The sequence below is a fragment of the Emydura macquarii genome, unplaced genomic scaffold (assembly GCF_026122565.2).
Source record: "Emydura macquarii macquarii isolate MOO-44397 ecotype Brisbane River unplaced genomic scaffold, CSIRO-AGI_Emac_v2 contig_1027, whole genome shotgun sequence".
Taxonomy (NCBI): Eukaryota; Metazoa; Chordata; order Testudines; family Chelidae; genus Emydura; species Emydura macquarii.
The window spans coordinates 20,799,839-20,944,017 of NW_027131164.1; the positions used below are offsets into that span (position 1 = coordinate 20,799,839).

The following is a 144,179-nucleotide window of genomic DNA, read 5'->3' on the forward strand; positions in this document are numbered from 1 at the left end:
ACAGCATCAGATACTGAGTCATGAATGACTGCATAATGTTCAAACAATGTATGAGCATGAGGAATGTGTTTTGAACAGGAAATCATCTAGATACGGAAATATGATGTCTTGCTTGTGAAGGGATGCAGCTACCACAGAAAGGACCTTAGAGGATACCCTGGGTGCAGATGATAGACCAAATGGGAACACTTTGTACTGGAAATAATCTTGACCCAGAGTGAATCTTAGGAACCTCCTGTGGGATGGGTGGATTGTAAAATGAAAGTAAGCGTCTTGTAGCTCAAGGGCTGAGAACCAGTCCCTCTGGTTCAGAGATGGGATTATTGCTGCCAAGGTAACCATCTTGAATTGTTGTATTTTTACGAATCTGTTGAGTGCCTTTAGATCCATAATGGATCTTCAACAGCCGTTCTTCTTCTGTATCATGAAATATTTGGAATAGAAACACTTCCCTTTGTGTTGTGTGGGAACCAGTTCTATAGCACCTAGTTTAAGGAGATGGTTTGTTTTCTCACGTAAAAGGTGCTGGTGAAAAGATCCCTAAACAGTGATGGTGCGGATGTGTATGTGGAGAGGTGGGAGGCAGGTAAAGTGGATTGAATATCCCTTGGAAATGATCTTTAATAGCTATGGATGGTGCATGTATCCCTCATTTGGAGAGGCTAGCCTGTGGTCTCACCCCTTCCACCTGTTGCCCCACCTCTTCCATTCCCCTCCCTTGCCAGAGCTCCAAACCCCTTACCAATCTGGAGGAGCCTCGCCCCAGCCCCAGGTGGCCCCAGCCCCGGAGTGCCAGAGGACCTGAGCACTAGCCCCAGTCACCCCAAGCTCTGGACCTGCGGTTCTCAACCTTTTTTTCCCCGAGTACCACTCCGGTCAGGTACAGTCAGGTCAAGTACCGCTTCACCTGACTGTACCTGACCAGAGTACTACTCGGAAAATAAGCGCAGTAATCAATCGATACCCTCCGCAGAAACCCTGCAGCCATTTGCCCGTTTTCGGCGGCAGCAAGGGGGCATGATTCAGCGGGGGGAGGGAAGAACAGCGGCACCGGCTTTTCGCGGCATGCGGGGGAGCAACGGTGGCAGGTTTTCGCGGGGGGGGGGGGGGGAAGGCGGCGGGCGGGTTTGTCGGCCGTGGGGGGGGGGAGGGGGAATCAGCAGCAGCGTTTGTCGGCCGCGGCGGGCGGGAATCGGTGGCAGCGTTTGGCGGCAGCGGAGGGGGAATCGGCGGCGCGGTTTGCCTGGCGTACCACCGAGCCGGCTTCCGCGTACCACTAGTGGTACGCATACCACCGGTTGAGAACCCCTGCTCTGGACCATTGGCTGGCCTGTCCTAGCCCCAACACACTTCGGGGGAGAGGCTGAGAAAGGGCGGGAAGAATGAGCAGTGCCTGGGACCATGGGGGAAGAATGGGAGCAGGACACAGCAAGAATGGTGGGGCCTCAGGGCAGAGAGGTGGTGGGGCCATGCCTGCCTGTTTGGGGAGGCTTAGCCTCCCCTGGCCTACAATACCCACAGCCCAGACTAATACCCATTTGTCTGTGTTTATACACTGCCAGTTTTGATAAAAAGAAGTAAGGAGGCATCGAACAGATGGAGGTGTTCAGGTTGTTGTAGAAACTGAAATTGGGGGTGGTAATTGGGGCCTTGACCAACACATCAAAACTGTTGCTTGGATGTAGAAGGCTGTGATGTCGTTGGCTGTGGGGCAGGCAGTGTCCATTTCTGTATTCTCTACCTTCTCCTTTGGGGTTCATAATGCCTCTGGGGAGGAGGATAGTGAGCAGGCCAGGATCTCTGTGTCATCCGCTACTTTTAGCAAGGAAGCTCTCCTCATGACCACTGCTGTTGAGATGGAATGAAATGGGTGTAATGCTGTACTCGCAGGGAGCTGTCCTTCAGCAATAATCACCTGAAATTGCTCTCTTTGATCTGATGGGAGATGTTCAATAAAGGCATTTAACTTAGAGTAATTGGCATGGTTCTATTTTGCCATGAAGGCTTGGTAATTAGCGACCCTAAACTGTAGAGTCACTGATGAATATGATTTCCATCCAAATAAATGCAATAATTTCCAGTCCTTGTTGTATAGTGTCATTTTAGAATGCTGCTTACCTCTCCAGAGCTTCAATGTTCTGGAGGCTTGCAAAGAATTGACAATAGCACATGTATACATCACAGGCTGGAACTATCTGGCTCCAAAGACACTGGAACACCTGTCTCCTCCATATCTTAGGAGTTTCACAATGTCCCTCTCTTGCATACCATAGATGAAAGTCTCCATAGGAGCTGAACAGCTTTTAAAGTGCATGATTCCAAGGCTCTCTCCTATGCCGTTACCAATTTAGCAAGAAAATCCAATGAAAAATATACTGCACATGCACAGCATGAAACTTTGAAATGGTTATGACTCAATGAAATCAGAGCTAAACCCAATACAAGGCACTTCTGCTCAATGAGGGCTATTATTATTTCAATTTTCAGTTTTCGTAACTCAGCCATGTTGGTTATAGGGCTTTTCATTAAATGTTCCAGGATTTTTGATGTATTTAAAATAATGGGGAGAACACCCCCCCCCTCTACTCTCCTCAGAGTCCTAAACAGCTAAACTATTTTTGCTAAAACTTAAATACAAAAAGCACAACTAAAAACACAGGAATTGTCATTTGGGACCAGGCTCAAGATCCATTTAATCCAGTATTCTGTCTCTGACAGTGGTCAAATGCTTCAGAGGAAGATCTAAGAACCCTAATACAGGAAGATGTGGGGTAATCTGCCCTCTTATTCTGAAATATAATAGAGCATAAGGTTTAATATCTCATCCAAAAGTTTAATATCTAATATAAAATGATAACTTTGCATATTCTTGTTATCCATCTAAATGTCCAATTCCTTTTTGAATCATGTTATTTCTTGGCTTCAATGATTTCCTGTGACAGGGAGTTCCACAGTTTAATGTGTGAAAAAGTACTCCCTTTACTGGTTTTGAATTTTCCACTTTTTAATGTAATTAAATTGGGCAGTGACCAGAAGCCTGGAAAATTTCAGCCTGAAAGGTCAAGATTTTGGTTAATTCTGAGAACTAAAACCAGGATGTTAGAATGGAAACTGTGAAGAAAATTACACTTATATTAGTTACCCCAATGATATCATTAAACAAAAAGGGTTTGCTTTATTTATCCACATGGTCTGGCTGTGCACTTCCATTTATTACTCCTAAAGTCTCCTTTTGCATGGCTGCTCTTAAACCAGCTTTCTTCCATCTTATATTTTAGTATGGCATTACTGCATGCACTATCAGACAAACACACTCTTATAACCTAGCATTTATCCACAGAGAATTTTATCTGATTGAAACTGCCCAAATTTCATAACTCTCTCAGATCTCCTGCAGTTTTATTTTATTCTCAACCGTGTTTATAATCCCAGTTAATTGAAGAGTAGCAGGTTATATTAGTGTATGATTTACCTCATAATGCACATCATTTATAAAGATATCAAACAGTACTGACCCCAAATGTTTCTTAGGCTTGTTTTGTTTGCAGTACTTGACTTTTTTAGACAAAATGCATGGAATCTTACAATGGCTGCAGTGAAAACAAATTAGGAAACTAAAAACAACCTTCTCCCTACTTCTAATACATTGTTTTTTGGAGTGAGGAACTTCTTTTCATGGTTCTTGGGACTAGGTAGCTTACAATACTATATCTGTATACCACAATGTGTAATCCAGAAGATACATTTCAATTTTTTTAATAAATGGCTTTAAAATACTATTACAAATTGTATGTAAGAATAACAAACTATGGATAAGCAATGTCTTCAAGTGATACATCGCCTCTCAGCTGACACTACTTCCTTAACAATCTCATATACATTTGTGTTTGCCTTAAGACAGAAATTCTTCCCTACTATATGAAATTATTCATGACAAATGACAAAAAGTGAAGATGCTCAGATGAAGCAATTTCTGCCATGCCAATATAACAGTCTTTAAAAAGTGGGGCACAAGAGCTTTCCCACTTTCTAAATATCAGTCTCTTCAAGAAAAAGGCAGAAAGATTAGTGCTGTCAACTACCACCATCAATGCGTATGGTCAATTTGGAGCCCCCTGAAGAAGCAATCTGCAAACATTTGGGAACTTCTGAAGTGGTACAAGAGAGTTTTCAGCTTCCCTCTCCTGTGTAAAAAATTGGAGCACCAACGACAGCACCCTGTCACGCAGCTGAAGCAGAGAAAAAGATCATGATTTTAACATGTTCTAATTAGCATAATTAGAGTACTGGCAGTGAATCATAATGTTAAAGTGTACATAAAATACAATTAGTTATACTTTTAAGGGTTTTAAAAAAGTAATAAATAACAATAGTTTTAAGTGTTTACAGCTAGGAATCCAAAACGGTGGCCGCAGGTATTTTAATTGAGAAAATCAGAATGGTTGACCTTAGAATAATTAGACCAATAGTGAGCAGGTAGAGTGGGGTGATATAAAATTCACTCCAAAATCCTAAAGCAAGGGGTCAGTCAGGTAAAAGTGCAGGTTCTCAATCAGGTCCAACTTGATTGACAGGTGAGGGTAGCAGCTGTGATGGTTCATAAAATTAAGCAGAGAAGCTTAAAGGTGATTGGTAGACTGGGTATGCTAATGACTTGGACTGAAAGAGCAGCCAATCAGAAAAGGTCAAAATCTATATATAAGGCAGAGAACTGACAGGCTTTAGTCAGTGCGAGTAGAAGACATTGGTGTGTGTGGAGCGAGTGTAAGGAGTCAGAAGAGGATTAAGAAGTAGAGAGAAGTGACAATCAAGAGTGAGAAAGACCAAAACAGAGCTGAAATCACAAGAAGCCAACTTAAAAGCAGAGTTGAAATCACTCCCACTGCAGCCATTTTTAGACACAGCAGAAGGACCTGCAGAGGGAGAGAAGAATAGACTACATAGAAGTAAGCATGATGACTCCAATACACACACACAAACAGAACAAATGGATGTGTATGCCTGGTTAATAAAGCTGGATGTATGTATATGTATGTCATTTTGTGTATGGATTTTAAGGTTTAAGAACTTGTTTGTTGTCAGCATCCTACATGAGACTGATCACCTCATGTATATTGTAACCATTTAAAGCTGTTTTCCTATTGTATGATGTTGCAATATTGGTTATATTTGCACTAAGGAGATTTGTTATTGTGTTGGATTGTGTTTATGGTACTGCAATTTTGGGTATCTTAATGTGTAGATGTGCTACAAAAATTTATTTTATTTTTAGTTTATACTAGTAAAGGAGAATTTATGTTGCCTTTTAGATGTATTGTATTTAGATGTATTGTATTGTATTGTTAGTGTATTGTTATTAGATGTATTGTATTGTTACAAAGTTTTTGAAGAACTACTGCCTAAGTGTCAATCCTTTGAGTGTACTGTACTGTACTGTATCTGTGTCCTCCCAAGTATGAACAAGGTTGTCTGTTCTAGGGAGTTTCCTGAAGATGAGCGAGAAACCCCTGGGGTGGGCCACCTCCTGTTACCTACCAAAACTGGACAAATTGATAGGCCAGTTAAGGGCATAGGCAGGCCAATTGTGAGGGTGCCTTGGATCAGATTTTGGGATAGCAGAAGTGAGGAGCAGGAGTCGAATATAAGACATTTTACTACAAGTGATGATGATACAAGAAATTCTTAAGCTGTGCTAATTAATGCAAAAGACCAGCACCAACGACAGCATGTACCCATAGAGCTGAAAAGCAGGCAGGGAGAAAGGGGTAAATACGATGAAGATTTTATCTGCTTTAATCAGAAAAACAAAAAGGGTGACAGGATCATAATGATTAGCCATGAAGAGCAATATAGTTAGTTTTATGTTTAAAGCTTCTGACAAATAGTAATTGATAATAGTTTAGAGTAAGTTTTTGTTAGAAATCCAAAATGGTAGTCAATGAGGTCATTGGTCAGAAACAGAAAAAGAAACAAAATGGAGGTATTAAGAAACTGACCAACAGCAGAAAGATAGGATGGGGTGAGATAAAGGTCACCGCTAATACCTGAAGGGAGGAGTTAGTAGGTGAGTAGGAGGAGCAGGAGAAGGTCCAAGTTTGAAGTAAACAAGTGAAGCTAATTAGCATATCAGCTGATTGGGTAAGAATGATATGATTGTAGATGAAGAGCAGGAGCAGGTCTGAGTTTGAGGTAAAAAAAGGTAAAACTGATTAACATAATGGGCAGTTGATTGGTCCAAAATGATCTCCTCCTTGGGTGGGAAGAAGTTGACTGACGTTAGGAAAGCAACCAATCAGAAAGGATCTGTAAAGATCAGAAAAATCACATAGAAGGTAGAGAACTGACAGGCTTGGGTGTGGATGATCCTGATTGCTGGAGAAGCAGGAAGGCAGGCAGGCAGCAGGCAGGGTGACAGCAAAACTACCAACTTTGACAGAGTAGAAGGACTCCAAATGGTACAGAGGGATTATACCAAGTAGAAGTACATATGTTTTTTCCTTAATAGTAAGGAATATATGGGTATGACTGTAAAGAAAGCTGGATGCCTGCACTTGAATGATCTTTAACCCCACCCATTCTATGATTGCCTGGCATAGAATGTTAGTTAGTTTATAATAATACTAGTAGCATTGTTAGGTATATTATCGTAATGTTACTATATACATATGTGTATTGCTTGCTACATTGTAATAAGTTTGATATTACACTGTGTTAGGGATTTGTACATATGTATGCAGAATTTCTTTGTTATATGTTGTTACATTGTATGCTTGTGTAGCAATTAAGTATTCGTTGTAGCATGTGCTAAAGAAATACCATATTGTATTTTGTTGTGAATAATTATAATTTTATGTTATACGTAATGGTACCATATATAGTGTAAAGTGTTTTGTATTGTCTTAGACGACTTATTTCATATGTTTTATGGTATTGATTTTCAATTGAAAAAAACCATTGTATTAGAATTAGTAGTTAATACTAGTTACTGCCACTGAATTTCCTGGTAAGGATAGACTCAGATAGTAAATTCTTCAAGAACAAATGTCAATTTTTGTTCTTGAAGAATTTACTATCTGAGTCTATCCTTACCAGGAAATTCAGCGGCAGTAACTTACGTCGACTTCCTAAATCCTCTTCTGCGTGCCGTCTCCACTACGCTGCGCCAATGGGAAATGCGTACCCATCGATGCAGCACTACACTTTTTTTGGAGGTGGCTTTATTGAATCGACTTCCCGATTGATTGAGCGGGTCTTCACTTCTGGATAAATTGAAGACATACCCTCATTGTCAATCCTTTGAGCGGAGGGTTGTATCTGTGTCCTCTCAAGGGTAAAGTGAGGCAGGCAGGTCTAAGGAGTTTTTTATGATTTAAAATGAAAAATCCTGGTAAACCCTTGTAAATCCCCGAGGGTGGACCACTTCAATTACCTGCTTATAGAAGTAAGGTTGGGAAATGGCATTTGTTAGTATACCCAAGCCAGCACCGGGCATTGGGGATCCCACAGTTTTAGGGTAACAATGACCAGTTGATGACTCTAATGAATTAATTAATTAAATTTATGAGTATTTTAAAAAATAATCAGGGAGGGGAATGAAATATTTCCTATGTCCTAATTCTACCTTAACAAGTGGAGCTTGTTATGACTGAAAAATAGACACAATATCAAACAAACAACTGAATCAGTTAAAATGGATTAAGAGTTAGAATTCAAACTTTCAAAAAAAAGAAGAGACAAGATTGTTGAGGAAATATCTTGTATTAGTCCAATTTCTGTTGGTCCAATAAAAAAGAAAAACAAAGAAACCCAAAAGAGAAGACACTGATTATCCCCAGCAGCTGAATTACATAGATAGGGCCAAACGCTAGTTTCTACTCAGTGTGAATAAGGCTATTTACTGTGCTTGAGTCCCACTGAAGTCATTGAAATTACATATGGAGTAAGATGCTGAGTGAGGGTAGCAGAATCTGGCCCCTCTGAATGCAGCAATGTATAATTCAGATGCATTGTTTTAGAAGAATACTGCACATGATCAAATCCTTTGTATGGTAAAGGAAAAGACCAAGCATTAAAACAGAAATATAGAACAAGAGGTGGTTTAAAGTTTTCAGCTATAGAATTATATCATACTGAACGTGGACTTTCATACATGGCTCCTTTTCTTAGAGTCATACCTTATATGGACAGTACTTTTCCATTCCAATCCTGCCTAACCGCACAAAGGACAAAAATGTCTAATTCAGTGTTTCCCAACTGGTGTGCCATCAGGCCTGAGCAGATGTGCCACGGAATTTTTTGAAAAACTACTTGAAGAGGTCTGAACATTCATGTGTTCATTTGGAGACTACATGGTGGCGTGTTTCAAAATAATTAAAGGTATCAAGGTGTGCCACAGCAAAGAAAAGTTTGGGAACCACTGGTCTAATCCAACTAAAAGTTGATTAGTTAATAAAAAAGTGAACTAATATTACAGTACAGAAAAGATGTCTGTGGAATATCAAATACATTGACCAATGTTCTGCCACTATTAATACAATGTTCTTTCTCTGGAACAATATAATAAAATAGGTCCCTGTACCAGGAGGAATGCATACATTTCTATTATGCATCTCAGTTTCTTCACTCAGTGCTCTTCATCCCCTTACACTGCAAAGGACCCATCTTGCCAGCAACAGAATATTAGTAAATTGACTGGAATCTTGAGCCACGCCCCATCCAGTCCCAACATACCAAGGGACCAGTGTGTGCTGCCAGTAGCACTGAATAATTCTCTTTTCTTTGTGCTGTCAAAGTGCAAGCAGCCAAATTAAAGTTGCCTCCTATGTGTAAGCACTGAGAAAAGGGGCTTTCTGCACCCCACATCCAATGCATATGGTAGCAGCAGCTATTGTCTGGCCTACATAAGCGCTAAGAGCAGTAAAAATAATAATAAATAATCTCATAATAATTATACCACAATATGTTAAACAAACATTATTAAGTTGGAAAATCCAGCACAAAAGTTAGGAAATAACGAAATTGAAGGTTGCTCATGCTGTTACTAGAGAAATTCCCCAGCCTCCATTTTTGTCTGTCTGATCTCTATTCTGAACCAACAGGAGCTACTCTACTATAAGATGGGAGCTGCCAATCTTAAGCATGCTTAGTATTGAGATAGGGTGAAATTGGCAGAAAGCCCTGAATTTCTAAGATGGTGACTTGGCAAAAGACCAAGTGTGTGTGTAGGGGTCGGCAGTTAATAGCTATTGAGCATGTGCAGTATGGGGTGAGAGAGAGGTCAGTTAGTTAACTAGCTGGCTGGTCACAGCCTGCTCATACTGGTTACAACTTCTTCTAAAGGTCAAAACTGCAATCATAGCTCTGAGGTAATGGTTGATATTGAGCATGTGTGAATGAGGTTATTGCTTCTAAGACTAGAAAGGTGTATTAGAAGACAGCCAGAGAGAGCTCAAATCGGGACAGGACGGATGTAGGGGAACTGCTGCAGAGAGAAATAAAGAAGAAGACCGAAGCAGAGCAAAGCTCACTGGCCATAGCGAAGCTGACTGATCAGACCTAAAGAGCAGCAGCAGGCAGCAACTGTAATTTAAAGGGATACCAACGGATTTATAAAGTAAACCTGATATTTTTAATTACAGTATATTAAAAGTATAGTGTAAAATGGTGTATGGGATTAGCGCACATGTGCATGTGTTATTACAAGAATGCATACAATTCTGTTATTAATTGCAACTTACCTATGTAAACTTTAAAGCAAATTTAAGAACTGCTGTCGGTGATTTGTTGCAAACTGGCCATTTATAACAAAGTGCTTCACTTAGAATCATTTAAACTATATGCTATTGTAGTTTGAATGCTCTTTAAAATTGCAATAATAGGTTTGTGTGCTTTGTTTAGGATTTTTAGAATATACTGTATTAGGGATTACTAGCTACATTAATAAAAAGATACTCTGTTTTGGAAAAAAATATTGCACATGTGAATTACTTTATTGGAAGGTTATATCCATGTCCTTAAGTATTTTCCTTAGCAACCCCAGAAACTTACACCTCGGGAAGGACAGATTAATGGGAGTGATAGTCAGGTGTTTCTAGCAGCACCCAAAATCCATTTTTCAGGGTAACAGTGCAACTTTAATTTGGCCCCTTTGTGCATATTCTTCATTATATGGTCTTTAATTACATGAACACAAAGTATTTTGTACATGGGACACCTGCCTCATTCAGTGCATAGGATGGACAGTGCTCACATAATGATCTGCTAATCAATATTTTGTTTTCTCTTCGTTGTTCAATGTGTGGCCTCATGACTTATTTACTGCACTCTATTCCAGCTCCGCTCTGAAAAAATAATTAATTTCCTCATGGGCTTTTCTATGGTGCTCCTCACGAAAGCATCCAACTACATCACAAACATTAACGAAAGTTCACAATAGTTTTGTGATGTGAAGGTGTGGGGAACTGAGGCACAGAGAGATTAAGGTCAGAAGTGTCAACTGATTTTGTGTGCCCAATCTGAGATACCCAGTGTCTGACTTTGGAGGGTGCTTAGAATTTTATAGCACTTTATACATTCAAAACATAGCTCCCACTGATTTCAGTTATCATCACCATCATCATGTGTACTGTAGTAGCACCTAGGAGCATCAGTCATGGACCTGGACCCCACTGTACAAACACAGAAAAGAAAGTCCCTGCCCAAAAGAGCTTACAATCTAAGTATTCAAGAAGAGACAATCAGTTGAGCCGACGACCAGGGAGTACAAGGAAAGAATGAGATAATATTGGCCAGCATAATAATCTGTCACGTTTGTAGGCCTCTCAGGAAAGAGGAGTTTTATGGAGGGATTTGAAGGACGACAATGAAGTGGCTTTGCAGATGTTTGCAGCTGTGAGTACTCAACACTTCTGCAAATCAGAGCCCAGGATCTCAACTCAGTTAACCAGAAAATGAAGAACACAATTAGTGACCACCTGTGAAAAAAATTTGATTTATATGACTTGTCGAGCATAAGAACTCTGTGGCAGAGGCAGGAATAAAATCCAGTTCTTCAGGGCAGCATTCAGCAACCTTAACCAGGAGACCATCCTTTCTCTTCTAACAATCCCCTGCTTTCTTAACTGCACACCTTCCAACTGCTGCTACAAATGAAGAAGGTGTCCCATGGACAAAACAATCTCGATTGATCCCCAGAGTGGTCCATTCTGTGCACTGAGTGAGGTGCGATTCTGTGGAAAAAACAGAATGTGATCATGTAATTAAAGACTATTATAATGCCTATGCACAAAGGGGCTGAATTAAAGTTGCACAGTAAGTCCTAGTCTAACCTCTTCACATTCCCTATCCTGGGTCCCAGTCTGCTTCTTCACTCCCAGCCTCAGTCTCTTTGTTCAGGCAGTCCCAGTTCTCCTCCTGCACCAAGACTCCTTGTCAGATCTGTCTTCCCTGACCCCTAACTCCTTCTTTCCATTCCACTGATACCCAGTCTCAGGCTCTGCTCACCAGATCTGTTCCTCTTCCCTCCCCGCACTGGGTCCCTGTCTGCCCCCCATTTTCCTCCTCAGACGCTAGACCTAGCTTCCTTAAGCCAACCAGTTCCAGTCTCTGCCCACCAGGTTCCTTGCTTCAGTCTGTTCTCCCAGCCCCCTCCTGCAATGCCCTAGGTCTGTCTCTTCTCCCCTCTGCATTTGAATCAGACATCTTCCTCCTCCATGCTGCCTGGATGCCAATACAGGGGTTAAGGGCACACAAGAGACAGATTCCCTGCTCTCACTTCTGGTGCCCAGCTCCACCCTCACCCGCTGTAGTTATTACAGGGAAAGCTGTGTAGAGCTGGGCTGGAGGAAGCAATGTCATTTGCTCTGTGTGGATGGAGCATGCACAATCCAGTTACACACAGGAGCTGTGAGGAGATGGAATCTTCTGAGATTTTAGCTATTAAACTCTAGCAAATATCTACTGAGCATGTGCGAACTGCGATATTTCAAAGATTTATAACTTGGCCAAATCTGGACAGATTTTTTACAACAATCACAAGAGACAAATCCCTGACACAAAGACTGTCATCCCCACTCCCTGCACTCCTAACCAAATTTCAAGTCCCTGCTACAGGGCACAGAGGAACTAGAGATTTCTAAAGAAAAAGTTAACAGAATTTTTTAAAAATAAATGTATAAATATATATATGTAATTTAAAATTATTTACTTTTTCAATAAAACACCATGGCTGAAATGAGATGGTCTCAAAATTTTAAAAACAACTTTATTTTCTTTTTCAGAAGTAGCTGAACTGTTGTGTCTCAACTTTTCCAAAAAAGTACAGCCTGCGGCAGGCACCCAACATGGAAAATTTCAGACCAAATGATTCAAATTTGGCAAAATTAAAGGCAACTCAAAAAAAGGTCTTATATGGGAAGTGTTGGGCAACCTTACTAATAATAGGTGGTGCTACCGACTGTACCAAGAATACATTCTGACACTCTGTAAACAATAGAGGTTAAGAACCATACTTTCTAGAAATAAATTACCAATAGAAATTTAACTTTAATGTAATTCTTGAATCAAAAGGGTTTGAGCACCTACAAACCATACCATATGTCCCTAATCCCACTGCTGATTCAGGGCCTAAAACAGGGTTTATGTTAAATGATTTGGTTGATACATGTACCTATGTAGATTATTTCCAACCAACCAAATACAAAATCAAAGTACATTTACTGCTCATTATCTTTTGGAGGAAGTCAATGATATGAAAAATATTTCATTTACCTTGATGAATATACTGCATGTACACTGCTATTTCTGAACATTTGCTATTCATCTTAGTGTTTGTATATTAAATTTAAACTCCGCAAGATGGACACACACACATACACACGCATGCTTTATTTCCTGTTCTTCACAGGAAGGATATCTGTAATCCAGTAGTGAAACAGAGAAGAAATTATCTTGGCATGATCTGAAAAGAAAAAAACAAAATCTTTCTGAAATATTGTTATGGTATTTTTCAGCAAATATCTGAAGGTTAAAAAAAAAAAACCTTAAAAGCATCTGTTTCCATCTGACATTAGCATTTAAGAAAAACAAAATAATCTGTGAAGCTTGAGACACCAATATAAATTTGAAAAGGAGAGATCAAATTCATTCCTGGAATAAACAGGTGCAACTCCTCAAAGGAGGCTAGCTGCTTGTACCAGGGCTGATTCTGGCCTTATACTGTTTAGTGCAATCACTGAATTATTTCTTTATCATGAATCAATAACACTGAAAAATGGATTAAAATGACAACCACCAGTATAGAATTGATGCTGAAACAGCCTGTGTTCTGCATCATTTCCTTAGGTATTCTCTGATTGGAGGGTGATTTCACTTTTCATTTATTTATTATTATTTTTAGTACAACAGCATGCGGAGTCCCAACTGAGACTCAGTCCCCATTGTGCTAAGAAATGTGCAGACAGCTCTATTAAAGCACCGTCAGGCCAGAGTTTCAGCCTTAACACAGATTCCTGTCTATTTAACTCTATTTTAAACGAGAGATATATCTACAGTACTTATTCCTATGCTATCACATTTAAGACTGCTCTATAAAGTCATTTTAATGCAGCTTTTCTATTTTATTTACTTTGTATGAATAATCTGCAAAAATATTATTTTGAATAATTTGAAGGCATATGTGTACCTAGGTGCAGCGTAACTATTACCTTTCCTGGCCTGCAAAACACAAACAAAATATTTTTAGAGAACATCTCTTCAAGAAAGCCAGTAAAAAGTAGCTTTCAGTTCTTTAGTGAGTGATAATTTCCTAGGCAACAAGAGAGGAGTCTATTTTAGACCTGATAGACAACAGCAAAGAGAAAATGTTAACAGACAAGGGAGAGCGGGGCTAATGAATAGAAACTGAACGATGTCATACATCGGAGAATAATGACATTATTTTTCTATTGGATACGCTCTTAACACAATGTCAGATGAGGACTAAGTATCGCATCATTCATTCTAAAATTTGCAATTCCCAACCGGTATATAAAAGCTTTATCTTCTAATCATAGACCATTTTTTGCCCTATGCACAATAAGCACAATGGAGCAGTATAACCTTTCCTCCAAAGTAGACTCACAAGCAGCATTCTGTGTTTCCCACACTTTCAGGAAGAAATGAGTGAAGCTCCTACTATGAGAGACTCCTTTATATTTGACCTCTTTCCCTACTGTCTTTCAGGTCTATGGAAGACTTTGGGAGAAGAGGGCTAGAAAATGGTACATCTTTTTGATGAAAAATTTCAAAGATGAAAAATGTGAGGTTTTATTTTTAAACATTTTCACAATCTTTTTTTTAATTCTGAAGATGAACAAAGACATTTTTAGAAAATTGCCATTTTCATCTCTTTTTTTAAACGAAAATTTATGATCACCTCCAACTTTGGGGAGACTACTGAGGTGGAAACCATCCAACTCCATCAGTCTGCCCACCTAATCCCTTTTCTCTGGTTGTGGAGAGAGCTAGGGGGTTAGCTCTATATTGGTTAGAGTGCACCACATAATTATGGCCACCATGAATTTCCCCTTCTCTTTTCAGGTACATTTCCTCACTTGGTATGAAGACCTAAGGGCCAGAGAGAGAGAATGGCAGCTTGAAATGCGTATCTATTATTTCACTCTCCTGAGAAGTTTCTGCTGGGTTTCTCCCTGCAACACTGATCTGTTTCCTACCTCTCCCCTTTGCCAAAGAGTAGGAAACATGAAATAAAATGTAAATTTCCTTTTCCTTCTTCCTCCCTTCCATTCCTTCTGTCAGCTGAACAATACTTCCAAATCACAATAATGTGATGGGAGGTGTGAAGAGAATTCCAGATGATTGCTTTATTGAATTATCTTTTCTATAATGCGATAAAGCAATGATAAGATCATTATAAAGTTTATAGATAAGGAAGACACGAATTATTATGTATAAGAAGAGGGGCTGCATAAAGACTTTTATCCATTCTTTGTCACTACTCCCCACTGAAACATCCTTCAATAAAGAAAAAAATACACAGACAAATTATTAGCCATTGGCCCAGGTGTCTTATGTTAAATCATCACCACAGGGAAAAGGGCTTCTTTTGTCAACATATTGCTTCTTGAAGCGCGGGGGGGGGGGAGGGGGAACTGGTTTGTTTTGCAAAAATAAGGCTCCCTGCTAATATTAATAAACATTGTTTTATTTTCATCAAGTTAATGTAGAACGATCTTTTATTCTAGAGCATCATGACCCAGCAATAAAAACAAACCAAACAAAGCATAAACAAAGGCAAGAGAATCATATGAACAAGTCCTGATGGAATTTAGATATCATGTTTGGGAAAAATGGGAGTTACTAAGAAGTACTGTATGTTTTATCTTCATGAATAGCCCTGAATTGTGTTTCTGTAATGAGCAGCTGGAGTTTGCTGAGGCAGCAAGCTTCTGTTATAGCTACAAGGAAGGCTGTCTGCTTTTATCAGCAGTCTAATGTAGATTAGATCTGGAGTTTTTTGACCTGTGAAAGAAAAAGGTTATTCATTAAAAGGTATAGAAATAAATACACAATTAAAAGCCTAATGTTAGAAGTAATTTCTTACCATTACATTGTAGTTGTTGGAGATTTCAAAAAATAAAGCTGAAAAGTGATTACTTTTGCTCAGGTAAGATAGTATAAAGCAGGCCTTTAAATAATACTTAAAATGCAGAAGGCTGGATTCTTCTCTTACTTACGTTGGTGAACGTGAGGAATAGAAATTTGATTGAGCTGACCAGTGGAAAATAGGTGTGGAATGACAGTAGAAATGAGTTAGGAGTCACTAAAGGCATGAGGAGAAAATCAACTGGAAGAGTAAATAAGGCTGTACCAAGAGGGATGTTTTCAGTTTTCTAAAAAGGGGAAAAATACGTATTTCAAAGGGCACCTCTGTTGTGAATGCTTATTTTACATTTTTTTGAATGGATTTTCCAAATTAATTGGTTTTATTTTGCCTATTCTGTTCAACAATTCTGTTTTACAAAAAAAGAGAAAAAGGGAACAGCACATTTAGAGCTTGATCCAAAAGTCCACTGAAGCCGGTAGAAAGATTCCTATTACCTTCAATCGGCTTTGGGTCACAGTGACTATAATGACTTCGCCTATAACTCAACTCTCACTTCTCATTGACTTAATGGAAGTTGAATTAGGCCCTTTATTAAATGCCCAATTCTGTTACCCCTGTTAATGCTGAGTTGTATTTTGCTCTGTGAGTATTCACAGTGAAACAAGTGGGACAGCACAACATGCTTAAGTGTGGAAGAATCTGGCCCTAACATTCCAGCTGTAACTTTAGGCTGTTCACCTGCGATAACAGTGAAGGATGATTCCTCCCATTTACTGTACACATGCATTTTATTCCATATGCCGATGCACGGCCAAGCTACCAGGTTTTCAAGTATTGAAAAATTCCAAATATACTTTTTGAAAGAGTAGCTTTTGAAAGAATAGCTGAGTTCTGATTAATACCTCCAGACTGTAAACCCTTCAGGGCAGAGATTATTTTTCCTGGCTCAGCACAATGAAGCTCCAATCCTGACTTGGGCCTTATTGTGTTACCATAATATAAAATTACAGTAGATTCTAATACCCAATTAGCTATGAGAGTTACTGTCAGGTGTCCAATGACTACTATCTTTGCTTACTCTGTTACTGTACTATAGGACAAAATGCACCCCTGAATTCATACCCTACATTCTATTGTACTAATCTTTGTCAAAGTATGCCTTGTAAGGTTCCATCTGAAAACTCATAATTTGCTGGTTACTACTGTCCTGGTAAAATGTGTGTGGTAACATTGTATGTGCAGCTATAAGATACACCTGTATGATGTTATGAACACATGTTCCATATCCCATAGCCCTACCCAGGCAGACGTCATGTCTGTCCTAAACAAAGGAATGTATGCTTGCCTTATTTTGCATTTAAGCTGTGAACAAGTAATCAAACAGGGAGGGAAAACAAAGGAAATTCAAAGAGGAATAAAAAAAAATCCACCAGGGAATCTCTTTCTACATATACCCTTTGTCTCCTGCATCTCAGCTGGAAATGTTTTTCAAGAGGGGGACTGAAACTGTAAAAAGGAGGGACAAACACCACAAGGGACCTTTCTTTCTCTCCCTATCCATCGCATTCACTGCACCTGAAGAGACAAAGGAAGCAGCTCTTGGACTCTGGGGGAGGGGTCCTAACCTAAAGAGTTTGACCAGCAAGACTGCTGAAAGCATGTGGTGGAAAAACTTTGCTTTGAATCTAATATAGTTTGTTAAATTAGGCACAAGTAAGCTTTTTATCTCTATTTTTCTTGTAACCACTTCTGACTTTTATGCCTCATTACTTGTTCTAACTTAAAGTTATTTACTTACTCTCTCTCTCTTTGTAGTTAATAAACTTGTTTTATTGTTTTATGTAATCTAGTATGTTCAAGTTGAAGTGTCTGGATAACTTCATTTGGGGATAACAAGTTTTGTGCATATTATTCCCTTAAATGAATAACAGACAATATATTTGTACTGTCCAGTAGCACCTTGCAGCATTGGCAATTGTTGTGGTTTCATAGCAGTCATAACCCCTCCCAGTAAAAAAGGCAAATTAATGTCTTCTCTGTGAAGAACGATGCTTTCATAATCTTGTAATAATCTTATTTTCACCATTATATAGTTATTTAGTGACTGTTTTTTCCCCTGTATGAGAATCATGACAACTTTGAATATTTAATCCATGTTTAGAAGAACATCAGCAGTATGATGAATAAACTGTACATACCAGGAAGCATCATGGAATGTTCTTGGAATTGTTCCAAAGCACCCTGCAATCTCTCAATATCCTGCAAAAGTACAAGGGATTTCATCTGATGCAGAAGTGCCACATCTGAAGAAGCCATGCTGTGAGATTCAAGATGTTGTAAAATCTCTTGGATGGTTGCTGACTTCACAACTGAATCTGTGCATTTTGATTTATCTGAACAAAGAAAGTCAAATAAATTTAGGAACTGTTTATTGACAATTTGTTAATTACCCTTTTAAAATACATTTCCTTCCTTTTTATTTATACTTTCTTAAAACCAATATAATGCTGTACTGAGAGGCAGCCTATTTCTTCTTAGATATTAAAATAACATGATAGACAGGAAGATATTGGATAGGAAAAGTAAAAAAGAGGTCAATAGGACTAACAATGAATTAGGAGGAATCTAAACTCGCCACTTAGCTTTTCTAATAATTGTGATTTATGATAAAGTAGGAAAGACTAATGAAAAAACTATACTATAGCTAAAGCAATGTGTGAGTACAGTACATAACATATATATATATATATATATATATATTTATAAATATACATATATATAGAGAGAGTCTGCTGTAAAGCATTTTGAGAGACAACTGATTATCTTATTACTGCATATTTATATCTATGCTTCAAAAATATATATTATAGCATGCAATAAAACTGGAAAGGAAACTGATTTCTCATACGGAGTGTTGCTTCTCCTTACTTCTCCAATTCCAGTACCTTCAAATTATTTGTCCCCATCGCCCCCTATAGACAGGCTGCCTTTAAAGTTTCAATTGTTTTTATTAGAAAATCTAAGTGATGAGTTTAGATTCCTCCTAATTAATCTTTCTGACAGAAATACAAAGGTATAATGCAATGTAGTCATTGGTAAATGATGCTGAAAGCAGTGACTTCCAATTTTATCTAAAAAATGGGGAGGGTGCAGGGATGTTAAGGCACCAAACGAGAAAGCTTGTAATAAAGGCAAACAGCATAATTTCAGATCTATATATAAACCCTGGTTTGGCTAACAGGTAAGTTAGTCATACACTGATGTACAGATGTGACATCTAATCCATAAAATAGATTTGCTTTTGCCTGACAATTTCTCTTTTGTGAATAACCAGATACATGATGGGTTTACCGTCTGTTCTGCAGCTTTGGAGCTAGGGCCAATCTGTCAATCACTGATAGAATTTAGCTTTGCCTATTTTGGAAACTGACAGTCTGAATACCTTTTGTTAGAACTGTAGTCAGCACAGCTATGGGAAAGTGAATAGTATTCCATTCTGGCTCAACAGAATTGTTAACTAAGGGTCAAATTCTATTCTCAGGGTACATTTGAGCTGGGAGGTGAGTGTTACAGCTTGTGTAGATGTATCCACACTAGCTCAGCTTGAGCTTGCATGCTAAAAATAGCAGAGTAGCTGGGGTAGCATAGGCAGCAGCTTGGGCCAGCTGCCCAAATATCCGTGGGGTCTGGGTGGGTACATGGGTCTACGTGAGCTGGGAATCACATAACCCAGCTCAAATTTAGACATACGCCTAATTACAACAGTGTAAATCCAGAATAACTCCATTAAAACCAGTTGAATTACTCTGGATTTACATTGACGTAAACAAGAGCAGAATTTAGCCATAAATTCTAATTGCAAAATATTTATTACTGATGGCAATACATAAGCTTGAAAAAAATGTGTTTGGCTTTCATATCAGAGGCTTAATTTACAGACCTGAATTTGAGTTAACATCTTTTTACATGTAAACAGAGCAAATTTTATTTAAAAATCTGGCATGAATCCCCAGAATGCCATTTTTACAGTCATTTTAAAAGATATTCTATACCTTAAAGCTGAATTTTATGAGATTGGGGGCTGACAGCTTTGGCTTATGATGGACATCTTATATGTAGGCAAACTATTTAAAATTCTCTACATAGTTCCACCAGAACTGTCAGAGCTGTGAGTTGTGAAAAGGTGATATGTCCCAGATTTAAAAGTAAGTTCTGGGTTTCAACAATGTAAATAACAGTATTTTGCATTGATAAAGCTCATTCTATTCTTCATTATACTAAATTGCTTTAGAATATGCACAGGGAATCACTTCACCCATCACTAAAGCATAGTCACTTCTGAAGTGGATTCATTACAGAAACTCCTTAGAACAATACTTTAGAAGGACAAGGAAAGAATATTGTTTCTTTCCATAGGGATCTACCTGATCCCAGTCACCTGAATTAGAATGTAATGGGACATCAGATCTAACTCCTGGATAGTCTTTTGAGAAGTGCTATGGCATTTTTAATGGCCACAGGTTACTAAAACCTGAGCTACACATCTCATCCACAAGATCCTTAGGCCCTCCAGTAAAGTTCCTATTGTACTGTCCCATTTCCTCTGGGTGACAGGTGAGTTGGAAAGTCACTGTAGCTCTCCCAGTACATCACAAGTGAATCAGACACTGGAGAAGGGTGAGGCTTGCAGAAAAGTAGTTTGCAAGATAAAGAGGAAAAAACTTAGTTTAGAACAGCAGTTACTTATCTAATTTGAATGTTTCTGACATCAGGCAATTCATCTGGATGTTCATTCACAGAAGAAAAAAACAGTTTGGATGATTTAGCATTTTTTATCTAAGGTTGACAAAGTGTGTTATAAAAGTGATAAAGCAATATTATACACATTTTAAAGATGGGGAAACAGAGCCTCATCTTTTACACCTGGGCACCTACTTGCATACTTAGAGTCCTAAAAAGGGAACTGAGTTTTAGAAATGCTAAGGACTTACAGCCGTTATTGTCCTCAATGGAGTTATACCAGCAATGGATATAGCCTATTTTGTATAGAATATGCATATTTTTTCCTTAATTTCAAGCTGTTAATGTTACTGAAAAAAAAAAGATTGGTACATACTGTCAGCAAAATAGATTTCTTGCGTTGCCTGCAAGAAGTCCAGAATGCCATCTGCTTTTTCATATATGTCTTCAAAGTCTGCTCCTTCTTCACTGCCTTTCTCAGGCTGATATGTAAAATCCACAACAGTGGTTTTTGTTAGCAAGCCAGCTGCTCTCATCTTTTCTTTTTGTCTTTTCTTTTTCATTTTCCTCTTTTTGTTTTTATTTATCTTTGTGATGTCTGTCTGCTGCAGCTGCAAATTATTTTGAAACAGAAACTCATGCTTCCCAGATGCTGTTTGTTCTCCATGTAAATTATCAGGATTTTCAATAGTGTTCTTTCGTTTCTTCCTTCGAACGTGCTTTTTCTTTGGTTGTCTTTGAGAATCCTCCTCTATAGGTTTAAAAGAGGCATGTTAACCACTTTTTCCCAATTCTGGCATGTCTAGATGCCTCTAATCTTACTCTTTTTCATCAGTGTGGCTTTCAGTATTACTTATCAATAACTCTTGTTGAGTCCATTTTGGTTCAGAAAAAGATATTACCTCAACCACCTTGTTTTTCTAATATCCTGGGACTAGCACAGCTACAACAACATTGCAAACTCTTCTTGAATGTGTCCAACAGGAAGGCTAGTGTCTTTCCCTTTCCATTGCTGATGGAGACTTTACTTCTCCTCATCCCATTGGTATGGAAGACGTCAAGACTCAGAGCCATATTATGTATGGGGAAGAGGACAAAAAAGTGTCCTTCCCTCACCATGCAGAGGGACACAACACAATGAGAGTGGAGCTTCTGCTAGGCTACCATTGGTGGTTGATAGAGCCAAGACCCCACTCCTCTTAACACCAGCTAGTGGAGCTGACCAAGCACAGAAAAGGACTGCATGCAACATCCTACAAACGACTGATGGATCTCTTGCATGCCTCCACCTTAAAGGCACAATTTAGCTCTCAGTCTTTGGTTCTTTCCTTTCCTCTTCTTCATTTACGTTTTAGGACAACTCACTGATAGCTCTGGCTTTGGATACCACCTTTACGGAAAGACATCTAAGGTAACAATGTTCTTGCATCACAATCAGTGATCTCTCTATCTGCCTGTCTTGACTGTCATTCCTTGGCTATACTATAACTTCCCTACTGCTTCATTTTTTAAAAGGCTGAAACGCTAAGGGGATGAAGTCCTTCTTTCTGCTTTGATGCTCCTTTATTCAGATCCTATCTTTGCATCCAAAGCCAGAACTCGAATGCTGAACTTACCTCCTCTCCCACACATTACCTCAGAATGCAAGTCTTGCTTGTCACTTCCCACAGAAGATTGCCAAAATCCATCTTAACTTTGACTGTGCTGCTGCTGAAATCCTTATTTATGCCTAAAATAATTTCCTGTCTAATTAGTTGCAATTCTCTTTTATGATCTAATGACATCCTTACTTTGAAACTTCAGGGGGCCCTGAACACTGCTGCCATTCTATTGTCTAGCTTCAGAAAACAATACCATTTAACCCTTGTTATCCTTTACCTTCACATTCTGAAGTTAACTGAAAACACGGGGCCTGATTCTCTGTAAGCTAGTTTTATACCAGTGTTACTATGATGAAGTCAAAGGTAATGTGTAATGGAGTAGAGAATCAGGTCCATACTCTTGGCTGATCTGCAGACTCTCTCGGCTTGTCTCTGACATCCACAGCTTGTCTAGCCCTCCAATCTTTGCCTCTATTTTCTCAGTAGTTGGGGACTTCTTTCATTTGTGCTTCCTCTTTCTGTTTTGACCTCTTAGCTCTAAGCCACTTCCTCTCTTTTAATATCACTACAAGACCCTCAGTTCCTCTTTTAGCTGATGGATGACTCACTGCAAAGCAATTTTAGATACCTTCTATGAAGGAGGCTGTATAAAAATAAATTTTCTGTATTGTAATTGTTAAGACACACCAAAAGCTAAGCTGCACTTTGTACCCGCTCTCTGGAGCATTTCACATGAATGACATTCGAGCTAAACATCTTTATGGAGGATTTGGACATATGGGATGTAGGAAAAATACCGTCTGTGTAACCCTGGAGAAGTAAAATATGAGAGCTAAAGGCAGGCATGAATGGGGGAAGAAAATGTAAACAAAGCACCAATGTTGCATTTTAAGATCTACTTTGGGCTTGACTGGATTAACTTTGTCATAATAGGTAAATCCTATGGTAAAATTTGATAACTTCTCTGAAATTACTTAACATTCTGTTTACATAAGCACATCAATTTCCGATCATGAAAACAGCTGTAACCTGTTTCAGCTGCCAAATGCTTTAAGATACTTTTAAGGCAGCTGGAGACCAGTAAGGCTCAGGGCAGCAATTGCATACTGTTTAGCCAGGCACCCCCAAAAGGCTTGAAATTGCCAAGAAAAACATCTCAAAAGGGAGGAAAGGGCTTAAGATAACAGAAATTTGGAGTCAAGTTCAAAGGTTTTACTATCCTTTGTAGCTCAGGACAGCAGAAGGTCTGGAGACAGCAGGGTGAGAAGGCAGAATTAGCTGATTCTTCTCTCACATATACTGGCTTCCCAATGGTGTATTTCCATTGATTTACATCAGTGTAAATTAGAGCAGAATCAGACCCAGCATTTTTATAAGATTTACTCAGTTCTCTTGATCTTTCCTAAAGTTGAACTTCCTGTCCTCTAGTCATTTCTTGTTCTTTTCTGAACATCTTCCAGTGTTTCTACATTCTTCTGGTATTATAGTCCAAAAAAAGAGTGACCTTGCCACTTTGCTTGTCGGCACCATGGCACTCCCTGCTGGCCAATCAGCAAGCTCAACATGTACCACCAATGTGATGCTCAATAGAAATAATTCAGTGTTGCTAAATGCAAAGTAACGCAAACAGGAGGAGGGAATAATTTGAACAACTGAATACTAGGTTCCTAATGAAGTGTATCAGCTCAGGAAAAAGACTTGGTCATCAATGTGGACAGCTCAATGAAGAACTTCATTTCATTGCATCCCAATGATCAAAAAGTTAAACAAAATGTTAGGATAGATAACAAATGGGATAGAGAATAATAGAAAAAATATTTAAAGCCACTGTGTAAATCAATAGCATTCTTTTATATGCAATACTGTGTTCAGTTCTGGTCACTCCATCTCCATAAGAGTATAGCAGAACAGAGGAGAGTTTGGAAAGGGCAACGAGAATGATTAGGAGAATGGAAAAACTATCATAAAAAGAGAGACTGAAAAGAGTGGGACTATTTACATTAGAGCAGAGATGAATAAGAGAGGCTATGATAAAAATATATAAAATAAATGAATGGTAGAAAGAAGGTAGAGCATGTTTCATAAAATAAGAACAAGGCAACATTCAATGAACTCGAAAGATGGCAAATTCAAAACTGAGAAAAGTAAATACTTTTTTTCATAAAGTGCACAGTTGGCCTGTGAACTCACTGACACAAGATAACATTGAGGCTATGATCTTGGAAGGATTTAAAAAACATTAGATATTTATATGGACAGCGAGAATAACAGAAATAAATAATTATATTATATAATAGCTATACAGACATATTAAAAAATAAATAAGAGTTTTGGTAGGGATATCAGCCCTCAGGTTAAGGGTATAAGCCAATCTCTAACTATTGGGGGTTAGGAAGAAACTTTGACTGGGGGAAAGGCTAGCCCACAACTTCCACCACAAGTTTTCTTTCACCTTCACTGAAGCATCTGGTACTGGGCACTGTTACTGTGCATAGAGTATTGGTCTGTTCCAGTATAGGAATGCCTATGTCTTTATGCTCCTTGCTTGCCCATCAGGATATGCCATATCACATGCATTGATCCCATACTTGACACGTTTAGAGTAAAATTTTGTCACTTTTACTAACTGACTGATTTCAAAGGGGCTCTCTGAGAAGTAAGGTACTACTTAAGGTAAGTCCAAGATATTAGAATCTTACCTCGCCTAATTAGCAAAAAACTCATCATTGCAATACTTATTCAAATTTGTGAGGTTCTACTATAAATTAATTTTGATTGATCCATTGCACCATATGTCAGTATAGAGGGCTTCTCAGATTCTTGGAAAAATTCAAGCAACATAAATTTTGCTCTAGTAATAATTTCTTGCTACTGATTCAGTAGGTCTGTTATTTCTGAGATATTAGTATGTTCTGAGAATTTATACTGTATAATCCAATTCTACGAAGAACATATTAGATATGTAGTTAAATAGAATACAACCATATAGACATCATAAACACTGCTTCTGACTGAAATAAAGAGTTCATATAATTAATATTCATTAGGATGAGTGGATTTGTTCACACAATAATCATATATTTGCAAGCCCTGTTTAGGCCTTCAAGGAAAACTACAAATGATGATAATAATAGTAATGCTTTGCTCTTACATACTGACTTTATTTATTAATTAATATTCTTGTGCATCCATCACCATGGCTATCTAGTCACATGACATAATTAAATATAAACTGAACATAATAGGCCTGACAAATACTCCCCATTTATGTGTCTTCACCCTGGTCCAACCATAGGGAGAAATTCAGGACTAGGAACTGAAAAGAGGAGTCTTGTTCTGCCGCCTTAATGTCAGCAAACTTGCCCTAATGGATCAACACATCAGAGTAACTTCCACTGAAACACCTAACCTTCACTCCCATACAGAAACTGTGAGTAAATGCGCAGTAGCTGGCTTCAGTCACTAAGACAGAGGTGGTGCCTAAGGTGGATGGGTCCCTTACCGTTTAGGTCCAGATTTTTAGGGCATTGAGCAACTCCAGTTCCTACTAACTTTGATTCAAGTTGTGAGTGCTCAGCACTTCCGAAAATCAGACCCAAAGACCTTTACGGATTAGAATCAACAGTACCCCAAACTGATGGAAAGAGAGTGCAGTTCACACAGTACAGATTTAGGAGGAGATTTTCAAAAGCACAAAGAGTAGGTGCATGCCCACTTCCCACTGGAAATCATAGAATCATAGAATATTAGAGTTGGAAGGAACCTCAGGAGGACATCTAATCCAACCGTCTTGCTCAAAGCAGGACTAACCACAGCTAAATAATCCCAGCCAGGGCTTTGTGAAGCCGCATCTTAAAAACCTCTAAAGATGGATATTCTACCACCTCCCTAGGTAATCCATTCCTGTGCTTCATCACCCTCCTAGTGAAAAGCTTTTTCCTAATATCCAACATAGACCTCCCCCACTGCAACTTGAGAACATTGCTCCTTGTTCTGTCAACTACTACCATTGAGAACAGCCTAGCTCCATCCTCCCTGGAACCCCCTTTCAGGTAGTTAAAGGCTGCTATCAAATTCCCCCTCATTCTTCTCTTTTGCAGACTAAACAAACCTAGTTCCCTCAGACTCTCCTCATAAGTCTTGTGCTCCAGCCCCCTAATCATTTTTGTTGCCCTCTGCTGGACTCTCTCCAACTTGTTCACATCCTTTTTGTAATGGGGGGGCCCAAAAATGGACACAATACTCCAAATGCGGCCTCACCAATGCTGAATAGAGGGGAATAATCACTTCTCTCGATCTGCTGGCAATGCTCTTACTAATGCAGCCCAATATGCTATTAGCCTTCTTGGCAACCAGGGCACACTGCTGACTCATATCCAGCTTCTTATCCACTGTTACCCCCAGGTCCTTTTCTGCAGAACTGCTGCCTTGCTTGTCGATCCCTAGTCTGTAGCTGTGTATGGGATTCTTCCGTCCTAAGTGGGGGACTCTGCACTTGTCTTTGTTGAACCTCATCAGATTTCTTTTGGCCCAATTCTCCAATTTGTCTAGGTCACTCTGTATCCTATCCCTACCTTCCATGGTATCTACCATTCCCCCCAGCTTAGTGTCATCCGCAAACATGCTAAGGCTGCAATCTACCCCATCCTCCAGATCATTAATGAAGATGTTGAACAAAATTGGCCCGAAGACCGACCCCTAGGGCACTTCACTTGTGACCGGCTGCCAGCTAGACATGGAGCCATTGATCACTACCCATTGAGCCCGATGATATAGCCAGCTCTCTAACCATTTTATAGTCCATTCATCCAACCTATACTTCTTTAACTTGCTGATAAGAATATTGTGGGAGACTGTATCAAAAGCTTTGCTAAAGTTAAGGTATATCACATCCACCGCTTTCCTCACATCCACAGAGCCAGTCACCTCTTTGTAGAAGGCAATCAGGTTGGTCAGGCATGACTTTCCCTTGGTGAATCCATGTTGACTGTTCCTGATCTCCTTCCTCTCTTCCAAGTGCCTTAAAACAGATTCCTTGAGGACTTGCTCCATTATTTTTCCAGGGATTGAGGTGAGGCTGAGCTGTCTGTAGTTCCCTGGATCCTCTTTCCTCCCTTTCTTGAAGATGGGCACTATATTTGCCTTTTTCCAATCATCAGGGACCTCCCCCAATTACCACGAGCTTTCAAAGACAATAGCCAATGGCTCTGAAATCACATCAGTCAACTCCCTGAGAACCCTCGGATGCATTGCATCTGGCCCCATAGACTTGTGTATGTCCAATCTTTCTAAATAGTCCTGAACCTGTTCCTTCAGCACTGAAGGATGTTCACCTCCTTCCCATTCTGTGCCGCCTAATGCAGTAGTCTAGAAGCTGACCTAGTCTGTGAAGACACAGGCAAAAAAGGCATTGAGTACCTCCGCTTTCTCCACATCCTCTGTCACTAGGTTGCCTCCCCCATTCTGTAAGGGGCCCACACTCTTCCTAATCTTCCTCTTGTCGGTAACATACCTGTAGAAATCCTACGTGCCTTTGAATATCTCACCTACAGTGTGCTAATGTTGACATTCTAGAAAGCAGGAAGGCTACTGTGTTCTGCATTAGCTGAAGCTTCCGAGTGATTTTCAAAGGGACAACTAAGTAGTGTGCATTACAATACTACAACATGGTGGTAACAAGAGCATAGAAAATTATGCCAAGGAAGACTCAGCTAGACATGGCTCAGCACAGATTCAAGAGGGCAGTGTGATGTTTCTTACTACTTATCCCCAAAAGACAGATATGTCCAAAAAAGGTAGAGAGTCAAGTGTAATGTTTGAAGAAATATAGTTCTTGTATATAAGAGGTTTATGAAAAGAGTCTTTTAAAAGAAGAAGTTACTCACCTTATACAATAACGATAGTTCTTTGATACGTGTCCCCCCAGGAATGCTCCACTGTAGATGTGTCTGCGTCCCTGCATTGCTGATCAGAGAACTTCGGAAGCAGTGTCCATTGGGCCCACACACGTGGTCTCTCCTTGTGCTTCGCCACGAGGCTAGTCAGCGTGCATGGGCTAACCCTCCTCAATTCCTTCTCTACCACAGAGTCATAAGCGGGAATTCTGATGTAGAGGGGAGAAGGGTGGGCAGTGGAGCTCCCATAGAGACACACATCTCAAAGAACAATTATTACTGCACAAGGTGAGTAACTTCTTCTTCTTCTTCAAGTAGTGGGTGCTCCTCTACCCATATTCACTATGTAGGTGAATCCTGAGAAGTACCCCCCTTGGAGGGATGGGACTTCGGAGTTGGGCTAGTTACAGACAACAGTACTATGGAGTCAAAGATGGCATAAGAGGCAGAGTCCCTGGTGATCGCATAATGTTCTCTGAAGGTGTAGACTGACGCCCACATCGCCGCTTTGCAGATCTCTGAGATGGGAACATTCTTAAAGAAGCCAACAGATGAGGAGATTGATTTTGTGGAATATGTACCGATCAAATTTGGAGGGATCATGTTACAAATTTGGTAGCACTGTCTGATGCAATTTGAGACCTACTTGGAGAGTCTTTGGGCTGATGTCGCTGAGCCCTTAGACCTTTCTGCCATAAAGAGGAATAGTTAAGGGGACTTCCAAAAGGCCTTTGTCCTAATGAGAGAGAATACAAGGACTCTCCTAATGTCTAGGGTATGCAGGATAGCCTCCCTATTGTCTCAGCGAGGTTTGGGGTAGAAGGCAGGAAAGTGAATAGACTGATTTATGTGAAATGAGGGGATCACTTTAGGGATGAACCTTGGATGCTCAGTGCCCTTGAGACGAGCTGTCAGTGTGCCACCTAGGGGTCTCAGTATGGCCACTGTGGTGGCATAGGGCCTAGTGGAGATGCCCATGAGTAGCCATATCAAGATGGTGGCTGTGCTATCTGGTGGTACATTCCCAGACCCTGTTGATATTGGGTCCCATAGGGAACTTGGGAAGAATATTGAGAAACTCCTTCTGGCTTGCTATCCAATCCATCACTTGAAATCGGAGAGGCATGGCATGATTGTGGGGAAATACCCCTTGGTTGGGCATAGCTTGGAGCTGTGATCTCAGTACCAGTGGATGGAGAGTCAGGTGTTTCCAACATAGTCAGGTCACCGGCCTGATGGAATTCTGCTGGTACCAAGCGTCCTGGCATTGGTGGCAGTGCTGGGGGAGATGGGGCCTTTGCCCATACTGATCTCTCCTGTGTCAGATGGGCCAATGTCGCTGGCAGTACCAACGTGTACCAGAAATGTCTTAGGGCATTTGCCCTTTTCTCTCTGCACCAACCCACTATCCTTCAAACTCAAAAGTTGAGGGGAAGATTCACACCTGCTGGAGGTCAGAGAGCTGCCTCCATAAACATGGTTTTCTGGCAGAGCTCTATGTTCTTGCAGGATATCGGTCGGAGCTGTTGGCAGAGGGAGCACTTTTGTTGGATGTGGTCCTCACTGAGGCAGTAAACTGAGTGCTTGTCCACGATCGGGATCGGGTCACTGCAAGTGTCACATTTCTTGAAGCCCAGAGAGCTGGGCATACCCTTATCCAGGGAGATCTCCCCTCCCCATGGTCAACACAAGAACAAAGTCTTGTCTTGTCTTTCTTTTTTTCTTTCTTTCTCTTTTTTTTAAGGCACAGCAAAATAAAGAGTCAGAAGAAAGCTTAAAAGTTTCTAAAAGCTAAAGATTAACAAATGAAAAGGAGAGATAACTATCCACTAATGGACAGCTAAAGGTTATGTCTGTAGCCAGCAGCAATTGAGACAGAACTGAGGACGGTTAGCCTGTGCATGCTGGTTAGCCTCGTGGTGCAGCACAAGGAGAGGCAGCGCGTATGCAGACCCAACAGACACTGCTACCAATGTTCTCTGATCAGCAGTGCAGGGACACAGGCAAACCTATAGTGGAGCACCCATGGGGACATTACTTGAAGAATGCATTGTTAGTGACCAGTATCTGAACTATAGCAGCCAACTTTACCATACTTGCTCAGGTACTTTCTAATTCACACAATGGGCTTTTTGGGAAATGGCTGTGGTATTTATATTCAAAGGACAGCATTCATCTTCTTTTACTCAAATGAAACCAACTTATTTTCCATCTATTTTAAGCTCTTTTTTCCTTCCCTGTCATTACATATTTTTCCATGATGTACCAAGCAGTCACTGTAGATGAATTTCATTTTGGTTTAGGTGGCTTGAGAGAGAAAAAATATGCTATTTTTGGTGCAACTTAAGTGATATCAGCAAGCCATAACCTTTTCAGAGGAGAAAAACAGTAGCTAGCATGCACTAAGACTTAATGGTGCATGGGAAATAATGATTCTGAAAAGATCTTAAGAGCATATCACTAGAAATTGTATTTTCAGTTTCTCAATTTTTGGAAACATAGAAAATGTAGTTTTAATGGTTTTACTCATATGTAATTCCTTTGGTGCTGAAGAAGACAACAAAAGTTGTAAGGACTGTTATATATTTGTACGGAGCCCACCACTGTGGAACCCTGGCACCTAAGCACTCCTGTAAAAAAATAATGAACAATAATAAATACGATAAAAATCTCTGCTCTCTATAGCTAACTGACTTTTCCATCCTAAATGGTTGAGCAGGCCTGCACCAGACACATTCTCCACAGTTTTATGAAGCTGAAGGCCAAAAGGGACCAGCAGATCACCAGTTTCAACTCTTGTATATCACAGGTCACTAAATTTCATCCAGTTACCCCTATATTGAGCCCAATAAGAAGTTATCCTGTGCAGTAATGATGTTTCTTCAAGATGTGTCCCTTTATGGATGCTCCACTGTAGATGTGCCTGCATCCCTGCATTGCTGATTGGAGACCTTCAGTAGTAGTGTCTGTTGTGCCTGCACATGTGCCATCTCCCCTCGTACTGTACCAAGATGCTAGCTGCGTCCTCAGTTCCTTTTCTACAGCAGAGTCAACCATTAGAACTCTGAAGTAGAGGGGAGGAGGATAGGTAATAGAGCACCCAGAAGGATACACATATTGAAAAAACATCATTACTGCACAGGGTAAGTAACTTCTTCTTCTTCTTCAAGTAAAGTCCCTATGGGTGCTCCATTGTAGCTGACTACAGTACCAAGCAGTATACCTTTAGGAAGGCTGGGGCTTCAAAGTTGGGTTAGTCACCATTGAAAATACCCATGGAGCTGAAGATGGCATCAGAGGCTGTCTCCAGGAACCAGGTAGTGTTTCGCGAAGGTGTGGACTGATGCCCATATCACCACTTTACAGATTTCTGAGACAGGAACGTTTTTAAGAATGGTGACAGATGATGAGATTGAGCTTCTGGAATGTGTATAAATCTAGTCTGGAGGGGTCAAGTTAGGAAATTTGGTAGAACTGTTTAATGGAGTTCAAGGTCAAATTGAAAAGTCTTTGGTCTGATATAGTTGTGCCTTTGGATCTTTCTGCAATGGACAGAAATAGTTTTGGGGACTTTCTGAAAGGTTTTCTCTTATCCAGGCAGAATGCCAGGGTTCTCCTGACATCTAACATATTGAGGATAGCCTGCATGTTGTCTTTGTGAGGCTTAAAGTAGAAGGTTGGATGATGAATGGACTGATTCATGTGGAATGAGGAAGCAACCTTAGACTTTATCTGAGGTTCATTCCCAAGTGTGACCTTATCTGGGAAGAATGTCACGTATAGGGTATGTGCCATTTTGGCTTCTATTTCCCAGATTCTCCTCACCAAAATGATTGAGATTAAGAAGGCTGTTTTCATCAATACATGTAACAGTGAGCAAGTGGCCATAGGTTCGAAAGGGGATCTTGTCAGTCCTTTCAGCACCAAATTTAGGTCCCACAAGGGAGTGAGGAGGTGAGGTTGTGGGAAGAGGTATGTTATTCCCTTCAGGAACCTTTTAGTGGCAGGGTGCGAGAGGATTGAGCATCCTCTTACAGGTTGGTGAAACGCTATAATAGCCGCTAGGTGGACTTTTAGGGAGCTCAGAGACAACCCTTTTTTTTTTTTTTAAAGAGTCAGGGCGTAGTCTAAATTATGAGGAAGAGATGTCAAGACTGGAGAGATTTGCCTGAATGTGCACCAAGCCTGACATCTAAACCATTTTTGCAGGTAAGTGAGATGTGTGGAAGGCTTTCTACTGTGGAGTGGGACTTCCTTTATCTCTTCTAAGCATGCTGATTCTAAATATTGGAACCATGTAGGAGTCAAACCTTGAGGCACAGGATCCCCAATTTGGGATGCCTGGTGTGTCCCTTGTTCTGAGAGAGGAGATGCAGCATGGCCGGAAGGGAGATCGGTGGGCACATCGTGAGGTGCATGAGGGTCGACATGGAACAAAGTCTTTTCTTTTGATTTTTTTGTTGTTTTTGATTTAGACAGGGCCAAATAAAAAGAGCAAACTGGGAGGTATGCAAAATAAAGATTAACACTTGAAAGGGAAGTTAACAATCCACTAATGGACTGCTAAATGCTCTGTCTCTAGCCAGGGGTGGCTGTGAAGGAACTGAGGAAGGTTATCTCACGTGCACTGCTAGCTTTGTGGTGCAGCACAAGGGGAGACAGCTCATATGCAGGCACAATGGACACTGCTACCAAAAATCTCAGATCATCAGCACAGGGACACAGACACACTTCAAATATAGCATCCAAAGGAACACTACTCGAAGAAGAATTTGTATATTTGCAGTGGCGGATTTAGAGTTAGTGGGGCCCTGTGCCCAGCTTCATTTTCGGGCCCTACCCCCCCGGGGACCTAGCCAAGAAAAAACATTCTCTCTTATTCCCCCCCCCCCCCCCCCCCCGCTTGTCATTCTTTTTTTCTTCATTCTCCTCCTATATTATAAGTAATAGGAAGTAAATGAAAATAAAGTGAGGTACCTTGATTGTTTCTGTAGTCTAACTTTTTTTTCCACAGACCACTAGAAAATTGCTGAGAGTCTTGGCAGACCACTTAATGATCTTTCCAAATGTTGCTTGTACCTTTAGCTAAGTATTCTAAAGTGCTTTGGATAAGAGCGCTTTATAAAAAAACAACAATTTAATAACCTTTCCTCGGTCCACCTGAATAGAGTTCTCAGACCACAGTTTGAGAACTTCTGGTTTAGATGAAAGCTTATATTTGCATTACACTAACGTGAAAAATGTGTGAAAATAAAAAGTATAGATGACGGAAAAATGGAAAAATAAAAGTTAACTTCCTCTGAAGAAACTTATTTGATTGGAATTTTTTTTATTCAGATAGCTTTTTTTCCTACACTTTTTCTTTAAAAAATCATCAATTAAGTCATTGTAAGTAATATTTTGTAAAGAGGCATTTTTAACTGTCAATATCGCTGAACTTGTCAAATGTTCCTGACTCATCGTTTCTCGGAAATAAGTTTTAACTTGTTTCAATACAGAAAACGAACATTCACCAGAAACATTTGTGACGGTATTGTTAAAAATATTTTCAGAATGGTTTCTACATTTGGAAAGGTTGCCTGCAAACTGTCACGTACAAATCCATACAAATCAACTGGTGATCTCTTAGCACAGACCTCATCATTTTCGATAAAATGAATGAAATGTTTCACTTCATCTTAAAAAGATTTGTGTCTATGTCCTCTTGGTAGAATTCACTTAATTTCTTACTGTAGTGGCTTTTAGCATTTTCGTCCATACTTCTGTCAAAAAACACGCAAAATAAATCAAAAGTTTTCTTTAGAGATTCACCTCTACTCTGCAAGTGCACTATTATTGTATCACAAATAACACTGATGGTTTCAACAATGATCTTCTCTTTCCCTTTTAAATTGATTTCATTGTCTCTAGTTTCATCAAAAAATAACTTCCTGCTTTTTTTACGCTTCTCATCAGATATATCAGAGGAACCATTTTTTACTGTTACTGTTAGTGCCTCTGCTTCCACCAACGTATAGTCATTTCGAACTTCCATAACCAAACTTTTAACTGGGGCTAACAACTGTAGCAGCATTCAATAAATTTATATCAATCTTTTATATCAATCAAGCGATTTGCTGATGGCATTAATTCTTTGAAGTAAACGGTTCCACAAAAGAGTAAACACAGCAATATCATATTTCTCAAACTTTTCTGCTAAAGATTTTGCTTCAGTTTTCACATGCAGTTTTTCAGAATTTGATGTGGCTATGTCTAATAAGGTTTTCTTTATATCATCATAGCTCATTTTTAAATCCAAAACAGCATCTGCACGAGCAGACCACGTGGTGTCAGAAATTCTTTTGACTGTCAAATATTTTTCATTGCCTGCTCCAAGAGTGATTGTAGCATACTCCATCGATATGTGGAAACCGAAAAAAAGGTATACACGTTTTGAACTATGTCAAAAAAATGTGTAGCTCCTTCACAAGATTTGGCTGCAGCGTTGCAGATTAAATTTAAGGAATGGCTGTATGATGGTATGAATAAAGCAGAGGGGCTTGCAGAGTTCAGTCTTGCCTGTAGATCTGAATATTTTCCTGCCATATTTGCGGCATTATCAAAGCTTTGTCCACAACAACTTTTGACATCCAAATCTAAATTTGCAATGATTTCCAAAACAGTTGTCTCTAGACATTCAGAAGTGTGGGATTTTAGCGGGACAAAACAAAGAAATCACTCTACAACTTCACCGATCACATATCTTAAAATTAATGTTAATTGCTACATGACTCGCATCTGGTGTTCAATCGACTATTATGGAATAGTACTTGGCATCCTTTGCTTCATCAGTGAATTGGTTTTTGAGCCGCTCTGCCACTATAGTGATCGTAGGAGGTTTGGCGCATTAAAAGTTGATCTTTCCTGAGCCACAAAACTGATAATTTTTCAAATATTCTTTGAGAAAATCATCAAATTCACTAAGATATTCAAGGCAGGTTAAAAAATTACCTTTGTGATTTGACAATGATGACTCATCATGTCCTCTTACAGGTAGCCCCAGAGAAGACAGAAGTTTGACCATGGCAACAACACATCTCAGCACTTTCCTCCAAAAAGAACACTTACTTTCAAACTGAGCCGATAACACAGAATCAATTCTTCCAGATAATTTACACCTTTGAACGAACTTACACATAGCATTAATATGAGCTTTGGAAGTTTCATGATCTCTTGCAACGTTTCTCCAGCTAAAGTGTCCATTGACAAATGTTTGTTTTCCTTTACTACAGTCAGGGAAAATTTTGCAAACATAACTGTAGACTGCCTTAGAGGTTTCCAAAAAAATCAACTGAATTCCCATTTCTGTCATCCTATTTTGATTCCTCCTCAGAAAATGGGACTCATGAAGACTCTAAATTGCTTTCATCCTCCAATCTCATACTCTTCTCTCAAATTTTCCACATTACCTAAGTTTTTTGGTTTATTTACTAAGAAATATTCTGCCATCTCCAATGAAACAGATTTTGGCCATAATGCAATGTCGTCAGGGTAGGTTTCTTCCCTCACTTCAACAAAATTACCAATATTTTTTAGTTCCATTGTCACTTCAGAATCCACCTGTTCAACTTTTGCAGTTGTTGGGGTATCCTCACAATTTGGCAAGTGATCAGATAATTCAGATGTTTCCTCGCCCATACTTTTTGATGAATGTCCCCTATTCAATATTTCAAGCTTTTTAAAATAAGATGACAAACTTTCTTTTTGCTTAGCTTAGTCTTCTTGCCTTGCCTTGATTTTTTTGTGTTTTTGATTGCCAGACTCATAGTGTCTCTTCATTATTGCTAAAAAACTGACCTTGACTTTAGGCAGATTAAAAATGTCTGAAAGAGCAGGGGCGTAGCCACGGGTGGGCCTGGGTGGGCCGTGGACCACCCATTTAGGCTTAATGCAGTTAATCCCGTGTTTTTAATCAGGTTTTGTAAAAATAGGATTTTGAACCATTACATACGAATGAGAAACCATGGGCATTGTTGCGAAGTGCGGGGGAGGGTGCTTTTGTTCAACTGGATAATTGGTCAAGCAGAAAGACTTTGATTGGCAAATGACGATTTCCCTTATGTAAGAGGATGACTATTAGCTCCTTATTGGAATTTAGTGGGTCTTTTTGGTTGGCCATCTCTTGAGGAAGCAAGACCCTGAAATGGACAGCCAGCAAGGCCAGTGGGAAAAGGCCAATGCACCAGGTCAGCCTGATTGACAGGGCAGACAGGCCATTGAGGAATCTAGGAGGGCGGGGCCTCCCCTGTGAGCTGGAGCTGCCTGCCTGCAAAGAGCTGGGCTGACCTAAGGACAAAGCACCAGGGGCTGGGAGGCCAGAGAAGCAGGCCAGGGAGATCAGCTGAGCAGACCCACAGCAACAGAACCAGAGAAGACAGCCCAAGGAGCCGAGCTGAGCACAGTGGGGCTGGGGATGGAGCTGTCTGAGAGCTGGGTGCAGAAGGCCAGAGAAGAAGCCTAGGGAGCTGAGCTGACACACAGCAGCAGAACCAGAGGGACTCGAGGAGTGTCCCAGAGAGCCAAGCTGAGTAGATCTGAGCCACACTAAAGCAGGGTAGGGCTGTGGATGGAGCTGTCTGGAGCTGAGTGCGGTGAGCAACTGGTGAGAAAGGGGGACCGTGGGCAGGACCAAGTGCAGGGGGACATCACCAGCCTAGAGGCCTCGCAGGTCAGACTGGGAGGGGGATCATGACCCCGATAGGGGGCTGATGCTGGAAAGAAGGGCTCTGTCCCTTAGAGGTTGGGGCCACTAACAGAGCAAGTGTCTGACCTTCTGCATCTCTGCTGCGCAGCCAGGGCTTGGGCAAGAAGCCTGTGACATGTGAGAAACAGACTATGAACATCCCCTGCACTGCAGAGACAGTTTGTGTAGTTCCCCTGTGCCAGGGGGCAGCGTGACGTGTTTTCCTTTAACCTTTCTCCGCTTTTCTTTTTTGATTTTTGATTGCTGTTTGTTTAATAAATTGTATCTGCTTTGAACTGTATGCATTGATCAGTGGGTCTGGGAAGCATCCAGTGCAGAGTTAGTACCCCAGAGTGGGGACACCCTAGCCCCTGCCCTAGGCAACAGCAAGATTGGGAGTTGAGACCCCAGGAATCCTGTGCCCAGCCTTGTCAGGGTTATGGGGACTCCGTCACACAGAAGAGGGGGAGGGGAGCCCTCAAGGTCAGGCAGGCCCCTGGGTAAAGAGAGTGGGAGCAAGGACTCAGATCCCTTTGCTAACCAATTCCACCATGGTAATATATGAGCCAGGATAATTCCCCACAATAGTGGGTCCATTCCCCCGCTTACACTTAGTTGGTGTTATGCTATTGCCAAGACAGCAAAAAAATGGTGATGCAAATTCTTTGCTAGACTACTTCAAAAAACCATGTTTAGGGCACAGTTTGCAGAATACGTTAGCAGAATGCAGAAGCCTGGACTGCTTCACAATGCTTATTAATTTCAGTCATTTGTCATATTTGTCCTGAATTTTAGGGGCCCTGTCATTGGGGAGGTCCCGTGCCACTGCACTATTTGTTTATGCTAAATCTGCCACTGTATAGTTGACTAAAGCATTTCTTCAGAACAGCATCCCGTCTTCATCTGAAGTCATCAAGAGATGGCGAGTCCCCATTTCCCTTGCTAGTTTCTTCCAATGGATAATCACCCTCACTGCTAAAAATGTGTCCTATTTCTAATATGAATTTGTCTAATTTCAGCTGCCAGCCATAGGTCATGTTATATGTTTTTTATGCAAACGTGGGCTGCAGCAATCCATAGATTGCAGAGAGCTCCTGCTAATGAATTTGTTTTCCCTAATGATTTCTATGCCCAATATCCAGAGCATAGTGAAGTCACTTAAAAGAATTTCACTGACATCAACAGATTTGGGATTAGGACCTGTGGCTACAGAAAGCTTCTTTACTAAATCATTGTGGACAACACCGCCATCCTGCTGGTCAGTCAGACCTATAATCTAGGTGCCATCTTCAACTCAGATCTCTCAAGGTCAGGGGTTCTCACAACACATTTTTTGGTAGCCTCAGAGTGCGGTAACCAACCTTTACTGGTGGCTGCTCTGACAAACCTGTCTCTCTGTCCCTGCCTCCCGCAGCCCTTCAGGGAGAGCCCACTCTGGGGAAGGTGGGTTAGGAACTTACCAGATGCCTGCAGAGTTCTAGGTTCTCTATGTCCCTGGGTGGGCAGGAGCAGGGAAGCTACCCAGGGAAGTGCCCCACTGACCAAACGTCGCAGCCACCTCCACTGACAAGAGCAGCCTCCGGCGCCACACACATAGGCCCCATGTCTCCAGAGGCATATCCCAGAACCCCCGAGGAAGCTGCGCAGTGCAGGGCACTGATCCCTGCTGTCAGCACCAGTGCAAACACTGAGACAGCTCATCGTGGTGCTCTTGGTAACAGTTATTCAGGAGCCAGCTTTCTGTGACAATCATTATCTATTTTTAGGGTTACTGAATCAGAAATGCTATAAAGGTACCAAGCTGTGGATGCCCACAGAACTTTTACAATTTAGCAGCTGCAGAACCTAATTGCTGCTAAACACAGAGTGTCTTTTCTTAATAAGATTGTGTGTTTGTATTTGAACTGGAAGTATCATCAAGTTTGGGTAGTTTCTGGGGTTTTTTTGTTTTTTTTGTTTTGTTTTTTGGCAATAATTTATATTAAAAAAACTGAAGATATTTTAAACATTTAAAACCACTGTGACAGGGTTAGACCTGATGGCTACAGGAGGGTAGTAGAGGGGGTCTATATTAGCCCCAGAATGAGCAAATCCCTATTCCCTGGGTGATCCAGCTGGGGCTACTCTGGGGCAATTAGGCCAATTAAGCCAGCTGAGGCCAATCAAGGAGCTTGCCCCCAGTAGTTAAAAGCCTCCCTGTCAGGCAGACAGGGGCAGCTGGAAGGGAGTTAAGAGAGGGAGCAGAGCGGTGCGGCTACAGGACTTAGAGCAACCACTGCCACATTGTATGGCCCCAAAAGTACCAGAGATGATCGGGGGGGGTACCTGTCTGGCTGTGGCCGGGGACCCAAGACACAGCCCTGAGGGAGAACCCCTCCCCACCCAGTTCCAGGAAGCAGATGGCGAGCAGTGGGGCCAAGGAGAGGCGACCCAGGGAAGGAGTAAGTCACGGACGTTTGAAGACTACTCCACACAGGGTCCCTGGGTCGGGGCCTGGGGCAGAGGGCGGGACCGGGCCCCCCCCCCACTCCCCTACTCCCCCGGTGCGCCGTGGTCGTGGCCGAAGAGGGCACCGTACCCACGAGAGGGCTAAACTAGCTGCCCGCGCCACACCACATATACATGTTTAAAAAAATCAACTCTGATTTTTCTTCTAATTTTGTAGGCCAGAGACTAACATTTCAAAGAGTCTTCTTTACAATAATTTTATCAGAACTGGTCTTCAATGAATGCTAAATTTAAAGAACCCAAAGGATTCCCCTTTCTTCAGAATAAGAAGAAAACAGATATGATGAGCAAAGCGAGAATCTTAAAACACTTGAGCAGCATTTAAAATTTGCATTTTCACTTTGTCAGGATAAATTGATGTAGAATATAAGGTCTAATTTGGACTAGTTGACTACACACTATTAAATGACAATGGGGAAAAAATATGGTATTTATTTTAATCCCTAGTAATAAATAGTATAAAGTACAGAAATTTAGTTGATTTGAAAATGACTTCTGAAAAAACAAAACGATATACCTGAACACTGAAAGTCTGCCCTAATTTATTAAATTTAGTTAAATGCTTATCAGATATTTAAATAATTGAAAATCTTCTTTAATTTATTGCTTTGTTCTAAAGTGTATACTGATTTTGTACTCTCTGAGAGCATCCCTGATTGTTAGTCATGCTGCAACCTTGTTTATAGTGTAGCTGCTAAGGCTATAATTAGTAACTTTTTGCTGCCAGTATAGCCATTTGCAAAAGAGTGGAGAATGAAGTCTAATAAAGTATTCTAAGGAATGCAAAGCTTTTAAGATACTGCAAAATAAAAATACTTCTCTATAGGCGTTGTCTTGTGATATTAATTCAGATCTGGATTAAAATTTGTAAAGATATAAAAACAGGCATGTTTCAAGGTGCAGGGCCAGCTGTTTCTCAACACTGGATATTCAAAGTTAATTTAATTTATTAAATGGCTTAAAATGTACAGTTAAGCTAGAATCTTCTTAATGTAAGCAATAATACATGGATGAGGAGGCACAATGCCATATTATTAACACCTTAGGGGTATTCTGAGAAATAGAATGAAGAATATCATGGACCAGATTCTCCAGTGGCGTAAACTGGAATAGCACCATTTCATGTCAACAGACCTATATTGATTTACAAGCAACTAAGGACCTGGCTCCAGTGTCTTCTCCATGGATTTAAATTTGTTGTGCAATGTACACATTTATAATTTTTTAAACAATTAAAGTTATTTTAACAAATGTGGATTCTAGTCAGGGATGTATTCTAAATATCCTGTGTATACAGGACTTGATTCTACACTGCCTTGCACTCTGTGCGCTCATATCAATTACACTTATAAAAAGCAAGTGTAAAACGCTACCGTGATGATCTGGAATTGGGAACGCTCAGTACCTTTAAAAAATCAGTCCCGAGGTGTCTCATGCTGGGCATCCAAATACAGAGGCACCTAAAGTTAGCAGATTCTTGGGATGGTTGACCTGTGGGTATGATTCTGGTGCTGTGTTCCCTCAGCTGCCACTTACTTCAGTGGGAGTTGGGGTTGCTCAGCACCTCAGGCTGAGGACCTTTGCCGAGGAGATGGACTTTATTAGTTCTGTTCAGTGATAATTCAACATCAGCAAAATACGATCTCTGCTGAGATAAGGGAAAATACACAAAGATCTCTGCAGTTGACATTATACTTCATATAAGTCTAAAACTCTGGCATCTGCATCCAAAATAGAGCTTTTCACATTACATATTTAAGACCATAAACCAAGATTACTGGTGATGCTATTGCTTTTATTATTTACTGGAGCATTGCCCAGCATCTTTATGGATTGAAAATGTCTCATCTATCTTTTTTCATTTCATACAATTTCAACTATAAATTGCCATATTTTATGTAACAATTTTTACAAACATGCACAGTAGTTCTTTTCACTTTTCTGACATTCCGTCTCCATAGGTACTTATATGGTGCCAATTACTGAAATACCTGAATACTTCACAAGCTTCAATTAATTAATTTATTCATTCTCCTAGCTGGCTCATGAGTTAGGGAAATAATTATCCCCATTAGGAGGGGATCAGACTCAGCAGACAAGATGGACAGGTGAAATGACTAATCCTACTTCAGGGTCACCAGGGCTTGCTTTGTACTAGAGATCTGAACTGCTTGTTGGCTGTGGGGCAGCAACAGGACTTAGGTAGCTTTGTGTAAGTATCTTTGTGAATCTGGCCCTTGATCCTTCCCCAGTGAAGTCAATGGCAGGTTTGCCATTAACATCAATGGGCATGTGATCAGGTCCTGATTGACTTGCTTAAGATCAGAGGAAGTCTGGGGTAGAACTGGGAATTGAACCCAGCTCTCCCACATCCCAATCCAGCTTCTTAAAGACAAGACCATCCTTCCTCTCCATGTTCGCAGAAACAGAACTAGAGATTTGGGATAACAGACACTGATATGTGAGATTTGGTACCAAAGAAACAAGGATCTAATTTTCTTAACTTTATTTGTGTGTGTGTGTGTGTGTGGCTTTGGAAACATGCATTTTGTAAGAGACACTTTGAGTTGGATCTGATTGTGTGTACCATTCCCTATTCAGTTAGTAGTAAAGACTTCTTTAGTGACGAGGAAGGACACCAGCTTCAGAGGAAATCACAATTCCTCTGGTTTAATTTTAGTCAGATTTCTTCCAATCTGAAAATGGGAAATGGAAAATGGTCAAAGACAGCCTAAAATTGAAGGATAATTTGATCTTGATGCACCATGACAGCAGGCCAGAGTGTTTCTTCTAGCACTTACCCCACCAGTCCTTTTGGATTATGGTGTATTACAGAATCTGATTGGCCTCTGTTACAACTGCCAAAGCCCATTACTTAGAAGAAATAAAGCTTTTATCTTGCATCGTTTATTGTACAATGTCAACATATAAGGACAAGAATGGGGAACAAGGCAGAGTCTTCATGTGTATTATGCATTTACTCATCCTAAATGACAAACTGAGAAACGGATGAAGGGTTCTTTATCTATATTGGTGAATCATTAATAAGCAGCCTGTTACCTACATCAGATACAAAAATGCAGAATAGGTGGCTAGAGATCTGCACCCAGTGTCAAGATTGCCTTATGGCAACTTACAAGTGTGTTACTGAACATAATGAGAAGGGATCACTCTCTTTCATCCTTCCTGACCTTTCAGCAACAATTAATACTATTTACAACAACACACTTATGTAGTGATTGTGACAGCAAGTAAATTTGACTGGCACTGTCCTGATCGCCTTCTCGCGGTATCTGCTTATAGATTTGTTAGTTTCTATGGGTAGCTTCTCATCTGGGCTCTGTTACTCATTTTGGAGTTGCCCTTTGCTGTACAAGCTTGTTGGCATTTATACACTGCCTCAATCATTCATTAATCACCATTAAAATAAGAATGGTCATTTTGCCAATGACACCCAGCTACATCTAGCATCTATCACTCTGTCACTGTTCCAGTGGCTAGTGGAAATATGTGAGGTTAGAAACAATCTGATGATCAATACTGTTAAAACATGCAAAAAAACCCCCAGAGAGACTGTCAGCTGTTCTGTCATCACCCCAATTTAACACATTTTCAGAGGTAACTGGTCTGCTATCCTTGCCCAAAACACCTTCTTGTTTATCCTTTGATATTCTTTCAACACTAGAGTGAAACGTGTAATGTTTCCCCATTTCCAGAAAATATGAAGACTTTCAGAATTGATCCATTAACATGATATTCAAAACTGTCAGGACCTCATTACAACTTAAGTAAGGCATCTCTAACTTGATTTTCAATGAAGCTACACGTGTTCAGAGTTGTGCTGGGGTTACAAATCACATTACTGATGTACTGTGGTATCTACATTGGCTTTCTGCCACACATTTTAATCTGAAAATTTCCAGGCCTTGGAATCTTCTTAGAGAACAAAGCTTTTTACCCCTTGAGACTCCGATTGCACCCGTCTCCTCTCTCTGATTTGACTGACATCTGTTATTGAGAGAGCATTTATTTATAATGTGCTTATGCTGCACCACTCAAATTCTGACAATTTATGGTAGCCAGGTCCTAAGAGATTTTTAAGAAGCAATTTCTGCAGCCATGTGCTAGTGAAACTTCCATACAGAAGGCTTTACACACAAGACAGGATGTGTAGCACCTTACCCTACTATTTACATGGAAAGGGAGCCTTGCATAGGTGGGATTCTTCAGAGACTAATTCTCTTCCCCTGTAATACAGAGACAGATGACACAACCTGAGGCTCTTAGTTTAGTTGTGAGGAGCTGGAGATATACCAGCTGAAGATCTGTCCCCATAAGTGGTCATAACTCAATTGAAGTCAAGGAAACTATGACCATTTACACCAGATGAAGATCTGCCCCATGGTGTTATCACTGAAGTGGTCTTTCACTAGAATTCACTTCTGTTGTTGATTTATTGTAGACATTTTTAAACTTTAGAAACATAAGAACTGTTATAGCAGATCAGACCAGTGGTCTATCTAGCTCAGTATCCTGGCTCTGACAGAAGCCAGCCCAAGATGCTTCTGTAATAAAGTTTTATATACCTTATACATTTTATTCATATCTTGCAATTGTGGATGTTCCCATTTTACACATCTAATAATGTTTTTAATTCTGCTGAACTCTTGCCTCAAAAACAGCTGTAGTAGTGAATTTTACAGGTAAATTATGTAGGTGGTAAACAATGGTTTCTTTTTTTCAGTTTTAAATTTTTGTGGAGACGTGAGTTTGAAAGGATTCAGTTTCTTGGACACTGGCCGTGTGTGTGTGTGTGTGTGTGTGTGTGTGTGTGTGTGTGTGTGTGTGTGTGTGTGTGTGTGTGTGTGTGTGTGTGTGTGTGTGTGTGTGTGTGTGTGTGTGTGTGTGTGTGTGTGTGTGTGTGTGTGTGTGTGTGTGTGTGTGTGTGAGAGACATCCCTGGAGGGATATATTTTTTATAAATAAAAGGAGTTGTTTTTTAAACAAATATACAATATTCAATAAAGGATCCGCAGGTGTAGGGTTTAATGACTGTCCAACATATCCTCTAATCATAAGGGATGACTAAGAGGTGCTGTGTTACACATCTCAGTTTTTAATGGTCATCTGACTCACCGCATGCTGATGACTCACAAAGAGAGAGTAGATATGTATAGGTCCAACAATCCTAAAGAAAATTTACTTTAACTTTTTTCTTAGATATCTGAAGTGCAAGTTGTTTGTGTTACACAGCAACTGCTTCTTGCATATTGTATGATTTGGTTAGAAAGCTAGAATGATAAGAACCATCACAAATAACCACTGGTAGGCTTCTCTTCCTACTAGTCAGCAAGGCTCCGAATCCACTAATCTGAGGCAACACAGCAAAGGGTGATGGTGGAGGGAGATGTGAGTTTGCCGGACCCTGTGCCTATGGGTCTATTTTGCATGCTGGAATATATGTACATCCTGAAAAATCCTGCAAGCACATGAACTGAGTGACTCACTGCAGCACGTAGGGGTGAGCTCCCTAGGGACAGCAGCAATATATCTGCAGCAATATATCTGCCCTTAAGCACGAATCTGAATAAAGGCCACCTGGTGGAGAACTTCCCCCTAGGTTGGCTATGCAGCTTGGACTAGACAAAATTAAAGGGGATTGTAAATTATAGCATTCAACTTCTTTCAGTCACTGCATGCTATTCATGACATCAGGCAAGCTACTATCCCTTCTCCATCATCTTGTGCACTAGCTGCTAAAAGAGGGCTCCCATTCTATTAGCAAGCTATATCACAGCACAAAATCAAAACAATTAAAGGTTCAGCTGCAATGGCATTACACATGGCAGAACTGCACTTTCACTAAAAGTAGATTTTTGGCTCTGCTAAAAATGACAAGACGGCCTATGATGCTGTCTGAAATATGAGTGATTATTTATAAAATTAATATCACTATTACAAAATTGTAATGACTATTACAACATATGCCATGTATCATTGGAAAAGTTATAATTTTGTGAAGTATGATAATTTTATATGTATGTATTATCTTTGTGCTGTGAGTTATGAATGTGTGCAATATTCTATATCTAAAACTTGTGCTGTGCTACTGGGTGACAGCCCCAGGCAGATTAGCTGAAGCAATGTCCTGCTTGCTTGATGGCCCAGGGACAGAAGCCAGGGGCTACACTTATAGTCAGCAAGACATATAGAGACTTAAAGAACTTTTCATTGCCCATGTGCTGTGAACCTGTGTTTGAAACACAGGATGTACAAGCCACATGGCAGAGAATATAAAAGGCAGCTGCAACAACTCAATTTCATCTTCATTCCTGCTTCTTACATCTGAATCAACTTTTCCACATCTGAAGCTTTGAAACAAAGGACTGACAGACCATCCAGGTACTAGATGTGCACCAGAGGAACTTTACAAGCCAGCAAACCCCACCAATATTACTAGGACTTGATATATGGACTTTAAAGTCATATGTATGTATCTGATTGCTTTGACCATTTAACATCTCTTCATTTCTTCTCTTTTCTAATAAACTTTTAGATACTAAAGGATTGGCTGGCAGCATGGTATTTGGGTAAGATCCAAACTAATATTGATCTGGTACTGTGGCTGACCCTCTGGGGATCAGGAGAACATTATATGCAGTGAGCAGAGTTTTAACTAACTTCTCACTTTACGGGACCTAGTTGCTGATTGGGAGCCAGAGATTGAAAGGCAATAAAGAGAGCTGTATCACTTCTTGTTTTAACTTCTTTATAATCAATGTGGGGAATCAGGAACACAGTTTATGACCGGTCGGGGAATCTAACTTCACTGTTAGTCAACAGTTTTGGGAGAATCTATTCTCCTTCTTGCAACCTGCCATGACTGTGGCATTTTCAAGTGGGCTATCCTAGGCATGTGGGTCACACAGCCAACAACACAGACACTGCACTGCCCTAACCTTACTGACACAATCCATGCGCCTCTTGTGGAGGAGGAGTTATTAGGTTGGTGTAGTAGGGCACTTACGTTGGCAGGAGCCAGGTTGTAGTGTGTACACTTACATAGTTATGCAACATAAGATGCCTTAAGCTGTGTTGTGCAGACCAGGGCATAGAAATCCAGTTGAAAGGCATTCTAGAGCTGACCATGAATAATTATTTCACATGGCATCTTCTACAAATATATCTTAGAACACTAACTCTAATGATTCTGTAATTGCATTAATTTAAAAGGCAGCAAAGAGAGAAGTAAACAGACATGAGTAAGGAAGCAAAAAAAGTTTCAAAATGGGCTTGAAAAAGCATGGTAAGCCAATAAAGCAAAGAAATATGGGGAGATTTACCACCTGAAACAGAGCTGCAAAGGAGAAGTTTCTTTCATCAACTCTGTAGAAACTGTATGGATGTTGTGGACAGAAAAGGGGGTAGGCATTAGAGCCTTGATTCTTCAAAGCAATAAAGCATTTGCTTAATTGCTTGGCTGGATCAGGACCTATGGAAGCATAAGGAACAGAAAAGAGTAAGGAAAAAACCAATTATTATGATATGCTAGAGTAATGTCATTGAGGGTTTTAATAACCAAGGAGCCAGATTACTTCTCACCCCACGCCCTCCATAGATCCATATATGAAAGAGTCCCTCTGCATGCAGGTCACTGTCATTTTGTATGGAAGGAAGTCAGGAGGACTGCTTTACAATACTGTTTTACTTTCCTCAACCCTCTCCACTTTATCTCATGGAAATCAGCATGAGGAGCAGAGATGAGGTTGGTCTTCACCCCCTGCAAAATCAGTCAAATTTCATGGGGAAATCCAGATGGAAGTAAATTTGGGTTACATTATATCCTCTGATCCCATCTATATCTCCAAATGAGCAGATGCAGGAGGCCAGCTAGCCAGGAGAAAATCCCATTATGAGCATGCTTTCAGAGGGAAGGTAGAGGCCCATGCAATAGCTACAACCATCAATGCAGAATAATTCCAGCTCATCACCACACTGCAGGGGAAGATAGAGAACTACAAGAAGAGAAGCAATGCATCTTCCAAAAATATTATGGAAGCTTAGAGGAATATATCCCATGAAATTACTTCATCACCCAGACTTCCCCTCACACTGGAGTTTTCTGCAGGAGGAAAAGATCTGGCTAAAGGGGGGCAGTTTCAAACTGGATGCTGATATGAATGTATCATATTTGTGTTTTTGCTAGCAATTTTGAGTGTTATATGTCATAATAGAGCTACCCTTGTTTTCTAAGAAGCTGTATCAACAAGTACAAGTCCAAATTTGTCCATTATATAGTGTCCTGATTCCCAAGGAATCAAAAGTAGAATTTGGTAGTTAATGAAGTGGTGGTTGATGCATCTTTGGGAGAGAACTTGGTGAGGCACAGACATAGGACATTTTTCCTAGTAAATTTAATTCACAATATCTCCATTAGTTCCTCTGTACTTTGTACATAAGTAAAAGCAAAGCTTCACTACGACAAGTCCACCTTCAAGGCACCAGCTTCAGTCCCAATTCAGATACAAAGGAAGACAAAGAGCTAGAGATGAAGGATGGTTCAGTGGTTAGGGGACTGGCCAGTTTGTAGGAGACCTTGTTTGAATTCCCTGCTCTACTGCAGACTTCCTGTGCAACGTTAGGTAAGTCACATAGCTTCTTTTAGCCTTAGTTCCCTATCTGTAAAATGGGGATAACAACACTTCCCTACTTCATAGGGGTGCTATGAGGCTTAATATATTAAAAGAGATTTATTCATGAAAAGTGCTAAATAAGAAATAGGCTTTATTTATTAATAATGTAGGCAGCAACAGCTGCTGTCTGCCTCTCTGTACTGCTTTATTATCATACTATTCTAATTTCTGTATCTCAATTCCCTCCCCAAACACTAACAGATACTATAGGGCTCTTTAGTCTAGTGAAGAAAGTATAACAAGATTCAGTGGCTGAAAGCTGAAATAGCCAAATTCAAATTAGAAATAAGGCTCAAATTTTTAACACTGAGGGTAACTGATCATTAGAACACATTACCAAGAGAAGTGGTGGATTCTCAATCACATGTAGTCTTCAAAACAAGATAGATGCCCTTCTAGAAGACGTGCTTTAACTACACTAGAGCTGGTTGGGAATTTCCTGACAAAAAATTTTTGTCTGAAAATACAAAGAACCAAACTTTTCCTGGAAATGCATCAGTTTATACATTTTTTGTCAGGAAACTGTCTCAGGTCCTGGATGGAATTTCTGGTCAAAAAACAGAGAAAGAGACATGCTCCCCATAATAACCAAGAGGTCAGGGCACTCATCTTGGAGATAAAGGTTCAAGTCCTTGTTCCAAAACAGGCAAAAAAAATGACCTGAACCTGAGTCTCGCACATCTCTGGTTCCTATATAACCAATGGACTATTGAGGGGAATGGATAAAAAGAGTGTCTCTCTTCTCATACAGACACAGAGATGTTGACATCACAAATATTTGTGTAGGATAGGAAAAGGTATTCCCATCCATCTCTAAGCTGAATACAAGTTATGCTTGTCAGACAAGTTACTGGACTCAGCAGAAGGGTAATGAGATGAAAATTTAATGGCCTATAATATACAAAAGATCAGATTAGAAGAGTTAATGGTGCCTTCTGGCCTTAAACTCTAAGAATACATACAGATTATCCATAAAATTTTGCAAGCCTAGGTCACATAGATTTGAAGCTGCCTCAGTTGTTTGAGACAATGACATGAAATGCATTTGGCTGAATGCCCTAACTCATAATATGTTTGGGATGGATAGAAACACACTATGAAGTGCTTATTTATAAAGAGTGACACTGACTGACCAGGTCATGCTAGAGTGTATTTAGGTCAATTCACTTGTGTATTAGATCAAAGCAATTGTAAATGCATACGTGTTATAGGTGTTTAAACGTCATAAAACTAATGGGATGTTACATGCATAGTTTTCACTTATCTGTTTCTGTCATCATAGAATAGCAAACATTTACATGGTAAATACTGTACCCCTGTAACTAAATTATTCATCAAAGATATCTTGTGAAATGCTGAAGAAGGATTTAAGGACTTGAACAGAAAATGTTAACTTCACAGCAAGTGGCCATTATGTATATGGTCGGATGTCAAAAGTCTAAGTGCCTATCTCACTTGCTGTCATCAAAGAAAAAGCCCGTGTGGGTAGAAAGACCGTCCGCTTGTCTTCTGTGAGAAGATATAAATGTGGATTCAAAGGAAGATCTGTATCGCTGGACTGTTTGGAGGCTAATTAGGCAGAATAACTGAATGCAAAGACGGAGATGGCCAGAATTATTCTGAGTAGCCCAGAAAGACTTTTGGGAAACTGGCAGTTTATTACATCACTGCCACCATTTGGAGTTCTAAACTGTGACTCATGTCCTAATACATTTTCCCTGCTTTAACCTCTCAATAACTCATTTCCTTTTTCTTAGCTAATAAACCTATAATTAGTTTACTATAGAACTGACTGCAAGTATTGTCTTTGGTGTAGGATACAGACTACCAATTGATCTAGGGTAAGTGACTGGTCTCTTGGGACTCGGAGAAACCTGGTGTGGTGTGATTTTTTACTTTAATAACCTTTTATCAAAGTCCAGCTTGACTGGGTGGTAAGAAACTGGAGAGTCTAAGGGTGACTCCATGGTAAGACTGATATAGTGATCCAGGAGTTCACATTTGTTACTGGTTTGGTGAGATCTAATTCTCAGTTTGGAGTGTCTGCCTTGTTTTCTGACAGTCTGCCCTAACATAGACACTCACAGTTGTGAGCAACTCCAGACAGCATGACAGAAGGTACAAATCATTAGAAGTTTATGGAATCCATGTGTGCCTTTATATATCATCGTTCTATTCCTCAAGCTCTTAATTTTATATCTGGCATGGTGACAGTGTAATTGTTATCTGTCAGAAATACAACAGAACAACAGTACACAGTAATTTCTGTGTATTGGGAATTAGACACGCTGTATAAGAACTGATAACTGATCCAGTGTTCCACATGAATTTTCTCAAACCTCTGCCACCTCCTCTCTCCCTCCTTATTAAAAGTGTCACACACGCCGCTTTTCAGTAAATACCCACTAATGAAACATTCCTGGGAAACTTCAATTCCCTAGTACTATTTTGGTGTAGGTCTCGCATCTCTGGCCTAAGGGAGCAACTAATTCCATGAAGCAGGTTCATAACACCTGGAAAAGCAACATATTTCACTTCCATGCCCTCAGCAAAATCATGCAGAGACATTTTTCAGGTGAAGTTGCAAGGAAGATCTTCCTAACAACCAAACTGGAAAGTAAGGAGTTATTCAGGAAGGTAACTTGATTCTTATTTATAAGGTACATGAGCAAAGCCGGTTAGAATTAATGCAAAGCTTAACTAGGTCATTAGTTCAATTGGACTAAGACTGAGACTCAGGACTGAACTTCCTAGCACTACTCAAAATCTAAGCTAAATTGAAACCTATTAAGCAAATAGGTTAGAATGCCAAGTGAAGCATTATAATAATTGATCCAAGAGGACACCCCAAAGGCATGGATGATAGACTCTGCATCAACAAAGAAAGGGAATGGTTGGATATTGGCAATGATTCACAGGTGGGAAAAGGCTGATTTCACCACTGCAAACACATACAGCTAGATTCCCAGCTCGTGGACACTGGTGTTGCATCATTCATTTAAATGGAGCTATGCTGATAACACTAGCTGAGTATATGGCCCCTAGACAGCAACATGCCTAAACCAATCAGAACTTCCAGATTTCACGCAGAGGAGTTTTTGAGATATAGCATCACCACACTGGGTCCAAGCAACTAAGTATTGTGCTGCAGCTTGTGAACCATAAGTCCAGCCACTGAAGTTATTTGCTCTCTTTATCAAGAGATAAATTGTGATTTTGCCATAAGGCCTGTGTATGTGGCTGCATATTGTCAAAGCAGCCTAGAAGCAGATTGATGTTCAGTCACAATCTGCCTCCTGTTTCCCCACTGAACCCAGAAAATGGGTGATATGTATGGCACTCAGTCTATAGTTGTGCAAGGTCTTGCAGGCAGTTGTTAAAACTTGGTACAGTGGCCAAAGGGAAAGCCAATGAAGAAATTTGAAGAAGGACATGATGTGATTTGATCCATGGGAAAGAAAGAAGTTCAACAGATGCATTTTGGATAGTACCATATTGGACCTGGAGAACAGGATAGGATGGCATTACAACAGTAAGACGAGAGATAATCAGGGCATAAGTAAGTGTTATTTATTTACAGAACAAGTATAATACAGGCAGAAACTAGGTATAATGTTTTGACACACAGCACCCCACTCAAATATAACTTCAACCCTGCTCCAGAGAGAATGTTAAAAAATAAGTTTTTATGTACATCTAACCTTTGTGTTTTCTACTGCATCTGAGTATCTCAAAAACAAAATAACCAGGGCGGATTAATATCTTTTGTTGGCCTGCGTAGCTCGAAAGCTTTTTTTTTTCACCAACAGAAGCAGATCCAATAAGATATCACTTCACCTACCTTGTCTCTCTAAAATCCAGGGACTAACAGAGCACCAAAACACCACAAATTGTTGATTAAGTCAACTCTAAAAGGTGAATTTTGTACCGAGTATGACTGTCCACTAGCAACTGTACTTCATTTCACACAGATCACCCAACAGCAGTTACATGGCAATGACTTTCAGTCACTACTAACCTGTGCTGATTGAACTGATTGTGCTGTCAGTGACCTAGACATGAAAAGCACCATCAAATTTCCTAACCTGAGACAAAATGGAACCGGTATCCTAAAAACTGTAACAACCTGTGGCCATGACCCTACAAATTGCCATTACAGTTACATCAGTAAGTAGAATGAGACAACTGTAAAAAGGAAACGGCTAGATCAGCATGATTCTATCTTCTAGCAGAGATCAGTGAGTATTCCTATAGAGAGTGTATCAGCATTGTTTTCTCTAACTTATGCTTAAGGATATGATTTAGTCACAGAGGTCAGGGTAATCATGGATTCCGTGAGTTTACCCTGTGACTTGGGTTTCAGCTGTCCGCGGTGGGGGCAGAGCCAGGGATGTGCACCCCCCTCGCAGCTGTGGCATGAACTGGGACTGTCCACCTGCCCCTTGCAGCTTCGACTATGGCTGGAACGGCTGCTGTGTACCTCCATCCCACAGCTTTGGCAGGGGCTGGAACTGTGCCCCTCCCCATCCCCGGTGCAGAGAGGCTGCCATTCCCCCCAATAGGGAACCAGGTGTCATTCCTCCCCCACTGCCCAGCTCTCTCTCCACCGGTTATTTTTAGTAAAAGTCAGGGACAGGTCAGGGCTCCCATGAATTTTTGTTTATTGCCCACAACCTGTCCCTGACCTTTACTAAAAACAACCGTGACAAAATCTTAACCTTACTTACGCTGTAACATGTACACTGTTATAAATAAAATGCACATTATATATTAATTATATTAAAGCCATGAATGCAGCTGGTTTATGTAAAGGTCTGTTCTTTTTCCTGTTGCCCTCATCTTCCTTCCCCATTTATTCAAACTGATTGTTACATGGACTTGTTGAATCATGCCTTAAACTGACTAAGATCTTCAGGGCAGGGACAGTCTCTTCCTCTGTCTAGCACAAGAAGCCACTGATTTTGACTGGAGCCTTTAGGCAGTAATAGTAGAAGTTTCACTCATACTGCTCCCCCCTTCCTTTTTTCTTAAATGATGAGAGAGAACTGAAATAAGTCCATTTGAATAAGTTAGGTTAGACAGTAAGAGCCACTGTTTCAAGTAGATATGCATTTAAGTGATTGCACCTGTCACAAGTGTACAAACTCCCCAATGTATGTGTACACCTACATGGGCCTTCACAACCTCATCCTGCACATGTACATTTCTGTGGTAGCAGTGGGTCAGGGTCACATGCTTGAGCCCAGCGTGTGCAAAAGAGCATAATTACGTGCGCAACAATGGACATTTGGACATAGATGAGTAAGAAACAATACACCATTCAATGGTGATATTAGTAGTTTGTAGGTAATAGAGGGGGAGCTACTGGGAAGGGGTTACAGTTTTACATGCTGTGAGCCACATAACTGAAGCCAAACCCAGAATACCATGTATGAATAATAATCCATAAAGCTCCTTGAGATCCCTAAAAGGCAAGTTAACATTATTATCCCCATTTTACAGGCAGAGAAACTGAGGCATAGAAAGATGAAGTGAATTATTCAAAGTCAGTCACACTGAGTCAGGACCACAAACAGAACTAAGGTTTTCTGATTCCCAATCCAGGGTTCTAGTCACTGTATCACGCTGCTGCAAGCCAATTTAAACACAAGTATAATTTCAGAAGGAAACCGTGCAATGATGAGGAAACAGTTAATTGGTTTAGGTCTAGCAGCTTTAGGATTCCTAGTAGCATTAGGGGGTTTGAATGAGGTGGACCTTGAGACAGGTGTGCCTATCCTTGTTGCAAGGATCTAAAGAGAAGCTGCTCGTGTTAGCTGCAAAGTCTCTTCCTTTTCCCTTCCTGCAAGTTGCCTGCTATCACTATGACAACAAGAAGCCTGCAGCACAGCTCCAGGGAATAAAGAGAAAACATATAGCAGCAGCCTAGAGGGAGAAAGAGATTGGGTGGGCGGGGGGCAGGAAAGAAAAGTATAAGATAGAAGAAAGAATGAGAAAACAACCAGCAAAGCAATGGGAGAAAAAAAATTGGTTAGACGCTGCCATCATGCCATGGCATGGTGTGACGGCACAAAGGGGCTGATAGACATTTTCCCCTTTATGATGTATTGTGCCTAACAAACAAACTGGGAACCACTGAAATATATGATTTAAAACAACTAACAATGCACCAAAGGCCCCAATTCTCTTCCCACTTACCTCAGTCTGACACCCATGTAGATCCACTGACTTTATGCTCCTCCTGATTTACAGGAGTGTAGGTGAATGGCCAGTCAGGTCCTTTGAGAAACTGAATATTTAATTCAGGATGGCAAAAATATATTATACATAAGGCCCTACTTGAACTGCAGGATGATTATCAAATAATTGCAGCTGAGTTGCAGACAAAACATGGAAAATCATGGAAAAGTAATAATTGACCTTTACTAATTGTGGTAATTTGGAAAAACCAGAGAAGACCTATTTGTTTACAAAAAATTACTGGAACAATATACACAATGAAGTATTATATTATGCTTGCTATTTTATTATTTTTTTGTTTGATAACCAGACATTTTGCTGCAATCATATTATAGTCATTAATGCATGGGCCTGACAGCCTGAGCCACATCCTGTATCAGCTTGGATAAATGGGATTCTACTATATAGGGGAAAAAGTGGGTGTCACAAACCTCAAAATATATGCAAAATTGTGGACTCTGCAAAGTAAGCTAATTAAATCAAAACTGCGGTGGGAGCCTAATATTGCGGGATCCACAATTTCCACAGCATCATAAATTAGGTAGGGCTTTAATTATACAGAGCTAAATAGAACAATTTAAATGCCATAAACAGCATTTAAATGTCTCCTCACTACATGTATGGGATGGTGATGGCAGTGTTTCTCCCCATCCCTTGATATTCCCTAAGCACAAAGTTCCTTCTCAGTTCTAGTCTGTTATTTTGTGTGTGTGTTATGGTAGCCCTACAAGGCACAAGTCAGAATCAGTATCCCATTGTGTTCAATGCTGTACAAACAAGTAGGAATTCATAGTTTCTGGTTCCAAAAAGTTATAATATGCCCTTGTGTCATTCAACTCTTTTTAAAACTCACTCATTCTTCTCCAATGCATACACAAAGTGAGCCAATAGTTACAAGTGTGTAACAAAAGGGTTACTTACTGGTGCAGTAACTGAGGTTCTTCAAGCTGTGTCCCCCTGTGGATGCTTCACTTTAGGTGTTGTCTTGTCCTGTGCCCTCGCATGGAGATTTTTGCAGCAGTACTCATCCAGGTTGCATGTGAGCGGTTATTGTCTTGCAGCGCTGTTGGCGCCTCTTCTGGTGCACACGCAACCCAATCCCCTCAGTTCCTTCTCTACCATAGAGTCCTGTACAAGAACGCCAAAATATAGTAGAGGAGGGTGGGTAGTGGAGCACTCACAGGGACGCACATCTTGAAGAACCTCAGTTACTGCACCAGGTGAGTAACCCATTCTTCTTCTTTGAGTGATGTTCCTGTGGGTGCTCCAGACTATAGAGCAGTGACTAGAGGTAACTATAGAGCAGTGCCCCTCATTTGGTGGAGGGACTTCAGGATCACTGGTTTGTACAGATGACAGAACAGTTAGTCCTAGTATGGCATCCCTAAAGCATGATCTATTGTATAGTGTCTTGTGAAAGTGTGTGCAGAGGCCCATATAGCTGTCTTGCATATGTCTGTTATGGGAATGTTGTTAAGGAATACTACAAAAGTGGATATTGCCCTGGTTGAGTGTGTTCTGGTTCCTATAGGGGCTTGTAAATTCTTTTGTTTATAGCATAGCTGGATGCATTCTTTTAGCCATTTGGATAGTCTGACTAGATATAGCCTGTCCTTTTGTGCGTTCCGTGATTGATACAAAGAGCTTATCTGACTTTCAAAATGTTTTTATTCTCTATAGGTAAAAGGCTAGCGCTCATTGATGTCTAATGTGTGGAGCGCTTCTTGCACAGTATTATGTGATTTTGGATAAAAGGTAGGTAACTGTATAGGTTGGGTAATGTGGAAATCTGATACTATTTTTGGTAAAAATTTTGGGTGCGGTCTAAGAGTGATTTTATCTTTGTGAAAAATCGTGTGGGGGGGGGTGGGCCATAAGCACGTTGATTTCTCCTACATGTCAGGCCAATGTGATAGCTACTAAAAACAACATTTTCATTGACACGGGGAGAAGTGAACATGTTGCTATGGGTTTGAATGGTGGCCTGGTAAACTTTAATACTAAGTTTAGGTTCCATGGTGTGGTGGGGTTACGTACATTTGGAAATACTCTTTGTAACCTATCAAGGAAATATTTTATCATTGGGCGAGTAAATACAGTTGAGTGATTAATCTTGTCATGGAAAACAGAAATTGCTGCTAGATGTACCTTCATGGCGTTACTTGATAAGGCCTGATCTTTTTAGTTCTAGGATATATTCTAAGACGGATAGAATAGATGAAGATGCAGTGAGGATTTGTCGGTGAGGAGTCAAATCGTCTCCATTTCTGCTGGTAAGTTCTTCTTGTTGATGGTTTTCTACTATTTATTAATATATGTTTAACCTCTCCAGAGCATTCTAACTCCCCAGTTAAGAACCATGGCATCAGATAAAGTTTCTGTATCTCTGGGTGACAAATCTGACCATTGTCCTCATAAAGGAGATTGCCTCTACTATGCGATGTGATTGGTTTGTATATTGACATGTGCAGCAAGTCTGAGTACCATTTCAGTCTGAGCCAACCAGGTGAGATCATTATCACTGTCGCTTTGTCTACCCTGATTTTGTGAATGATTTTCATCATTGGGATGAGCAGGAATGCGTACAGGAGCTGTTTGCTCCAGTCGAGTAGGAATTCTATTGAGGTTGGCCCCACTCCTGCCCTTGAGCAAAAGTGATGGCATTTATGGTTTTGCTTTGTGACAAAAAGGTCGACAGCTGGATAACTCCACTGCCGAAAAATGCTGTTCAGGACCTTGTTCAGTTCCCACTCATGGTTGTGGCCAAAGTGCTTGCTGAGGCTGTCTGTGGTGATGTTCTGGTTTCCAGGTAGGTATGCGGCTGCTATGTTGTTGTGTTGTATGCACAAGTTCCAGAGCTTTTTGCTTCACTGCATAGGGAGTGGGATCTTGCTCCTCCCTGACAGAGGATATAAAACATGCATGAGATGTTGTCTGTCATTATCTTTATTGACCAGTTTCTTATGAGTGGTAGAAAGTGATAGCATGCATTGCGAACTGCTTGGAGCTCTAGGATATTTGTGTAGTTTGGTCTCGGTCTTTGACCATCATCCCTGTATCGTATAGTCATGGAGGTGTGCTACCCACCCCAATAATGACGCATCTATGGTGATCATAACTGATGGAGGACATTGTGAGAATTGGACTCCTGACATGTTTTCTCTGGTCCACCAGAGTAGGGAATCTTTGACTTTGTCCGATATCATTAATATTAATTAAATATTATCATTAATATTCTGTATTCATGTCTCTATGCCAAGGCAAGACATCCCTGAAGGCACTGCATATTTACTCAGGAATATTGAATCACGAATGTCGTCGCCGCCATGTGTCCCTGGAGTTGCATGACAATACCTGCTGTTACTGTTGGATTCTCTTACTAGTCCTATTAGATCTGTTGTGGCCTTGAATCTGGGTTGTGGTAATGATGCCTTGGCTATTATTGAGTCCAGTTGTGCTCCTATGAATTATAACCACTGTGCTGGGTTGAAAGTGGACTTTTCTTTGTTTAAGTGGAGTCCTAGTTTTTGAAACAACTATATGGTTTGGCAAGTAGCTTGTGTGTCCAGTATTTGGCTGGGTGCTTTTATGAGACAGTCGTCCAGGTATGAGAAAATTGTGATTCGCTGTCTCCTCAGATGAGCCACAACTACTGCCAGCACCTTGGAAAAGACCCTCGGCGCTGTAGAGAAGCCAAATGGCAATACCTTGTATTGGTAATGATTGCCAGCCACTGTAAATCTTAGAAAGCATTTGCGTGTGGGGTAGATCATAATATGGAAATAAGTGTCCTGAAGGTTGAGGGCTGAGAACTAGTACCCTCTCTGGAGTGCTGGTATTATGATTGACAATGTGATCATTTTGAATTTTTGTTTTCTCACAAGCTTGCTTAGTGTCCTCAGATCTAGTACAGGTCTCCATCCTCCCGTCTTTTTCTGAATCACAAAATAGTGGTAATAGAACCCTTTCCTTCTGCATTGCAACAGTAAATACTCTATTGCTCCTAGTTGTAGGAGATGTTCTACTTCTTGATGAAGTATTTGCACATGAGATGGGTCCCTGAAGAGGGATGGGGAAGGGTTGTGAGTAGGGGGAAATGGATGTGAATGGCATAGCATATCCCGATTCGATGATTTCTAAACATACATCTGTCTGCTGTGATTGATGAGCAGTTGTGGTGGAATTTTTGGAGGCAGAATTCAAAATGTATTTTGCACTGTTTCATGACCAAATTCAACCAAATTCTCAAAATTGCTGTTTGGACAATGCTGTTTGAGAAGTCAACAGTGTTTGCTATGACTGTCTATATCTCAGTGTTCTTTGCTTCTACCTTTGTGTTTTGCATTGTCTATACTGGGAATGAAAAGGATATTTGCGGGAATATGGTTGAAATCTATGTTGTTTCCTCTTTGTTCCAGGTGTGTAGATGCCTAGGGTTCGAAGTGCTGCTCGTGACTCCTTTATGGAATGAAGGACTTCATCTATCTTTTCTGCGAAAAGCTGGACATTGTCAAATGGGAGGTCTTCTATTTTCGTTTGTAGTTCCCTGGGAAGGCCTGCTGAGTGGAGCCACAAGGCCCTGCGCATAACAATGGCAGTGGCTGTTGTTCTGGCCACAGTATCAGCTACACCTAACGAAGCCTGTAGCGATGTTCTAGCTACAAGTTGTCATTCGTTAATGAGTGACCTGAACGGGTCTCTTTTGTTCTCCGGTATGTTGTTGGTAAACTCCGATAGCTTCTTGTAGATGTTATGATTGAAATTGGAGAGTAGAGCTGCATAATTAGATACTCTCATTAATCAAGTGGATGAGGAATAAACTTTTCTGCCTAGCAAATCTAGTCTCTTCCAATCTTTATCCTGTTGACTTGTAATTTGTCTGCTTGTCTCTGGTTTGCAGCATCAAAAACAAGGGAATTTGGAGGTGGATGGGTAAATAGGAATTCTATCCCCTTGGCAGGGATATAGCACTTCCTATCATTTCTTTTATTAGTAGGTGGGATAGTTGCTGGTGTCTGCTATCTGATATTAGCTGGCTCCCTCAGTGCTTCATCCATCGGAAGCACAATTTTTTATGATGTTGCTATATAAAGAATCTTCAGCAACTTATGATGTGATTCCATAACCTCTTTAAGGGAAATTTCTAGATTTTTTACAACTCTCTTGAACAGGTCATGGAATTGTTTGGAGTCATCTATTGGCATAGGTGTGGGAGGGATTATGGCATTGTCTGGTGAGGATGAGGAGTTGTGTGAGAGGAGAGATTTCTTGCTCCATGCTCATATCCCCTACCTGTCTGTCTTCTGCTGCTGTTGTTGATGCAGCTGGGGTTGAATATCTTGAGGATCTCACCCTGCTTGTAAGGGAACCGGGTGGTCTGCTGTATGCCTTAGAGTACGCTGACCAGGCATTTCAACTGTGCCATTGCATGTGATATGGCATAAGAGGCCTGAGCCAGCGCAGACCGTACCAGGGATATGCCCTGGTTCCCCTGCGAGACACATATTCAGCTGCCTCTAATGATGGTCTGGTGAGGGAGGATTGCTCCAACGAACACTCAGCTTCTTCTACCTCACATCTTCTCCACTGAGAGAGCACACTGGGGAGAATGCATCATCTTGCATGAAATGCAACGATGATTCCACCATCCCTACTGTGGGTGACAGCAGAGACATCACTATAGTTTCCGTTTGCTTGCAGTGGTGGTGTTTTTCCTTTTTCTTTAAGGATGTTGCCACTGTCGGTGCCGTGTTTCTCATCGGCTCTGTATTGGTGGTCAGTGCCGTCACTGGTACCTTGGCAATTGTCAGTGTTGTCATTAATTATTGTCATGTTGCTGACATGGGTGCTGTGGCCTCTCCCAGTACCATGCTTTTTTTCAGTGCCACATTTGGTGCCGTGGCCTCTGACAGTGCTGTAGTCGGTGCCGTTGACTGTTGGTCCAACGGCTTCTGGACTGTATCCTTCTTCGGTGCCATGCTGGAGGAGGACCGTCTCTCGACTCCATAGCCAGATGTTTCGAGTCCCTAGGTGCCATGGACCGTGTCGTACCCGAGGAACGTGTTGCCTCTTTGGTACTGGGTGAAGGGGATGTTGAAAGCCTTTTGGGTGAACGTCTTTTCTTTGGTGTAGCAATAACTGGAGGTGTTAAGGCTCACTTTCTTGGAGTGCATTCAGTTTTTTCTGAGGATGGCTTGTCCGGTCCCAGGTCAGAGGAGGATCTGAGGAACTTCTCCATAAGTATTAGCTTCAACCTCAGGTCCCTATTTCTCCTAGCCCTGGCCTTAAGGTTCTTACAATGAGTTGTACTTCTGCGGCACATGTTTCACTCAGGCAGCGTACACATTGTGAATGGCCATCCGATGCTGGCATGGCATCTCTATATGAGGTGCACCTTTAAAATCCTGGGGAACCTGGCATGTCTTATGCTTTTAACCTATTTTATTAGGAGAAAAAATTAACAGGTTTGTTTTTTTGTAAGGCAGAAAGGTAGGTAGGGTAAATTACTAACTAGTTTAGTCATAATTTTATTAGTTTAAACTACTCTCAAATACTATTTTAGGTAAGATGAGTGAAAAACAAAGCTGCTTTTCTTGCTCCGTCCAATCAAGGGCATGGGATGCGACGAGACCTGAAGTGGAGCACCCACAGGGACATCCCCTGAAGAAGAAATATAATTTAAAAATCTTCACTGAACCATAAATACATGCCCAGGCCTCAGCTAGATTCACTGTATGATCACATTGCTGTAATCTTTGCCTTTCCTTACCACATTCCCACCCTATGTTTATTGCCTTTAACTGACATCACAGCTACTCTCTAGGTTAGAAATCTTGCCTTTTTAACTTCCTGAAAAGGCCTAGCGTATTTATAGGTACTATAAGCACGTCTACCACTACTTGGAATAACATCTTAAAAAGTCAATAGTATTTAGTACCATTACCATGATACAAAGGTTGTGCTAAAACTCCATGTGGTTGTGGAGATGCTGGCATTTAGGAGACAGACACACAGTTACAGATAGTGAGTGCTATGAAAGAAACAGCACCTCTGTTACACACAAACCTATGCTTTGAGAGGGGAAATAATTTTATTAAATTGTATTTATATTCAAACTCTGTTTAACAAATTTAAACACTTCCTCAGTGGATGGCACAATTCCTCAGTGAGTTTCATACTTATCTACATGAGATTTAGTCTTGTTTTCATTTTCATTTCATTTCATTTCCTAGTGGACAGCTATATGCATCACCAAAAATCGCCATTATACTGGCATATGAAAGTTATGGCAAATTGGTTGGATGGTGTTGCAAAGTTTTGCAATGATGCCCAGGTGATATTAGGTTCAGTAGATAGAGGTCAGTATGGAAACTTTCATAAGCTCTGTCAGACAGAGCATAACCTTTTCTGGATAGAGTAGCCCACGAGTACTACTCTCCAAAGCTCTGCTTCAGCAAGGTACATAAGCATGTATCTAAATACAAGCATTGATTAATCCCCTTGAAATGAACATGCTTAAAGTTGCTACATTGGAGCGTTAATAAAAGGTGGTAGCGTCATGCCTCATATTAGTCAATTTTAAAAACTGAACAATCACTGTACCCCTTTACCTTTTCCAAGTTAACAGAATTTGTCAAGACAAATTTTCCACCATCCAGGTAACTTTAAATCAAACAAAGTAGTTGATTATGATCCCACTCACAGCACCCTGAAACTAGAGTAATTCCAGTGACTTAGTCATGCTGCTCCTGATTTACAATTGTAAGTGGAATCACCATCAGATCTCAAATTTCTCATGAACTCAAGACAAATTTTCAACATGTAATAAGAAAGACTAATCAAACACTGGGTATTTATTGGAACTCTTTGAATAAAGGTGCCTGATTAACATTTAATCTAAAAATGATAGTGATTACATACATTAGTAAAATATATGTGGGGAAAGGTTTTGCAAAAGGAAGAAGCTTGAGCAATTTCAGAAAGAAGCTAAGTAACAAGGATCTTCAGGAGACATTTTGAAAGACCAAATTTTCTCAGATAATTCTTCCAAGGTACCTAACATTTCTAACAGTTAGTGATGCTCTTTATTTACAATAACATTTGTAATGCTCTAATTAAAAAATGTCAAGTACACTTAAGTAAAAGAAGAAACTGGCTTTTGAAAAGGAGAAAGTTGCTAAGCACAGACACCTAACCTTCTGTAGCTATTGATTAATCTAAAAACAACAGCCTCCAGGGGAAGCTTGCATTAAGGGCCTTGATGTAAGTGTCACTGTTGCCATACTTTGCATTCCAAGGATGGTAAACACAAGAGGTCTTGACAGTTGAGAAGCAACTGCTAATTAGAAAATCTTGGCCATATATTCATTTCTACAAGAAAGAGCCCCATTGTAAGCAGGTCCAGTCACCTAGAGTTTTACAGTAAGCAAAAATTATTGACTCCTTGATTAAAAGATGATAGAGATATTTTTAATTACTTGAATATGGTGAGGCTTGCAGGCTGAATGTCCAAAAATAACCAGGGAACTGGAACATCAAGCATATTATTCAAACACAAAATTTACCATTATCTCCCCATACCTCTTAAGGCCCCAGGAAAGCCACATCCAACATTTATCACTGTTTCTTGCTTGTTGACCTATAAAACATGTGGGGTAAGTCAAATTCCAGTTTTGTTTTAAAAAACAGTATTATTTTTTTAAAATAAAGGTCCCCATCCTGTAAATCCATAACAACCTCATGAAAAGAAACAACTTTTGTAACTAGGCACTTGTTGTTTTGTTTTGTAACTAGGCACTAGGGCTGACAGAATATAAAAAGGTTTGTATAAAAAACAAAAAAAAACAAATAAAAGTTTAAAAAAAGAAGGCTAAAGGGTGTGAGGAGAAAATCCCTGTCCCTTATAAACCATTGCAATCTCAAAGAACTCTATGTTAAACTGGGTATCATCTGCCTACTTACTGCCATTCCATGAAGCAAAAATTAGTGAGTCTGGACACATCATGGGCTTCAAAAAACAGACTACAATACTACGTTAAATTTAAGTCAAATAGAATTCTGAATGACCCTTTTACTTTTACTACTAAGGACATTCTCAATACAATCCTAAATTAAATGTGACTTTGTTTGTAGGTTCCCTTTAAAAGCATATACTCTTTCTTTTTTTCTTTCTCAGGACAAAAAAAAAAATCTGGATTCTGTGGTGAGGAAGGGAGGTTATATTAAATTCCCTTTGATAGGGAATACTGGTCCCTCCATCTCCAATTTCTTCATAGCCTGGTCTAATATGGAGGTTTTTTGTGAACCTGAACATTTAAAGGGAAAAAAGAGGCAAGTCTCAAAAAGACAAACATTCAATCTCTGAAAAGTTGGTAGAACTCTGTGCCAGCAAACTTCACTTACATTTCTCATCCGTAGCCATAAATAACCAAATCCTCTTCTCTCAGATATAATCTTTTAATACATCTTTCTAGAGATCCTTACACAGCTACTTCTGCTAAGAGATTCTTTTTCATATATCACCATGGAGTGAGAATAAGGATAACACCAAAAAAAAGTGCAATGGCCTTTAATTTTTTTTTTTTAAATCTATATGGAGTATAGATAAAATACTAATCTCAAAATCTAATCAGTCCAAGGACAAAAATGTTGACAAGGAGACAGTATCCAAGAGTGGAAATATTATAATGATCTCTATGATTTACTGAATAATATATTATACTAATGGCATTGTCACCACCAAGTTATATACTGTGATCCTAATGTGATTAATAAAAATTACTCAAAGCTCTTGTTAATGATGGATAAGCAAAGAGCTGTTCAGACATTTTTTAAGTTATTTTAAATTAATTGACAGCAAAAGTAACTATGGATGAGTCAAGATTCCAAGAAGGTCTCAAATTATACTTTTAAAAACAAACTATAATTCTGACTTTTGACTAATCTGTTCTTCCACAAGGTCATCTCAGATTACTGTAGTAAATAATAATCTCACACTTTGAGAGTGTTTTTCATCCATAGATCTCAAAAGTGGCACGTATTCTGATACTCATTTTACACATGGGAATCTGAGACACAGAGGCCCCAGTTTAACAAAACACTTAACTTTCAGCACATGCATAAATTCCACTGACTTCAATATGATTTAAGCATATGCTTATGAGTTTTACTGAAACAGGGCGAGAAAAATTAAGCAGCTTGTTCACAATCACAAAGTAGACAACAGCTGCTAGTTTATCTACCTTGCACAGTCTAGCTTACCTTATACAGCAGGTAAGGACATAAAATACAAATATGGGACAAAGAGTTGAGGTGGGAGTAGTAAGAGTCCAACTTAATGTACCTTCATGAATATTTCTTTCCATCCCCTTAGTTCTTTTCCTTCAGGTTTCTGAATAAATTCCATATTGTTGCAATATTTATTTGTACTCAAATGCTACTACTGATCAGTCAAATCGGCTTGTTGTTGAGTGGCAAAGCTAAACCTCTCCCTCTCTACAGGTGTGGAGTGCACTGGGTCTGTACACTCACTCCAAGTTCCTATCATCCTAGTGAGCGAGTGGCCAAGCACATGATTCAAAGATGAATCTCCTCAACAAACTGTATAGTTCTAAGCCTTCTTTGTATGCCTGCACCAGATCTTCTTGAATAAATCAACCTTAATAGATGCACACAAAGAAGAAGCTTCCCGAATAAACCACGGGCAGTAAAATCCCATTTAAGTGAGGGATGAATGTTTTACAAACAGAGCTGACTTTAATATTTTTGAGGAGACCTGTTAAACAGTCACTATCCCCTCAAATGTAACGATTCTTGTCTAATAGGATCAAACTCCTGCCATAAGATTCTTTGGGATAAACCCCTACGCTTAACTGACTTTTTACATAAGAATGATGAGGGAGATCTTTATGTTCCCCCTCTACCTCAGCCTCCTGCTGCAGAAGTAACTGGGTTTTTTTTCATCTCCAGCGTCACTTTCATTTATATTTTCAAAACATTTTGCAACCATTCAGGTCTAGAACTGTACTTTCAAAAAACAAAAACAAAAAACCCACAGGGTGAGATTCACCTTCATGAAGCTCAATGCCCAGCTCTATTAACTAGTGGCTTGTGCATAGTTTCTCCAGTTTATCAGGAAGGAGATGTGGAACATGTAGGGCTACCCTGTGCTTTTGCAACATGCCCTTTGTAAGAGGCAGTGTGTAGTTTATGAATTTTGAGCTAGATTATGGACCAGCCTATGCATCTGCATAAGAGCAGGAAATAAGGCACACTCCCATGCTCTGCACAGCTTTCTCAAACCTTGGTGCAGCACTTCACACCTGTTCCTCCTCCTCTCCTCCACCCCCAAACCCTAAAATGGGAAGGAAGTGGGCAGAGAAGGGTGGTGAGTGTGATGAGCCTTGACTTTCCACTGCAGATGTCCCAGCCAGCAAAGCTAACCTGTCATTTGCCTGGATATCAGTAAAAGATCATCATCTCCATTATAATTCAGATTTGCTGGCCAGCACATGGGGAGGGTGAAGCCATGGCTCTTTGTCCATCTACTTACAATGGAGGAAATACAGAACTTGCTATCTCCAATGTACCCAGACTCAGTTTGGAGAAACCATGCAGGGGTGGGATGATTTCCCCTTACATCCCTGCATGAGTGGATAGGACAGCCACAATATGGCATTTACTCCTGTACACTGAAAGAGGGGAATACAGTCTTGTCTCACTGAGATTATGTAGCTCATCATCACGTTGGCACTAATAGCAGATTATTACATTCACAACACTACAGTTTAAAAAATAGGAAATACATAACTGAGATTGGGGCACAAATAAAACAGGGGTTGCCAAGTAAGAAAAACACCTGCTGCTTTCTTTTTCATCTGCTGATCTAGGTTCCCCTATTCTTTTGGTTGCATACTGTCTTTTTAGACTAGAAGGGCTGTGACACAGGGACCTGTTCCACCCTGCATCCAGGAAACACCTGGCACACTTTGTGGCACTACATTAAAAACAAACATAATATGAACGCACTTCACAGAGATCCTTGTGCTTCACATCAGGCATGATAGAGTTACTTTATATATTATATACTGTCATTGCTTATGACAGACAGGATCTCAAGGACAGCATAACGGAGCAACTGCTCCTTTTAAGCGTTTATCTTTTAGAGGGCACAGGGTTAAATTTAACAAAAACAGTTAACTTTTTATTGCATGGTATATAGTATTACTGTATTTCACTGGTCTTGAAATAGGAAATAAAAGGTTTGCAGTTCAACTCCAGCTCTTTAGCTTAAAAAAAATTTCACCTAATGCTGTGTACTAAATCTGAGTAAATGAATACATGATTGATTAATACAACTTTTCATTGCTCTGCTTTCATTCAGAATGCTCTTACAAACAAGATGGTGCATCTCTAGGGGCTTATCCCAGAGAAGTATATTTAAGTAAATAGAGAATATGGGAAAAATTGGCATAGTCAGAGATCAAAATTAAAGAGTTTGAAGCTATGAAGATATTGACTTAGCTACCAGAATCTGATGGATGATAGCCTACCTACAGCTTCAACAGCGAAGATTGTGTTAATACCCTTGTCAAAAAAGCATCAAGTCTACTGCTAAAAAAAGTTAGCTACATAAATATGCAATATCAAAATGAATCCAGAGAAATATTTGAAGAGAAAGGATTTATCTGCATTTTCCCCCTACCTCTCTTCTATTCAGAGCTCTATGGTGCATCAAATAAGATTGATCAGGCTACAGAATCACTACAGCCTGATTTCTACAAATACATCAACACATGCACAAAGTAAAGCACCTGTTTTAGGTGCCTAACTCCCAGTTTCTATACCACTATGATACACAAAATTTCAGCCAAACCAGGTGTTTCAACTCAGTCAGTACCAAAAAATTTTGTAGTAAAAGTTTCTTGGAACCAATGTTTCTGTCTCTGAGCTGCCTCTCTCTAGGCATCCATATGTCTATCTCCCACTGAAGCCCTTGAAAAATGTATGCATCAAGGTAGACAGGTACCTGGGATGTGGAATACCTCTGGATTCAAATCCCTTCTCCCCCTCAAGTGGAGGGGGGACTTGAATCAGCGGTCTTCCACATCCCAGTGAGTACTCTGCCAGGCTACAACTGATGAAGGAAGTCAACTTTCTTCCCCCAGCTTTTTGCAAAAATGGCATAGGTGCCTAACTCCAAAGAGAGGTTCCCATCTATGAATTGCTAGCAAAGAGAATTACCTCTGTCCATGACAGTGTGGGGCTTAGCACACATCCATCTCATTGGCATCTCCCACGGGCTAGCTTAGACAGCTTCCTATCTACCATATTGGTTTTTGTGAATCGCAGTGTAAGCTCCCTATCCATCTCCTTTCATTGTATAGCAGCCTACGCACTTAAATCAGGCTTTATGAACTACAGTTATTTTCTAGGACCCTAGAATTTAGGTGCTGTGACAGTGTCAAAACGCCTAACTTATTTTGTGCATGCAGCCCTCAGATCCTAATCCAAAGAGTATTTAGTGAGTTTATGTTGCAGATTTCTCTTGAAAGTCAATACAGCTTTTGAAGAGCACCAGTATAGAAAAACAAAAACAATCCTCCCTCCGCCCCCTCCAAGATCTTTTATAGAAGGGACCCAACAGCAGAGCCCAGTTATCTTCAGACAATAACCCTGTAATATGTATTGGAACTGTACAGAACAAGTATCAAGCCTCAGAGATTAAGCATTAGGTGCAACCCAAGGCTTTTTTTTTTTTTAACCTCAAAATACCTTAAAATAACTTATGCAGTCACAATGATGTATACGTAAGTAAACTAAGGATAAATACAGTAGCGATGTATATTATTAATCCTTCATGATATGGAAAAGAGCTTGAAGCACTTCGAATATTGTGCAAACAGACTGAATGAATATTCACCTAGATATACTTTGTTCTTTTTCTTCTTCAGACTCAAGCCTGGACAAGACTGTCATAAATCAAAATTCTGATCTTCTAGCTAGATCAACCACAAGGCAACTGCCACAAAAAAGAGGAAGAGGAATAATGGATATAGATATGGGCAGCATCTTAGAGCAGGCCCTGCCACATTCCAAAGCTGACAAGTACTTTGTCAATTTTAACATATAACTATTTCAATTTAAAAAACAAAAGCAGGTTATGTTTAAGTTCTCAATTTAGAGACTGGATATTCCATTTTACCATGACTGAGTTTTACATAATATAATATCCTTTCCAGGACTATCTGCTCCTATTTTTTTAGGCCTTATGAGGCTGTATTTTCCCTCTTAAAGTCAATGGCATGCCACTGACTTCAATGGACACTGGATCAGGCCATAAAAGACTATTCAGGAAAATAAATACAGATGAATGAAAGGAGGATTAGGAGCAGAATTCATCAATTCAGGAGGCAATATCTCAGAAAGCAAATTGACCTGCAGGAATACATTAGCTAGTTCCTGTCTGACCTTGCAGTGTAATAAACCTAGAAAAGTCTACAATCCAATTACCATTGATATTGTTCATCTCTTGTAATTATACTATTGTTGCACTTCTAAAGGAAATAAATTAGATTTCTTGCATAAACTGATGGCAGCACTCCACAGACTAGGAACACAGTAAAAAGATATGAATGAGAGCATCTTACAGATATTATTCAAAGAAGAGTTGCTATAATTACTTTGACCAACATGCCCATAGCACCCTATTTGTATTTCACTTAACATGATCACATTTTATGATTCTAGGAGCTATAAAGCAAGCATTAAAATACACATTTTCAAAGACTCTTGCATGCATACAGACAGCTCTGTGAGGCACATATTATTCTGTGCACATGGGATCGTGTCTATTTTCAGACACTCCTAGGCACACCTGAACAGGCTAAGAATTCAAACAGAACTTTGTATAGTCAATGTCTGGGCATGCTCTGAGATTTTGGCTCCATACACATTCTGGGATTTTGACAAAAGCTTCTATGGCTTTCCAGCCCATCTTTTCCTCCCTGGGTAACTGCAGCTCACAGTAACACCTCATCACTTTTTGCAGTTCCTGCAAGGAATACTGACAGAGGGACTTGGGCACAATGGAAGTAACCAAAGAGGGGATTAGTGGTATGAAGCCTCTGTGACAGATATGGCAATTTCTTGCTATATCCGGGAAAACCTGATTGAATTAATTCAATAAAGTTTAACTTTATTGAATTATGTTAAAGTATTTTAGGAGTTCATTGTATTAAAAATTAAAATATTTATGTATTATTGAGGGATTTTATGTAACATATCTAGGGAGGAGACCTGACTAACATAAACCAAGGGAAGTGTTATGAACTTCAAAAGGACAAGTTGAAACAATGTGAACTTTTAAAGTTAAGTGGGTATCTCAGGAAATTTCCAGGGCGAGTATTCAAGTGCAAACCCTCTGATTATGCAAGAACTCAGCCTTTTGAAGCTTCCGCCTGAAGACCCTCCTAGAGCTGTGAACTTTTTTTGTCCGCCAATCACCTGTTACAGCAGGGCAGATCAAAGACCCAAAATGTTTAAAGAAGTGACTCTCAGATTCATGTTCTGAGCCAAGGTGGTTATGAACTTGAAACCACAGAAAAAAGCCCCCTGGGGTATGGGGAGAGGGGAAAGGAAGGTTGAAGAGCTGTTCACCTGGCAGAGACGTTGCTGGAGTTGGGGTGATTTCTGGTAAGCTTATTAGGATGTGTGTAAAAGTTCTTTTACTATTCTTAATACAACTTCTCCATAATGCTTTCATATAGGAAAGGATGTGCTTGCTTAGAATGAGCTGTGGGGTAACTTAATTCTGGGCAATTAAACTGTATATTGCCTCTGAGGAACGAAAGCAAAGCAGGTCTGCTGAGGCAGGCTGTCTTGCTGAGAAATTCACAGTGTAGGCAGGGAACTGTGCAGCCTGGAAATACCCTGGTCAAGAGGGAGAGAGAGATGTGTCTTTGCCCAAGAGAGATGACAGCTGGGGAGCCGGGAGCATAAAGTGGATGCACTTGCTAGACCACAGAGGGGGAATACAGTTGCAGTTGCTCAGAACTGTGACATCCTCTAAGAAGTCTTATTTGCTAATAGCCTAAATTAAAAATAAAACAATCAGCACAACAGAACATCACAAAGATAGTAGCTGGGGGAAATAAAATGGGAATTAAGCCAAAAGGGGATTCTTTCCTCCATTTGAAATGGTTTGATCTGGATGGTGGCTATAGACAGATGGTGGCTATAGACAGAGTCTGGTCTGAGTAAATTATTCTTAATGGTTTGCTGCAGTAGGGCTACATATGCAGAAAAGATTGTCCTCTTAATTGCAAAAGTTTTGTTATGGTGCAATCAGTAGCGGCACTGTCAGTATATTATAACAAAGGAATTGTTTAGCTATAACACGAACAGATATGTTTACAAAGGAACATTATAGCCATTGATATGAAAAAATCAGCCAACCATTAATAGAGGTGTGTAAACACCCAATAATGAATCTTCAGCTGAGGCCTACTTCTGATTACGGTCATGCTAATTTTACACTTCAAGACTTCACTACTGCAACATAACTGAGATCAGAATCAGGCCCTAGATGTTTATTTATCTGGGCAAAGCCTTTAGCTGGCTGTGTGTCTGATTAAACAAAGTCCACATTAGGCCTAATTAAAAATATTTTCAGAGGGATCCTTTGAAAAAGTTACTTTCCCGAACCAGGAAATTAGAAATGGATAACTATTAGCAGCAGTAAAATGTCACTAAGGGTACGTCTACACTACCAGGGCTGAACCCGGGCTGCACAGATCGATGTAGCAGGATCGATTGAGAGGGCAGTAGAGACCCACTCATTTGATCCCGGAAGTGTTCTCCGGTCAACACAATAAATCCACCCATGTTTTTATAGCCTGTAACTACACCTAGTCTAGCTAGGTAAAGCCCAGGGAAAAATCCCCACAGTGCAACTATTTAAACTGTCCCTGCTGTATTGTCTGAGCCTTTTTTGAGATTATGGCCTCAATCCTGTCAAGATTTATGAATGGGCTTCATTTTACTGGTGAAGTTTATATGCTTTCATTTCAAATGGAAAAAAACTCATGTGCATAAAGTTAGGCATATGGGTAAATCTTTGCAGGATTAGCATTAATCCATTAAAAATAAATACAACTGCATTTATCAACTATTGTACAAGTGATTAGAAGGAAGCATCAGCTGAATCAGACATTGCTTTCCAGTGGTCAGAAAAGTCAGTGAGTGATTCTGTGCAAACACTGTTTGCCAAAAGAGGATGAGAAATTATGTTTTGCAATCAAAAATGTGGAGTGCTAGAGAAAGTAAGTTTAAACCACAAAAGTGAGCCCCGAACTGGCGGAGTAAAAGAGATCATAAATATGCATTAGATACACACATTTCTTCATTTAAAATAAAAAGAATGAAAGGAGGTTTAAGAGGAGCGATGCATGTTTTATTTTCATAAGTACATTGACTACATCCATGAGTTGTACAGCCATAAATCAATAAAGCAGCCATTGCAAAAGTTGGAATGCAATGTTTATACCAACTTTAAAGGAATAGCTGTAAATGCCATTTTAAGTTTTATACTTCATTATAAAATATAGTAAAATCCAATATGCACAAATATTGCTTCAGTCACACTTTTAAATATTTAAATAGCAGTTGAGAAACCTAACCACAATAGTCCAGAACTGGTATCATAATGAGGATGGTCTGATGGTTAAAGCATAGGGCAGTGATAGTCAATAGGTAGCCTGTGGGACAATGTGGCCTGCCAAGGCTTCCTATGTGGCCTGCCAACTCACCTTAAAAAAATGTTTATAATTAAATTCACAGACAGTGATGCACTGCCTATCATTTGCCTAGAACTTCCTTAGTAAGTAACTTACTGGCAGTGCTTAATTTGCAATGAAAGAGGTGCCGGGGCTCAGCCCTGGCAAAAATTAAGTACTGGCTGGGTACCCAGAGAGAGGCAGATGCTGGCTGGACGCCCAGCTCTGAAGGCAGAGTCACCACCAGCAGCAGGGCAGAAGAAACGGTGCAGCCTTTAGAGCTGGACGGCCAGTAGGGTAACCAGATAGCAAGTGTGAAATATCGGGACAGGGTTGAGGAGTAATAGGTGCCTATATAAGAAAAAGCCCCAAATATTGGGACTGTCCCTATAAAATCAGGACATCTGGTCACCCTAGCGACCAGAAAGCGGTGGCAACTGCCTGACAGATGAGTATCTTCATCAGTGCATGCACCTTGCCCTGACCTCCTACAAACCACTCTTCACAAAGCTTGCCAGAGAGCACTGATGTAATCTCTCACATTAGAGATTACCACAAATGCAGGTAAAAATGTTGATCTATAAACTTTGTTAAAAGATAGAAACTAATACTTATGCCGCAATTAAGGTCTTTATTGACAGCTGAAGGTTTTTTGGGGTTATTTTTTTTGTCAGCCTTCTGCACAAATGGCCCATCTTTCGTCATAAAATTGGCCCATGGATAGATCTAATTGATTATCACTGGCATAGAGCATTGAGATGACTCTCAGGCCTGTGCTTTAACCAATAGGCCATCTTTATCATCCTATTTTTTACTCACTAGTCATCTCAGTGACCCATTTTCCCAATTTGTAAAATAATACCACATGAGAATGGGGATTCCCAATTCACTCATGTCTGTGAAATGTAAAAGGGGCATGGGTGTACACGAGTCTGTATAAGGGATGTGAAAAGAGAAGAAGTCAGAGGGGTCAGCAGAGATTGTCCATCAAGGCCTTGAAACTTAGGACAATAAGTTTCAACTATATGCATTGCAAAGTAGAAACCCAGTAACCTGTCCTATGATAATTGGGTTATTAAAATAAACCTTAAAAATAAATTCAGAATATTGCTAATTATTCAGAATAAGAGTCTGATTTAACACTTTCTACAAGGGAAGATCAACCACCTTAAAAAGCAATTAGAAGAGAATTGGTGTAGCAAAATAGGATTTTACTTTTAAGCCCCAATAGAATTTTAATTAAATATATTAGTAAGGTTTTCGGTTTTACTTTGTGTTTTTCTTTTTTAAATAAAAAAAGACTTTTGTACTGTGTACAGTCTTTATATGGAGAAAGATCACCACAGACTTTCTTTTGTGATGTCACGGTTCCAGGGTAACCTATGTCCCTCACTCAGTCTCTGTGGGCACCTCTCTCAAGTGACAAGCTCATGCTTGCCCTTCTGTATCAGAGTGAATCATGGGATTCCCCTACAACTTTGAGCCTGGGTCTCCAGACTACAGCACCCCTGTTTACCACCCATATTATCTCAGCAGGTCCAACCGTGTTTTGGCCCTGCTACAGACGTCACTCCTGGAGCTGTGAACAACATCAAAATGTAGTGACAGAAAAGCTTGTTCAACACAAATTATTATGTACTTATCCATAGGGACACACCAATCAGAGAAAAAAGGTTAAAAACAACAAACACTTAAGATAAGCATTTCCCTCAAGATTTAGGTAGGCCTGACTTACTCTTGGCACCCTCCCCCACTTGGGACCAACGCTGTGTCTGCACTACAGAGACTATACTAGCATAGCTATGTTGGCCTAGCTATGACAGTATAATGTCTTAGGATGTAAATGCAGCCTATACAAGCAGAACTTTTTCTGAACTTCTCTCCACAGCCTATACCTCCTTGAACAAAGTTAGCTAGTTGATGGAAGCATTCTTCTGTGGACTTAACTATATCTACACTAGGGGCTAGGCTGGCATAATGATGTCAGATAGGGCTGTGTTTTTTTCACATCTGACCAATGTAGTTATGTCGACCTGACTTTTAAATGTACATTAAGTCAAAGATACAGCCTGCTTCTGTCTCCAGTGTCTCCCTCTCCTTCCCACCCCCCATTTCCCCAGGCTGCTCTTTTTAACAGCTTTCAAGTTGTTTCCCGTTTCCTACTTGAAGGTCCCCTGAGGTTAGAAGGTGGGACCTTCACCCTCATCCCTCCAAGGATCAGCTGGACTCCTGATTCTACACTGGTGGAGGTAAACTTCAAAGGAATTAATATCTCCTTTATCTGTTTGAGTATCAGCAATTGGCTGAGGTACGTTGTTGTTAACCCTTTGAGTATGTCTTCACTGCTCTGCTAACCCAGGCTCTGTTCTTCATATGTGGCACCTGTGCTACAAAAGGAGGAGCTAGTCAAATTCAACCCTTAGTTACACCTATGGGATTGCAAAGATGTCATCAAGTGCTGAATTTGGCACTTTAATTCTAAAATAGAAAGTCAGCCCACGTGGACATATATCTTAAGAACATCTATTTCCTTTTGTTGCAAAACAGTGACACCCACTGGCAACAACAGTTAAATAGCTGGTTGCTCCAGTTAGGTTCTACTTCATAATCATGTTAACATATTTTTCTTAAAAGAAAATGTGTTATAGAAACTTATTTAGAGCACTCCTTACCTGTTGCATCATCACTACTCTCCGAGTTTTCAGCATTTGTGGCACTGTTAGTTCTTGGATTACTTGGGACGTAGCCATCAGGAGGGAGACTTACTGTGTATAACCTTCTCGGAAGCAGGATCTCATTTTCTCCATCTGCAAGACAGAAACAAAGTGTCTGTCTATTGATTTTGGTATAGATTTGCTCATACAAGTTTCTCCCCATTGCATAGATACAATGGCAATAGGACACCTAGGAAAACCTTAGATCAAAAAAAGATAGCGAGCACCTCAAACCTCAAACTATTTTGTAAACAACTGTGATAAACTCTGAAGATTGAATTCTGTGGCTGCTACAGAACAAGCAGGGAGCACCCTGAAGTTATTCTGAAATGTGCTGTCTCTATTTTCAGAGCTTTCTTCCTTCCAAGATTGGAAGAAGTGTCCCCCACAATGAATCCTTTAAGTTATATTTTAAAAAACTGCCTTACTTCCTCCCCCTCTGAATGAAATCAACACTTTTTCTATTAAGTGTTTCTAAAAGGTCAGCAGAGAAAATAATGAAGCAATAGGAAGTGGGGTTGTACTGCCCCCATCTGGAGACACTTCTCAGATGTGGCTTAGGTAGCAGCTCTGAAAGGTTCAGAGAATCCGAAAACCACCACTTGGCCAGGTCTGAGCAGTGCCTTTCACAGTGGCACTCTGGGTGTGACGCAGCTCTGTGCAGAGTTGTCTGGGTGGAAAGTGCCCAGCGTTAGTCGCCAGTCACCCTTTACATATCTTTTACATACAGATTCTTTGTGGTGTTGGCAGCACCCTTTTAAAATAGCCTCTTTAGAAGGCTTTAGAATGGGAAGGCTAGCTTTGTTCAGCAACTCAGAAGAGCAGAGGATGAAGGGACTGAGAAGTGGGTGAGAGTGAGAAGCTGGGGCACGTTTGCTGTGGCATAAGAAGATGAGGTCCAAGCAAGTATAAAATCAAGAGATATAACTACTTTATAGCTACAGAAAAATACCCACACAGGTGTGGGTGAGTAACCATACAGCATTCCTGTGCTTCAGTTGGAGGAAACCATTTCATTTCCATACACTCAGAGCTAGACTGTTGCATTTGTCCAAAGCCCAAGTCTCAAGTGACTACAGGAGGGATTGTGCCTGGGGGAGACAATCCTTCCACAAGATCCAGGAGACTTGGGGAGGCTGCACATGTTCTGGAAAATGTATTCTTCTCTACAGCCAGCTAGCTCTGCAAACTGTGAGGGGCAGACCCACGGCTCTACTTCTTTCCTCTCCTTCTGGGGTGATTTCTGTCCTTGGAGGTAAGAGAGGGATCAGTCCGTATGATTCTGAAATGTAGACATTGTCACTGTGATTGTCAGGTGCAGGGGATTTTGGTAGGAGGTACCTTCTCTCCCTGATCCCAGTACTAAACTGCAGCAGTCAATTATTATGCAATGATGTTATTTTAACTATTTGGATACCTAATAAAAGAAAACATTGCTGGGGATGCACGTTTCCAAAAATCAAATAGCTTTGATTAGGATATCAAGCAGGTCAGTTGCTGGTTAGCATTCCAGGCAAGTACACAGATCTTTGAACCGCACAGTTGGATGTGTCTTATATAAAACACTTTAAAAATAAAGGAACTTCAACATGATTTGTGGTACTATGTTTCAGCAATAAGGACATTTCAGAGAGTTCAGGGTGCCTTAGAAAAGCAGTATCACAGTTCCATGCATCATCAGGATTCACCCATTTATTTCTGACACTGCGTTCGAAAATAATTTGCTTTTTTGAGGAAGTCAGAAAATTTGACAGATGCGGATTAAAATCTTTTCATTTTAAAAGGCTAACAAAGGAAAACAAAGAAATAATGGTACAAGATATAGACTAATTAATTATATACTCAGGAAAAAAAACACCATCAAAATTAATTTAAAACTATTCTTCAATGAATTCATTTCATTAAGCTGATGCCAAAACCTTGAACTGCCGGTGCTTGGGGCTGATTTTTTTCCACCAGTGTTGATTAATGATAAAGTGTTAATCAGTGCTAGAATTAAATGACAAGAACGTGTGATTTTCTTAAGTGTGTTATACGCTATCGAACAATATCAACATTTGCTAATTTCTCAGTGTAATATTCTTGGATACTTTGGATTTGAGTCATACAAAAAAGTCTTACTCAAACATTAAAAACATAATTTTGCAAGGTCATTTTCAATCCTTTGACTCCAGAGCGCCACTATATAGTGATAAGATTTTGGCACTTATAGTTGCTGATAGATAAGAAAGACTAACATGTCTAATTGTTGAAGAAATTCCAATCAGTTAATTGTGATGATACTTACTACCTCATTGATTTAAACTGAACGGCAGCAGCAACACTGCAGGAATCTCATACCTTTCTAGGAAAAGGCGTTTAAGCAAAATATGCTTTTCTGTGGATTTGTGTCACCAAATTCTCTGCAGGACAGCAATGTTCTGTGATGAGGTAGACATGTGATTAACTCAAAGGGTAACTTCAAATACTTTGAAAAAAGTCTACCGTATGCTTACCTGAATTGTGTTTAAATTTGTACTCCTCAATCAAAAGTCTAGGGAATAGGTGTCCAGATCTTTAACATGCACAGAATTTTAGGTCTGGACTACACTAAAAGTTAGGTCCACCCAGCTGTCACTTGGGGTGTGAAAAATCCACACCCGAGTGATGTACTTAAGTCAACCTAACCCCTGGTGCAGACAGAGCTAGGCTGATGAAAGAATTCTTCCATCAACCTAGCTACTGCCTCTCGAAGATGTCAATTACCTACGTGAAAAACCTCCTGTTTGAGTAGGCCGCGTCTACACTGAAGTGCTACAGCTTTGTAGCTGCAGTTGTAGCGTTTCAAGTGTAGACAAGCCCTCGGTCTTTGCTAACGTTGTACAAGTACTTCATCTTTGCCCTTCTTATAGTCCCTTGAATCATTACACTCCTAACTTCCGTAACAACTGAGGCAGAGGTCCTATGGACATTAACCTTATTCAGTGAGCAACCCTCATTTGTTTACTGTACATCATTCCTCCTGTTCACAGAGCAAAGCAAGGAACCCCTGGAAAAATATAGGATTTATTTACATGACCACAGACTGTTTCATAATGCACATGCACAAGAGTGCAGAATTTAAGATTGCATAGTTCATTTATATAAGACAATGAGATAAAAACAAATTATCTATTACATGCCAAAAAAATACATTGAAATATTAAGGTTGCAAAGTCAAGAACTCATAGGTAGGAAGTGCCAGAATTAAAGGCTGCACCAGCAGAATTAATGTTGCAATGATAGAGTCTTTAATCACATACTATTTTTTCCATAAGACCACTATTTCCTTCAATGCACCGGACCTGCTCTCAGGGTCAATCAGGGTTGTGTGGTAAAAAAGGCTGTTCTCTGTAGGACTCTGCCTCATTTGTTGCAGAAGTTGGAAGGTATGCAGTGAATGAAGCAGAAGACTGAAGATAAAGAATGGAGGTTAAGGCAGTTAAAGTCCAATTCTCCAGGATAGCATTCATCTCTGTCTCTGTCAAAGAGCTCATATGTGATGCTAGTCAAGTCCTGTGAACCAAACTTTTCACAGATGCTCACTAACTGTGTATACTTAATGTTACGCTTATCCAACATGATATCCTGGGATCTGATCTGCAAAAATGCTGAGAACTCACAACTGCATCTGACGTCAACAGGCACTGTGCTCTGAACACAGGAAGTGCTATATGATGCTAAGTACTCTGAAAAGTCAGATTGGTCCTACGCAGCTCATCTCAAGGTACTCAGAATTAATGAATAATTTTAGCTTTAATCTCTCTATGCCTCAGTTCTCCACCTGTAAAATGGAGATAATTTATCTTCACCACACCCCTGTGAGATTAAGTAATATTTGAGAGACAGTAAGATGCCATATTGATGAGTGCCACAGAACAGCCCTGAGAAAATTACTAATTCTGACTTCATAGCAAGATTTGAATAGTGTACAGTAAATAAAACATGGGGCCACACACTGAACAATGGTCAAAATACTTTAATAGGTGCTCATTAAGTGAACAGTGTCCATTCTGCACACTGAATGAAGCAGAGGTCCTGTGGGAAAAAGATAGTATGTGGACATGGAATAAAAGACTATCATAACGCACATGCACAAGAGAGGGTCAAATTCAGGTTGCACAGACAACCTTAATTCTAGCTCGAGTGCTTGATTTTCAAACCTTATTGTTCTTTTAACATAGTTTTTGGTTTGGGATGTGTTTTTGGGAGGTGTATGTATAATTTCCTAGGTTTTTATAAAAACAAACTGTAAAAAACAAATTCCATCATATGGCATCATACTGACACCCACATGGTTCACCAGCATATTTCAATTCTGTTAAGGGACAGCATCCAATTCCTTTCCCATTTAAGTTAATGGAGACACTCCCATCTCCTTTAATGAAAGCAAAAATCAGGTTTAATTAGATCTGAAACCGAGAGGGTCTTTAAAATATGTCATGGTCGCTTTCCTAAATATCTTCTTAAATGTTTTTTCCTTATGCTAACCAGTGGTCACCTAAATTACTTTTAATATGTTACCTCTTATTTCCAATCAATTTTTATAAAAAGTGAAATAGTGCTCCTAAATGGACTATTCTTCTGTTAAACTGAAGTACTTAACACAAAGCTGGGCATATGTCCCTTATACACAACTGAGTTTAGAGCAAAAACATATTGTAAACACATCTATATGACCCCTTCAGTTTATTATAGCTAAACAACAACAATAAATTAGTGCGACCTTTTCCTCTTAACGAATCAAAGGTTTAAGGACAAGAAGCAAATTCTACTCCTCCCAATTTCCCTCACATAATTATTTTTACATTTTCAGGCAGGGTTATAAGTAGTTGGAGGAATGCCTCCCTGTCATCTTATGGAGGAAAAAAACCCCAACAAAACAACAGAGCACTGTCATTCATCTCTCTTTTCCTCCATTCCATGCATTTGCCTGCAGTAAGTTTGACCATGACCATTCAGACAAGAAAGTCACCACTTAGAAGATTAGCTTAAAGACGTACTTCAAGGCTATTCTGTTTCAGGCTTCCTATAGATTAATCCAAAATGTAAGCTTGAGCAAAAATATTAATTTGGAACAGTTAACTTTTGACTCTATTAACCTAGGAAGGTTTACCCAAAGAAAAAATTAAATTTTCAGACTTAAAAAAAATATTTGGTGTGTTAATGTAAGTACAGAGTACTTGTTTATTTGAAAAAGACGATACCTGGAAAAGATGCAACAACCTATAAATTTACCTTAGTTCACTCCTTTAACATCTTAATATGTAGTCTACCACTGAAGACTGTTAGGAAGAGGAAGAAAAAATCCACTTTGGATCTTCGGAGGACCAGAAATCAATTTAAAAGAGAAAGCAAGACAGTAATGATATGCCTGCTTTTAGCAGGACTGAATTCGGCTACAAGGGATCCACAGAAAACATAGAAGAAAATGTGACTCAATGCAGAATTCTTATTCTGAAGTATGAAGATTTTTTTTTTTAACAATATATTGGAATTTCTACACCCCTTTAAAATAGAAATAAGCCAGGATGATAGTACATTTTATTGAGCATCAATCTTATTCATCTAAATTAGTCTCAATTTAAAACTACATTAAAAATGGTAGATATTTGTTACAGGATAAAGTGGCTTTTGAGAAGAATCAATCCCTTTTTTTTTTAAACTTAATCTCACTAAATTTTAGATTAGGCCCCAGCTACATTAAAGACCAAATTTTAATCCATGAACTGCCAAAAACAATCATCCTTCTATGGGAAAATGACTATGACAAAGCTCAGAACGAAATGTATGAGAGCTGAAGACAAATCATGATTGAAGTGATCCAGCTACAGATCTTTGGCAAATCCAAAGTCTAACCACCTACAATGACAGGCAACAGTATAAAACTATAAACTGAAATTATAAACTATTTTATAAATACAGTAGTTTACAGTCTCTTCATCAGCTGTTTTTGTAAAATGATCAAAATCAATTATAGGTTAAGTATGAAGCTATTTATCATGTACTTTATTGTGTATAATAGGCTGTGATATGTAGGTCAATTTCCTGAAATACCTTTGGAAGATCTTATTGAATTAAGTTTAAATAGCTGTGGAGCCCATTGTATAATAAGTACAAAGTTTATGTATTATTGTGGAATTGTACGCAACTATTCTATGGGGGAAATGTGGCCAGTGTCTACCCAGGGAAGTGTTCTGAGCTTCAAATGAGTATTTTAAACAATGTGCCGGACAAGAAGGAACGTGCAAGATAGACAAAGTAAAGTGGGTTTCCTATGAAATATCAAGGGGGGAGTGGAATGCAAATTCCCATCACCAGACCCAACCTTTAGAAGCTATGCTCTGAGGAGAGAATCATTGTCTGGTTGATTACCTACTCAGTGTCTCCGAAGAGCAAAGATCCAGACCGGATAAAAGAAAGGCTAACCTAGGCATAGTGGTGCTTGTTATGAGGTAACAACTGGTATGAACTTGTAACCACAGAAAAAACTCTTTGTGGGGTTAGAAGGACTGACTCTTACCAGAGCCCTTGTTGGAGTGAGGGGGTGATCTCTGGTAAGTTTATTAGCATGCATGTAGGTTCTTTTATTTTTTTTTCTAATATGCTTTCTCTAATGCTTTCACCTTAAAAATAAATATGCTTGCTTATAAAGAGCCGTGTGGTAACTTAACTGTGGGCAATTATGTTGCTTTTAGCTGCTGAGAGAAAACAAAGCAGGCCTGCTTAGGCACTTTGCCTTGCTGGGGGAACTCTCAGTGTACGCAGGGTACTGTGCAGCCTGGAAAAACCCTGGTCAGAAGGGAGAGAGAGGTGGGTCTCTGTCCAAGAGGTGAATACAGGTGCAGTTACCCTGAACTCTGACAGACAATTATATTTTATGTTCAGCATTGTTTTTTCTGTCAGATGTCTAGAGATTTCATACATATTGGGAGAGCACACAGTGATATTTCCAATATGGCTTTATAATTAAATTAGCACTTTGCCAATTATTTCAGCCAGAGCTGTAGATCTCATTGGTTAAATGTTCCTTCCAAAAGTCTAATAATAGAACCCTCTGTCAATCAATGTAATTTTTTATAGAATGCAGCAGCTTCAAATCCAAAAGGCCATGTCTCTGCTGCAATTTGTAAATGACTTTCAGTGATTAACTGATTATATCATTACTGGGATTTTTTCCTGGATCAGTCACAAGGAAAAAAAATGATCCATAACCGTACTCAAAGTACAAGTTTGCTCAAAGATTTAATTTTTAAATGGAGTTTTCTTCTAATAGCCTTCCTTACTTTGGAGAATTGAAAAAAAATCAACATAGCAATTAGTTCCTGTTAAGTGCAGTAGTGATAATAAGAAACATATTTGGGGAAAACCAATTTATAGTAGGCAAAATTCAACACAGATTTACATTTTAAGCAATCCCATTGACTTCAACTAATGATTTTGTATTGGGGGAGGGTAGAGGAGGCAGGCACTTGTAAATGTAGGAGTATACCCTGTCAAATTTGGCCAAAAATAACCACGGTTTTGCCTCTGAAGAGCAGCCACCACTGGAAGGAGACCTAACTGGACATTTATGATAAGTGACTGGTTTTAAGAAATGGAAATAAAAAGATGGTAACATAGAAGGCTCCTGAGGATTCCAGGTACTCAGATATTCCAAGACACCAAATGAAAACAAAGATGGCTAGAGGCTAGGCTTCTATCAACTCATCTCCCCAATCTCTTGCAAAAGTTTCAGGTATAAGGTCCAGAGGGTCTTGAACCTGTATCTGTGGAGCTATTAGATGGCAAACACCTCCATACCACCACCCCATGGCAGCTGGAACCATCTCATGCTCCACTACCCATGAACAGCTGCAGACACAGATTGTGGGAAGTCCCGCAGTATCCTCAGGGAGTCCAACAGGTAGTAGCCTCAAGGATCCTGACTGCCTCCTGACCTTATATGAACACAAGGGGTGTTTCACGAAATGTCCAGGTGACAGTACAGATCTCTTGTAGCTGCCACGACCATTCCTGCTTTCCGCTCCTGAAATCCTGGCTTTGACCTCAGCTTGATTTGTATGTTGCCTCTTGAACGAGACCCTGTAACCTGACTCAAACTCTGATCCTTAGTAGTGACCCCAGCCTGGAACTTGATTACAAATGCCCCTGCAACTCTGAGCCTCAGATTTGACCCTGCTTCAACTCTTGCTCCTAACCACCTTTGCCAGGATCCTGACAGTTTTCCTGGACCACTCTAGTCCGCAGGGAAGGCCTACCCTGGGGGAGCATAGAGGCAGTGGTCCACTCCCTATCAAGCATGCCCCAATACTGGAGATGCCTGAATGGGTTGATTGCTTCCAGGAGGAGCTCCCCATGCTGCTAGCTCAATCATCACAGCTTGCAACAGAGAAACAAGTTCTGTGCAGGCAATCTACCCAGCACCACGATGAAAACATAGTACTGCAGGCTTAGCTGGCACAGAATGCTGCAGATGGTACGAGTGCAGGCAGCTTGGCTGAGGGCGAGAATGCTGCATTTAGACACATATTGTGGCCCATACCCACGCCTAAGAACCCCAATCCTCCTCCCAGAACATTTTAATGGGGACTGCAAAAATTCAGGGGGTTTATTAACCAATGCCAACTGCTATGTCTGCTCCACCCCCAGTCCTATCACACCAATCGAGCAAAAGGAGGACTCATTTTTAGCCTCCTAACTGGAAATGCATTGGACGAGACCTCGCTCCTGCTTGAACGAGTGAACCTCATGCTATCTGAATGAGATACTTTCCTTCAGGCATTTTCCACCATTTTTCATGATCACTACCATGCCTGCTCAGCGGAGACCGCCCTATGCAGGGGCAGGGACTGGCCTCCTCCTATGGCGGCCCACTTTTGGTGATTAGCCTCTAACACCAAGTGGAACAAAGCAGCTCAGCTCTACCAGTTCCGGTGGGGACTATGCAAGGAGATTAAGGATGAGCTACCCTGTGTGGAGGTGCCTACCAACCTAGATGCCTTCATCGACCTCATCATGTGTACTGACAAAAGGCTCTGTGAGTGACACAAGAAAAGGAAGGGGTCCGGGCCTCCACACCACCAGCCTGTCTTCAACCTGGACCTCAAACCCATGCAGCTGGATACTGCCTGCTGCCATGTGACCCCCCTAAGAAAAAAAAGTGCCATCGCTGGGCTGTGTTTCTACTGTGAAGGATCTGGCCACACTTCCAACAATTGCCCACCATATTCTCTACCATGACCCAGTCTGGGAAACAACCAGGCCCAGTAGACAGGGTTGGCCTAGGTGAGCCCCAAAATAATGCCCCCCTACACCTCACCGAGGCACCCCCCAGGCATAGTCAGTGCTCCCTGCACTCAAAGTCCAGGTCTGCCTCTGTATTCCAGGAGAGTCCTACTGAATTGCTCCACAGTGGGCACTTGTGGATTCCAGGACAGCCAACAACTTCAGTGAAGCCAATACAGCCCAAGCCTCGTGTATCCTGGTACAACCAAAGACAGCCCCTGACCTAGTGGAAACTTCATGAATGAGGTCTTCCATGACATCTTAGACCAGTACATTGTAGCCAATCTAAATGATATCATCATCTTTTCCGAGGATCCTGAGCAACACATCATCGAGCATGTCTGGTGGGTTCTGGAATGACTCCTCCAACATGGCTTGTATAAGAAGCTGCAAAAGTGCAGATTTGACCAGTGCTCCATTAGCTCCTTGTCTACATCTTGTTCCCTGAAGATCTCCAAATAGTCTCCAAGAAGTGCAGGTGGTATGGAACTGGGTGCCCTGATACATTAAGGAGGTACAGGACTTCCTGGGGTTTGATAACTTTTATAGTTGCTTCATCTCTGGGTTTTCAGACCAAACCACCCCACTGACTGTTTCCACACAAAAACCCACCACCTTCACCTGGTCTCTGGATGCCTAACAGAGCATTTGACCTCCTCAAGATGACCTTTACCAGCGCCCCAATCCTGGCCCATCCTGACCTTGCATGACCCTTTGTGTTCAGGCAGATGCCCCCATTGTGACAATTGGGGCCATAGTCTCCCAAAGACTTGGTCTCCAAAAGCACTTCGTCCCTTGTGCCTACTACATGGAAGCTCGCACCAGTGGAACAGAATTACGAAATTCTAGATAAGGAACTTCTAGCTTTCAAATAATGATGCCACTATCTGGAGGGAGCTTGGTACCAAATACAGGTTTACAAGGGATCATAAAAAATTAAGAGTACCTTCACTAAGCCGAGATGCTGAACCAGAGGCAGCTTTGCTGGGCCCTGTTCTTCACATGCTTCTGTTTCACCATCACGTACCACCCAGGGACCCAGAAAAAGACTGCCAATGTCTTGTCCTGAAAAGAGGACTACCTCGCCAGTAAAGAGCCCCCTCATCCTGAGTCCACAGGTATTTTTAAGCCCCCGAACTTCCTGGACACCATCAACTGCAAGGAAAAAGCCCTCTCCCAAGTAACCTGAGGCAGTCAGCCAGGGGCAACACCAGGGCCAAGATGGCTTGCTCTATGATAAGGCTAACTTGTATGTTCTTCTGGGACCCACTCAGTTAGAGATACTGTGGTTCGGTCAGAACTTCCATTGGCAGTCTCTGTGGGTCACCTCAAAACCCTCTGTTTGGCCACCAACTCTTTCTGGTGGTCCCAAACATTCAAGACAATCTACTCATATGTTGATTCCTGTGACATGTGTGCCCACACCAAGATGCCTCACTTGTAACTCCTTGGCATCTTAATGCCTTCTGAAACTCTATCCAGACTGTAGCCTATAGAACTAGCCTGCTTGCTTGCATTATTATTAGAGATATTTTTCATATATATATTTGATATGATTGTGGGATGAAATTAGATTTTATTCAGCTGTAATGCAAGGTACCTTCCAGGCCACATCCTGGATGACAGCTACTGTTCATATATATATATATATATTCGACCTTTGGCTTAGATAAATGTAGAATAGAATAAGATATATATGGTCATAACCTTTACCCTAGACAGGTCACGTCAACCTTTGGTTTAGATAAGTATCAATATAGAACAGGATAGGACATATATGGTTATAACCTTTACCCTAGACAAGTCAGGAGATATTAAAAAGGGGAAGGGGCTGTCCCAGTTACGCCCAAGAAACTTTACAAGAACACCACAAAACCCACAAATAAGCTAGAAATAACAAAGGTGAGATGAAAGACCACCTAAAAGAAGGAAGTGGATACGTCAATAATACGTACGAATCTAGTAGCCAATAGACAACATGTACCCCAAAAGTTTGAAGGTGGAAAGGCCAAGTATGGGCCCGGATGAAAAACCCATATTCTTGAGGGTATAAGTAAGATCAAATGCAGCTCATCGGGGCAGTCGACTGTCAGCTATCCCTGCTTGAAGTTTTATTTAGTGTTAAGATTCATTCTTTATTTTATATTCTTAAAGTTGTAATGTTAGTCTTAGCTTATAGCTCTTAGCTTTTAAGCAGCTCTTATTCTACTCAACTCCAACTTGAGAAATTAGACATCTCTTTCAACCAAGTCCAGGAAGGGTGTGAGTATACTAGTTTAAAGCATATCATAACTATATCTATCAAATAAGTCTTTACCTTTAAGATTGTATTAATCCATTATCAATTTAATTATTCATTTTATTTTCTCTATAGTAATCATTTGTTTATTATTTTGTGTTGTTTTAATAAATTTATAAAATTATACAAATCCTGGTTATCCCTGAAATTCTTCCTGTGTTGTACCCGGTGTCCTTATAAAACTTACCTGAAGCCTGATTTAGGACACGAACCTCATGATCCTTTAATTAGAGCAACTGGCAAACCTATTACCCTATGCAATAAATTAATAACTATAAAATCAGGCTACAAGACCCTGGGCAGCCATTATCCTGGACTTTATAATCAAGTTCTCAGTGTGTAATAGGCATACTGTAATCGTCATGGTTGACCAATTGACAAAAATGGCCCACTTCATCCCCATTGTGTACCTGTCCTCCTTCGAAGTAATGGCCCAGCTCCTTGTGACCCACGTCATCAGTCTCCATTGACTCCTGGAATGAGTCACAACTGATCGAGGTCTGCATTACATTCGATGGTTTTGGGGTGAATCCCTGATTGCTCAGGCTCCGCACTTACACATACACCGTATCACCCACATGTTGACCATCAGTACAAGTTAGTGAATCAAGTGTTACAATAATACTTGTGCTGCTTCACGAATTTCCACCAGGACAACTCGTCGAGCCTCCTACCCTAAGCAGGATTTATTTACAACAACTGATCACATCTCCCGTTGGCAGAGTCCATTCCATGCAAACTGTGGCTTCTGTCTCCACCTAGCTGTACCAGTCACCTTCACCAATCCCTCAACTGCCGACTGGGTATGCCACCTCCACAAGATCCAAGAAGAACTCAAGGTGCATCAAGACAAGGCCAATGAATATTACAAATGGTACACTGATCGCCAGCATTGAGAAGGCCCAGCATGCAATGTCAGGCAAGTGTGGCTCTCTGCACACACTGGCTGTGTCAAACTGGGTTACTGATATCTCAGGCCATATTCCATCAGCCAGGTAATCAACCAAGTGACTATGAGGTTTCAGTCACCCACATCTCACATATCTTTGCTAAAAGCCTGTTTTGATAACTCCTTCACCCACTGGGGCAACCATCATCCCCTCCAGTACAGATCCAAGGACACAATGAGCACAAGGTCCTCAAGATACTGACCTGAAAATTATATACCGCTCTCTCTTGTACCTTGTAGACTGGGAAGGCTATGGCTCAGAAGAGTGATCCTGGGAACCAGCATCCCAAATCCATGCCCCTGACTTTTTGGCAGCCTTCTACATGATCATCTGGATGAACCTGGGCCAGCAGAGGGTGGGGAAGGAAGGGGGATAACACAAGAACCAGCATGTCTCAAACCTTAGTCTGCAGAGCTGCCAAGCAAACATATCTATGTGCTACCCAGCAGCAGTTATCTAGCTCAGACTCCACTACACATGACCCGTTGTGGACACAGACCATAGGAAGTCCTGCCTCAAGGGGTCTGACAGGCTCCAGCCTCATAGATCCTGGCGCTATATAAATCTAAGGCGTGTTCCAAGAAGTGTTCAAGCAACAGTGCAGATCTTGTGTAACTACCTGCCACAGGAATATTCAACTCCTAGCTTCGACTTTAGCTTGATTCGGACCTCATCTCCTAACCCGGCCCTGAAACCTAACTTGGACTCTGATCCTTGGTATTAACCCCAGCCTGGAACTTGACTATGAACGCTTCTGCTACCCTCCGCCTTGGGTTTGACCTGGCTCTGTCCCAACTGCCCTTATCAGGATCCTGACACTCGCACAGTGAGGATGGAAGCTGTTTGAGTGTTACTTTGCTGCTTCATGCAGGGAAAAAGAAAAATCCATTCCTTGTAATCTGTTGCTCAAGTGCACCCCTTTCTAGGAATTAATGAGTTGGTCAGGATTCCAGGAAACCCAAATTCTAGCTCATCCCCCTTTCAAGAGCATGAGCTGCACTCAATCCAGCTTCTAACAGAAACCTGTAGTAGGAGGTGTTAGAATAGCTGAGGAGAGGCGTTAGAATTGTAGCAGGGTCACATGCTGAGCCAAAAGAATGTCCTTTGCTCCTATTCTTATCTTTCATAGAACTTTTCCTATTAATAGTAAGGCAGAATGACCAAAGTACCAAAACCATCCTCCTCCTACCCCAAAAAACAACACACCTTTCTTGAGTGCAGGCTTCTTATGATATGTCCACTGTAAGCCATGTGTCCAAGTACGGTTTCTTCTACCTTAGGGAACACACCACCAGCATAATGGTGGGAAGATCCTGAGGCAGTGGGCATGCTGACAGAGAGGGACCTATGGAAAACTCTTAGGACGCACAGGAGGTGTGGGGAATAGAAGGATACCCATGCTGTAAATCTATAGTTGTTTGGAAATCCCCTGGACTAACTGCAGTCAGGATTAACTGAAAGGTTTCTTAACTTGAAATGTTGCTTTAAAAACTGTTTCAGCCACTTGAAGTCAAGGACCAAGCAGAAACTTCCAACTCTTTGGGACATCTGGAGCAGAAAACAAATGCCTAAAAACTTCTGACCTTTCAGAATGAGAAGACAATATTTACATACAGATAGTGCTGCAATGCCTGTAGGAAGGCACATGGGCCAGATTTTTCAATGGTATTTAGGTACATAAAGATGTAGATAGGGCCAGATCATCATAGTATTTAGGCACCTACATGCTTTGGCAGAAAGGCCATGACCTTTTTTCAAATACAGACACAACCCATTTGTCCTGATTGATGGTTCTCTACTACTGCAAGAGGAAGGCAGATTTTGGGTTGTGTTACTTTGGCCCATGACAAGACAACACAGTAGCAGTCATCACCCAGGAGCCCCAGTCATGGACCAGGGCCTCATTGTGCTAGGCACCGTACACAGAACCTTCATCTGATAGAGACTAGAGTCTGAAGAAAAGGACTATGCTTTTTGCTCAGACAATCTGGTTGCTTTAGAAATACATGAGACTGGTAAGAAATGTACTCCCTACTATTTGTTTGAGTTTACAAATTGAAAAAGTTGGATACAAACAAACGGAAAATGGATTAAAACTTTAATCATGGTCTCTTCTGCAACTGGAGTGAAAAAAAAATCTCTGATGTGTTCTCTGATGAATTCTTTAGGGAGGCATCCAGCCTGCCTTTAAACTGTTTCGAACTCCTGGAGCTATTATTTTCAGCTTATTATTAGAAATTCCTTTTTCTCCATGGGCAGTCTAGAGATTCTTCTGGCTACAACAGAACAGACATGCGCAGAGGACATTTTGGAACTACATCAATCAGAAGCTCAAACACCCTAAGAGATGAGGATTTGCATGACTAACTCAAAAGAGAAGATATCCCCTTCAGTCTACTTCAGTGGGAAAAGGACACAACACCCAAAAATAAATATATTTGGCTCACGTTGACTTGATTTAAGGCCAATACAGTCAAAGGAATTACAAAAGGGACAAATTTAGTTTATTATAAGCCCTCCCCAAGCCAATCAAGACCAGTCCATTTTATCAAGTTGTTCTTATATATGTACCATTTTTTTCCTGTTTCTTTTCTCAAGATAATTAGTTTCCCTGCAGCTGCTACATTAGGTTTAGAGTTTGTTTTTACTCACAGCTAATGTTAGCATTTTCTACTCCAATTAGGCAACGGTTACATACTATTAGATGAACTACTTGTTAAATTGTTTTTGGTTGTCACAGAAGCAAGCAGCTCTCTCTTTATAGCTAAACTATTTCAAATTAAGATACAATCAAAAAAAGAACTACGTGTGCGTGCGTAGGTGGGGTGGTAAGGGTCCATCCAGCAGCAAAATATATTTCCACATGGGGGATTCAAGTCTTGGTCTCATGACTATTCCTGTAATGGCCAGAGTTGAATGTATAACAGAGTAGCCCACTCAGACTCTGCAGCGGAAAAAAATTGATGTCATGTGTATGATGCATCAATGGAGAACAATTTTTGCCATGGTGACAGGATGATGGTTTCTAACTGTGAATGGCCTATTAGTAAATATTCATTCACATTCTTTATGCCACTAGAATGAGACACCTGTGCACTTTCATACCAGTGAGGGGCAAATATAAAAATGTGTGACATTCTGATTTGTTTTACAATAACCATCATCTCTACTGGTCTTTAGTTTACTCACAATAGACAGCTTTTCAGGAGCAAACAACAGCTAACGTGAAGCTGAACAGTTTAGTCTCCAAAGCTATTTATTGTATTGTATGCTGCAAGAGATATCTTTAAGCATGTGCACTTCAGCAATTTTGACAAATCAGTAAGACCAATATTGTCTGCATCTTTAAGTTTTATTTTCCTAGAACTTGTCACTTGGGTAAAAAAAAATCCTTGGAACACTTGTGACAGGCATTGCAACCACATGCAGTATCTTTGATAAATTTAAAACAATATGGTTCTCAATGTTCTATGTATTGTTGTGGGCTAGGAATTGTTCTACTCCATGGGGGATGGTTACCACAGCTCCTCCAGAAACTAAAAACAGTGTGTGAGAGTGATTATTGCACTCTCTTGTGATTGTAAACAGCTCCACAGAGAAATGCCACCCCCAGGGGAGTTTGCATATTTCCTGGTCAGAGCAATACCAGAGGCCAAGAAGAAAGGGCTTTTGGTTTAAAAGGGCCATCTTGAACTGAGAAAAGGTCTTGTTTTTGGTTCAATTCCAATCCCAAACAGCTTTCCTTTATTAAAGGGGCCACTCAGTAGTCTGATCTTGTGAATGGTATCTGCTCTCCAAGTCATCAGCCAGAAAGGAGAGTGAGTTCTCCCTGGAGTTCCTCAATTATTTTGGGCTTTCTTGAACTTTCAACCCAGAACTAGAAGTGGAGAATTTTATGCAGCAACACCTGCTTAGTACTAGGCAGTACTACTGATTTGTCACTTTCAGGAGAATTAAAACAAATTTTAAATTACAGCATATTTGAAACCAGACATTATGAAAGGCGGGGTTGGGTTTTTTTTTTTTTTTAAACAGTTAGGCAGGTGCTGCTTGAGTGTTTTTAAAACTAAAAGTCTTTTTAAACGAGTTCCTATTTTTACATCTTTCCAGAAATAAGATTTTACTGTGCTAGTGTGTTTTGTTTATCTTTACAGTGATAATGCAACAAAATACAAGCACTGTTATTTAACTCTATCAGAATTCTAACTATCAAATCATTAACATTTATTGATCATAAAGGGAGCAATTACCAATGCTTGCACTCCCAAGAGAGGGGGATTGTTGCGGTTTGAGGTTGTTGTTTTTTCGCATGTAGGATAAGTTTATTCAAAAGTCTTAGAGAAACAACATTTATTATATTAGAAGGTTGGGTTTTTTTTTTTTTTTTTTAAGTCTATGTTTATGCATGAAGTCTAAAGGAAACAAATAAAGCAGCCATCTTCAGAAGAGACAGACTTGTGTCTATGTGAAATTACTTACTATTTTACATCGGTACAAGACAGTCTTTTTGGAATATGTTAGCTTTGAATGGCAGCCTGGGATAAGCAAAGGATTCGGGGCTAGAACTCCGTTCTAATCCCAGGTCAGCCATCAATAAACCAGGATCAATCATTTCTATGTGCCTCATTTTTTACCCAGATGGAGAATGAAGATCATATTTATTCACAAACATTGTAGGATTCTTTTAAATAGTAGTTAATATCTGTAAAGCATGCTGAAGATATAAAACACTTTAGTCAGTGAATGGCAGTGCCAAATATTATTTGGAAGTTCCTAATCAAGTCCAGCAGGAAAAAAATAAATTTAGGCATAGATCACTTAAAATATCTGAAAGCAGAGGGAGCCATTTCAGTCACCTTTACAGCATTGCTTTTCTCCTTCTCCACACTGCAAGAAGGCCTTGTTGCAGAGACTGAAATCCATGATGGGGGAGGGAATGAAGATGTGGAAGACTTCAGGTTGGGGTGAGAAGAGGAGAAAATGTTGGAGCAGTGGTTAAGGAGTCAAACCAGTCTGGGAGCATGTGTGTGGGAGAATACGTAGGGTCACCAGTGAGGGGCAAACGTTTTCATGCATTGTAAAGCCCAAAAGGACAATTGTGATCATCCAGTCTAACCTCCTGTATAACATAGGCCATAGGCCTTCACTGAAGTAGTTCCTGTTTGAATTAGAGTACATCCTTTAGAAAAACATCCAATCATGATTTAAAGATTTTCAATGATCGAGAATCCACTACAACCCTTGTTACGTTGTTTCAACGTTTAAGTATCCTCACTGTTAAATGTTTGCACCTTATTAATAATCCGAATATATCTAACTTCAACTTCCTGCCACTGGATCTTGTTATACATTTGTCTGCTAGCCCTCTATTTTAATGAAATATCTTTTCCCCATGTAGATACTTATGGGTTGTGTTCAAGTCACCCCTTAGCCTTCAATTTGTTAATGTAAGTAGATTATGCCTTATAATGAAAGGCTTGAGGAACTCATTTTTCCAATCCTTCTCGCAGCTGTTCTTTGAAGCCTCTCCAACTTATCAATATCCTTCTTAAATTGCGGACACCAGAACTGGACATAGTTTCTTAGTAGCAATTGCAATGGGAGAAAATATAAAAGTTTCTACTCATACATGATTCACCTGCTTATACATCTGTACACTAGCTTAGGGAACTAGTCACACCCAAATCAGCCTTTAGCCCTTCCCTTGGGCTTCAATTGTCTAGACAACCACAAATTCATACAGGAAAACAAAGAACTTCCAGATATAGCTTTTTATCCAACCACAATTCCAGTCCTATAAATTCCCACCCAGTCTGTCTTCTGCAGGGCTACTGCAGCAGATGGTTCCTTCCTGCAGCTTCTCTGTATTACTCCTTCCCTCTCCCACATAATTCTTTATAGCTAACTTGCATCCAGTGTTGAGAAAAAAAAGGTTACATTAACTGAGTTGTGGGGGACTTTTGTCCCCCAAGTGCATTCAGAAACCAAGAATAATTTTTAATGTTTAAGATGAAAAAAACCCACAATTTTATTTAACTAGAAAGTTGAAAGAATTAGCAGGAGTCTCATTCAGTATAAGCCCATATGCAAGTTTCACATATCTGTGGAGTACTTTCCACCTTAGGGTGACTGTATGCAGTAACCACTGTTGCTACAATGCATTATCAATTAGCATATGCAATGTCCTAAAACAGCACAGTTGGATGGCCAGTAGTTCATGAGTTATTGCAACATACCTACATTACTCCACAAATGCATCATTATATGCATGTTAAATAAATGCTTGCTTGGTTTGGGAGAAAGTTATCACTATTACAATGCAAGATACTCTCTCTAGAAGCAAACAGGTATACAGAACTACTAAAAATACAGGATAACACCACAATGTTTGGGGTACATTTTACCCACATATTTTTTGATACATAAAAAATGCTTGTCACACTACGTTAAATTTTTTTTGCTGAGTTGTGTACTTGTGCTTAGGCGATAATATCCTAAAACAGCACAGTTGGAGGACCACTAGTTCATAAGTTAACACAACATACATTGCTCACAGCATAACCCTCATCCATGACCTCATCATGTGGTAAATAAACAGGCCTTTAAAGGGGAAGGCCACACTGGAAACTCATGATTATCCACCATAATTGGCCAAGAGAGGGGAGGTGAGGTGGTGATGGCAGAGGCAGTGAAGGGACCAACATGCAGCTATGATAATCATTGCTAATAAGGCAGAAGCAGTGAAAGGGAAGAACTGAGTTGTGGTAAGTGGGGGTCTGAGTAATTACAATATTTTAAAATTTAACTGACAGTTTAGGTTGCACGGTGGTACCTAGTGGTATTACAGAACAAGGAGTGTGGCTAAACAAGGAAATATAAAGTTGAGGTATATGACATTCCACATGTGGAGTGGCAGGCTGATGGGAAGTGGAGATTAAGTGGGTGGGACTAGCCAGAGCAATGATTACCATGGCTGTATATTGGTCCCCTCACCACCTCTGCCACCATCACCTCATCTCTCCTCTGCCGATCCAGAACAGTCCCCTCTCTCCATTGAGAAACAGCTCAGTGTATAATTCAGCTGATGTAACAAAGAAATGTGCTGCCTATGATGTGTATGTGCCAGCAATGGACACCAGACAGCAATGAACAACTTTGCTTCTAGAGTGTAATGACTTAGCAGGACATGAAGAGGGGGTTATTAGATGGAAATATAAAGAAGGATGTATATGGAGGAGACAAACTCTTCTCTCACATGCTTAAACTTAGTGTAACCAACATAGAATAAAGTCTATCAACATTCTGTGACAGTCAGTGCCCAATTCTTCTCCTTGCCTTATCAGTCACTCTACTCTCCTAACATTTTAAAGTACAAACCATTACATTATAACCAAACATACCAACGGATGAACAACTCCTACAAAGAGCATTTTTATGTTTAAAAAAAAGGTTAGGAAATTCATTGACAAAAATCCCTTTGTTAGTGCAGAGTTAAGGTTGCCTGGTAAGTTCAGCAAAACTTAGAATTCTGAAAAGCAGGCCATACAAAATCAAGGTTGCATTGGTGCATACCTTAACTGTCATTCAGAGTCTTGCTGAACTTGACATTCTGGAAGGACTCATAATACCACCAAACAACCTTAAATCTAAGCTAACAAATGGTTTGGTTTTTTTTGGTCAGTGAAAAATTTAGTTTGATCAAGTTGGTGAATGCTATGCACTGCATAGAACTCTATGAGTAAAAGCAAAAAGCAATTTTGCATTTAAATTTTGGGGCTCAATTCATAGCAAAAGGCTCTGCAGTGTGTATTCAAATAGTTATTTTTTGTCTTTAAAAACAATGAGAGAAAACTAAGTATTTTCACTTTGCAGATTATATTACCTGGAGAACTGGCACATGCTGATGAAGCCTGAGCAGTCTCAGAATCCTTTTGTTCTGGTTTTGAGGCTGGATTTTTTAGTACCATCTCTTCTCCACTTGGAACAGGCACATGAGAAGTGGAGGGAGTAGCAGCAAAGAGCCTCTTCAGTACTTTCTCTATGAACACTATGGGATAATAAAATAATTGTAATAGATATAAGAAACATCTTTACAATAAACTACTTATCACTATTTTAAGACCCCCTTTTTACCTCTAATCAATTAAGAGTTGCTTCTCTTTCCTTCAGTTGTTAGTGCAAGCTACCATCTTTTCATATAAAACCTCCCACAGGTCATCAGCGAAGTTTGAACCTACAATAGCCAACACCCCCCACTTCCCTGACTTGAAGAAGTAAATGTTAGCTGGTGGCAGCAATTGTGCGTGGTTATCCTCTGCAGACAGGATAGGACATTTTACAATCATCCTACACGAGCATTTTAAGACTGTTCAAAATCTCTTGTATGATACAGCAAGACATTTTCATTGAGCCACTGATTAAATGTTCATAGTTGATTCATTTTAAAATCATATGTAAAAGTAACAAGGATGGCAGCAACAGCACATAACCCTATTATTTCTATAAAAGTAATTTTCTCATGTCTTTTTGCCTTTCCCCCTCCACAGCCTCTCATGCTTGCAGTACAAACTGATACTAGTTATTTAAATAAAAAGATCACTTAGATAAAGACCCAGCTACAGCTAAAATTGTCTTCTCCCTAATGAATCTGCCTGAGTATTTAGCTACTTAAACCATAGTTTTCGTCATAGAAAGTGGCTGTCTAGTGTGGAACATTCTTGGGTTGATGTTTTGCATGGTCAAGCAGAGATTTTACAGAGCAGAGAAGAGGAAGTTTGGAGATAGTTATCTAAGCTTTGATCCAATTTTAAACTTTTGGCAGGAAAAGGCACGCATACCTTAAGGGTGACCTACTCTGGGATCCTAACAATAATTATAACGTTGCCTGGAGAAACAGGGTTTTATTACTGTAACAGACTGATAGCTCTACTGTAGACTACAATGGAAGGGCTCCCTCTTATATTAGAAAGCTATTTTCAAGGAATAGTATTCCCTCTAAACTGAAATTTGATATGTACACACCAAGAAATTACTTTTAAATTTGGGGAAATCCCTGCTTCTCTAACACTGCTTTCAAAGTGGCAAGTCTAAGTAATTCCAATTAGCACCTTTTTAACATTAAAATAGGATTCCTCCCAGTTGAATATTTGTAGAGAGATAAAAATCTTTAAAAATGGCTACAGTGAATCACTTCTAGCCATGGTTCTTGCACTGAAAAAATGGCTATTAGGAAAGAGAGAATCTCTTAGGCCAGGTCTACATATACGGTTAGGTAAACGTATGCTATCTTGTGCCGACCTAGCTGTGGAAGTGTCTTCACTTAAACTTGTCTCCAGCCCACAGAAGTACCACTCTATGCCAATTTAGTAACACCCTGACTGGCATAGAGACACGGTCAATGTAATTAAGTCAACACAGCATCAGTGTAGACACTGCGTTCTTACATCAACTGTTATTGGTCTTCAGGAGCCATCCCACAATGCCCCACAATGACAATATAAAAGTTGATATAAACATTCTGATTAGGATGCGCACCGCTGACACAAGGACCCAAGCGTGCACACACAAAAGCAATTTAATAACTGTGGTAGCTGTATGCTGATGTAAGTTAGGTCGACATAATTTTGTAGTGTAGACATGGCCTTAGTGAGTTATTCTGGAAGCAACAGTTGATGTAAGAATGCTTTCCTTTTTTTAAAAATAAATATTAGTTAAGTCAATAAGCATTGGTGTTAAGTGTGTATTTGGGTAAGATCTGAAATATTCATTGACCTAGTTGGTAATATGTCCAATCCTCTGGGATTGGTAGAACTTTTTTTAAATATATGACAGGGATGACTGAAAATCTTGTCAATCATAGAAGCCAAAGGCCTGAATAGCGTTAAGGAAACTGTATTTTTGTCTTCTGAATGATCAGTGAGGTGATCAGAAGCTGTTTGTTGCTGGCTTAGTCTATCTAATGGAAGAAAAACCACCAGTATTTAAGGTATCTGCCCGCTCCATTCTTTGCAGTTTTGCCCTGTTTACAGTGGCGTACCGAGGGGAGGTGGGGTCTCTGGGCGCTGGCCTGCGGGAGGATGCCGGGCCGGCCCATCACGATGCGCAGGAGGTGGGGGGCACAGGAGGCTCTGAGGGCACAGAGCCTCCTGTGTCCCCCGTCCTCCGCCCATCGTGAAGGGCTGGCCAGGAGCGCACTTACCTGCTGCTCCAGTCCACAGCCCAGCCGCCAGTGCCGACATAGATGGGGCGGCCTAACCCGCCTCCTCCCCGGCCTGGGGGTGGTAAGGGGGGGGCGCAGGCAGACCCTTCACGATGTGCGGGGGGGAGGGGTGGCACAGGAGCGGAACCTTAATTTCCAGTGTTAAGACTCAATTAGATTTTAAAAGAAAAAAGTCACACACACACACACACACACCAACACCCCCTCAAACACTGAAGGAAGCCCTTGAAAACTACAGCTTCATGGCAGTTACTTAAAAAAAAAATAAGACCACCTAAGGAATTTAGAAATGCACAAACCCCAGATGGTACATGGTATCTATTTAGTAGACAAATTACCCATGGTCATCTTTAGGTAGGAGGACGTACACGGCACTGTATAGCACACACAAATATATCCCTGCCAGGAAGATTTAAAGTCTAAGGGCATAGCCCTGCAAATAAGCTTAGTGCTTCCCACTGATTTTTCTATCTTATCGACTACTCATGCTTATAAAATATTTTGTAAATCATTCTCTTAAAAGCACTCTAGGGAGCCTCCCATTTATATGTTGCCATATACACACAACAAAACAGATTAAGAGAAAATTAGTAATCCTATATTGTTAAGAAAGGAAAATAGATACGGGTTTAACTAGGCCAGGATTTTGCAGTTCTATAGCAAATGCTTACAATCACAACAACAAATGTTATGTAATCATCAGGAGTGAACTCCTTCAGCATAGCCTGAGGACTAGCCAGGAAGATTAATAAACTCAGCAGGGTTGTTGTAGGACCACCTGATTGATTGTCCTGTCCGATTGGCTAAAGGTACCCAGTAGGCCTGCTTTTAAGATCAGCAGCAGCACAGAGCAAGAGGTCACTGGCTGTTCATTGTGTACGCCCACAGCTGTGATCATTCCTGTGCCTGATTTGTTTCTAGTTTTGCCCCTGCCTTGTTCCTGTTCGGGTCCAGTCCACTCCAGCCCTGCTGGTTCCTGGCTCCAGACTCTTGCTCCAAAACAACAAAGCATGACTCCCCAACCCCTAGTTGTGACAGTAATACAGTGATACCATTCAATACAAACTGGAACATGCAAAAAAGTAAAATACTCAATCTTACAGCAGTAACCAGGTCAAAAACAAGCCAACCCATCCCCTAGAAACATTAAATATATACACAATTGTGATTGTAAAGTAGAATGCCTGATGGGAAAGTCAGCCCCCTCTTTTTGCATAGTCATTGGATCCATTTATACACTATTAGATTTCAGTTCAGATGTTACTGAATTATGCACTTGTTTTCCTCCACTGCCCACTGTAATAAACTTGGCATATTTTTCAAAGGACAAAAAAAGAAAATCCCTAAAGTAGTGCCTGATACTTTTATCCTAAGCATAAGGCTGAGGGGTTTATCCTTACTCTCCCCCTGCCTTTACTATATTTCCGGTAATCAAAAACTAGCCCAATTAAAGTTTTGTGCTCAAGAAGCATGCCAAATTTACAGCACCAGAGATTCCATTACTTTGTCCTGTCACCCCTACAAGTCACCGCTCCAGATAAGCATTAAACAAAATTGGCTGAACACTCCGAGGAAGCTTCCAATCCAGCACATTTCACAACCACTAAATTCATTTAAAAAAAAATCTTCCTGGAAGTGTTAGGAAAGATGTAGCCATGTTAAGAGCAAATAAGATTTTCCCCATGCCATGTTTGTCCAGTGTACAAAATATATAAGGTAAGGTATCCCCTTCATAGCATAGGAAACCATTTTCTACATTTACATAAATCTGAGAACATTTGAAATTAGTGCTATGAAGGAAATACCTTTTATCTTTTGGCTTGAACAAAAATAGCTTCAGTTTCTTCAGTACCAGAACTTGGTAAAGTATTGATAGAGTGCTAAATAGAAATGTTACTAGCACAATTAATTCAGATTAGATGAGATTACGTGCACTGTCTGATTTGAAGACCAAATAAAGGATTACACATGAGAACTAATGGTAAATACAAAGTATATCAAAACAAGTGGAAAGGCTTTTATCTTGTGTAAAATGGGGGGAACTGCTAGAGTTTTATCTATGATCTAGGAGGTAAAAGCAACATTAAATTAATCTCTTTTGGAAGTTTGGAGTATGTTTCAAACACAACCAAGAGAAAAATACAATGGACTGAAGGAAATTAAATAAATTTCAACCCGAAAAAAATAAATGCAGGCAGATACATCTGTAGAAGATTAAAATCTAAACAATGAAGGCAGTGGGGCCAGCAGATTGTTTCTAAATTGAGAGTCGTGACCTATCTTCTAGTCCCAGCTTTGCTGCTGATGTGCTGTGTGATCCTGGGTAAAATCACAGTACTAAGTTTTCGGAAGTGGCTTCTAATTTTGGGTGTCCCACCCAGGGCCTGGCTTTCAAAGTTATTGAATATCCATAGCTCCCACTTCCGTCAACTGAAGTTAAATAGGCTTAGTCCCTCTGAAAAATCAGGCCCTACGTATACAAGTTTGGACACCCAAAATTAGAATCCACTTTTGAAAATTTGGGTCCCTCTCTGTGCCTTGGTTTATGAAGAATTGCAATCTACACATTATATTTAGAATGAATGATTATGGAATGTTTTCGCTCCATTTCAACAGTATCACTTTTTTGTTTTGTTTTTTTTAAAGCAAAGTTTAATTTTATTGGAAATATGAAGTAAGAAGATACAAACAGCAGATGTAGATTTCAAGAGAGAAAAACAGCTGTCAAAGCACAACAAGCAAGTCTCCAGTTATGGTATGCATGTATAAAATGAGAATGCAAAGGAGCTGGGATCCATTTAAATGTAGGTTTTATTTTTGCATAATTTAACCCATCCACCCAACCATAATGCCAGCCAGAAATTCCAACAAATTACAAGTGTAATACTTTCACTATTGAAGAAAGTGGGCTGATTCTGGAAGCATGTGAACACATACATGTCTTCTCTCCACACTGCCTGACACCTCTTTTCTTGAGTCTGATTTTATTTCTCACGTTTAAATGGGAGAAGGCTTGTGTCAAAGTTTTTAAAGCAATGGTTGTCAACTCTGGAACTCCCTTCTAGACTATGTCCAATAGAACCCAGATTCTCTGACCTGCATGACATACCACAAATTTGATTTATTTTGCCAGGCATCCGTTGGAATAGATTTCCAGAGGAGAGACTTTTCAGCAGGGAGAAAAAAAAGGTTTAAAGACCCTGTGGTCATTCTGACACAGCAGTCAGATACTGTACAATCATTGTAAGACACTATTATATATTTAACTGTTAAAAGCCCCATATCTAAAGAAAAGCTGTATCTTGCAAGATGCTAAATGACAAATTCAAGGAGTGCACTTAATACAAGTTCCATTTAAGCCAAAGGAAGTTGAGGATGTTCAGCATCATACTGTAAACATTCAGCACTTCACAGGCACAATCACTGAACGCTGATTGCCCAGTGATGTATACGCGTACCCAATGTCTGAGAATCTCGAGAGGTGGAAGTATAAATACAATTTCAACATGATCATGTCACGAACAGCCTGTGGATTTTTCAGTTGACATTTTAAATCCAATAGACATACAGCACTGAAAGATACAAACTTTAGCTTTAGTGACTCCTGGATTAGTTGCTTCCTTAGGTCGGAGGGAAGTGAAATCTGTAAGTAGTTCACAGTTTCCTTTAAGATGAAAGGCTGAAATATATGAAAAATAAGTACAAAAAATGTGGGATGTTCCAGCTGGACAAAAGTTGAAGCAGCAACAAAAGATTACATGCTTTACTTTTCCTAATACTCAGTGTGGGCAATAGGCACTTGCTAATTTTAGCAATGAGAGCAAGTTGAGACTATACTAGACTGGTAGACAAGCATTAGTCACTGGAGAACTAAACATAAAAGCAGTATACAGAAAGAGGCATACAATACATCACAAAAATAAAAGCAACAAATGTTTAACCAAAAAAATGCACCAAAATGCATACACATTGCACCAAAACACTAACCCCCATGAAAGAGAAAGCAGGCCACTATAAGAGATGTATTCAAGTTGGAACTGACAAAACAGAAGAACACAATGTGGTATCCAGAGACTTCCCTCCCACTCCCAGAAGAAACAGCAGATCCCATATTAGTAAGAGAAACCAAAAACAGAAATGCAAAGATGGCCCTAACCCACGTAGACTAGCTGTTCAGCACAAGTGCTCATCAAAATCAAAGCTGTACAAGAAAAATTGGAAAACAAGCCCAAAGTAAAAAATATATGCAAACACCCACATAAAATTCCAGATGTAAAGGTTCTCCTTCTGTTACCAAAGTTATCTAACACTTATTTGAAGCTTTAATTTGTTAGCTATCCCGTTTGTGTTGATTACACAAAATTAAAGACTCAATCATCATCATAATAGCTCCTTTCTCAGCTCAGTGTAGGAGGAGAGTTTCCTCTGAGGCCTTCTGTATGGTGTGCCTGACAAACTATTGGGTACCTGCCATACATACTGTGGGCACCCCTGCTGTGCACCTCAAATTGGTTGTCTGCTGCCTATTCAGATGCATCTTGGGCAGCAAAAAGAAAACAAGTAGTATCAGGAATGCTCTACATATTAGAGCTGGATTAAAACAAAAACTCACTAGAAGCCTGAGATTTTTCCATACTTAGTTATTGTCTCCATCAAACACAGAAGTGTTTTTCTACTAAGAAAGGCTGCACAGGGTAGTGACTAGGACTTCCTCTGAAGACCTTCCATGTATAAAATGCTACAGCATCTGTTCCTCCAAGTAGGAATGACAGAGTACAGTAAAACAGGAGAGAGGAAAAGAAGAGGGAAAGACATCAACTTTAAAAAGTAACAAAAGAGATTATCTTGATTTGGTAATCTACATGGAAAACGCATATGGGATAAAAAACAGTTCATATCTCCTCTCCTCCCACCCACCCACACACACAAAATAAAGAAAACACATAAAATAAGTGCAGGATTATTCTCCACCGGGCTTTTTAAGGGTTTTATCCTTTGTTTTAAATATCTTTGGTCAGGGAGCTTCCAAAAATTTTCATTGGAAGACTACTGAATAGTATAAGGCCTGGTCTATGCTGGCGACGGAGGTTGACCCCGCATCTACACTGGCATGTTAGTTCCGTCGACTTAAAGTGCAGCAAAAATTGACCTAATAAAACCAGCTCCGCAATTGGCGTAGCGCATAACTCGAATTTCATGGGTCGATTTTGCATCAGCATAGACAGAGTGTAACATAATTTGACATTAATGGCCTCCGGGAGCTACCCATAATGCTGCGTTGTGACCACTCTGGACATTCGCGCTCTGCTGTTACGTGGTCACGAAAACAGGAAATGGCCCCTCCCCTCATGCCTTGGGAAAATTTCAATTTTCATTTCCTGTGAAGCCAGCATGGAGAGAGCATTGTAGCTGAACTTGTCATGGCGACTGCAAGACCTAAATGTGCTCCAGCATGGAGTCGACCAGAGATCTTGGATCTCATCGGTCTGTGGGGCGAGGAGTCCGTTATGGTTCAGCTCAGAGCCAGCAAAAGAAATTTGGACATTTATGGGGAGATATCCCAGGGCATGTTGGAGAAGAAGCACAACAGGGACACGCAGCAGTGTCGTGTGAAAATCGAGCTATGGCAGGCATATAAAAAAGTCAAGGAAGCTAACAGCCATTCTGGCTCCTCGCCCAAAACATGCCACTTCTACGAGGAGCTGCGTGCAATTCTCGGTGGTGACCCCACCACAGTGCCACCATGCAGCATCAATACCTCCGCTGGATCCCAATCCAGGGAGAATGACGAGGACTCTGTCGACGAGGAGGAGGATGAGGGGGAGAGCAAGGGTGCAGGAGAGCAGGGTGTCCATTCTCCCAGACAGCCAGGACCTATTCCTGACCCCAGAGCAGTCCAGCAACCACAGGACAGCAATAATGATCTTGGGGAAGGCACATCTGATAAGTTTGTATCAAGGATATAACTGCTAAGAAGAAAAACAATGTCTGAAATGGTCTTTTTAATGGGGGGGGGGGGGGGGGAGGGGATTTCAGGGTCTAAGCAGACTTTACTAGAGGGTTACTCCTGGAACAGATTATTTATGTGCAGAGGTATGCTCCAAGCATCGTCTGTTGATATCTCAAGGAAACTTTCATGTAGGTCATCTGTTACCGTTTGCACAAGGTTTCGGGGGAGGGCAGCCTTGTTTCTTCTGCCACGGTAGGATACTTTACTGTACTACGCTGCAATCAAGTGAGCCGGGAATCATGGCAGAACACAGCATAGCAGCATAAGGGCCAAGCCGGTACTCTGCTGCATGCAGCAAATCCTCCCTTTCCTCCTCCGTAACCCTTAGGAGACTGGTATCACTCATGGTCACCTATGGAAGACGGCGCATGTTTAAAGTACACGAGCTATACAACTGATACCCTGTACTTCTCTATTTCTCCCTTTCTATGGTCATACTGAGTCAGTTCAATAATTGTCCAAAGGTATCTGACGATACTATTAACCCACAGTGTCCTCAGATCAAGTGTGCCCACCTCATCCCAAAATGGTCATCTTAATTAAACCGTGGCGCCCGGTCACCCCTCTCATACAGGACATTTGAACTGAGCTTTTTAGAGATAATTAAGCCCCTCTATACCAGAGCAAAGTGCTTACCATCTCTATAACAGCAGAGCGAGCCGACCTTTCTGAGATGCTCGGAATGGAATGCGGGTCTGGCTTAGCCATGTGCACACTAACGGAAGTATTTTTTACATTGTTGCAGTTGCTTCAGTTTTCTGGGTCTGCTAACAATGGCAACGTTGTGCATTTCTTTTCTTTCTATAGACACCTCAGCATTGGCCCCCCCTCTAGAAGTGCTGCAGAAAGACTATCGCAGATCCGAAAGAGGAAAAAGAAAATCACGGGACGACATGTTTGGCGAGCTCATGGATACCTCCGTGGTTGCTGAGACAGAGCTCTGAGTGTGGAGGTTGTCCTTGTCCCAGAAATTGGACATGGAGAATAGAAGGTCAATGCAGAAGCAGAATCGCAGTACTCAGCAGGAGATGCTGCGAATCATGCGGGATCAGGCTGACATGCTCAGGCGCCTTGTGGAGCTACAGGAGGAGCGGCGACTGGACAAAGTCTCTCTGCAGCTCCTCCAGAACATTCCTCCGCATATCGCTTTGCTGCCCTCCGCAACTCACCCCCAAGCAGTCTCAGAGGAGACTGGCCAGGCTGCAGTATGTGGTGCATTCCACCCCGGTGGAGGCAAGCAGGAAGACATGGTGGCCCCGCTGAGAACTTTCATGCAAGCAACCACACTACCCCTTGAAACTGTGAATGAACACTCGTCCCCCTGCCCCCACTGACCTGAATGTTCATAAATAAAATTTTGCAGCATTTCAATACATGTCTTTTTATTAATTTATAGCTTGTTTGGGGAGGGATTTGGAAGGTACTGATATCGATGGTAGGTGGGATGGTAAGGAAAGGCACAAAACATACAGAAAACATTACTGCGTGTCATTGCAGAACCTGTTTTTCAATGCTTCCTGAAGGCAAAGCGCGCCGTGGTTGGCTCTGAATGTGTTGCTGCCATCTGGCTTCTCAAAATTGGTGGGTAGTCTTTCTGCCTCCACAGCCCAACCCTGAGGGAACCTTTCCCCCTTCGCTTCACACACATTATGAAGAACACAGCATGTAGATATAACTGAGGTGATGTTTTTTTCACTCATGTCCAGCCTAGTAAGGAGACATCTCCATCTGGCCTTTAAATGTCCAAATGCACATTCCTCCACCATTCTGCAAGTGCTTAGCCTGTTATTAAAACGCTCCTTGTCACTGTTGAGATGCCTGGTGTATGGCTTCATTAGCCAAGGGAGCAAGGGATAAGCAGGATCCCACAGGATCACTATTGGCATTTCTACATCCCCGATGTTAATTTTTCGATCTGGGAAGAAAGTGCCCACCTGCATATGCGAGAACTGCCCTGAGTTCTTAAATATGGACACGTAATGCACCTTTCCAGACCATCCCTCATAGTTGTCAGTGAAACGACCCCTGTGATCCACAAGGGCCTGCAGCACCTGGAAAAGTACCCCTTGTGGTTTATGTACTCTGTTGCAAGGTGGTCAGGTGCTAAGATAGGGATGTGCATGCCATCAATAGCCCCCCTGCAGTTTGGGAACCCCATTGCGGCAAACCCATCCACTATGTCCTACATGTTTCCCAAAGTCACTACCCTTCATAGAAGAAGCCTATTGATGGCCCTGCACACTAGAATCACGGCAGCTCCCACTGTAGATTTACCGACTCCAAACTGATTCCCAACCGAGCGGTAACAGTTGGGGGTTGCAAGCTTCCACAGAGCGATGGCCACTCGCTTCTCCACCATCAGAGCTTGTCTCAAGCGAGTATTCACACGCTTCAGGGATGGGGACAACTCTGTGCAAAGTTCAAGGAAAGTGGCCTTTCGCATACAAAAGTTTTGCAGCCACTGGTCATCAGCCCACAGCTGCATAATGATACGGTCCCACCAGTCTGTGCTTGTTTCCCGGGACCAGAACCGGCACTCCATGGACTGCAGATGATGCGTTATGGCCTGCAGCAATCGGGAATTGTTCCGCTCGATGGCTTATAGCAGGGCAGCCTCAGTGACATCGCTGTTGTCTGTGCTTCAGGTTCTCACTCATCTTTGAAAATAATCCATGATGTATTTGTGATGCTCACAATAATAGTGCAGAGTTGAGCTGGCTCCACGTCTCCGCAGCAATGGCGAGCGCATGGCATAAACAAACAGTGCAAAAACCGGTTTCCTGTTTGTTTGGGGGCAAGAAGGGAGGGAGGAAGGAGCGTTGCATCATGGGACGATGAAACTCTTCCCAACAGTCCCTGCGGATAGCTGCACTGTGGGATAGCCACCCATAGTGCACTGCTTTGAATGTCGACACAAGCATGGCGAGTGTGGATGCACAAGCCCGGCGCAAGGAGCATGGTGTGGACACGCTCCTGCAGCTTCTAAAAAGTCTAAAAAGGTGAAAGTCAATTTTAAGCAAGTTTACTTCACTCTGCAGTGTAGACATACTCTAAGTCTGTCTGTAAGGAAGGTGCTCCCCCACACCCTAACCCATATCCAGCTTAATCTTATTCATAACTTAGTCCCAGCATTCGTAGTTACAGCTCCTTTGTACCAAAACATAGAACTCTACATATTTAGCTCTTCCTCCTAGAGTGATCCCTCGTCTCCTAATAATTTTTCATTCTCCTCTCTGAGCTTCCACCGATTAGTCAATGTCTGATACTGACGTGCCCACAAAAGCATGCCATTTTCCATTCATATTCCTTGGAATACTGCATATGATATTATACGGAGTTCCTGTAATAACAAGTCATGCCTAACTTGGGAGTTCTTTTCTCCAGGCCCAGGTGGCAGCTGGACTTGGATGGGCTACTGTTGTACAATTATAGATATGCTACTACACTTGTGCTACTCCTGGATGCTGACATAGCAGTTGTAGACAAGAGTACTTTCCCTCCCCATCCCACCCCAAATCTGCACATGGCAAGGAAAGTGCTGCAATTTCTTTCTGATGTGAGCTGTATCCCAAGTATTCTTATCTTGGTCACCTCAATACTAGATTGTTGTAAAACACAAACCAAAAAACCACAACTGTGCATGGAGTGACATTATGACAACTTAGAAACTGAAGCTAATACAGTCTCCATCAAACACACACACAAGTGTTTTTTAGTGGAGCCTTACACTGGGAGTACATTATACCAATGCTTTGGGATTTTCATTGGCTGGTAATAGGCTTCCAGGTGGAATTATTACTCCTAGATTACCCCTGTACTGAGCTCCAATAACTTGTGTTTGGCTAAAGCATTTCTTCCAGAAAGGCATCCAGTCTCTATCTGATGACATCAAAAATGAAGAATCCACCACCTCCCTCGGCAGTTTCAACTATTAATTATCCTGTTAAAACTTTGTGTCCAGTTTCTAATTTGAGTTTGCCTGGCTTCAGGATCCAGTCAATGGCTCTTGTTATGTCTTCCTCCGCTAGATTAAAGAGTTCTCTCCTTACCATGGTACTTATACACTGTCGTCAAGTTACTCTTCAATCTTGTTGATAAGCTGAACTGATTGAGCAATTTTAAGTCTTTCACTAAGGCATTTTCTTCAGCCCTCAGATCATTGTGGCTCTTTTTTGCACCCTCTCCAATTTTTCAGCCTCCTTTTTAAAACGTTGACAATAGAACTAGATATAGTATTCCAGTATCCATTTCACCCATGTTGTATACAGAGGTAAAAGCCAGCCCCTACTCCTCTGTTTATACACCCAAGGATAGCATTAGCTCTTTTTTGCCATAGCATTGCAGTGGCAGCTCATGTTTAGTTGCTTGTCCCCTACAGTCCCTAGATCCTTTTCAGAGTCACTGTTTTCCAGAATACAGTCCCCCTATTCTGTAGTTGGGCCTGCATACCTACATAGGTCTTGGCACCAAGTTGCAAGCAGCTTGAGACCAGATTTCCTGTGGGATGGTTGTACTGTCCCTTGCCATACTGCTTCAGAGATCAGCAAAAGTTAACAAGAGAGGTTGTGGAATCCCAGTCACTGGAGTTGTTTTTAAGAACCAGTTAGGCAAACACCTGTCAGATGGTCTGGGCCAGGGTTTGTAAACCTGTGGGTCACAACCCAAAATTTAGTCACCTCAACGTTTGAAAGGATTGCATGGCAGCTCTTGTACCATTGGCTGGCTGGGCTCACCTCCCTTCTCCGGGCACAACCACCTCTGGGATCCCAGTGCCACTCAGGTTTGGCCTAGCCATAATAATGATGCAGGGACATAACTGTAAGGCTTGAGGTTGTTTTCAGCTACCAAGTTGTAGGTCAAAACTCATTAAATGGCTAACGAGCATACCTGATCCTCAAGGACAATGGCTAGTGTAAGCATCTGATGGCTCAGGAAGCTAGATGTCCTCTTAGTGATTCTAATTCCAATGAGAACAGCACATTTGCTTTTAGAATTTCTGTCTCACCTGCCACCTATCTGTAAGGATCTCCCCCCCCCCTCTTCCTCCACCCTACACCCCTAGAGTAGCCCTAGGATCCTTGATGTAAGTAGAGTGATTAAAGTGTCTCTGCATGTATGTAACGACCATTATCACTGTTGTTCTCTCTGGACAGGACAATGTCTGTATTTGTAAATGAATAGATAAAAAGTTTTAAACATACTATGTAATCAATAAGAAAGCGTATATAACTGACCACTCTAACACCATGAAGTTGAAGCTGATTTATCAGACTTCCTGGTATCGTGAATAAACCTTTTCAGTATTGTCTGTGCTGCCTGATTCTTGGAGAAAGAATCTTCATGCTTTACATAACCAAGGTGGGGTGAGAAGGCCAGCTGCCCCGGGCGCAAAGCCACAGGGGTGAGGTTTTCAAATTGTCACCTCCTGCCAGGAGGAGCTGACGGATCGGAAGGTGGTGGAAGCCAACTGGCCTGCTCGGTTCCCTGGCTTTCCATGCTGTGGGAGCCAGGGCACCGGCTGGCTACCTGGCAGTCTTCCCTGCCCTGCTCCTTGAGCCGGGCTGCCTCTGCATGGCTGGGTGTTCCCCAGGCAGGGCAGGTGGCACAGCTCCGAGCTGTGCCTCTGACACACTCTTGCCTCTCCCCCATAGAAGCCTGGCACCAGTCAGCGACATTCCCTGAAGCTGGCTCCTGCACACAGATCCAGAGGCTGCCCAGGGAAGCATTTTCCACCTTTTCCACTCCTTTCTGATGTAAGTCATTGGTGTTTTCATAACTCAGTTTGGCACATGGTTATACTTGCAAGTGTCTGGAATAATATTTTAAAGACAAATCTAACAAATAATACACACCATTGTGTTTCAAGTAGAGGTCCCAATCCTAAATTGTCAGTTTTGACTAGGTCTTAGCTTAGACAGCTCAGAATTTGCTTGGTTTTGAAAAGAAGTTATATTAGGCAGATTACATTTTAATAACTCCCCACCCCTCATACTATCTTTCACCAAATCCAATACCTGTTAGCAAAGAAGATCCACATGTTCTTGTACTATTTCCACAGAATTCCTTTTAAGTTTGTCTTTACAGGACCTGCCACTCATGAGAAGCCCAAGTGGATGGATCTATTTTTGTCAGTGTATTGGATTACAGACTATAATTGACCCTAGTTATGGCACCGTTTTGTGACTGGTGTAGTGTAAATTATGTGCTATGTAGCACAAGTGTACTGTGAGCAGCTTCCTTTGCAATCAACATTTTCTCTATTACACTAGATACACTGTGGCAGAAGTGTACAGGTCTCAGAGACCAATCTGATTTAACTCCAGTGTCAATTTAAGATGAGGTCAGAGGTTGGAGTGAAAGTTCAGGAAATACCATATTACTATCAAGATCAAAATTTGGTCATATTGGGTAGCTACAAGTCTCTATGGAAAACTTGGTTCAGTAGTACTGAATTGCTTTGGTCAATGAGGAGAAAATCTTGGCTGCACTTAAGTTAACAGTTCACTTGCTTCTTCCTAGAGATATTGAGGGAGTTATGCACAATGAGAACTGTATTATTAAATATTGTCAAGGAGGTTGTTGGAATTAATATTTGAAATTATTAATATTAATATGGGAAATCACCAAATACCATTTTAATCATAAATTTATTTATTAAATCCAGAGGACAAACGGTACTTTATGCAGTCATTTTAAGCATGCCTAAAAATCTAAATAATAAGCAATTTACTACATCGAAACAGTAATAAAACATTTGTAAGCATTTCATCAAGATACTTACAAATGGGCTAACCCCAGGATTGCTTAGACTCATGTTAGTTGGCTCCAGTGTGGTCAGGCACCTAATAGCAATGAACTCTAAGAATGGACTTTTTATACCCTTTTACAAACAAGTGAGGTCATTACCAATTACTAACTTCAGCTAAAAAGCAACTTGAGACGATTCAACCTTACGTCCAGTCTTAATCCAGATACGATTTACAACCTCCTTTCTCCCCAAGGCCTTTCCTTCCCTCCTTCTCTTTGCCCAACAGTTTTTTCATTGCACCTGGGTTCACATAGGAGATAACACTGGTGTGTAGAATGGTAAGGTCTATGTTGGCTCATTTTAAGACAGATTCCCTTTGATTTAAAACCATCTGCAGTCACTCTTTCAGTTAGAGACCTTCTTTTTAGAAACCTCCCCCTTATTTTATTAGTTATTCTCTGAACCAGACATCCTCTCTACACTTCATTCCTTTTAGCCTTTTAACATTATTTTGAAGGCCTTCCTTTTACTTGCTAGTCAGGTCCTTTCTTTACAACACATATATATTTCCTTAACTAATAAGTTAACTTTAATTGTACACTGATTCTACAGATGGCTAGAACTAGGGTAAGTACAGTTATTTTTTCCATGCATAAAATTAAAATAAATAACAAGTGGTCTGAAGATGTTGGTCAGCTCCTTCAAGATTCCATTAAGAGTGCATGGTTAATGTCAGATTCCACTGTATTGCAGGTAAAATTATTATAAGCAAAGGCAGCATCTTAATACACACAATGGTATTTCCAAGGGTACTGAATATATGGCACTTTACCATCTATGCTTGCTGGAATTACAAGCATGACTTTTATTAATAGTTGGGAGCTTATGTTCCTCAATTAAGGGGCCATTTTTGAGAGACCTCTGTTTAAAGACCTGATTAGATCATGCTGTCCTATCATATTATTACCCTCCAAGCTTAGGCATTGTCTACACTCGAAAAATAAGTCAACCTAAAATAGATCGACTTACAGCCACTGCAGTAGCTGTGATGTCCACACTACCTTCCTTGGGTTGGTGGAGTGCGTCCTCACCAGGAGCGTTTCCACTGACCTAAAAGGGGCAGTGTTGGGAGCCCCACAGGCTCCTGTGCTCCCGGCTGTTGCCGTTCCTCCCCTCTCCCTCCCCCCGTTCCCCACAGGGAGTCTGCCCCGAGCTTCCCCCTCCCTGTTCCCCATCATTCTCAGGGGAAAGCAGCCCGGGGCTCCTTTTGCCCTCCACCCACTCTCTGCTGAGCCGTGAAATTGATAAGGCTGCCCGACTCCTGGCAGGGATCAGGCAGGGAAGCCACCAGTGGCTTCTCCCCCCATGGCCTGCAGGCAAGAGCCAGGGTCCAGCTGCTCGCAGCTTCTCCCCTGAAATTGACAAGAATGACATAACTATTGACATAAGGGAACCCAGTGTCTACATTGACACTGTTGCCCTATCTCTGCCGACACAAGCCGTACACCTCTCATTGAGGTAGTTTTATTATGTCGGCATATCAAGGAAGTTACATCAGTGGGAGGAGCATTTGAATGTGTACACATCCAGTCCAAAAGCAGACTTTTGTTGACAAAACCCGCTAGTGTAGGCCAGCTCTTACAGAACTGCACAGGCATCCAACATTTACAGTTCCAGAGGGGTAGCCAGGTTAGTCTGTTTTTAAGCAAACCAGAGAGAATCCTATAATACCTTAAAGACTAACACATTTATTTGGACATAAGCTTTCGTGGGCAGAAATCCACTTTGTCGGATGGATGAACAGTATTAGTGATCTTCACTGCAAATGATGCTACAACACTGAGAGGCACTGATAAAGTGGCTCAATCAGTGCCTTCTAATAAACTAAGATGAGAAACTACTTGTTTTAGTGGATAATTCTGTAGCTTTCAACATGGTGAACCTGTGGGTTCTCAAATCTAACAGGGACCTGGATGAAACAATCCTTGACAGGTTTAGGTCAGCCATGTCTGCACCATCTGACATAAAGGAATTTTTCCATTACAATCCATTGCTTGAATTAGGGTATATACATGGTTCATAGATTCTAAGGCCAGAAGGGATCATGGTCATGATCTAGTCTGTAATGCACAGGTCTCCAGTACAGCACAAGTCATAGAACTAACCCCAAAATGATTCTGACAGAATATACCACTATACTCTACAGTAATAATCTTTGTACAAGGCATGTCTTGTAAGGTATCATTCTAAATCTCTATTTGCTGGCCACAATCCTTCTGATAAAATGTGTGGCAACACTGTTAAATTATAAGATTATCCTGTATGATTTTAACACCTGATGTTCCAATCCGATAGCCCTGCCCAAACAGAAGTTCACAAACAGGTCTGGCCTTGTCAAAGGAATGTGTGCTCTGCTTAATTTGCATTTAAGCAGTAAATAGAGCATCAAGTAGGAACAAAAACAAAGAACTCTCAAACAGTTGAGAAATCATTGCACCTGAAGGGACAAAAAGCATTTGTTGGACTCTGGGGGAGGGGTCTTGAGCTACCGGATTTCATCAGTAAGATCTGGTCTACACTGCTGTGCTGAGTTGACGTGAAATACGCTAGTTACGTAACGCAAAGAGCATATCTCACGTCGACGTGCCTAGGTCTTCACAACGCGTCAGCGTCTTCCTAACACTATGTCAATGGGAGAACATCTCCCGTCAACACTGCTTTCCGCCTTTTGGGGCAGTGGACTAATTCAGCTCTCCCATCAGCTGATCCGCTCAATCAATGCCACTGAGTCACTGCTGCAGCAGTGTAGACATGCCCTAAGATTGCTATTAGGCTTTGATGAGAACTTTGCTTGAATCTGATATAGTTTACTCAGGCATGAGTAAATGTTTTCTCTCATATCAAGAGTCTCAGACCAGCCTTCATATGATAAGGACGCAGATGGAGGTATCTGCAAGCAGAAGCTGGTTCCTCCTTATGCTAAGGTAACAGGATGATACAGAAGCAGGAACAGAGTTAATCCTGAGGAACACAGTGTAATTTCCTTGTTTGATGGAGAAGAACCTGACACATATGGTCCTCAGGAGATTCTATGAAGAAGTGGCTGAAAGAGGATCCCTCCTATGATTCGCTAATGGACTGTTTCAGGATCCTTGACATTGCATTAATTCATATAATTCTTGTTTTGTTTTTCAAATAAATAAATAAATAAGTAAAATCCATAGTTATCTGGCTTGCAGAAACTGAAAAGTCTTTGCTCTGTAGGGGATAGGCTTGTAGAGCTTACAAGATCTTCAGGCTTCACCAAGAGAGCTTGAAAGTTCCTTGAACCAGCCAGCGTATACGTAACTAGCTTCATACACATGCTCATTGTGCATCTCTACATATACACACTTTACAAAGTGTTTTACTGTTCATACTCCATATTAAGTTTTAAAATGGGTAAAAATGTGTGAAAAACAATTGCATTTTGGAAGCCTAGTAATGACACTGTTCAGTTAGGATAATTTAAGTGCAAAGCTTCAACTTTCAAAGTTCATATTTCTAGAACTAAATGCACACACACAAACAAAATCAAAGTCACATTGCACAAATAGGACATGTCTATTTTCTCACAATTTTATAACTCAGCTCCCAATATTTACATGCACGCACGCATCTCCAGGCCAACAGAAAACATTGAAAATTTCAGCCAACAGTGAGTGGGGTTTTTGGGGGGGAGGAGGGGAGGAATGCAGGTAAGACAGTTAAGATGAATTTAGAAAGGGGTTGCATTGAAGCATTAGGCAATCTTAACAGGAACTCAACTTCTGTGATGAAACTCAGCAGCAACAAGTGCACAAGAACAGGAGAGGTAACCTTTGCTGAAGAACACAGGTACAAGCACCTACTTTTGTAAACTTCCTAGAATCTTTAAGGTCCACACAGGGCAGGCAGGACCCTGTTTTAATGGCTTGTTGCATATCCCCGCTTCCTCCTCCCCCCGCCAAAAAAAAAAAAAAAAAAAAAAAAAAAAAGACTGCAAGGTACTCTTTTCAAAGATACAAGGCCAATTACTCTGGCACCCAGAGGCTAACACATATTCATCAACAAAGGATAGCCTATCCTTGTAGACATACTAAATGTCACATACTGGACATGACACTGCAGGTCTAGCTCCCCTATCATGCCCATCTGCATCCTTCATGGAATTTCATACATCCAGCAGGGCCATCAGATGTCTATTATAGTTAGTTTCTCCTCCCTGCTACCTGGATTTGCTGCGATGCTGGGTCTTCAGGCAGCCTCTCCATACTAGCTCGCCCAGGTAGAGCGGTTGGCAGTAAAGGTGAAGCAGCAGCATGCTGTCCCTGGCATGGGACGAGAGCTTTGGGAAGTGGAGAGGTAGAGCGGTGGCTGTTCCAGACCGCCACAAACCTCACAGGCACACCCCAGACTCTCTCTCAGATGCCCCAGGCACGCCCTTGGCTGCTTCAGAAGCGCCCCTCCCCACCCATCATGCCAGGCTCCCCATAAGCCTGCACCGCCACCCCTAGGCTGCTTCAGGCTCGCTCCAACCTCCCCTTCCTGGCCCACTGGGCTCTCCCTCACCAGTAACAATCCCCTCCCCCCGACCCAGACTCCCTCCAACACCGGCGCTCCGCTAGCTTCCGAGGCGCGTGGGAGAAGCCGCCCCTCCCCACCCAAGTTTTCCCCGAGGCACGGGACGGGGACTCACGGCAATTCGGGAAACGTTTCCCGGACCTGGCGGCGCTGCCCCCCGCAGCAATCGGGGAGCAGAACCGCCGGCCCCCGACAGCCGCCGCTGCCCCCCGGGGCGGCGAAAGGATCCCCGAATCGAGCCGAGCCGAGCCAAGTCCCCCCGCCCCGCCGCACCTTGCCTCCTGCCGACAGACATGGCCCGGCAGCTCCAGCTCGAGCGGCCGCACGCCCACGACCCAGCCGGGCTAGAGACAACAGCGCGGTCCCCTCTCCCCGGCCCGCGCTTCCTGCTTCTCGGTCAGCCGGCCGCGCCCACCGGCCGGGGACTGCAGGGCGCCCATTGGCGCCGCCGGCGGAGGGGCGGCCCCCGCCGGGCGCAGGGCGGACCTTCCCGGCATGGCGGCGGCGTCCGGACGGCCCCGCGCCGCGCCTGCCGGGGCTCCGGGCGGCCCGAGGAGCGCGGCTGCGCAGAGCGCGCGAGCTCTGGGTAGAGCGGGGGTTTGACAGCTGCAAGCTCAGCAGCAGCCCCGGCGGCGGCAGCAGCGCATGGCTAGCGCGAGGGGACGAGCGAGCGGTGCAATGCCCCAGCGCGTGTGACCACTGCGGGGGGGAGAATGTTAGACACGCGCCGCTCCTCCTCCGCCACCTCCTGTCCGGGCTCCCCCCGCACCTGACCCGCCAGCCCAACATGCAACCCGGCACCTGCTAAATCAGTAATGTACTAGAATGTCAGCGCTGAGAAAGGTAAGGACACGATGGGCATCTTCTGCCATGCCGGTGAGCGCCCCAGGATGGGAGTACGGCTGCTCCCGGGCCAATGCAGCCGCTGCGGGCGGGCAGGCAGGGGGCACCGTGGCCAAGGATTTGCAGTACTTTGGGGTGCGAGCACGAAGAGGCGGGAGTGAAACCACTGGGCTGCGAAGTCTGACAGACTCCTGGTAAAAACAACGAGAAGTGCAGCTGCTGAGGGTGTTTGCGGGCTGAGGGTACAGCTGCTGCTGTGCTTGTTTTGTGGGGGCAGCTAATCCTGTTGGGAATAATGGGGGCGGTGAGGCTGTTGGGGGTGGGGTGCAGCTGTTGAGGTGTCGGAGGGGGGGAGCGTTCTGGTGGCATTCTGGCGTTAGCAGGAGCTGCTTTGCTGCTCCCGGGCTTGGGTCTGCAGCTGTGCCTCAGGAGGGCAACGTCAGAGAGCGGCAGCAGGTGCTAGGGGGATTGTTGCAGGTCCGAGGAATGGGGCTGCTCTTAGGTCTCGGCGCGAGGGTTGCAAGGGAGGGTCTGTCTCATTGCGCTGCCTTGGGGGCGCCTCAGCTGCTGGGCACCGCTGGGGATGTGGGGTTTGAGCAGCTGCCGCTGGGTTGTTGGTTGTCGCTACGCTCGGGTCTCAGCGCTGTGCTGAGGATGCAGCTGATTTTGGGGGGTGCCGGCGCTGCGAAGCTCTGGGCTGTTGCCGCCGCTGGGTGTCGAAGCTGCTGGCCGGCGGCGCAAGGTGTGAAATTGTCAACTGCGGCTCTTCTTGCAGAAGGCAAGAGACGGTGCCAATTGCGCTTTTTTTTTTTTTTTGGCCCCGCGTGCAGAAGTGGAAAGCATACATCTGACTGGAGCGTGAAACGGGGGCTGAGGGCTTGGGGGGCGGCGGGTGGATTTGCGATGAAAAGAAGCATTACACAAAATGCGCGCGCGCGCCATGCCTGCCAGAAACACACGGGGAACATGTAAAACGTGTATGTTACAGACTGGCCGGCCCGGAGGCGGGAGGGCTCCCCCCTAGGATTTCTTTCTGTGCAGTGGGGCAGAGCCAGGCGCTTGGCTGGAAGGGAGAATTGAGGTGTGGGGAGGGGGACAACGCGCCCCCGATTTCTTTTTGCCTGGAAGGGATGAGAGTGCTGGAAGCGAGGTGGACGGTGGGTTTTCACAGACCATCGTTTGGAGGGTTGCTATGGGAGGATGAAACCAGAGAAATGTCGGTGGGGGAAAGGGCTGGTGTACCAAGCCGCCTCCTCTATCGCCTCTTCGTGGTGTGCTGCGCTGCTGCTGCTGCTGCTGGCTAAGGCTGCCAGCAGTGAGCATTCGTCCTGGGGCAACGGGTTGGGGTGGGGGGATGCTGGGCAGGCGCGCGCGTGTGTGCGATTATCCCGTGTGCGGAGATAACTGGCTCCGCTCTGAACAGCGGTAGCGTGGGGAGTGCTGCGCAGCGTGCGCTGCTAAGGTGAAGGGAGGAGCAGGGGAGAGAGAGAGAGAGAGAGAACGGGTTCGGAGGGAGTTTGGATTTGGCAAAAAAGGAGGGATCCTTTTCCCTTGCTTAGATAGCTCAGTCCGGACGCATCGCTTTCTCCGGCTCCTTCGCGCGCTTTCCAAGAACTTGCAACCGAAATGCTGCTGTTGCTGTCCCTTGCCCGGAGCTGGGGAGTTGCCTCTTTTGGGGGTGGCAACTCAGGCTTTGAGGGTCGGGTTGGCTTGGCTTGGCTTGATCTCTGCAGTTTGCATATTGTATCACAGACCAAATAAGGCAAAGACAATAACTGCGTGTGTCTTACTAATGTAACCAACTGGGGAAAGGTAAAGCTCCAGTGACTTCCTTTCATCTTCCTAAACGGAGACTTAAAAGAAGAGGCGTGGTGGAAGTCGCTAAATAGGGTTCCAGAGAGTGATCGGGAAACTTTGAGGATTGCTTTTCGGAAACCCATGCTAAGTGCCTTTGTAGCAACCAAAATCACTTAGTCGCTTGGCATTTTCATGCAGCTGCATTTGATGTACTAGACACGTTGTTATGTACAATGAATTATAACTATTTAGAATAAGAATTTAAACACAGCCTTTGTGGTGAGGAATCAATTACAAACTAGCATGTCTAATTACTTTGTAAAATAAACGGCTGAGCACCTCTCTAGAAGCCATATTATTATCACGTTTGCAGGGACCTATAACCATATCCACACTTTCTCTCTCCATACTGTAACAAAGTCAGATCTAACCTCTCTGTAGGAGTATCATGACCGAAAAGTTATAAAATACTTCTAATATGTCGTACCCCCCCATCTTTAGTTGCTCGGAAACTAGTAGACCATACAAGGTTTATAAAGAGGAAGAGCCAATACTTATAGCAGTTCAGGATGCTGCCTTGATACTAATATGAAGAAGTCATTAATCAGGATTTTCTAGCAGCCAAGTTGTGTTGTGGTGGGCTGCTGGTTACTAAGGCTGTGTTAGCAATTGCGACAGTTTTCAGTGTGTGTTGTGGCATTTTCTACTTCATGGCGATTCAGATAGTGAATTTCATATGATGTGATCTCTTCTTTAGATGCAGAGAATAGATTAGAATTCTGTAGCACCAAATGCATATTGGGGATTGAGGGGGAAAGGAGGAGTACGATAGCATTTTGTAGGTATTAAAATCTTTCATCTCAGAAATAGTAATAATTCACCTCCCCATCAGTTTACCAAGACCAATATGTTCAGTAACATCAGTTGTGCAAAATTTAGCTGAATAATATGCCAGCAACAGCATAACCAACTCCTAATTTGCACCTTTTTTAAGAAAAAGCTTCCCAGATCCATTTTCTTCTCATCCCTACTCATTTTCTTTATAACTCTGAGGGTTTAGGATCAACTGGATGGTGAAGCTTTTTCACTAGGGTCTGATCCTTAGCACCCTTACGGGGTCCCTCCTGACATAGGTAGTCCCATTAACGTTGATGGAAATGCTGGATATGAATAAGGCTTTGCAGGATCAGGGCCTTCAATTGTTTGTTTAAACAATACAAATGTCAACTTTAGACCAAATGTAATAATTCTGATTCACTGGGGAAATATGCACTATGCAAAAAAGAAAATACGGTATCTAGATATAAAAAATTAGTCAAGAAGATGAGGTTGTTTTATTTCTTTCACTGTCCAGGCTTTTGCAGGGTTCGCAATCTAATGATTTTACTAATAGGGCCCTGATTTTTTCAGTAGTAATGTGGGTATTCATAGCTACACACTCATTTTATATATGTGTATATCTTCAAGTTGCATTATAAGTACCACTAGTGGCATTTTTCCATAGTATTGTAAATTCTTTTTTAACTCAGACATTAAATATGTCTCTTTTGAAGTTTTGTTTCCATTTGTATTTTATTACATCACAGATTTAAGTTGGTTTAATGTCTTGGAAGCAAGTGATAGTTGACATACTTTAAAATTAAAGCACTTAAAACAAAATCAGGTGTTTCACTAAACTTAAATCACTCTAGATTGTGTGCGCCCAGGAACAAGACTATCAAACTGAAGTGCTATTTTTTTAATTGTTGGAGTGTTTCATCTATATTTCTCTATGCAGCATCATAGCTTCCAAACTGGAGCACTGACAAAATTTGAAGAAATCTAATACTTCAGATCATCTATGTATAAGGTGACCAGATAGCAAGTGTGAAAAATCAGGAAGGTGGGGTGTAATAGTTGCCTATATAAGACAAAGCCCCTAATATCAAAATGTCTGGTCACCCTATCTGTGTAGTACATGACTAGAAGTCTGAACACTTCTAAACCAAAACTTCTCTGGAACATGTGAAATAGCCCCCCTCAGATTACTTACAACCTTGATGTGGGTTATTTTTTTCCTTGGGATAGTGTGGTAGCTTAATTCTTTGTACTGTATCCTGGAATACACCATGGGAGTACATTAGCTGTAAAGGATTCATTTTAAGAAATGATTCTAGATGTGCTGCAGATGTTGAAATTATTTTCTAATGCAAATGTATTCAAGATACCTAATGTACAGCTGTCTACATTATCAGTCTCCATTCAATGTTTGTGTTCTCTCTGGAAAGTTACTAGGACAAAATGGGGGTAGTGGAAGATTTCCATTTTTGTGCTTTCAGAGCTCAGCAATTATACATAAAATCATAGGTGCTGGAATTGGGGGTGTCGCTGCACCCTTACCCCCCTTGATTTAGTTACTAATAATCCAAATACATGGTTTCTGCCTTCAGCATCCCACTGTACAAATCATTCCAGCACCACTGCATAAAATAAAACTATTAAAAAGTCACTCCTCATGAATTAAATCAAGAATTCAGTTTCATGAATGCAAGTTTATATTTTTCCAGCTGCATTTTTTTTAAAAAGATCAACCAGATTTTACTACTTTTATTTTTAAAGGGTTTTGTTGTTCTTATTAATGAATCATTTTCTATGCTCTTGAAGATATCTGGTCTGTAGTTTAAAATTGTATCAGATGATGCTAATGATTTTATGATAGAGTGTAATGCACTGCTGAGTTAATTCTGAGTGCTACATTCAGACCCTGTGTGATCCTAGAATAAAGTATACATTTATTATGCCTGCATTAGTTAACTAAACACCAAGTAAAGACATGATGTGTCAAATGTAGTAGTTGATTCTATTTGAGATTATTTTTAGCTATTTTTCTTTTAATTCTATAAAATGCTATTTACATGCAGTTACACTTGTCAAGCTATATGCCTCATTTCCATATGAATAAAATGTAGGACATACTTATTGACTAGCTTCTTATAATTTGTATTCCCAGTTAGAAGCATATTTCAGTATCTAGTGTAATTTTAAACTAAATTTACAGTGAAACCTTTTTAAAATAAGCACTCAGTAAACAAGGACTACTCAACAGAAGTGATCAGGAGCAGTATTGTACTAAGCAAGAGCCAAATGTCCTGTGCATCCTCAAATCTGACTGAGATCAGTTCATGCATAATTGTATTCTAATAAAGCCCTCAATCATGCCTTAAGTCAAGTTACTAGAACATTCCTTATTTAGAGTAAAATGTGATAACCAGGAAGGCAAGTGGTTGCTGTATTAGATATTCAACATATGTGATTCTTAAAGGTGCTGAGCACTCAGAACAATTTTAAAAGCAAGATTAGATATTTTTTCTGGAGATATACTCTAATTCAGATAAGATTTCTCTAAATTAATTCCTATGTCCTGTATTATGGAGTTAGGAAGACATTTTTCCCTGGGTCAGATTGGCAGAGATCCTGATGATTTTTTTTTTTTTTTGCCTTCCTATGTGGCAGGGGGCATGGGTCACTTGCAGCTTTAAATTAGGGTAAATGGTGGATTTTCTGTAACTTAAAGTCTTCCATTCATAATTTGAAGACTTCAGTAACTCAGCCAGAGGTTATGGGTCTGTTCAGGAGTGGGCGGCTGAGGTTTTGTGCAGGAGGCCAGACTAGATGCTCATGATGATCCCTTCTGGCCTTGGAACTTATAAAAATTTCCATTGAAACTCAGCACACTGGGGTCTCCTTTACTAGCTCCATGGTATGTTGATTATCCTGGAAGAGCTGTCGCTTCTCTTCACAATTACAGCATTTTACTCTGATAGTGGATGCTATAATAACATTTATTAGAAGGAATTCATAAATAATATCTTCAGTGACTGAATTTTGGCTTGATAGAGAATTTTATTAGAATACATTATGCAGAATACTCAGTGGAATAATTTTTGTAGGTTTAAGAAAAGTGCTAAAATTGTACACCTATTTTTAATATGCAGGGGAAAAAAATCTTTTGCAGTTACATGTAGGAAAAGCAATTTCCTTTTATGACTGTTATAATCCTATGAGTAATTTTGGTGATATAGAGAACATTGAAATGTCCCTTGTTTTTTCTATGGTTTACCATCAGGGGGCTCTTCAAACTACATCAGTCAAACAAAAACAGCTGCTGCAATTTTACCGCATGAACAAGACAATCCTTATTAGCTGCTTCCGTTCATCACCATAGTGAATTAGCTTATTTAAACATGCATGATAAAACAGAGTATTGAGATCCACTAAAGCAGAAAGCTAATGTTAGCCCCTCAAGTATGATGGTAAAGATACTTTATATCAGTTGTTAGAAATGTACTATACACAACAAAATATTTCTGTATTTATACGGTATTTCATTATTAGGGTAGGGGGGACCCTTCCTTTTAATGTCTAGGGGGAAAAACGAAATGCTGTACAACTTAGCTTGCTAAAACTCATAGATACCCATGACCAGTACAACTTCCTTCCTCCCCTAGTTAAGAATATCTGTGGATAGCCAGACAATATGTCAACAGCTATGATCAAACGTACATATAACTAGGTATGGATGGATCAGGATTCCTATTGTAGTAGACCTGACTGCAACCACAAATTCTCATGCTACCTTCCACAAATACCTCCATAACGGGCATATGCCCCCCGAACCAGATTACACTTCAGCAGAACTAATTATTGCTGTAGAAGCAAGAGTGTATTCATTGAAGTAAAATAAGTACTTTTATTTTTATATTTAAACAAGAGATGTCAAACAACAGTTGAAATCTTTTGTAATGCACCTGAGAGAACCAGAAACACTTCAGGTGGATTTCTTAATCTATGTTTCTTTCTCTGGCTCTCAATTTTTGGCTCTTTGCTGTTATCAGCTCTCTGATTTCCTAGATGCTATTCTTACACAGCTTACCCAACTATTCCATTTTCCTCCCTGACTTTTCTACTTTCTCTGTCCTAATCAATTTTGAGAAGTGAATTGCAAATAGTTTCAGTTTTGTTGTAGCTGTCTCAGTTCCAGAATATGAGAGAGACAAGGTGGGTGAGGTAATAAAAGATATTACTTTATCCTTTGTCTCTCTCAGATAGTTTCAGGTAAGACACACTAGCCCTTGGGTCTCTTACTAATTTTCATGTTTTATAGCCATATTCTTCTATTATTTAAAAATGTTTTTCTCTCTCCTTTTTATAATGAAATGTGTGACAAAGAGGAATAATAGTCTTTATTTTGAGGCTGCAGTCACCTGACATGGGTCAGATATGCTAATGGTTAATACTCCCATCACAGGAGAGGAGTCAGCATCCACTAACTCCAGTGGCTGCTTTTATGGCTGTTATTAACAAATAACAGGTCAATCTGACAATAGTGAAACTGATTACATACAAAGTGAGGTGCTATCAGAGGCACAAAGTAAACAAATTAAAGGAGTAAAAATATTTTCTCTTTGCTCTTAATTGTCATGGGTAATTACAGTAAATAAACTTTGCTCATGGAAGTATTTTTTTATTAATGTTGACATTGTCTCTTTAACACTTAGTAGATGGCATTTGCAGTACAATGAGAGCTGCTTGGCTTTGCCAGTGAGTGTACTGTGGAATAAAATACAAGCAAGTAAATAACAAATGTTTTTTATTATTATTTTTGATAATTCGGTCCTTTACAGAAATGTTATCAGTCAGGAACAGTTTTGTATTATTGGGTGTCTTGTTTGCAGCAAGGAGTAGAATGAAGTTTCCAGCTTTTGTGTCATTCTTCTATCTTCACAAGTAGCCCATAAAAATAGCATAAAACAGTTTTCTTCAGTAGCCCTGAGTGGAGGTTTTGTTCCTGGAATGTTGATCTTTGAATGGAAAGCAGGAGAGAGAGAGAATCTCAGGCAGTCTCCACTCCCTTTTTGCATTCCTTGTGTAGCCCATAAAACAGACCAACTTTCCTTTCCCCCACCTCATCTCTGTTCAATCCTTGTCAATTTATGGTTTAGTAAGTCACTGAGTTATGAAGCCGCGATGTTCTTCTCTGCTATCTGGACTGTGTATAGCTGTGTCACCCCAATATCTCACTCCTGGAGCCCATCTTGCTCTGCCTCACTGTGTGAACCCCCACTCCTGGGTCAGCCCATGCACAGCCTCCTGCCAGCAAGCGAACCTCCAATCAGTGAGTGAGTGCTTCTGACCAACCACTCATGGGATTATGCAATAGAATGGCTCCAGCAACCACCCCGAGTCCCAGATGCGGCCCTAGGAACTTCCATCTTGCAATGTTCAGTGCTGCCTTGCAAGCTCACAATTAGTTCATCCGTTTATCAAATAAATTGATATGCACCAGCTTTGTCACTTTAAATGAAGTCTCTACATAAAACCAAACCACATGCATTACTTTAGAGAAAACAAACAAATAAGTTTATGAAGTACAGAAAGATTTTAAGTGATTATAAGTCAGATTTGATCAGGATGAAATAAAAGCAAATCGCATTCTAAACAAAGCATAACATTTTCAGTAACCATACAAAGTCTGATAATGCTCACCATAAGCTGGCTGACTTCTTCAGCCAGGCCCTCCTGCTGTGGACAGTCCTTCAGTTGCTTGGTATTGTTTTGTAGATGAATGTGGAAGACAGAGCTCCAGATTGCAAAACATCTCTTCTCATGTTCCTTCGCCCCCCCTGTGGGGTCAGGTGACAGACAATGTCCCACCTGGCTTCCTCCACTTGAGTCAATGAGCATCCCCTTATTGATACTTTGGCTAGTTCATTGTTCATGGAAGAGCTGGGTTGCGTTATGCATGCCTTAGTGAGGTGTGAACTACCTCTCTGCTTTTGGAAGGTTTTACTTAGATCTGCCTCAAGCCATGGGACACACATTTGGGAATGTTACATAGCAGAGCTTCATAACCATACATATGACATTGCAACAAACAAAGTATTATAACAATAATGTTCAATATGTCTTGAGCATTCCAAAAACACCTTACATGACATACTTCGCATTAAACAATACACCATTACACTATATGGGTGAACATAAATGATACACAATCAAACGATAAGGGTGTACATGGGGCGCAGTGTGACACAGAAGCTATGTAGCATGAACTTTGGTACACATCAGATTTTGTCTGAACAGAGCCCTAAAAGAGTGAGAGAGAAGCTGACACTTTGCTTCATTCACTTAGGATTATGTCTACACTAAAAAAAAAAAAAAAAAAACAATTGCTCCAAGTTGGGTTAGATAACATGACTTAGCTAACTCTAGTTAAAATAGCAGTGAAGACACAGCAACTTGGTTTTTAAGACAGGTTAGCAGCTCCAGTTTAAGCCTATGGAGCAGCCTGAAGTTGAACTCAAGCTGCTAACTCAAGATAAGAGCTTCACTGCTGTTTTAACTGTGTTAAGAACACACCTTTTTTTGCAGTGTAGACATATCCGAAGGGTGAAATTCACTCTGCAGTATGTCAGTACAGTATGCACAGCAGTGGATTTCACCCTAAATGAATTAATAGTAGAATATACTAGTTGTCTTCACTTTGACAGATAGAAGGGGAACATTGCTTGCTTTTTCTAGTCTGAATTACCAGTAGTTTTCTGGGTATGATTTCATACAAGAGGAGATATCAGGAAAACAATTAAATTTGAGGTCTCTTGTTTGTCTGCGTAAGTGCTCTTCCTTCCTTGAATGGACTCTCTGATTATAATATGTAGTTTTAATAATGCTTATCCACCTTTGTAAAATGTTGTGTGATCTACAATTAAAAATGCTACATATATGCAAATTATTATTCTTTTCCTCTGGCTTGTAAGTCTTTTGAGTCCCCATTGGTAAGAAGGGTCGCTGCTGAGCGCACAAATCTCACCTTCCCTTTGGAATAAAATGCAAACCTCTCTAATGTTTCGAGCTCTTGCTGGCTGCTGTAATATGAAGCTGACTTTATGGTTTCCTTCATGGCAGCTCATAGTCTATCTTCTAGCCACTGGCATGTTTTTTTGGCTAAGTGTAGTTCCTGTTTGGATTTGCTATTTATGTGATACTTAAAGGCAACTAATTTTAAATTTATTTATTTATTTTAATGTCTTGGAAGTTGCAGCTGTAACAGTGAATTTGATATCCTTTTAATCTAAGGAGTTGTTCGTAACTGTTTCAGCTTTAAGAAGGTCAATTTTGTACTAAAGAGAACTTGATAATATAGAACCCACTATTTAATAAGTTCTAAGAATGGCTAAATGAAAAGAAAGCAGTAAAATCAATTGTTTCAGAAATTTAAATTGATTTTATTTTCTGAAATGGAAACAGATAAAGAATGCTGAATGCCAATCACTTTTTTAGTAAGTTTATTTTGGCTGAAAGTTCAAAGATTCAGACAAAATATCTATGGTTGATTAATATTATTTAAGTGCCTTGTAAAATAATTTGTGGATTTTGGAAATTTTGTAAGGAATATCTGCTGAGAGCTACTTATAGAGCAGTATTTGGAAAGTGCAGCTGTGCATTTAGAAGTCCAACATTGTTTATGCTAAGAGATGAACCTGAAATACAGAGGGTCCCATCTTCTTGCAGGAAGCTTCCCTTCCCTGAAGAGGTGAGAATAAAGTTTTGAAAGCCTCAAAATATTAGTAAACCTGAAAAACTAAGAATTTCATGAATGATGAGATCCTAGCTCTGCTAATAAGGCACCAGCTGATAATACTGTATGTAGGAGTAATTCAACCAATGTTTTCCCCAAGTATTAATTTAGAATAGCTCCTCAAAAATCACAACATTTGTAGATATTCGCTTCTAAAAGTTCCAGAGGAGTAGCCGTGTTAGTCTGTTTTCAGCAAAACAATGAGAATTCTGTGGCATCTTAAAGACTAACAAATTTATTTGGGCATAAGCTTTCGTGGGCAGAAACCCACTTCATCAGATGCATGAAGTGGAAACTTCAGTTAGGTCGGTGTATATATACACATGCAAGAATGGGTGAGTTACATCACAGTGAGGAGGGCAAGTGTTAACAAGATAATTCAGTCAGGGTGGATGAGTCCCATTCACAACAGTTGATGAGAAGGTGTGAATGCCAAAAGAGGGAACATTATTTTTTGTAGTGGGCTAGCCACTCCTAGTCTCTATTCAGACCTAGTCTGATAGTGTCAAGTTTGCATGTGAGTTCTAGCTCTGCAGTTTCAACTGAAGTTTGTTTTTGAAGTTTTTTTGCTGAAGTATGGCAACTTTCAAGTCTGTTACTGAGTGTCCAGGGAGATTGAAGTGCTTTTCTACTGGTTTTTTAACGTTACCATTCATGATGTCTGATTTGTGTCCATTTACTCTTTTGCATAGAGACAGTCCGGTTTGGCCAATGTACATGGCAGAGGGGCATTGCTGGCACATGATGGTATATATCACATTAGTGGATGTGCAGGTGAACGAGCTCCTGATGGTGTGGCTGATGTGGTTAGGACCTATGATGGTGTCACTTGAGTAGATATGCAGGCAGAGTTGGCAATGGGGTGTGCTGCAAGGATACGTTCCTGGGTTAGTGTTTCTATTGTATGGTGTTCAGTTGCTGGTGAATATTTGCTTCAGGTTGGGGGGCTGTCTGTAAGCGAGGACTGGCCTGCCTCCCAAAGTTTGTGAGAGTGAGGGATCGTCTACCAGGATAGGTTGAAGATCCTTGATGATGTGTTGGAGAGGTTTTAGCTGGGGGCTGTAGGTGATGGCCAGTGGCGTTCTGTTGTTTTCTTTGTTGGGTCTGTCCTGTAATAGGTGACTTCTGGATACCTGTCTGGCTCTGTCAATCTGTTTCTTCACTTCCCTAGGTGGGTAAAAGTGCTGCTCTAATATCTTTGGACTACTGTAACATTCTTATTCTTCATTCTTCTTTCTGTAGACCAATACACTCTCAGCATTGACCTCTTTAGGGAAACTTGCAACAATTAAAATCTTTCACAACCTCACTTGAATTGAGGATTAGCAAGTTAAAGGTTCTTGCCTTGTCTTACTTCAGAATGTACCTGTATCACCTCTCCCCTCCACCTATTTACTAGGGAATGCACAGCGTATGAAAATACAAGATCCATAGCTAGTTAATAAGCTGTGGGGGAATACAATATTGAACAGGATCAACCATAAATAAAGTAGGTTTATTTTAATCGAAAGCTTTAGCTTCATCCAAGGCCAAACATTACCCTCCCATTTTCTCCATAGTTCAGTTTCAAATACTTCGTGGTAGGGCTGTGCACAGGAATTTAAATTTGAGTACTTTTGGAGGGGCACCTTAAACACATACAAAAGAAAGGTTCGTGTGACAGACCCCCTCTCCGCCTTCCGTATTTCTTGGAACGCCTCAATATAGCGGCAAGGTCCCTGCAGATCAGCTGTAACAGAATTCTGTAATTCTACCATATCCTACTGCATTCTTTCCTTACTTCAGAGGAGGCTGCCTGCCTTTTGTCCTGAAGTCCTTTTCAAATGTAGCTGATTCCAGCTTTTTTCTTAGATATTAAATCGCTTCTCTCTTCTTCTAAGACCCTCATGTCTACATGTTCTCTATCTTGCACTTGACTATGAACTCTCAAATGACTCTGCAATGTTGGTTTGCAACTAAATACAGCCTTTACACTAAAAATTGGTCCCTCTTTTTGCTGACCAGAATGATACACTCTACCTAGATACATTTAAATAAGTAAACAGCATAACTAACATGTATTCAGGTTCTTATTTTTTACTTTTTTATTGTGTTAGAAAATGGTGAATGATACATTTCTTATTTATCAGAGGATTATTAACTTTTTATTTATGATTTATGTCAAGCTCTATTTGGATAGAAATTCAAATGCAATTAAAATGTACAAAAGATCATTTGTTCTAATATTATTATTATTATCATTTATTATTATACTTAAATTAAACTACCTTAAAAGTGCTGGATATAAAAGAAAAAAGTTTATCAAAACATGTTTGCACTTAAAACTAACTGGTGATTCCTTTATTTAATAAATCACACCTAGGGTTTATTCATAGTTTGGAAGAGGAAAACAAGTTTTCCTGCTTTGTCAGCACTCAATTGATTTTTTAACTTTGAATGAACTAGCAATTGAATTGAACTAGTTGAATAAACTGAAATGAAGAAAATATTCTCTCTGCAGCCGCAGAAGAGGCAACTGCTATCAGAAGCTGATTTAGTTCTTCAATAAATTATGCTTGCAGGTGTTTAACTTTCTTGGCAGAAAACATGTAGTACTTAGAATTATTTTTTGTATTTAATTTAAAATTTAATAAATTTAGGCCTTAACCTATGTTGTCAATTCCAAATTTAATTTAAATAGGTTTATTTTAATGTGTATTTAATTTAAGTTAAATAAAATCTGACGTAAATAAAAAATCTGATTTCTTTTTAAATCATCAATTTTTATCCACCCTGTGATTTTGTAACGTGCTTACAAGTTCCTCTCTTTGCTCTCCCTTTACCGAGGCGGTACCAAATATGGAAAACCTGTTATCCATTGGACTGGCAAAAATGATATGTAATTCAGGCATCTGCAGGCCACCCTCATTTAGAATAAGCCCAGCATTGTCTTTGGATCCTCCATTTCCCTTTCCAATTTCAAGAACTATTGCTGTTCCTGAAGATGAGCACATCAAAAAGTATTCCCCAGTTAGAGAGTTTGCTGTATCGGTAGCCTGTTTTTCCATCTCTGGTGCCTGAGATTACCGTGGAACCAATTATGTCTGTAAACGTTCCTCCCCCAGTTTCTATTTTGCTCCCTCCTCATCTCTGTTTCTAATCCCATAGCCTCCCGCATATTACCAGAGTTTATGCCCCAGTCTGTAGCATCCTGTCTCTCATTGGTTCCCACTTCTTCTCCCTGACCCATTCCTGTATCAGTGAAGGACAAGAACAGTCCTTCCCGCAAAGGTAGAGAAGACCAGATGCTCAAAATGGGCCCTTCATCAGTCCTTGCCAGGGCTGCTTGGAATCCTCTGACCCTCTGGGTCAGGGAAGGAGGAAGGATCCTGATATGACTTAGAGTGAATTATTTTCTATTGTGCCATACTTCTGGCTACTGTCTATAAACATGTCCACCATTCCCACACATATAGCCTCTAATGGAGGTCCCTGCAGTTCTCAGTCTTGTGAATTGGAGATTAACAGGGCATGCCTTTCCTCACCCTACAGCCATCACTAAAATGCTCTGTAGAATCACAGGTAAAACAAGTGTGTGGCTACCAGGGATACCTACAGTAACCATGGTCAGAACCCAAATATAATATATTGGGGAAATGTTTCACTGTGTTATTTACCTGGAAAAGTTTGAAGGAGCCTTAAATTCACTATTTCATTTCCTAAATGAATTGTAAATTTTAGACTTAAGCTTAGTGAGAGTAAATACGAGTAAAAGTGGATGTCAGATTCTCTGGTGCCTAGCACATGAAACATGGTTTTCAATTGCGCAAGAAAGAATCCTACAGATTTAACAGAGTCCCAGTAACAAAATATCTAGTGGGACATTTGTCCATGTCTCCTGTGTAGTGCAATTGAATCATGTATCTCTGCCGAGGTATCCTAGGAAAATGCTTGCAATTGTGAAGAATGCTTCACAGAGGCCTGATCCTGACCAGCTGTGACTTCTGCACAAGATTCCTTGGCAGCTCCATGGCTGGAAACTAAGGACCTCGCTCACATCCTCACTGTTCCTCAGATGCTCACTCACGATGCAGTTGTACTCACAGCAGCACTGGGACTTCCCTTTGTGTTGCTGGGGACCTTGGAATCAAGAAAAACAAAAGGCATCTTTTGAGCCACTTTTGCCTTCAGTTGATTCTGATCGTTGGTCACCCCCTGAGTAGAGCTCCTGGCACAGAGGATATACCAGTACTACCCCATATCCAATCACAGAGAAAGGTGGAAGCCACATATTTGGCAGCTAAATTGCCATTTGCCTCTACATTTGTGACAGCACAGTTGGGGCGAAGCGCCACTATATTGCTGCTCCACCTCAGGGCCCCATGCAGAATTTGACATTTAGGACACACACCACAAACTATTTCCCAAAGAAGGGGAACCCAATTTTACCATATCTGTACCAGGGTCTCTCTTTGACAGCTGCTGTCCAACAGCAGGAAGCCACAAAGCAAACTTTTTTTTTGAACAACATGCACTCCTATCAATTGTCTCTTCACATACACACCTCCCAGCCCATGAAAGGTACCTTCAGCCTGTAGGCACACCCCCCCAGGCCTCAGTAGCAAGGCTCATAACATCAGTTGCTAAAACAGCTGCTAGAGCCACTGGGTCCACCAGTCCATGCAAAGTAATTTGTTCAAACACTCCAAGCAGTCCTCAACTCTTTCACCATTACATCCAGAGAACTCACTGGAGGAACAAAACCTCCTCCAGCCCCACCTCCTCAAGCTGCTGCCATCTTGGCAGGAGGAGGAAGTGAGAGTGTGCTCTCTCTCAAACCAAAAACTCCATCCTGAAGCGTCTCTCTTGATGAAAACTTTGTGAACCCTGGTACATTCCTGGGAAAAGCTAAAAAAATTAATCAAAGTATTCCCTGACCAGCTCTAAGTGGGGTGGCTGAAGCCTTGGTGAAACAGTTTGACCAAGTTTGTCAGCAGGGAAGGGGGATGGGGAAGTAGAACTTTCCCAAAAGGTGAACAAAGAATCCAGGTGTTACTCCTACTCAGAGGGTTGGGGAGGGAAACAAAGACATGCTTTTGGAAGGAGAGGGAACTTTTTGATTATGAGACCAATGAAGGCTAGAGATTGCCTGCCTTGGAGGACTGGAGTCTTGGAGAAGGGTCGTGGAACCCTGAAAGTACACCGACTCAAATCCCAAAGAATGCTCAAAAGTGGTGGGGAAACAAAGGCAGGGATTTATATGCAGGCATTTATTTTGCCTGGATTTGTACAGTATACCTCTTGTGGTATCTAAACTAAAGAGTGATTGCGTTAGAAACCCTGTATAATTAAAAAAAAAACCACCAAAAAAACCTTTCTCAGGGAGAGGATTCAAACACAGCAACCTGGTGAGTGTCCAGGAGGGAGAGCTTTAAACTGGAGTGCCTGCAAGTTTGGAGCTCCGGAAAGGGTGTACTTAAGCTTCTTCAGTGTTGGGTGGGTGGGGAGTCAGCACTAGTTTGAGGTTAAATCTAGGCAGTTGGGCTGCAAAGTCCCAGCTCTCAGAAGTGGGTGGTAGATGGAGACTCTGTATCCTGAGAGCATGCATCAAGGTACAAAGCCAGAGGGAGTGCCTGGACTCTCCTCACACTCACCAAACCAAAAGCATATGGGTCCAGTGTGCGATTCAAACACCGCAACCTGGTGAGTGTCCCAGGAGGGACAGCTTGCCCAAGGCTGTGAAACCAAGTGTAATTAAAAAAAAAAAAAAAAACCACACCAAAAAAACCTTTCTTAGGGAGAGGTGTTAGTATTGATATTAATGGGAGCACCACAAATGAAATGGAGGGAGAGCAAAATATTAAAATGGAGACTTACAATGCAGATGTGACTGGAGAATTTTGCCCTATTTACTCTGATAGATAAGTTTCTCCACTAGAATTGTCAGCTAATGACCCCTTTGGATAGTAATATACTCCGGCCAAAATTACTTTTCCAAGAACCCTATTGTCATCTATCTGTGGATAATCTTTTCAACTTAGTTATTAGCCCAAATACAGCACATTCTGTTTCGTAAACCATTTTGAATATCAGGACAGGGTTTCTAGATATAGAGAGAATACAGTCCTTTGACTTCATTTAATATTACATAACTTTTCATAGTGTCTACTTCGTTGGCTTTTTTTTTTAAAAAAAACATACTCAAGCATTTTTATTGATTAATGCTCTAAAATAATTGATCATAAGATAGTTGGTGTGGCTTCAGAAGAAGATATGTTCAATACAAATAAAATATTTTATCCAAGAAATATTGTTTTTCATACTTAATGGTTTTTTAACTTTTCCCCCCATTATCTCAAAACACTGTAGAAAATGTATTGTCTGAATTATCGGAGTTCCATAGCATGTATATACCATTGAAAGTTACCAAACTTCTTGTGATGTGCTAGAAACAAAAGTTTTTGTTAAATTGATGGTTTCGTTGCACAGCAACTGAATACCAAAAAGGAAGACTGACAAAATTGTATTACTTCCCAGCTTGAGAGAGCATTGCTTTACAAGGAAAGCTGGTCACAAACTGTTTTATATTTCCATACATTTGTTGTTTGGCATGATGTATTATTTAAAAGGTCATGTGAAAGAGTGGGCTTAGATAAGTGTTGGAAAGTTAGCCAAGAGTCTTGAGGAGAGACTTGAAGAAGGATTATGAGATTGCTTGGCACCCAGGAAGAAGAATGCAGTTCCAGGCAAAGGAAATGGTAGGAAATAATATATGGATCTGTGAGTGGGAGGAGAGAGACCAAGGGACTATAAAAGAGAGCAAGCAAAGCATAAGAATGATGGAAGCATATGGCGATGGAAGAGTAGAAGGAAATGAAAATGGACTTGTGAGTGGGGCAGAGCTCTGGGGATGAAGTGTTTGAACCTGATGTTGGAAGAGGAAACAAGGGAAAAAATCAAGGAAGGGAATGGTTAGTGCAGTGGGAAAGGAAGATGATTTTAGCTGAAGCTTTGTGGTTAGGGTGGAGAGGATATGGGTGGGTGGCTGGAAATGAAGTTGGTTAGCACCTTTGCCAGGAGCAGCCTAGCCATTTTGCCAGCCAGGGCAGAAAACATTGTTTGGCGCCCCCTGCCCATCCACCCCAACTCCCCATGAACAACTGAGGAGAAAAACAAAAACTGGCCAATCTGTGGAGCAAAAAAAAAGTTGAGCAGTACAGCAACCTCCTGGAAATGGGCAACCTGGGAGACTGCCCTATTTGCATGCCCTTAAAACTGGCCCTGACCTTTTACTGAGGGATCCCCAAACACTTCATTAACTTATTATGTACAGGATTTGAAAGGTAAATGTATTTCCAATTTTGCAAATTAAACTAAATTGAAAATTGATTTTTTTTAAGCTGACATAATTGTTTCTAACTGTTCAATATTTAATTGTATTTCCATAAAAATATTTAAAAAGTCTAACTGCTGATGATGTAGTTATCAGGTTGTATTTCTATAATGCACTTTACCTAGGAATGAAGCTGGCTGCCTTAAAAAGCTCCAACTGGTTCAGAAAACAAAACATCTTCCCAGTGTTCTTATCTCTTCCACTGGCTCTTGGCTGAATAGTGAATCAAATTTAAGATACAAACCTCATTTTCAAAACCTTTCATCAAGCTGGTCCAGATTACATGGAGGAATGGCTCACTTGGCATACTCATGACCTCTTGCAACAGCTACATTTGTCTGGAACAATGGAGCTACCAGCCTCAATGTTCAGTTTTAGATTTGGGAGCGCAGGTTGCAGAGTTTTATTGGCATCAAGCCCATGGCTATGGAACTGCCTTCAGGAAGAGATCAGAATGATCATGAATATTTGCACCATCAGAACAAAATGTGAACCACTTCTCCAGCCTTACCCTTTCCACAATAGTGGAAATAGTACCATCCTTCCCCTGAGAAAATAGTCAACAAATTCTAGATGACTGGAACACTGAGAGATATAGAGAAACAGATTACAGATTTATTCACATTAATATATAAAGTTAGGTGCTCAAACATGGTATAAATACCTAGATGAATGAAAAGGTTTTCAAGGTGTTTAATGGAAAATCCTGTATATGAAAATCCACATTGTTTTACATTATTACATTTTACTATGAATTGTAGAAGCGTGTTTCTTAAATTTTTTTGTATACTTTTCATATGAGTGATTTTTTCCATGCATTTGTTTTTTGTGATAAACAGTACTACAAGATGCTGTTCACATGTATCTACTGTAAGGTTGTAGGAAAATGGTTATATTATTTGAGCAATACATTGTGATCATTTAATTAAATAAAGTATTAAAATGCATATCTATAAGGGGAACTAGAGACAGTTAAGATTGCACATATAACCTTAACTTTTGCGTTTCCTGTCTTCAGTGCTTCACCACGCAACATTAAAAAGCCCTTAGTACTTTTACTTTTTAAAGAACATGGGAAATTAAAAAAAAACATTATATGTTTTCCTATTAAAAAACCCTAAAACATGTGTCTAAAATACAATAAAATAAATGAAAGACATGGAATCTTGCTATACCTAAGTACTGAGAATTACCAGACACAACAAATTAGTACTGCTATTATAATCATTATGGAGATGAAATTCCTACTGATTTCATTAAAAAAATTCCATATGCAGGCTCACTCTTGCTCCTTTCCACATATATGACAAAACTCCCATTGACTGGAATGAGAGTAGACTCAAAGCCTTTAGGAATCTTTATATGCTATATTGCATTTCACAACTATTCAAAAAAACAAACAAACCTGTTAATTTTTCCTCAGGTATAGTTAAAAGCAAAGACTTGTCTTCAAAAATCAATTAAAACAGTGTCCTGTAATGTAGATGTACATCATGAGGAAACAATAATAATATTCTTTGAGAACTTCCATAATATAAATATGTTAATAAAAATCTCACTGTTTGTTTCCCCTACAGATGGTAACAACAGACCACTCCGAAACTTCAGCTGGTACAGAATATATCTGTATATTTATTTATCAATATTTGCACTTTTGTTCTAAAGGTTCTAAAGCTTCTGTTCAGTTTCCTGATGCAGTTCAGGGGGTTGATTGCAATCTATACAGCCCTTCATTGTTCGGGTCCTGTGTACCTTAGAGGCCATCTCTCCATACTTCAAGGGTCTTCTATTTTCTAAGACTTTTTTTCTGTTCTCAGATTAACATCTGAGTTGGCTTTAGGGATTTTTTGTTATAAGGGGGGATTGATTTTGGTAATGCTGGCTATCATTGGGTTAGCAAGAGTTTAATCTTGATGATTGATTGTAATTTATTATAAGTGCACCTAGAGGGTGTAGGTGTGTGTAGGAGCATTATATAACACTAAATAAATAAATAATTCTTATTCTCTGAATCCTTTCCCCCTTTTTCTATCTGCGTCTAGAATTAGGAAGAATTCCCAAAGTAGATACTGAATAGCACTCACCTATTAATGATGGCTGTAGATAATATTGAGACTTTTATTCTAAACCCCCAATTTCACATGCTCAGAACTTTTGAAAAATTCCATTTCTGGGTTGACATTTTCCATGCTTTCTGTCATTCAAGAAGTAAATATCTGGAAAAGTTCAAACAAAATTATTTCAGTCAATTTTCAAATTAGATGAAGGTGAAAAAATATATACTTTTAACACATTTAGGCCTCAATTTAGAAAGATGCTTAAGCATGTGTAACCTTCCGTGCCTAGGGCAGCCACCTGAGAATGCCAAGGTCAGGGCAGGCTGTAAAAGGAGCACTGGTGGGTGGCACTAAAGCTAGACTTCCCAACCAGCCACAAACTGTGCTTTTGACTTCCCACCCTGGTTATCAAGAAGCCAGTATACCAATACACACAGCCCCCTTTACTGCATTCCAATCTCTGGGTCCCAATCAGCCACTAGGTCCGGTAAAGAGATCAGTTATTTAAACTCTATGCTCTTTACTAAAAAGGTTCCCTCTGACCCCAAAGGGTCAGCCACAGTATCAGACCAATATAAGTTTGGATCTTGCCCAAAATACCACGCTGCCAGCCAATCCTTTAGTAACTAAAACTAAAGGTTTATTATAAAAAGAAATAAACAAAGCATAAGAGAAATGTTAAAGGCTTAAAGTAATCAGACACATACAAATGATTAAAAGTCCATATACATCAGGTTTATAGAAGAATTGTGGAGTTTGCAGGCTTGTACAGTTCCTCTATTACGGTATCTGGATGGGTCTTAATCCTTCAGTTCAGTTGCAAGTGAATTGATCCAGAGGCAGGTATGTGTCTGTAGTTGAACAGGAACAAAAGACAAAATGGTTTGCCAGGCCACCGCCTTATATACCCCCTGGCCCTGGCCATGCTGTCTTGTGGAATTTTACGGGAATAAAGATGGAGTCCAGAGTCACATGGGCAAGTAGTCCAGAGTCACATGGGCAAGCCCTGGTGACTTATCAGGTATATCCCTGGCTTCTCCCCCTGGACCTCTTGCACCTAGGAATGTCTTAATGGGCCATTAAGCAGGCTACTGTTTTGCAGCCATCCTGTCTGAGTCGTTACCCAGACAGCACAATTTGAAATGCTGATATATCAAACATATCCATAACTTCCATCTCACATATAACACATGAACATAAACATCATCATCTTACTTAGCACATTATAGCCTTTCTAACAGTACCTGACATGGCATATCTTACATGAATTATTATGAGTTTGACATACTGTTGTCAAACAATATACCAAATGCCCCCCCACCACCAATCCAGCCAGCATGACACCCCCAACGCGAGACTGGTGTAGAAGGGAGTAATCAGAGCTCCTGAATACACCTCAAGGCCCCCCTGATCCAGCCAGCGTGACAGCATGTGCTTAGCTTTATGCCTTTGAGTAGTCCCATTAACTTCAATGAAAATGATTGAAAAATTAAGATAAGTTTGAAATGAATTGGACCCAGAGTTTTAAAGCTAGTGGCTTCAAATTTGGCAAGACCATAATAAACGTGTCCTTTCTCAAAGAAACTAATAAGAACATTGTACTGCCCATGTGCAAACCTGAGTTTTTAAATGCTTATAACTCAGTTAATTTTTATTCTGTTGTCACAAATTAGCCCATTTCTCAGTGACATCTAATCATCTTAAATATTTCAAATATTAAAGTTCAGCCATTTGCGTATGGGAGCAAAAAAGCATCTTAAAAATTCCCTGAGGCCAGATTTTGCCATGAAGTCCTTCTTAAGGCCCCAGTTCAGAAAGATACTTAAGCATGTGCTTAACTTGAAGCGTGTGAGGTCCCATTGACTTTAGAATTATGTCTGTATTAAGCTTCGCACTTCATCTGTTTTAATTGAAGCTCTATCTATAAAAGTGTGACTAGGATATTTTTAAATATATGGGAATGTGTATTTTTTCACCCTTTCAAGTAATAAATAGGTTTAATAAAAAGCAATTCACTTTCTTTATGAACATAGCTATCATGGGAGTTTTCAGATCAAAAGGTGAATGTTTTGGAGTGTTATGACTGAATGAAATGTGGTTATAAAGGAAAATGTTTTTCAGCTCTAAGCATATTATTTACTTCTAACAAACAAAATATATATTATAAACAAAATACTGTTAATATAAGAGGAAAGGGCTCAAATTCTTTCACTGGCGGAAGGGAAGAGAGCTTTCCTCTCTATTGTAACTGATCTGAAAGATGGCACTTCCACTAGAGCAATACTCTGTCATTCTGTGCTGGGACATTGGTTCAATAGTCACTGAGGAGAGAGCACCACCATTCACCAACACCACCTCTTTTATAACCTATTTTTCTTTACAGTCTCCTTTCCAAATGGTGACCAGTTATGGGTCATCTTGGGCTGTGATCTCACAAGCTAAGGTGATTTGACTGTTATATCGCTTTTGGTGTTACCAGAGGCCAGTTTCTTTCTCAAAGAGGTCCTGTTTTCTGTTGTTAGGATAATAATCCTCCTCATAGTCTTTATTTTACCCATATTATTTATTATTATTTTATTACTATTTAGTATTTGTACTGAGGTAATGCCTAGTAGCTCCGTTCATAAACCAGGGCCTTACTGTGCTAGGTGCTGTACAAACACATAACAGAAAGACCATCCCTGCTTCCATGCTATATGTGAGCCATTGACTTTGGGCTTATGATGATTAGATAGAGACTGATTACCAGCTGGGTAAATATTTTTTTCTGTCATTCAGATTACTTGTAGTGTTACCAGATATAAGCCACCTGATTTGCTGGAATGGGCAGGAATTAATGTGGAAATATGTGGGCCACACTTTTTAGGGTGCCTCAGAGAGAGAGTGAGAGAGAGAGATCTTTGATTAGTATGGCAGTAGCAACAGAAGCTTTGGAGGGATGATATCCTGAAGGGTGCTTCCTTGTCTATGGAGAATGTGTTCAGGCAGTCTTGCCACTAAGCAGTTATACAGTGTATCAGTACTAAATTGCAATCACAGGCTCTAAAAATGAAGCATGTAGTAATAAACCTCAACTGCAATTTTCCCAAGAGCAGGAGCTTGAAGGAAAGCCAGATTCTAAGAAAGGTTCAGATGACAGTTCTTACATTTTCTCCCCCCACCACTTCAATATATGTGTTTTTCTGCCAGCTTCTCAGGGTTTTTTAGAAACACAAGAAACTTTAGCTAATTTCTTATCAGAGGTTTCAGAGACGGCTATATCTCCAAGTTATGTCCTGTTTCAGACCAAGAAATCAGTTTGCAGTTACTGTAGTTTTATTGTAAAACAGATTAAGTAGTGTCTATGCCGTTGATTCAACAAGGTGCTTTAGCACATGCAGAATTTAAGCATGTGAGTAGTCCCATTGAAATTAATGCTTAATGTTTTGCAAGTGCTTAAGTAACTTGCTGAAGCAGGGCCATAAGACAAAGGAACGCTGACTTTCTTAGGGCTCTGCATTTATGGAAGGTTGGTACAATGACATAATGGCTTTGGGTGCCCTCTGCTGTTTAAATTTGATTTTTTTTTTTAAACTTGTTTCAGCACTGGAGAAGAAATGGAGTACATATCCTGTCATAACTTGCCGCTTCATTCATTACTACAATTCTGATTTTTATTTGAGCTGTCTTACTCTAGGAAAGTCACAATTAGCATTCTTCCATACTTACCTTAAATGATGCCAGACAAAGGAATAAGGATTTCTTCACTATTCATCATGTACAAAACTGTTGATAATTTTTAGAAATTCTCTCGAAAGATCTGATAGTGTGTGATTTATTTTAAGAATACTTCAGGGGATTAAATTATGTATAGTTTAAATAAAATCTGTCAGACAATATCAATACTAAATTCAAAATCAGAATTAAATGAGTAATAATTAAGTGATCCCTCATTGCTTATCCTCTATGCCAGTACAGATGACACGTAACAACAATTCAGCCAACTAATATCCACCTTCTAATAAACATTTGTTAAAAAATCCTGCCTCATTTAAGTCCTAAAAATGGCATATTGATGTATACAGCTCCAATTTTTGTTACACCCTCATTTCAGACTTATTTGTCTCCAGTGTCTATATCTTGATATATAATCCTTGACCTTAAATTCACCTGCTACCGTATCTGTTTCAGCAAGTCTTCTTCCCATTACCTCCACAGTGTTGTCTATGCATTCCACTGCCAAGTTCACCACTGCTGAAGTCAGTATTTGTGCCTTCAACATTTAGACTATTACACATTCTTTCTGTGCTGACTCCTAATGGTCCAGCTCTCCAAATTCTAGCAAGTGCAGAATACTGCTGAATATCTTCCCACAAAGGCAAAGAAACGTGACCATACCATTCCTATATATCTTGCAATTCTACTTGATTTCTGTAATCAAACCAACTTTTTAAAGCTGTTTTTAAAAAACTGGAGCAGATGTTCCTTGTGAACTTTTTTTTTTAATTCTCTCCTCCTCCCCCTCTTGTCTTTAGATGTCTAATGCTATTGATTCTCCATTTGGATGTATAGAATGGTGTTCATATTTACATTAGAAAAACATTTAACTTTGTGGATAATGCCAATGGCATATGTATTATATGTATGCTATTGTCAAGTGTTGCCTAGCAACCTCTGTGGAGCATGTTCTGCAAGTTCCTTTTCAAGCCTTATATCTGCTTCTCATAGCCAAAATGTAACAACAGTACTTGATATATTTTGGATGCCTGTGTGGATAGATCCTGGTTTTGGGAGCATCTGAAGTAGCACATTGAGAAATAGAGATCAGGCAAACAGATTTATCCTGTTTTTTGACATTGGATGTCTAACCTTCTGTATCGCAAGCCTCTTACCAGAATGCTACATGGCACCTTATGTCAAGCCAGCTTGTTCAAAAATTCAGTGGAAAAAAATCTGTTAGTTCAGTATTAAGGTTTAGGTTTTAAATCTTCCAAAAGCCAGAAATTCAGATCAAATGTTCATGGGAGAGGTGGAGCTGTTAGAGCTCATGGGCTTTGACAACTCTCACAGTGATTTACACCAGTGTAATTCATTCAAGTTCAGTGGAGTTATTCCTGATTTGCACTAGTATATTTCTGATTTTGCACTGGTGATTGGACTCATGCCCATAGTTTTCATGTGGTGCTTAAGACTTACATTTTCATCTATGTGAATTTAAAAATTGCATTAACTTGAGTTGTTTGCACTGAATATTAGGTCTTTGTTTTAAAGGGAGAAAATCTGAATTACAACCATAAGGGATGGTTTCTGCACCTGGTCAGTCTTTTTAAGTAGGTCAGCTGACTGTGGATTGATCTGCTGAGGTATTTTGGGATTTGCTCTCTTAGATGAAGCTGAATATTACCAGTAAGGAGTACGAGGCATATCTGGTGAATGCACAGAACAAGCCAATGATAGCAGTCAGTGCTAATGATGCTATTTCTTATAGCCATATGAAGTGCCTCTTCTTGTAATAAAAGTGTTGTGTTGTTCTAATCACTCCTTGAAGTTAACTACATAAAAAAATCAGATGCATAAAAATATTTTGACCTTGAGATAGTTTGGTAGATAAGAACTGCAGGTGTAGTTCAGGATTTAGGAAGATAAACAAAGCTAAAAATGTGTCCTCAAATATGTACATAAATTGCATTGAATTCACTTAGAGTTGCATGCCTGTAATCTGAAGACAGAGTTTAGCCCCAAGTGAGGGTCAGATTAAGAAATAGCCTCCTTTGTGTTTTTTTACGTGTGAGGAATAAATCCCAAGTAAACATTTGATCTCAAAATTTTCAGCTGGTGAAAAAATTACATTTGCAGTCAGTAGTATTACTAGCTACACAACAATTAGACAACTTACAATTAGACAAATTACACAACATTAGTCTCCTAGAATCTTCACTCTTCCCAAAATATATACATCCTCTATTTGGTTGACTTGTCTATTGGTTTTATAAACAGGAGCAGTCTATAGATTGCTGGTTTTATACTTAGTAAAATCTCTTATTTTCTCTTTTCCCCCAGACATAGAATAGCAAAAAACAAATGTCAGTGAAAGATGTTAAAAGTAATTCACGTGTGCACTTAACATACCAAGTAAATATTTTTTGCCATTTGAATGAGTTAAAATGGGTGCTAATAGTTAAATTGGCCATAGCAATGGAATGTTTGGTCAAAATTAAACTTCAGCAATGCTAGGAACATAAAAATGATGAATTGCCCACGTTCATTATGTCTTTTCCAGTAACAGATATCTTTGCCAATTTAAAATTTCTTTTATCCCTGATTAAGTAAACTCTTTAGTCCTTAGGGCTTAAAGACATGCCAAGTTTCAGATTGTAAAACAAAGCTGTTTGAGTGGCTAGAGCATTGAGAAAAAAAAAAGCCTTAAACTCAGTGTTTTATATTCCATATTCAGACAAGTCAAAATTGACTGAAGTAAATTTTAATCAAAGCCAGTCAAAAACAAATTTATGATAATTCAAACTGAGGCCAGCCTTGCAGAGTTACAATCTGAAAGTATCATTTTTTTCCAAATCTTAAAATAGGAATTAAGTGGTACATATGTTCCATATTTGGAAGTTTGGACACACACAAAAATAAGCCAAAATGGATCATGTTAGTAACCTTTAGCTATGAAGGGGGCTGGTCAGAATCCCTTTGTTGTAAATGAAGACTCCCATTGACTTCATTGATCTTTGAATTAATTTTCAAATCTATGCTTATCAAGAGAATTCTCCCAATTAAACATGCAGCCTTTTATGTTGAATCTTATGCCTAAAATACCAAATTGTAGAAAAACAAAATAACCTTTTAATAAGTTTAAAGGTACATTATGTTCTTTCTCCCCCATTTATTCCCCCCCCCCATTCTCTCAGTATCAACTGATATCTTTAAAAAAAATTAAATAAAACATTGAATTAACAAATTAGAGAAGGCTGTAACAGGAGAACTAAGTAACCAATAGCCATAATCATTCTTTATATCTCCTACTCACAGAGTAAATGTACCAATGGAAGGAAAATTGGACATAACTTTATTCTGTTCTCCTCAGCTGTGACATGGTGTAATGGCACTACTTAGACTGTGAGCTTTTTGGGGCAGAGACCGTCTTTTAGTTCTGTATTTTTACAGTGCCTAGCACAGTGGATCTTGGTCCATGACTAGGGCTCTGAGTTGCTGCCACAATACAAATAAATAATAAATAATTATAATATCTGATTCCTGATGAGCAAAGTATTACCTGCAGCTCAGCCTTTCCTTCCCTTGGCACAGGAGCTTAAGGGAAGGTCTGTAAAAGTTGCCTCTTGCGGGACAGAAGGAGAAAAAGTCTAGAAAGGCAGGGCTCGCCCTGGGGATTGATCCCAATCTGAGGAATTTTGTCATTAGTATTAAACTGCTGAATTTTATTATTGTAAACACAGCCCTCTAGCCCTCAAGAACAGCCACATCTTCCCAAGACTTCATTAACTGATTAAATTGTTCACTAGCTGTAGAGCATTTTCCTATATATATATAAAATCTGTAATGTTACCTGTACACTTTTAAAAACACTCATCATTGGTCCTACCCATCAAAGTCAATGGGAAAATTTCCCTTTGACTTCAATGACAGCACAATTAGGCAATGTTGTAGTACATAATTAACATATGTTGGGGGAATGTGAGGTTCATGTCAACCTCATCACCGAAACACAGGTAAGTAATATGATTGGGAAAAACCAGACCCAGAGAAGAATCAGATCTCATAACACCACCACCATCACCATTTCGCACTTCTATAGTACTTTTCACCTAAGGGTTTCAAAGTGCTTTACAAACAATTAAAGACTCCTAACAGAGAGAGGTGTGCTCTACTAGCCTAAGCACAGCACTCCTGTGTTCTTGTCCTGGCTCTAACACCAATTTCTTCTGAGGCCTTGGGAAAGTCATTCAGTCTCTCTGCTGCCATTTCCCCATCTATATAATGATGATACTTATCAACCCAATGGGGAGATGGGAGGATTAATAAGTTAATGTTTAACGTGCTAAGTGTTATTTATTAATTACAGCAAAAACATTGTAACACAGAGGGCACCCCTTCACCTACCATGGTGCTGGTTTACCACTGTTCATTCACTTTGCATTTAGTTAGCAAAGTTTAGCAAATAAATGACTGAACAAGTGGAAAGGCAGGCAGAATCTAGTCTGTTGTATGGAATTTGTTATATTACCGTGACTTCCATAACAGCATACTGATGTCAGAAATGGAGTATTCTGATGTCAGTGCAGATAAGGCAGAAGGGGAAGTAGTACTTTGAGGAAGAAAGCTCTGAAATGGGAATTAACAAAGACTAGGTAAGGGCCCAATCCCACTATTAATTTCAATAAGAGCCATATCAGGTGTGATATGAACATGTATACTTGTGGTTTCTCTCTTTTGTATCTTGATTTCCAATATTGAAGTCCTTCTTTAAAAAGATTTTATTAATTAGTCCCCATTAATTGTTTTATTGTGTCTTTATGAATGTGCTTTTAAATTAAAGCTGCTCCTTCCCTAAGCAGAAAACCAAGAGCTGAATAACAGTGTAACCTTTTAACTCTTTCTATTCAATAATTAAAATTAACATGATGAGCAAAAATGTAAGATGCAGATTTTGAAATCCAGTATTGATGTAACTGTAATAAATCATGAATTTATTAGTGTTAACAGCCTTTTATAAAATCAAGAATTGGCAAAAGGTCTGCACTATAGCAATGAGAGCGAATTCTGCACAAGCATGTAAGAGCTACAGTATCAGATTATTCAATGAAAAAAACTAATTCAGCTTTATGGCATCATCAACTTAAAACTCTGATTGGCTTCAAAACCCTTCT

The 144,179-nt window shown here is 40.6% G+C and overlaps 1 protein-coding gene across 3 annotated transcripts; it reads right to left on the reverse strand.

Annotated features, from left to right (window-relative positions):
- Positions 1–9,968: 9,968 nt before the first annotated feature.
- ERICH1 (glutamate rich 1) lies at positions 9,969–115,460 on the reverse strand. 3 transcript variants are annotated; one of them, XM_067544849.1, is made up of 7 exons: positions 114,897–115,460; positions 94,927–95,091; positions 74,448–74,582; positions 20,721–21,095; positions 17,803–17,997; positions 12,769–12,958; positions 9,969–11,228 (listed from the first exon to the last, which is right to left on the reverse strand). In XM_067544849.1, exons 1-6 carry the CDS (start codon positions 114,916–114,918, stop codon positions 12,885–12,887), a joined length of 966 nt encoding a protein of 321 aa, XP_067400950.1. In that variant the 5' UTR covers positions 114,919–115,460; the 3' UTR covers positions 9,969–11,228; positions 12,769–12,884. The 3 variants fall into 3 exon arrangements, with proteins under 3 accessions (XP_067400950.1, XP_067400949.1, XP_067400948.1); XM_067544848.1 differs by lacking the exons at positions 9,969–11,228; positions 12,769–12,958 and adding exons at positions 15,173–15,519; positions 100,851–100,942; XM_067544847.1 differs by lacking the exons at positions 9,969–11,228; positions 12,769–12,958 and adding an exon at positions 15,173–15,519.
- Positions 115,461–144,179: the final 28,719 nt, after the last annotated feature.

Coding starts and splice junctions, on each gene's coding strand:
- ERICH1 (XM_067544847.1), bottom strand. CDS start 114,918: ATGTCTGTCGGCAGGAGGCAAG. Junction 95,092..114,896: donor GTCTGTCGGCAGGAGGCAAG/GTGCGGCGGGGC, acceptor ATTATCCCATAG/TGTTCATAGAGAAAGTACTG. Junction 21,096..74,447: donor GAGTAGTGATGATGCAACAG/GTAAGGAGTGCT, acceptor TTAAACCTATAG/AGGAGGATTCTCAAAGACAA.